Genomic DNA, 142557 nt, shown 5'->3' on the forward strand with positions numbered 1-142557 from the left:
TTGTCTGATAGATTAGAAGTAGGCGTAGAGTTGTTGAACAAAGGATTATCTCTGATGATGATCCCGCCTTTAAGAGATTCTATCAGTTGTTCCAAACTTTTCTTCTTGAGGACAAAACCTTGTTCTTGTTCTTGCATGCTTCTCTTTAAGTGACTTTAGGTGACAAGTCCAATGTAAGAGTCACTTCCAGCAGAAGATTTGGATGCAGCCTTATTTTTTGCCATTGATTTTCTTGTAGTTGGATGACGAGAGAGAGATGAGAGGTAGAGAGGTCCCACTAGGCGTGCCAATTTGTTTACACGAGATTTCCGAAGAAATTTGATTCGTGGAGTTGAACTTGTGTTGATGTTGTATTTATGTTGATTTGATGCGATGTGGTTCGATCTCTAGAATTTGATCCTCTGATTCTCTCTCGGCTCGATGCTTACGCTTGATTTGAGGAAGCGAAGCACGTGATTTTCTTGAAGTTGGAGTCTTGGAAGAAAGCTTGTATCTTCGAGGGTATTCTTGAAGTTAAAGACTTGGAAGAAAGCTTGGATCTTCAAAGGAGCTTCAATCTTCTTCGAGGGTGGGGGACTTCAGGAGTTGAGGAGGCTTCTATCTTTTGGGAGAATTCTCTCTAGACCTTCTAAAGTCAAAAATTTCCAACCTCCACAAATGAAGAGAACTCCTCTATTTATAGAGTTCCCTGTGAGCTTTTATGAACTTAAGCCTGTTCTGGTCCATGGATCATACCCATGGGCTCAATCACATGGATTTGGGTCATATTTTATTTTAGACTAAATTAAGCTTATTTTTTGGCTCAATTGAATTTTAGCCTAACTAAATAATATTTAATTGAATCAAAATAATTAAGTTGACCCAATTGTCATAATAAAGACACGTGACACCATTAGAATTGTCCAATTTGTCTTTAAATTTAATTTGGGACACATGCCAATTTTTAGTTTATCCCAAATATAATTATTTTAGTAAATGATGTGGCAATTTGTGATTGGTTCCAAAATTTCTTATTCAACACCTACTCATTACCACATCCATTCTCATAATTTGGCCAAATAATTATCTTCCTTTAGGCCGATAATTATTCGCATAAATCAATGAACATGCATATCCTATATTTTAGAATTAAACTAATCTAGATAACATAGGCTACATTGACAACATGTTATTTTGATCAATTCAATCTAAAATATAAGACACAATAATAATATTTTTATTATTACAAAAGATAATGGAGGAAGAACACCAAATAATCTTTACCAAAGTTCACCAATGATTGGGTACATTAAAATACAATTAATGCAACATAAACATGTGAATATCCCAAAAAATTCATCATTCAAGTTTAATCCACATGGTAATCAATTAATCTTGACTTAACAACATGATCAATTAAGCTTGTATTCACAACATAATGATAATTATATAAAACCACGATATGATTAATCAAATCTTTAAAATCACAATATCTTGATCAAATCTTGAATCTAGAATAATTAAACAAACCACAATATGATTAATCAAATCTTGAAACTACAACATGATCACAACATGATTAATCAAATCTTGAATCAAGATCAATTAAACTTAAAATCACAATATGTTTAATCAAATCTTGAATTAAGAACCCAATAGAAAACAAACAAATTGCAACAACTTAACATGAAATTCATGCTCTGATACCACTTGTTAGAATAACAAACTTTAAATCTATGTAATAGATTAACCCAAGATCATTCATGTCAAATTGTCAAGAATAAGTTACATACTAGATTCTATTGTCAAGAATAAGTTACATACCAAAATCCATCTTCTTGAATTGATGATTGCTTGTCTTCCTCGACCAAAACCTTGAATGCCCTTAGTGGGAACTTTCTCTCAATGAGATAAAAGAAAGACTGAGTGCTTATTATTTTGGTATAATGGAGACCATAGCCCTAAGGTTCTTTATATACTAGTTCAATTAGGATCACCATTAAATCCTAATCAATCTAGGAATAGGCTTTTACCCGTTTAGTACATACTCAATTAGGAATCCTGAGCCTTAATTAAATAAATCACATAATAGGCTCAATTGAATAAAATAATCCAACGTAATAGATTATTAAAAGATTTAGAGAAAAGACCTAGATTGACTAGTATATTTCACAAATATCCTAAAATTAAAAAAAAAAAATCTTGATTAGGATTTCCTATATTTTATGATAGTTTAAACATTATCATTAACTTTAATTATATAGGTATTTCAAAATTAAATAGTATATATTTTCTTATTTACATTATATGGATCATTATTATCTAATTTATAACTTCATTAATTATTATATTAATTAATGTAAAATAATGTTAATTATTAAGAAAAAAACGTTATCTTATATAACTTATTTTCATTTATCGTCAAATAATATATTTTTTAATATAGAAATAATTTTCAAATTAGATCTTGATTAATTCTGATGCTAAATATTTCATCTAAATTATTCATTCGCTGCCTAAATCATCTAAATTGTTCATCCGCTGCCGGAAACTTCTTCAATTTCCTCATCGGTAATTTCTACAGTCATCCAGTTTCGTTCTTCACCAATTTCTATTTCGTTCATCACCAATTCTGATTTCGTTCTTCATTGATTCTCAATTTATTTCATCCTTTCGTTCTCCTCATACTTCCGCTTAGTTGTCTTCCTTAATTCGTCATATTTTTCGATACTTCATTACATCGTAGTTTTTCTAGAACGTTTAACCTTATATTCTTGAATATTTATTTTAGATATATATCACTTCATATATATATATAATATTGTATATATTTTTACATACAGTCGTCAAAGGATATGATATGTTTGTTCTGTGATTTAGTGTATATATACCCCTTCATATATACAATAATACATATAAATTGACATACAGTAATCGATAAATATGATATGTGTGTTCTGTAATTTAGTATATATATACCTCTTCTTATTTACCATAATACATATATATTGGCATCCAGTAACCGAAGAATATTATATATTTCTAATATTTTTTGGTAGGATGGCTAAAATTGCAGTCTACTTCGATGGTTTTTTCAATGAATTAAACAATTACGTTAGTTTTAGTGTGTTCGAAATAACAGTTAATGAACATATGTGCTATAAAGAATTGTACACTAGCCTTAGATTCAAGTTAGGCAGATTTATTGATATAAACAATATTGATATATACCTTTACCTAGGTCCTATAGAATGTGTCAAGAAGGATTTTTTATTTATTGTGTTTTTTACTTCGAGTTCTAATGTTTAATATCCGTTATATACATAATATTATTACATATATACGATAATTTTTCGTTATACTTTCAAATTCAATTTTTTAATTATTCTCTAATTTTATGAATATTTCATATCTACCAATGATGTTTACATTATTTTCCTTAGTTTTATAGTTGAAAATTTGCATTGCACTATTATATAAATACACTTAACACAAACACTTTATCACATTTTCCATTTTAATATATATCCAATTCTAATATATAATATCCATCATGTACATAATATTATATACGATATTAAATCCAATGTAATGTATTCATCTCAGTCAACGAAAAAGTGGTTGAATGGGGAGATATGTTAAATTGATTTATGAATAGTATATATGAAATAATACATTGTATCTTTTATGAATGAAATATTATGTTTTCAATTTGTTAAATTGGTTTATGTATTTTATTTCAAATATTCATATTATATGTAAAAATTAATAAGTTATGTTTAAAACAATAGTGATTATGTATGAAGGGTAGTATATTAAATATAATAAATTGAGGAACTTTGATTAGTATGCTGGAAATTTATGAAAAAATATGGAAATAAAATAATTGAACTAAAAACTGGAATATGAATATTTGAAATAAAATTCTGAAACAATATACAAAAAGTTCAATAATAATTCAATAAGAAAAACTTGCATCTTTTTCGGTTATGGCCAACACGTCTACAACGGCCACATTTAACGCATCTCTTGAACTCCATTTTAGAAAGAATTCTAATCTTCTTTGGTCGACCAACTGAACGTTTTACATTAGGTGGGAGGATGACAACTTCAATTTCTGTATTATTAAATATATGCAACAGTATATTTGTAACAAATCACAGAACATAAACGTATTATGCAGTAGTATATAGGTAATAAATTAAAGAAAATATTAATCGAATCGAGAAAAAAAATAAAGAAAACGATACAAAACATGAAGGAAACAAATTGAACTATATGTGCCACTAAATAACTGTTATTGATGTATATACTAATAACATCATTTGTGTATACAGTGATATATAATAAAATTCAACTACAATTTATATATTATTGAATATATGCATTAGTATATATGTAACAAATCACAGAACATAAATATGAATAAGATGTATATATCTGATAAATCACAAAATAGAAGTAGATTAAACAGTAGTATATAAATGTATATATTGTTCACGAAAACTTTACTAAACAATAATATGAATAAGATGATCAGAACATGCCGTAATTATTGAATATATGCAGTAGTATATAAATTGAGTAAGAAAAAATTACAGAACATGCAGAAAAAGTTATGTATGTATTATTGAATATATGCAATAGTATATATGTAACAAATCACAAAACATAAATCTATTATTCAGTAGTATATGTGTAAAAAATTAAAATAGGGGGAACATTACCAGAATATATGCTATGAAACGGAAGAAGAAAGAAGAAATTTTTTAAGGAAAAAAAATATATGCTACAAAATAGAAGAAGAAAGAAGAAGGAAGAAAAATATATACTACGAAACGAAAGAATAAATAATACACGAAACAAAAAAAAAAGACTAACCATATTACAAAAAGCAAATTGGAAGGGAAGAAGAAATAACAATTTTTTTTTTGTAATAGAAATCAAAGAAGAATGCTGACAGCGAAATTGATATAGTGAGAAAATAACTTTTGGTTAGGCATGAAATTGAAAATATTTATTTTGTAGAATAATTAAAAATATTATAACCATATAAGATAATAATTTATACTATATTTAAATCATTCAAAAGATAATAAATATTACATTAATAAATACAAATATATATGTAATAATTAAGTAAATTACAATTGATCTAATAAATATAGTTGTTGATAAATAAGGAAAATATTGTTCAAGATTAATGAAATTTTTGTAATAAGATAAATTGCCCGATTCTTTTTGTGAAAAATGTTAGCACATTTAGAACTTTTATGAAATATATTAGAAAGAAATGTCTATTGTGTAATATTATATAGCAATTTAAGCTATTTAAAAGCCCTAAATTATTGATTTACATACATAGTTCTACGTGTTATTTAAATATGTCTAACACCCCATGATTGTTAGTAGGACCAATGAGTTGTTGAGATCCTAAGTTGAGATTGATGTGAGGGATTTAATTTAGTGAAGTGTTTCTATTTTCAAAAAAAGAAAACATAAAATTCGAAAATAAAAATTTCTCTTTAAACCATACTTAAAAAATAATTAGTCAAGTAAAAAAAAACAATTAACTATTAACACATGCTAAACTATTAACATACAACTTCATTCAAATATTTATTGTTAGCATCATTCGGTGCTTCTATTATTCTCTTCATTCATATTATAGTCATATACCATGGGCAGTTTTATTTATTTATTTATTTGTATTGAAGAAGAGATGAGAGAAAAAAAATTAGATAAGGAAGACAGTATTAACCATTTGTGCTATATAACAAATGCATTTTTTATATAAAAAAAAGGTTTAAAAATCTATTTTTAAAACTTTTGAAAATTTAAGAATATTTTCAATAAAATTTCAAAAGTTTACTCTACGTTGATAGATAAATACATATTTTTTTATTTTACTATTTATTGTTTTAGTATGTTTTAAAGAGAAATATTTATTTCAAAATTTTGTGAGATTTTTGTAAAACTTTATATTTTAACTAAAAAATTTAGTTGATCAAAAAATTGATGTAAAATTTGGATAAATGAAAGTGCTATTAAATTTTTTTAAGTTGGTATTTATAAAATTGTTCAACGGTTCAACAATATTTCGAAAACAAAGCTTCAATGAAACCCGATGGTTAGAGAGTTTTTGAACCATTTTTTAAAGTTTAGATTCATTTTTCAAACTTTTGGAAATATAGCAGCATTTCTTTGTAGTTTAAAAAAAATTACATTTCTAGTTTGTAAGGTTATGTGTGTTATGATCTCTAAATCTAAAAGATGTGTTCTTCTTTAGTCCTCAACTTTACAGAATGTTTAAAAATTCAAAGGCTGAAAGAGTACATTTTAAAAATTGGAGGATGAAAGGATGTATTATTATTACAATCCTTTCTTCAAGCTTAAGTAAACAAGTGAGATGGTGCTTACGGAGAGTAAGAATTTGAGGAGGAGAGACCGCGAAGAGAATGACGCGGTTTTAATCATTTCAATGAATCAGAGCAAAGAGCCTCACATGGAGACTTTGCTTTATCTTTTCCACTTCCACCGTTAATCCAATATTATAATCTCGTCATCTTTCCTTGTGATAAAGACCAAATTCGCTGCAAACAAACAAAAACATTCTCCCATTTCACTTTCATCTTTATTACTTCTCTACTGTACATAATGGGTCGCTGTAGTACTACTCATGCTTATGAAAGCCAACCCTCCATTAAATTATCACTTCTCTTTCATTTTCCCATTTCTTCTTCTCTCCCCATTTACTCCCTCAACCCCAATTTAGTTTTCGAATTCTTCGTGGGTTTTTCTCAAAATTGAAATTCGGGGAGGTTAGGGATGATGGAATCCAAGACTCTGCGATTCATTACCCATCAATCGTTCTTCTCTGTTGTTCGATCGGGGGATCTTGAGGCTGTTAAACAGGTTTTGGATAAGCTGAGTGGAGATGACCAGGCTGAGGGTTCTTCGATTACCGATCTGATGGCGATGCAGAACGATGCTGGGGAGACGCCTTTGTATGTCGCTGCTGAGAATAATCTTGAGGATGTTTTTTCCTACTTGCTTCAATTTTCCACTGTTCAGATCCTGAAGATTAGGTCCAAATCTGATTTGCACCCTTTTCATGTTGCTGCTAAGCGTGGCCATCTAGGTACTTGCTCTGAAGTCTGAACTATTTTACTTTTTTTTTTTTCTCTGGCTCTGTTTAGTTTCCAATTGGGGTTTGAACAAATGATTGACTTTTCGGCTTCATGGGTTCCGACCTGTTGATTGTGAGATTGTAATTTGCTGTACCTGGTGCAATCACTGGCTGATCGCTACTAGGGAGCTTTTTTTATTTTTCTTTCTAATTTTAGTTTGAAGTGTTGAAGGTCATACTTGGTTTCTCCTGCGTGGGTGGGGGAAGAGGGAAAGAAGAAAGGTGAAAAACTTTGAAGTTTGTGCCATCCACCAGATTGAGAAACCATGTATTCTGCTTTAATTGTTTTCTTTAGTAAAATCTGGGTAAGTTTCTTGAGTGGGTTAAATCCTAATTTGGTCACAGAATTTACAACTTTCTATGTCGGTATCTGACCTTTGTGGAAACTATTTTAGTTGTAAATTTTTCATTCATCTTTCAGAAAAGTTTGAATCTGTTTAGAAACTCAGACAACTGAAGCACTTGCTACTCAACAAAATCAGTGAACGAAACATAAAAATATCCCTACATCTATTCTTAGGTATAATAAGTTATTTATAGAAAGTTGACAGTAACGAAAAGTTTAAGGGAGATAGAATAACTGAAATTTTAGGGATTGAAATGAAATAAAAAGGACATTCAGGGAACAGATTTAAAACCCCTTTTGGTTGACGCTTTTATTTTTCTGAAAAAGTATGACAGAACCAAAGTTACCATAATTTCTTCCTTTCCTTTTTAGGTCCTTTGGATTTTTGCTTCTCACATGGGATTTTATTTAACTGTCTGGGAAAAAGAAGTCCAAGTTTCATGTTGTCACAATCTTTTTATATGTTTAACTTATTGATCTTTCATTACCTTGGCTTGGGTATGGATGCGTGGACTTTTGTTTGTTCTGATGTTCATTGCCATGGAAATGATTATGTTCTAATTTCCCTTTGGTAGTGCACAACAACTTTTTCGATAAGTTCTGCTGGCTGGGGCGGAGCAAAGGAGAAAGGAGGGAGGCTGTATAAAAAATTGTAGTAAAAAGTCAAAGATTTTGAATCTTTACTCTAATTTTGTCATTAAAAAATTTCAGAATTCGTAGATTAATGTTAAACATACACTTTTTTCTGGCTCTGCCCCTTTCCGGAAGACTAGCACATTATTTGTGTAGGCCGGAGTTTGACCTTGATTAGTAAACACTCGGCTGTAACTTGATGGTGGATTAATCTCTGGTTCATGTTATAGTTACACTATAGGTTCTCAGATTTTAAATTATGGTGCAGCTGAAAATAATCCAAATTGGATATCCTGCAAATTTTGATTGTTTTATGAACTTTGTTTCCTTTATAAATGGTCAGGTTCATGCCGGCTATGTTTTTGAACAACAATATAAGTTTTATTGGTTGGGTGTAGATCTCTTTTAGTCATTCCAATGTCTGTGGCTTATAAAGTTTGAGATTATCACAGATTGTAATGGTATATGATAATTGAAGTGAATAACATGATTATTATACATCAAAAGTTGAAAGACTTCACGCTCTACTGATGGATCTTGCTTAAATTATAATCCATTGGAGGGTCCTTGAGAGTTGAATGTTCGCCTTGTTTCAGGTATTGTAAAGGAGCTTTTGGCCATTTGGCCGGAGCTTTGCAGGTCATGTGACTCTTCAAACACAAGCCCCCTCTATTCAGCTGCTGTACAAGACCATTTGGAAGTAGTTAATGCCATCTTAGGTGCTGATGTTAGTACACTGAGAATTGTAAGAAAGAATGGAAAGACAGCTCTGCATAATGTAGCTAGGTATGGCCTACTTCGGATCGTTAAAACGCTTCTTGATCATGATCCTGGAATAGTTGCAATTAAAGACAAAAAATCCCAGACTGCACTTCACATGGCTGTGAAAGGCCAGAGCACTGCAGCGGTCGAGGAGCTGTTGCAGGTTGATGCTTCTATATTGAATGAACGAGACAAGATGGGAAATACAGCTTTGCATATAGCAACTAGAAAGTGTCGATCAGAGGTATCACACATTCTTAAAAAAATGCAAGTAGCTCTAAAATTAGATTTCTACTTTAGATAAGCGATGTCTACTTTAGATAAGCGATGGCATCAGCTTTTCTCAGTTTGGACTAAAGCTGAGAACGCCAACTTCTCAGTTTGGACTTGAGCTGAGCCTTCCCCGCTTAACAATTCATTTGTTGATTGTTTGTGAATCCTTTTTGTTATTAAATCTTCTAAAACAACAAGTTGTTTGTATTGTTTGATTCATGCCTTGTTTGTTCTTTCATAGATTGTAAGCCTTTTGCTGAGCTTTACATCGCTTGACGTCAATGCAATCAATAGCCAACGGGAGACTGCTATGGACTTGGCTGACAAACTGCAATACAGTGAATCTTCACTGGAGATTAAAGAAGCATTGGCTGAAGCTGGTGCCAAATATGCAAGGCATGTTGGCCAAGTTGATGAAGCAATGGAGCTCAAACGGACAGTCAGTGATATCAAGCACGAGGTTCACTCTCAACTTATCCAAAACGAAAAAACACGTCGGAGAGTTTCTGGCATTGTCAAAGAACTGAAGAAGCTCCACAGAGAGGCTGTTCAGAGTACCACAAATTCCATCACGGTTGTGGCTGTTCTTTTCGCATCCATTGCATTCCTAGCCATCTTCAATTTGCCGGGTCAGTACATACAAAATGGAAAAGACGTTGGAAAGGCAAATATAGCTGATAACATGGGTTTCCAAGTATTTTGCCTTCTAAACACTACATCTCTATTTATATCTTTAGCCGTTGTGGTAGTTCAAATTACTTTGGTAGCATGGGACACGACAGCTCAAAAGCAGGTTGTATCAGTCGTAAACAAGCTAATGTGGGCTGCCTGCGCTTGCACTTCAGGGGCTTTCATATCAATCGCTTATGTTGTTGTAGGGCATGAAACATGGATGGCTCTTGCTATTACCCTTGTCGGAGTTCCAATTCTTGTTGCAACTCTTGCAAGCATGTGCTACTTGGTTTTTCGACAACATTTTGGTATCTTTAGCAGTGACTCTCAAAGACGAATCAGACGAGCAAGTGGAAGCAAGTCTTTCTCATGGCCTCACTCGGTTAACATATCTGATGATGATGATTACAACTCCGACCTCGAGAAGATTTATGCCCTATAGATACCCTTTCAGCAGTTTCGAGCCTGAAAAATATGGGATTCCTGCACATAGTTATATAGATATGTTGTAAAGTAGATCTGTTACCTCATCGTGTTTGGTAGGACGCGATGGGAGTACAAGTACAATAATGAAGGTTGGTTTTTTCGACGGTTTATAGTTGGAAGAGTAAATGTGAGTGTATATGCTGTATATTTACGAGGAAAGTTGCAGAAGTTTGAACACTAAGTTCAGTAAAGTCTCTTCAACTGTGTGTTTTCCTCTTCGCGTTCTTCTTTAAATCTGATACTTAAACATTAATTTACCCAGATATGAACTCATTTTGTTTCAAAAGTCAGAAGAGCAGTAACGTTTTCTTTCTTATAAGTAGAGCGTTAGATGGGGGAAGATGTTAGAAATTAAAAAGTTACTTCTTGCACTAATCAATTCACCAAGCTTATGTCAATAAATTTATCAAAAAACATTCATCAGTCCAGACATTTAAAAAAGGACAAGATGTAATTTTGGTTCTTGAAGTTTGAGGTTTTTACACATTTAAGACACGTTGGAGAGAGTACTATTTTAGGGCACATTGGAGAGAGTCCAGATGTATTTCAAACAAGAAATGACAACCTCCAGAATACCTTTTTCAGAGTTCAGAATTTTTTACATGGTTAGGGCACGTTAGAGAGAGTACTATTTTAAGATTTAGTATTTTTCAATTTAAATAATATTTTTTAAACTGAATTTCCAACTAATCTAAAACAATATAAATGTTATCTAATACAGTTATCTAAAAACATAACAATCTAGTAAAAATTAAGTCATGGACTATTTAAAAGTATTTTGCAGATGTGAAAGGCAAACATGTTGGTTTTAGAACTTCAAAGATAAAAAAGACAAACTCAAACCTCGAGACTAAAAGTACATTTTATCAAGGAAAATCAAACGAAAAATACTCAAAAACATTAAACTAAATCACATATTAACATATAATAGCTGGGTAGAGAATTTTAGAAGTTGAATAATAAATGTTATTCTGAACACATTGACCAGAAAGACATTCATAATTATTGCTACAGATCAAACCAGTAGACTGATAAAATACAACGGAAATCAACCAGCATAAACACAATTTGAACAGCCTAGAGAACTAACTACTCCCCCCCATTAGAAGCAAAAATTAAAGAAAAAAAGGGCAACGAGTGTAGACCACAATGCAGCAAGACCACGATCTGGTTCATATGTACAAGGATCGCAAACATACCAGGAATTCACTGCATCGTTTCATCTTCAGCATTACACGGGTTCACTATTCTTAAGAATATTATACTTGCACAGAGGACATGTTGCATTCATCTTCAGCCATTTTGTGATGCACGCATAATGAAAATGGTGATTGCAGGGAAGAGCATGAAGCTCGACTCCATCCTCGTACGGACTAAGACATATACAGCACTCCTGAAACGAAGAGCAGAAGAATGAAAGTTAAATGTTGGTATTCTGAAAGACAATTAGTTCAAGCAAGAGGAGAAAGATCGAGTTGGTCATTCTAATTGAATACTCTCCCTAGAGCTTAATTATAAATTTATCCCCTGCACTTAATACGTCTGCTTGGCATTTAAAACTTCAAAAGGTTTTAATTATCTTTAAAATTTAAATTACACTTGATACTTATTGTCATTAATATTATTGAGATGCCATTTACATGTTTTTGTCTGGCTGTCAACCACATCTTATATATGCTGACCACCCTAACCAATATCTATATAATAGGCATGATACTGAAATGATACCTCAGCAATTTCCCAACACTCAATTGAAATAAAATATGTAATCTAGATCAAGAAGTCAAAAGTTCAATCCCACCACAAATATTGTTGAATTCAAAAATAAAATACTACGGATAAATATGTAAGACTACAGAAAGAAGTGGCCGAGGGATTTCCTTTCACCAACTGTTCAGTGTTCACTCACAATATGTAAACTCTGTAGTTCGATATCTACACCTTATATATACATACATACATACATACATATATATATATATATAAAACTGAACCAGTGAGGATAACAGGAAAAGTATATTAAAGAAAACTTAAAAAAGAAAGATAAAACAGTTGAGTTCACCGCATCCTCGCGTAATAGAACGCGCTCAGTCGTCAAGTATCTACTGCTAGTCTCTACTGGAACCATTAACCCATCCCCTGGAGATGGCTCATTGGACACTCGATATCTGTACTTAGGAAGCATACTTAAATCAGCATCGGTTGCACCTTCCTGTTTAGTTACATGTGAGGGAAAGAATGAAAGAAAGAAAGAAGTTAGTAGGTTTCATGGGCCGCTTAACATCTCTGTGACAGCTATGAAACAGGGATTTCCTCTTACCTGGCCTGCAACAGCATAAAGAATGGCTATAATGCAAGGCAAGCAGCAACAGAGAGCAATTCCAATCAAACATGCCAAAACAACACAAAAGACTGCAAAGAACACATCAAAGGCCAGGAATACAACAGCCAGCCTGCACAAAATTCAGAAAATTTTAAAACAGATGAATGATATAAAATATGCATGTCCCCCTCCCAACCAACTAAATAATAAAATGATAACAATAAGAACTTCGAATTCTCTCAATTTAATTAAATCCTTTCATGTATCAAGGTTCCACTCCAATTATGTTCATGATCAACTCCATTAGTCTCTCTAAAATGACCAAAGTTTTATGTTATTAAGTTTTACATCAAGAAGTGTGAAACCAGACCTAAAAAAGAAGGGGGGGGGGGGGGGGGGGGGGGGGGGGAACAAAACAAAACAAAGAAAAGCCCCCCTCAACTCTTTTGTCAGCTCATATCTGATATCCATGTAAAAGTTTGTATTAGTTTATATTGATGACTCTTAATTAATAAAGCTTTTGAGGAAGAGACTAAGTAAAATTATAATTGAAAAGTTGGGGCACTATTATTGCATTTTAAAACATATGCCAAACGAAAACAATAGCAGGGATAAGAAGTGTTATTTCCCCCCAGAGGGAAAGTGGAAACCATTGGCCACTTTTACATACAAAATATAATATAAAGTTGGCTAGTTAAATGGCATAAGAGAAAACTGGAAAAACCGCTGAAACCAGTTGAAATGAGACAGTTTTTTTCGATAAGCATGATTTATTAGGCAGTTTGGTTTGCTAAAGTGCAAACCTGAAAATTAATCAGGTCAGGTCAATTCGAACAATTTTTCCAGTCGTTTTGGGCCAAAAGGAAACCTGCTTACCACCCCCAGTTAATTTAAGACATTCGAGAATGAAGGAAACTGAGCATCAAACGCCATCCTAAAATGATAACGATTCAGGGCATGACTAAAATAATTGAAGTCTCAATAATACCCAATAGGGGGGAAGGACTGCAAAAGTTGACAGAGATTTCCTTCAAGGAGAACCACATTACAAGCAACCGAAAGAAAAATACATCCACAAAAATTATATTTGACATAGGATGTGCAGCCAGCATATGGTTCAAAATCATACCAGTATAAAGATGGAGCATTCTGCATGAGGATGTTACCACCAGCAACGACCCAATAAAAGCCAAACAACCACCAAATTAACGATACCAGAGTGTTCACTGACTCACATCTTTTCGCAACACTGCCCATCGGTCAAGTCAATTACATGCTAACAACTTATAAACATCAAATCAATAATCAATAATCTATAAGTACAACTGAAGCAACATATGATAAATAAAATTGCAGATTGGACCGTAATTAGTTGGAAAGAATTGAAGTGGGAAAGTATAACAGCAAATTGGAGAAAGGAAATCCAATTTAATTTTTGTCATGGAAAGGGAAGAAGATATTTGGTATTATATATGTGGACTAATAGAAGTACCTAATAGATTTTCTTAATCTAAAGAAAAAGGGAATTGGTTGATTTCTCTTCACCCTTTTGTCTATCCTATCTATATAACCCTTGCATTAATTCTTCTGAAATCATAAATCTTTATACGTTATCCTTAGAATCAACTTTTATGTTGATTAAGAAGCCAGAAATGCACGGGCAAGGACGATATAAAAAATACAACACTAAAATCATTTGTATCAGAAGGTGCTGAAACAGAGAATTGAATCATATTACAATGCTACAAACACTGTCTTCCACACGAGGAGCTGAATTCCATCCAATACAATCAGTCGATGATCGACGGCCTCGTAATTCAATCAAAAGCGAGCTCAACCCCATATCAAATTTCAGTAAAAAGATCCAATGTTTGAGTTCAAAACTAACAAAATTATCTCTAGTAGAGATAACTGAAATTTCACTCACCTGGAAAGACTCCTTTGGCCACCATCGTCTTCATCGCTTTCATTAGTTACATAACCATCAGGCTGCTGCTGTTGCTGCGTCTCCATATCCCTAGCCCTCCTCGCATTCCTCCTCTTAAACTCAAACCACACAAGCACAACGTGCACCAAGCACTGAGCCGCATAAACCACAATCCAAAGCCGAATTGGCGTATTGGGTTTTTCATGGACAGAGCGAATAAGCACACCCAGGGAAACGAAAACAAAAGCTAAATTCCACGTAATGTCAAGGGCAACCACAGGCTTGGAATAGCCCCAATCGATGCGGCGCTCTTCAAGTTCACGTGCCGCCGTCTCACGAACGAGCATTGAAGTTCCACGGCGGCCAGTGGCGCGACCCAAGAGAAGGGCAAGAGGGCCGATTGGGGAAGTGGAGGCGTCAGAGTTGGAGGGGGGCTGACGGGAAGGTAAGAGAGGGATCTGTTGAGCGGGAGGGTCCATGGAAGAAGGAAAGGATGGGGAAGACATGGTCGGCGGGGAGAAGGGGGGAAGTGGGAATTGATTTAAAGAGATGGGGGTTGTGGACTGAGAAGGAAAACGTTGTTCTTCTGATGGTTTGTCGGTCTAGAAAGTAATGGAAGAATCATCATCATCCACATGAATCCGTTCCATGGGAGTGTGTCTGATGTCCATTTTTCAGAAAAATTCATTCCCAAATTACGAGTTACCTACAGGGGTGCCTGCCTCGGACAGTTTGGTTCTTCTTCCCGTCTCTCTCTCTCTCCATTTTTGTTTCTTCTCACTTCTTCCACAGGGCCTTCACATAAGAAAAATGTCGGGAAATTGCCAAAAATAGGTTAAAAAAAGACATTTAAATGAATTTTGGGACAAGTTTTCAAAAGAAAGACTTTATTTGGGTGTGAATAGACAAAAATGCCCTTCATTAAATTTCTATCGCTCTCTATTGATTGTTTCGCCTACCCACGTTCGCTTTCCCTTCTCTTTCGCATAGAACACCTGAAGTAAAAAAAAAAAACATCTCCTTTCTTTGGCTTTTCAAATTTCCCGCTCTGCTCTTCGAAGATACTCCGACTGTTCGTCTGTCGTCGGTCCTGCAGTTCATTTCGTCGCTTCTCCTTTTCGAACCTAAGAATCAACTTTGAGCGTGTTCTCTTATTTCAGTGAGTTTTATCTGTAACCCATTTTCAATATATTTGCTTTTTCTTGGCTTGAATCATGACATCGACTTCAACATCGACCGACGGACCCTTCTACAAGATTAATCCTTCCCATCATTTTTATTCCCTAGTAAGCTGTTTGTCTCATTTGGAAAAGACAACACATAATATTAAGGCCAAACTCAAACCCGATCAATTAGCCTTATTTAGGAAAACAAAGTTTGGGCACTTTTTGGACCTAAATATTGTCTTCAATGGGCCACTCATCCACTACTTACTGTTAAGGGAGGTGGAAGATGAAGGAAAGGATTCTATAAGTTTCCTACTAGGGGGCGTTGTTTGTACTTTCGGTAGGAGAGAGTTTAACATCGTAACTGGACTATGGGGTCCTAAAGAGGACTATATTCAGTTGGGTGGGAACAGTCGACTGTTGGAGAAGTTTTTCAAAGACAAGGACTGTGTTTACGTTAGCGACTTAGAAGATATATTTTTGGAATACGAGGGTGATGACGATGATATCGTCAAATTAGCTTTAGTCTACTTTATAGAGATATCTTTGTTGGGAAAAGATAGGCGAACCAAAGTGGACATTGGTTTTTTGAAGATTGCTGATGATTGGAATTCATTTAATAATTATGATTGGGGTCGGATTGTTTTTGTACGCACGCTAAGTGCATTGAAAAGAGCCTTGGACAAGCAATATGCCAAGGGAAAGAAGAAATCAACACAGACAAAAAAATATACTATCAATGGATTTCCGCATGCATTACAGGTATTTGACTTCTTACTTCTTACTTCAAAACTTTAAAAAGATCGTTTAGTTATTTGAAACGATCGTTTAGTTATTTTAAACGATCGTTTAGTTATTTTAAACGATCGTTTAGTTATTTAAACGATCGTTTAGTTCTTTTAAACGATCGCTTAGTTGTTGTTTTAACGATCGTTTAGTTATGTTAAACGATCGTATAGTTGTTTTTTAACGATCGTTTAGTTATGTTAAATGATCGTATAGTTGTTTTCAAACGATTGTATAACCACTTGTTTATATATCTATATATATCTTGTGGCACTTTCTAAACTTGTTTGTCAAATGTGGAATAGGTTTGGGCATATGAGTCTATACCAACCATCATTGGATGTGGTGTAGATAAAGTAAACGATCATGCCATACCACGAATGCTGAGGTGGGTGTGCCAACAATCACCAAAGTCCCAAACTATAAGCCAGGTGTTTGACTCGCCAATGGTAAGTAGCAAGCAATAGTAACTTACTTAAGGATCGCGTGATTTTGTGCTTATTTCTTTGTCCTAAATACATTTGCCTTTTTCTATTTGCAGTTTATAATTAAGGCGGTCATTGAGATGACACCTGAAGAGGAGCAATTGAAAATTGCTTCAGGTGAACTTTTTGAAAACTTCCGCTCATCTACCATTATTCAGTCGAAGAATGGTGGTTCAAAAAGAGTACGAGAAGTTGTTAACGATGAAGATGAGTTGAAAAAGAGTAAGAAACAGAAGTCCAAGATTAAGATGAAAAAGGCTATTCGAAATCTCCAAGATCGAGTAGCGGTTGTTGAAGGCCAACTTAATACTATAAAATCCGATATTGACGAATTGAAGGGCCTGATGTCAACCATATTGAAGCACATTGGACTTCAAAGAAAGGTTAGGAATGAAACTGTTAAGTGTATTCACGTTAGTTGTTTCATATTTGGTAACCATGTTCTCGCTAATTCATTTTGAGGTTCCATAGGGTGACGAAGGGGACCACAAGGTGTCCGAAGGCTTGGAGGATGAACACATTGAAGTTAAAAAGAAGGTTTGGTTCCATGTTCATGCTAATATTGATGTTTAATTTCTATCATTATATACACTAATGCATTATGAGCTTCCATAGGGTGACGAAGATGTGTTGGAGAAGAAGGTTGATATTGGTTTAGAGGACGTCATAGAGATAGAACCATTTCTCACTCAACGACCACACGTTCGGCCCGCCCGTAGGAAGCGTGCAAGTGTTTACCTATCAACCCCATTCACAACTCTACCTAAACGGTCTCTGACATCAACCACCAGCACCTCTGAGTCTGAAGCAATTGTTTATGATCCTATGCACAAAATACTTGACGTCCATTTAGATAGACTTCGAGCGTGGATTACAGACAAGCGTACAGACGATGAGCTGCGTGAAACCTTTCATGGGAAAAAATCGAAGGCTTTTTTCAGAGACTTGTTTATGTGTCGCCGGTGGTTGTCGGATGAGGTATGGGATTATCTTATCATTTATGCAATTATAATTTTATCATTGTTATGGTTCTATACATTTACTGCTTACTTTTGTTTGTATTAGCATTTGGATGCACTTTTTCTTTTCATTCGCTTGAAGATTAAGGCAGCCGGGATACCTTCTTCTCAGAACTTCACAACTGCGGACACAATCTTTATGGTTTGTAATCGTCTCGTTACTTTATGTATGTATTTGCGTTTGATATTTGTCTTTCGGTCTGATATTTGCGTTTGTATGTTTTTCTTTGCAGCGCATTTTAGTTTCGAAGTGGCCCCTATACAAAGAATGTATTAAAGAGAATCGCCCGTTTGACTGGGACGAAGAGTATAGGTTGGTTGACTATGTTGTCGGGTCAAAAGTGGACTTCCAAGATCCTTGGGCAAGTGTTGATTACGTTTACTCTCCATTCAATGTCCATGGCAACCATTGGGTTCTATTATGCTTGGATTTGGTAAGTTGTGAAGTGAAGGTATGGGATTCGCTTCCGTCACTTACAACTGCCGAAGAGATGACAAACATATTACTGCCCATTCGACAGTTGGTGCCAAAGTTGTTAGATAGTACTGGCTTCTTTGATAGGAGAGGTAGATCATCGACATACAAGGAACCTTGGCCAGTTGTCATTGTTGACCCAATTCCACTTCAACGAAATAATTGTGATTGTGGCGTATTCGCAATTAAGTATTTTGAGTACATAGCTGCTGGTGTTGGTTTAGATACATTATGTCAAGAAAACATGTCATACTTTAGAAAACAATTAGCATTTCAAGTATGGACCAACACTCCTATGTATTGAAATATTAACATAAATCACAAGTATCAATTGGCTGTTCTATTATTGTGTATGTTGCATTTCAATTAGTATCAATTGACATTTCAATTAGTAGTATTGATTATTCTCTATGTTGCAAAACTACTTGTAGCTAAACGATCGCTGAATATTTTTATGATTTTAAGAATATCGTTTAGACTTTACCAAACGATCGTTTAGACTGTACCAAACGATCGTTTAGACTTTACCAAAAGATCGTTTAGACATTACTAAACGATCGCTTAATATTTTGACGTTTATTAAGAAGATCGTTTAGACATCGTTTATTAAGAAGATCGTTTACACTTACCGAACGATCGTTTAGACTTTACCAAACGATCGTTTAGACTTTACTAAACGATCGCTTAATATTAACTCAACGAATACAAATATTAACTCAAATATTCTTTCTCAATTTTGGTCGCGTTTAATTGAAAATATCACAAAGTATTTATTTTATAACAAAGTTTAAAATTATAATATGTTATTCTCTCTATAAAAATTACATAAAAAAATGATATAAACGAATACAAATATTAACAAAAGTATTTATTGGCCCAAAGTTCCAGCACATATTGTTGTCTAAACAGTTTCATGTTTGGCACAGTTAGACAACCAAGGTCACTACCAGTTACAAGGCATTCAACAAATTTGGTACAGAAAATTCCACAATCCAATGAACGCCCTTTCTGTAATGTGGCCTTCGATCTGCGTATTGGCCAAGGGCCATATGTGAAACGATCTGAATGGAGGTTGACTCCAATTGCAATCGCGAGTGAGGCAATGCATCGTGCAGGCATTTGAAGAGCTTCATCAACAAGTTTCTGCTCAACATAATTTGGCATTGAGTCGAACACGTAGATCCTGCATTTTCTCATATCAGCTGCAATAGCCAACCAGATTTTGCTTGCCTATGGTCACGATTCAAAAACTCAAGAGAACATGAATGAACTTTCACATACTTTTTAATCTTGAATATATTTGAATCCTTCAGTCTAACCGCTCGCAATCTCCAACCACACTTGTTGTCGATGCATCTAACGAAAAGAACCTCTTTTGTAGACTTTTTTACTACAAACTGAAAATTTTTTTTCATTGCCAACACACTTAATCTCATTGACAAATCTCTCTTGCAAAAAAATATTTGTCCTACATCCAACTCTTCACTTGTAGAGCTTTCTTCCGACCAGCCACTTCCTTTTGTCTTCAACTTCCGACTAGAGGACCTGTAGTCAACTTTACCTTTTCCTTTGCAATCTTTTGTAGGAGCATCTCTTTGTTCTGGGATGTCAAACAATTCATTGTACATCTCAACTGACTCCAATGTAAAAGTATCATCTATTGAATGATATGACTCATATGATTCCCATATAGCCGAATTGGTCCCTATCATGTTATGACACAAGCCACCCTCGACTTCACCAATATCAACTTCATTCTCATCTAATCTATCCATTCCAATTGGAGGAGGATGAGGGTTTAAATTTTGAACTTGGTTGCTCCCAGATACTGAATTGTAATCTTTGTTTAACACTTTCATGCTTCGATTGCTTGTAGGCTCAAACGATAGGTATAGGGGGACCTCCAATGGATTTTCACTAAGAATATAAAACTTCAAATCACGGTCATTGCTTAACTCAAATGGAGGAGCTTCCTTTTCCCCTTTGATCTCATATATACATCTTATCTTTATGTCAAACTTTGTAGGGTCAACTTCTGCAAGGTCATATAGTTCAGACTGTAAATCTTTGTGTGTTATTTCTTTAGGGACAACAATGCCTTTTAACACTCCTCCTTCATATTTTCTTCGTCCCTCATCCCATTCACCACCGTGACGCACTAAAATCCGAACATGTGCCATCCTTAAACTACCTTAAGTACTTTTGTATCTTAAAAAATTGATTTGAACTTAAGAACCTACAAAATGCGTGCAAGATGTAAAGAAATGAATTAGGAGGTGTACCAATTTGATTTTGAAATAAATAGTGGAAGTTTGGAACGTGCGAGATGTGTGCGAGATACGTGCGAGATGTGTGCGAGATACGTGCGAGATGAAGCATGAGGGCCTAAGAGAGTTACTAAACATGCAAAGAATAGCTCTAAATGGATTAGGAGGTGTACAAAGTTGATTTTGAAATAAATAGTGAAAGTTCGGAACGTGCGAGATGTGTGCGAGATACGTGCGAGATGTGTGCGAGATACGTGCGAGATAAAGCATGAGGGCCTAAGAGAGTTACTAAACATGCAAAGAATAGCTCTAAATGGATTAGGAGGTGTACCAAGTTGATTTTGAAATAAATAGTGAAAGTTTGGAACGTGCGAGATACGTGCGAGATAAGTGCGAGATAAAAAAAAAATGCGAGATAAAAAAAAAAACCTTAATTCCTTCTATTCCTATTGCTTACTCCTCCTCTATTTGATCCAACTAAATCCTCATCCTCTAGTTCAATTCATTTTTCACTAGCCATTGAACATTGAACTTTCTAAGAACCTAAAACCAAAATTTGTCTAAACTAATTTACGGCAAATAAGTCCAATTCCAAAAACCAGACAATTACGGATGAAAATAGCACCAAATACCCTAACAAACATTTACTTACAGCAGATAAATTGAAAATCGGTTATACATGAAACTCACCTAAATAAGACGCTCGAAGTTGATTGAATGGTCCGAATAGGAGCGACGAAATGCACTGGACAACGACCGACGAAGGGCAAGCGACGAAGGGCAAGCGACGAAGGGCAAACGACGATGGGCAAGCGACGATGGGCAAGCGACGATGGGCAAGTGACGATGAACAACTGACGATGGCCGGAGTTCTACACGAAAGAAAAGAGAAGGGAAACGGAACTATACGCGAAAGAGAACGAATCGATGGTGGAGAGAAGCAACGTGGAAGAGGGAAAGGAAAGGAAGGGCATTTTTGTCTATTCACACCCAAATTGTCCTAAAAGTCTTTCTTTTGAAAACTTGTCCCAAAATTCATTTAAATCTCTTTTTTTAACCTATTTTTGGCAATTTCCCAAAAATGTCTCAAATAACATTGTCTGATTTTTTTCAACTTGATCCGTGAGAGTGATGATGATAAGCTTACGTCTTAACACAACTCCCCTGACCCAAAAATTTGTAGAAAATTAGTTCTTCATACCGCAAACTGAATCGATGACCAATAAAATTGTTGAAAATAAAAGCTTGGTATGGTTGGTTGTGTTATTTTGATTTGATGATGACTAATTATATTTGCATTTATCCAAAATTATTTTAAATCATATTATATTTTATAAATATTTCGATTTATTTTATTATATATAAAAATAGTCTTTATATTTATCTTTTAAGTTTGCATAAATTTATATAACTTTTTAATAAGATATTGATTAAATTACTAACAATAAAACCGTTACCATTAATAGTTAAGTACATATGATACTTACACTAAATTTAATTTTTAGGTTAAATTAATTTCTAGAAATAATAAAATAAATTAAAATATTTATAAGCTATAGTAAAAATTTTGGATTCTATCAATGACAGAAACCGATAAACTTTTATCAAATGTTTGTTATTGATAGAATCTGAAATTACACTCAAACTTGTAAATATTTTGTCTAATTTACTATTTTTAACCATTTTTTAAAATGATAAAGTATATTATGTATTTTGTGTAAAAAAGAATATGGATGAGCTTTAAAAAATATTGTTATTTTAGGCTAGCCAAAACATTGTTTGTTATAAAACATTTTTTAATAAATTTAAAATCTAAAATTTCAAATCCATAAAAAATGACGGTGATAATTTTAGAAATGGAAGAATAATATTTTTTAAAAAAATGGAATTAAGAGCTAGGGGTAGGGGTCTTGAAAAAGAGAGGAAATGAGAAAATTTAAGTGGATCAATGAAGAGATTAGAAAATGAATGAAGAAGGTATTGGAGCCGTAGATAAATGTTTCTATCCAGGGAAATTTGACTTTTTCCTTGAAAGGTTGAATGATATTAAGTTTTTAAATGTCACAAGTTTAATATGTTTACAATAATTGTTATATTAAAAAAAAAATAAATAAATAAATAAATAAGATAAAAGTAATAAGGACAAAATTTTGTGATATAAAACAATTGTTTCCACCCACGTACTAACAATAAAACTTTTCAAAGGTGAAAACTTAGAGATGCATTATTGAACCGAGAAATTTTATAGATGCATTCTATATTTAAAAAAAATAAAAAATAGAAAGATACCGAGTTCGACATGGATGATCCAAAAATTGGAGAAAAAATGTGGAATTACCCGTTTTTTTAAAAAAATGTGGAATAACCCTTTGCCGACATCAAGTGGAATTACCAAAATGCACTCACGTGCACGCGATAGAGCGGTATTGTCTCGCTCTCTCTCGTCTCACTCAATCTCTTTCAGACTTGCACGTTTAGTAGTGCTCTCTTTCGTCTCGCCCATTTTAGTTGGTGTCGCTCAATGTTGGAGATGAAGACAACGAAGAAGAAGACTGTGCCTAATGAAAAAGAAGACATGTGGGAGATGAGAAAAAATGTGTGGATGTCAGGTGGGAAAGAAAAAGATCATGGAAGACGAGAAAAAACTGTAGCCACTAGGAGGAAGAGGTAAAAAAACTCTTTACTAATACCGGTAATGCACACGAGGATGAAATTATCAAAGCGGCATTTGTCATTTTGGATGTTTTATCTTTTAGACAATTAAATCAAAGATATCCCATAATATTACAATTGAGAGTTATGAAATGAACAAATACAATATTCCATTTAAAAGAAAGAGGAAAAAAAATCCCAAACCTAAGGGCTTGGCAACAAATTTTATACAAGAGATCAATTCTTCATAATCAAAATGGAGAGCACAAGAAGGAAACTGATCCAATACCAACAACTTTTTTGCCCTATTCTCAATCTAGTCCCCGACGAAGTTCTTGGTGGTCGTGCAAGACGACGTTTCTTCGTCGTATCAATCATAATCCCAAATCGGCATCCATCCCTGTTATTACCCTGATTAGGCGGAGATGGATCAACCGTAGAAATTGTTGCTAAGTTTGAAAACTTGCACGCATTTGGACTTTGATTCATTGTTTGAAAATATGCATTGAAAGCATACGAAACATTGCTTTTAGCATCTAGGTTGCCACAAGAAGAGCCGTAGCTTAGGCTCGTGCAATCTGCATGGTCGCAAGCATAAGCAACGCTATTGGGGATATTGGGATCAGAGAGACTCGCTTGTGGTGACATTACACACCATTGTTTGGATAAGTATTGAACTCCTTTGGCTGGAACCAACTGCTTTCCATTCCCCATGTTTAAAGAGTATTTAATTGTTCCGTCGTAATTGAAAACTCCCCAATGTCGCTCAAAACTTCCTGGTTGAATGCTCTTCGCATCCTCGTCGATTATGGCGAAGATGTACGTGTCTGTTGGAACTGGCCGCTTTGGTGTACCTTGTCGTCGATTGATTCGCTCGATTAGACCTAAATGCAACAACCACCACTTTTAAAACTCACAATTAAGTGTATAGTAACATTTCTTTTTTGATAAATATTATACTACTCTAATCTAATATGACAAATGGGTGTGAAAATTTGAAGCTACAGATGACACCAAACTAACTTCTAGTTGGCTAATGTTGTTGAAGTAGGATGAAATTAGATTTGTGACTAATTTGGTTTATAAAAGTTTCATATGTTTTCTCCTTTAACTTACAGAAATAATTATTTTGGTCATTGGAATTATGTACTATTTTTGAAATCATATTTAAGTTAATATGTTTGTCACATGGTAAAGCATCATTAATTTGTCACAAATGAATTAAAAAGGAGGATCAAAATAATTATGTTTTAAAAGATTGGCTAATTAAAATAGACATTTGCTATTTTGTGGACTAAAATGAAATTGATTTTAAACTTCGAGGAGTAGCACAGACATTTTGAAAATTTATATATTAAAATAAAAATAAAGAAATGAGAGTAAATAGGATTAAAAAAAATTCTTGTGTAGAGTGAAACTATTCTAACTCTTTATGAAGGATATATATTTGATAGCCTAAGTTATGTTCTAGTTAGCCTCGTTTACTCTTTTAAAATTCTAACTCTCAATAAGTAACATGTAAATCTATTTAACACATCGACTTGTTAAAGATGCTTGTAACTCAACTAGAATAGTGTAGATATTTTTTATCAATAAGTCAGAAGATTTAAATTCTCTCTATACATGTTATTGGACTTGGAAAAAAAAAAGTTAAAAGATTAAGTACCATCAAAAGATTAAATCCTTAATTATCAACTTTTTGAGTTGAATGATAATTGACATACCTTGATTGAATCTTTGAGCATTAGCTTTATTGGCGTTAGGATCTCCATCTGTTGGCCATCCAACTTCCCCAATAATGAGGGGCATGGAGGAGAAACCATTCTTCTCAAGAGCAGAGACGAGAGTGTCGAAATTGGCATCGAGAACGTTAGTGTAGGAGATTGAACCATCAATGACGGGTGCAGCATTGCCGCTAAAGAAGGCATACTCCTTAGGAAAATGTGGATCGGCATTGAGACTAAGGAAAGGGTAGATGTTGATGGTGAGAGGAGAGGCATTGTTATTGAGGAACTTGATGATGTTGACCATTAGATCTCGAATGTCCGGTCGAAAGTTGCCACCTGATGGGAGGCCATTGCTGGTCTCATAAACGTCAGCATTTAGTGGGATTGTCACTTTCACTTGCCGTCCCAAACCTGCTTTTATTAGAGCAGCTTGAATGTTTTGCAAAGCTGGAAAGGTAGATTGAAGAAATGAACCATTATATGCATTTAGGAAAGGTTCATTTCCCACCGCCACATACCTATAATAATACAAGAAAAATACTTAATTATAATTTTTCATCATGTAAATTATTTTTGTGATTAGATAAGAAGCATGGAGATGAATATATGTACCATGAATTGTAACTGTTTAATACAATGTGATTACAGTTTATTCATTATTGTTGTATTGTACCATTATTTGTTTTGGAAATTGCTTTCAATTTCTTTTATGGGTTTGTCCACTTTTTAGGCTTTGTTTCATTTTTGTTCATAAACATTCTAAATTTAGTTAGTTTTTCTTTCATTTTCTTTTGGTTAATCAACCGTTTAGTTAGTTTCTTTTCTTAATTCAACCTTTCTAACTTTTATCAAATTATATTCAAACAATTGTGTAATATGAATGTTACCCATCAAAGTATAATATTTATCATTTTTCTCTCTGCTCTTTTAACTTTTAGTACTTTATTTTGTTGACATCCCAATAAATCTTAAATAAAATTTATAGGAAAGTAAATTAAAATATTTATAATATATAATGTGAACCGCTGGATATATATAATAATTTATTTTAATTTAGATTGTGATATTTTTTTATATTTATAAATATATTTTTAAAAATTATTATTTAAAATAATTTTTTTAAAAAACAAATTATATTAAATTACAAGTTTTTTTTAATTAATTTAATAAGTTGAGTACTCATAATACACATTTAAAATTTTTGGTTAAAGAAATTTATTTTACAAAATCTTCAACAATGTGCATGTTTTCATTTGAGATATTTGCACCAATATATTAAAAACAATATGCCATATCATTTATCAACACCTCCATACTATAATTATCCTCAAATTTTAGGCCTCAACATTTTAATCAATATATACGTTTATATTTCCTACCATGCTAATATTAATGTTAATTTTTTTTTCAATTTACTATTTTTCATGGAAATATATTCATCCTTCTCTATGTTGACCCATTTATAAAAATAAACACCTTATTTAGTAATCAGTTTTTTTTTTTTAATTTTCTTTTTTTTTCACATTTTCTTTAATTATAATTTTTTTTTATCTTTGTTAGAATTTTATTAATTATTTTTATAAAAAATAAAAATATATGTAACAAAAAAAGAAATTATTATTGAATAATTATTACCTGATATTGGTACCAAAGTTAGAAACGAAATAAGAAACATTTTTTGCGACCCAATTCTCCGCAACACGTACACTACTAGCAAGCGATGCTAAGAACTCATTAGGAATTCCAAGCATGACTTGAAGACCGGAATTGCCAAGAGCTTGAAGTGCACCTGGATCGGCTTCAAATAGCTTAACTTTATTGAACCCATTGTCCTTCATCAACTTAACGACAATATCGGGTGGGAGCGGATGGCTCGACCGTGTCCCCCAATTGCAAGCAAACCCCCATCCACCCTTCACAAACAACAAACAACAAACTACCAATAATAACGATCCCCATAATTTTGAGCGTCCCATATATTCTTTTGTTGTGTGTGTAATGTAATGTAATGTTGGATTTGGATGATTTGCAGCTTAGGTGTTTTTAAATGTAATATGGGTGTAAAAGTTAATGGGGGAGACAACAAAGACAATCCCTTTTGGGCAAGAAAAGGCAAGGAATTGCATTAAGATACGAAAAAGGAATTGGGTTCTTCCTATTATTATTCCATGAAAATATCTACACGTATTGCCAATCCATGATTCTTCTTTCTACACTCTTGATTAAATGTTTATATATATATATATATATATATATATATGTATGTATGTATATATTATAATGCATATGTGTGACAAGAAACGAATATTTTGGAGTCTACTCTAATTCCCTTATTATAAGATCATATATATATTTACGTGGAGGGGGTTTCATCATATAACCTAGTCTATGAACCCTACCTATACTTGGTTAAGTCGGCTACAAGGTGTGGTTTGGAAAAGCATCTTTTTGGTCTTTTGATCATAGTTTGGTTACTAGTTTCATAAGATCTTGGTTATTAGGTTTCAAAATGTTACCAATTTTATTACGGATAGTTGCAAATGTAGCAATTATATTCAAAATAATTAAATATATAATAACATTTTTTAAATATTGCAAATATAGCAAAATCTGTCAAAATCTATCAATGATAGAAGTCTATCGCTGATCTGCAAATGTTGGTATATCACTGATAAATCATAAGAGTCTACCAATGATAGACTCTATCACGGATAGATTTTCCTATATTTGCAATTTTTTAAAAATATTGCTACATATTTAATAATTATTATAAAAATTGCTATCTATTATAATTACCCATTTTATTATTGAGATTTGACAACTTTTGATTTAATTTGGGCTTGTGAGTTTTATAATTATGCTTTTAGTCTCGATTTTTCATAAACACTCGCATTTTGTGTTTCTAGTGTTCAAACATGTGATTTAATATTTAATTTTATACTTTTAAATGTAATTTTTATATTCAAAATGATTTAGAAAATGAAAAAAAAAAATTTAAAACTTCAAAATTCACTTTCAAATATAGCCTAAAGAAAAGAAGTTGTACCTTTATTCCTATCTCAACCTTGACTTCTAGAATAACAAGTTTTTAATTCATGCAAAATATTCCATGTTGTGTTATTGTACAATAAAATTATTTAAAAATTATATAATTAAAGTTGTTTTAAGATAGAAATCGACCATGATACTACTTTGCATCTTACCTAAGTGATTAGTGTTGTTTACTTTTCTGCTCGACTGGGAAGCTTCTCTCGTGGAGTCCTAAACGTACCTATTCTCTCTTGGATTTAATTGTTACAACTTATTAACTCGAAAAAGAAAATTAAGCATACAAATAGGGTAGTTTGTAAAAATATTTGAAAGAAAAAAGAACAAGTAGGTTGAAAATTATTTTACAAAAATATGGTAATCTTTTAGTCCTTAATTACTCACTTCATTATATATGATTTTTTTTTCTTTTTTTTTTTTTAAGATCCATTTCACCATTTTTTTTTTAATCTCTCCAACTAATAAAGAGGGGAATTGGACTAAATGGTAAAATTTGAGGTTAATTGAAAAAAAAAAAGGCAAAATCAAAATTCATTAAGAATTTTAAAATCTGGTATGGAACATGTGATTTAGATTCTTGTTAATTATTTCAAAAATGGTCTCTACCATGTAATTGAAAGGTTAAATATGTTTACATTCAATTCCGGAAAATTCTTAACCATTTTATTTATCTTCCATGTGATTATTTCAAAAATGGTCTCTACCATGTAATTATTTCATCCCTTTCACCATTTTTTCTTTCTTCTTTTTTCTCCTATTTTATTTATCTTTTTTTAAGGAGTCTTTTCAAAAATATAAAAAAACCTCAAAATATTTACACTCTATAGAACATTTCCAAAAACGAAAAAGTTCAGAGACCACAGTATAAAATACCAAAAATGTCCCGTCAACCACGCCATCAATAACGCACGCGTAATATATTTGCAATTTATACACGATCGTTTAGATATGGTTCAATATATATGCGATCGTTTAGATATGACTATAATTTATACGTGATTGTTTAGATACGGCTACAAGTCGATTGTTTAGATATGGTTTAATATATACGTGATTGTTTAGATATGGCTATAACTTATACGCGATCGTTTAGATATAGCTACAATTTATCTTTTCAATTCCATCATTTAATTTTGTTACACGATTGTCCTAAATCTAAATGATTTTTTTTAAAAAAAATTGGTACACGATTGTTTAGATTTATTTACACGATCGTTTACTTTTTTACATGATCGTTTAAATTTGTCTACTCCAATCCAAATGATTTTTTTTCAAGATTTTTTATACATGGTCTTTTATTTTTTTTACACGATTATTTACTTTTTTAAACGGTCGTTTACATTTGATTACTCCAATCTAAAAGATTTTTTTCAATCTAAACAATCGTTTACATTTGGTTACTCTAATCTAAAAGATTTTTTTTCAAGATTCTTTATACACAATCTTTTATTTTTTTTACACAATCCTTTACATTTGGCTACTCCAATCTAAATGATTTTTTTTTTCAAGATTCTTTATACACAATATTTTAGGTTTTGCTATTTTGTTGTACACAATCGTTTAGATTTGGCTACCAAATGTAAATGTGTAAAAAAAAGAAAAGAAGAAGAACGATGGAAAGAAATCGCAGCGATAAAAAGAAGAGGAAAAGTAGAAAGACGATGGAAAGAAATTTAAGCGAAAAAACGAAGAGGAAAAGAAAAAAAAACAATGGAAAGATTAAACGATATAAATAAACAATTGAAAAATAAGAAAGTTGATGGAAAAAATCGTAGAAAAGAAAAAGAGAAAAGAATAAAGAAGAAAGACGAAATCGTAGGGAAGACGAAATAACAGGAGGAGGACGATTCGCGAGAAAGAATAGAAAGATGGAAGGGCAAACCTAAAATATTTAAAAAATAACTAACCTTATGGACTTTGTTACACGAGCCGTAAATAGTTTACATTATTTGCCTAATTTATTGTGTGATATATTTGATTTGGTTTATAATATTTCTATTTGACCTTCATTTCATTGAAAATTTCTTGAAAACTTTAAAATACTTTTAACCATAATTACATATAATTCTGAAATCTTTTTTTTTTTTAATTTTCTCTTTAAATTATTTAGATTTTTTTTCTTTAAAATTATTTCTTTTAAACTCAAAATTTAATATATATTTCATAAGTTTCCTAATTAACTTTTTTTTAATAACGACCCACGTCGATTTTACTAAAAAATCCTATAATAGAATCTAGAAATTTCTGGGAGTCCGTTATTTCTAGATTCTTGAGATGAAGGATCAATATCTTTGGGAGTCCGAGATTTGATCCAAAAAAATAAATAAATTTAATTAATGTTTTAAGAAAAACTTTATTCAAAGACTAACATATGATAGAAATTGAAAAATTGTAATAATTTCTCATTCTCTCAAGGTGAGGAATTTTTGCTCAATATAGTCTAATTAATGGATATCCCATTTTATGGGATCATTGTTTTGGAGTAGCGATCAATGAAATAAGACATAACTTTTTAAAGAAAATAAAAATGAATTTTATTTAAGACATTAAATTTGGCCACCATTTTCTAAACGGGTGTTACGGAGTACTAACACTTTTCTTGTACACAAATGACTCCTGAACTCAATTCTATTTTTTCGTAGATCAGTTTTTATTTTATTTAAAATGATTTACTTTATTTCGGTGTCCAATCATAACGTAAAAAAGATTGGTGGCGACTCCATTTATTTTATTTTTAAAATTATACGAATTTTAAGGACGTCGGCCGCTCCGCATCGTCTCGGGTACGTGGTGACAGCAAAGAACTCAAAAACAGAACAGAATTCTAGGAGCTACAAGGAGATGAAAATATGTTAGGTTCCTTTTGCCCTTGAACTTCTATATATTTTAAGTTAGTTTGGTCATTGAGCTCCAAATTTTGATGATATTCTCAGGAAAAATGTATTTTGTTTCGTTTGTTCTTTCAATTTTTTTATTAGTCTATGATCATTCATCAAATTCTACCTTTCATCTGTTGTCCCCTAAAATTTTATTCAAAGTTTTGTTTGGTTTGAGACTTGAGGCATGCTTAAATGTTGAAGACAAAAAAATTTTAAGAAATTAAAACTTCCCCACAAATGTTGAAGACAAATTTTTTTTGTCTTGGTAAGAAATTAAAACTTCCATTCTATTTTAGGTTCCCCACGCCCACAAATGTTGAAGACAAAAAAAATTTGTTTTGGTAAGACATTAGAACTTCCCTTCTATTTCCCCTCTAGGCTGTCTTTCCATCTGTATCTCATCTCTTTAACTTATTTCAGCTACTGATACTACTGAGTTGAATATCAGTAGCTGAAACGTTACTTCAGGAGTTATGTTCTAGTTTTCTTGCTATCAGAGAATGTATCAGTAGCCGCAACTTGAAGACAAAGACATTCTACAACTTGAAATGTTCAATAATAATATATATCAAACAGTGAAGTGTTGTGCAAAATATATTGATGAGATGTTTATAACAGTCATTATTAGTATTATTTATATATAAATAAATAATTAAAAAAATCAACCCGACCCGAATGTGGGTCGGGTCGGGTTTTACTACTTAATCAACCGTACATTTCCGGGTTGGGTTGATTTTGAAAAAAATCCGACCCGATTTAATTACACCCTTAAATAAATTATAAAAGTAAAAACAAATTTACAGTTAGATTTTTCTATAAAGGTAAATATTTTATTTAAGTAGAACCAATCAGAAATAAAATGAAAATGACAAAAGAACAAACAAGAAAAACACTTTAATCAATAAGAAATAAGATTAAAGAAATAATGAAAACAATTAATGTGAGTTGAGGAATCCACAATGTTGTTCACTGTGAAAAAATGATATATAAAAGATTGAGATTCTTGAGAAAGGTTAAATGGTATATAAAAAATGGAATTCACAGTGTTACGAAGTCGTGTCTTTTGAAAAAGGTCGTCAACCCATGAAAATCAAATAAATTAAATAATTCATTAAATGGGGAATTGTAAAAATTAAAAAATATAATTCTCTTCCAGTCCTCCTTTTCTTTCTTGTATCTTCCCTCCCTCTACTCCCTACAGTCTACCATGAAGCACGAAATCATTTCATTCTAATTTTCTTAGAACATTTAAATCATATGAATATTCCATTGTTATTATTGCATATATGATCAGAATAATATATATATTGACCAAAGAAATCAGTAAACAACAAGAACTTAAAACAGCTCGCGTATAATAACCTTTGCCTATAGTAAAAATAGAAAGTGGAAAACAATGGATCATCTCTCACAATCTCACTCATTCACTTTCACACACAAACAAATACTACATGGGGAAATATCAAGAATTGCAGAGGAGAGATCTGGATGCGTAGAACTCCAATGCAACAATTCCAATGACAGCATACAAAATAGAGTAAATATAAAGTTTCCTCTCAAAAGTAGTCCTCCCCCTCTGCCCATTTTCAATAACTTCCCCATTTATAACATCAACCATGATTATGGCCGGTTCAATCACTTGAGGTAATTCTTGTAATCTGAGGATCCAAATTTGTCGGTGACGCTCAATTTGTTGGCGAGCAATAACATGCAATTTCCTTTCTGCTCGAGAGAGCATCAAAGAGTTATCGATAATAAGAAGAATGTAAAGGAAGGCAGAGAAGCAAGTTAAAGCACAAACCAGCCACCAATCTTTGCAATGAAGAAGAGAGGAATTAGGAGAAGTTTGAGAGAGAAAAGAAGAAGAGACGAAACCAAACAAGGAAGGCAATAGTTATATATGTTTTGAAGTCTGGTTTCGTAATGCTCCACTCTACCTTTTTGGGTGTCGGCTATAGCATTCAATTCCTCTAATAATTTCTGCATTGCTTCAATTAGTTCTGCAGCCATGTATAGAAAGTGTTGGATTTTGAGGAAAACAAATATTTGGTTGGTGCAGTGGAGATGAGAATAGATATAGAGACGCCAAACCCAAAAAGGTATAGGGTAGAGTGTTAAATTCTCTCCTACTCTTTGAACAATTGTAACTCTATATATAGATAAAACAATATATCAGTGTCCAACAAATACATTCAATTTAAATTATCTTCAAGATGGATTAGTCTTCTGCGAAGATGGATTAGTCTTCTATTGAAGTTGTTTCAATGTATTTTAATAAAGAAAAATTTAGACAAAATGTAGGTAATTTTACACAAATCTCTTAAAATCTTATTAATTTTGTTAAATAAATTTTTAGATTTTTATTGACCCTTTTATACCTCACATTAATTATAAATAATATTTACACCATAATTATATTATATCTTCTATCTAAAAACTTAACTATTTAATGTATCAGATAAAAATAACTTAACTTTTATTTACTTATAGTGTCATTTATCAATGTTCTAATTTAATTATGATATATATTTGAGTTAAATATGGTAACAATGTATTAAATATTTCCAAAGCTTTTATCTTAATTTTCACACTTGACCAATTTTTTCCAAAAATGAAATTAACTTATTTCAATGATGTAACAATATATAACATTGTGTAGTCATGATAATGACGTGCTGATTAACTAAGGTGGTGATCAAAATATCCAAATTGTCCCTAATCATTTTACCTTTCCCTTCTCTTCAACGTAAAAAAAGAAAACTCATTTTCACGTTTGAATTTTCTTACTTCATTTCTTTCATGACAGCAAAAAAGAAGAATCAACACAAAACTCATTCGCGTTGAGTTTCTACTCCGGTGCATATCGTGCTACTCCGGTGTCGTTCGTCGCTCCATCAAGTTCTCGTGTTGTCCGGTGAGTTTTTAGATTTTTTATGTTTTTTTTTTGTTATTTTTTTCCATTGAACTATGTTGTGTTATATTTTTTTTTTCTTGTTCTCTTGGTGTAACAGTGGAATGTTAAATGTATAACCATAGTATAATTTTTAATTGTTTCAAATTGATTAAGGATTGTTTCAGAGTTGTATCAAAGCATGTCAGCAAGTTATTTGTTTTTTTTTTTTTTTTTGCTTCTCGCAAACATCTCGCAGACATCTCTAGGTTCTGAAGTTCAAATGCTTAATCTCAGATTAATTATATACTTGTGCCTATGTGGTTTAGGGTGCTTTTAGCTATTGTTTTTTGCATCTCCCAATCTCATAAATATCTTGCAACTTCCAAACTTTAAATGAGGTTGAATTAGTCATATACTTATTTAGGGTGCGACTATGCATGTTTTATTTAGTTTTTAGCTACTGTTTTTTAATCTCGCAAATAAGTCATACATTTTTTTATGTAATATGTCAACTTCTAAGTTCAAATCAATTTTTGCAAAAACTAAAAAGCTTAAGGTGGTTTAAGAATGTCACATGTTCGGATTTTAGTGCGTTATGATGGTGCATGGGATGAGGGGCAAAGAAAATATGAAGAAGACGTGTTAAAAGGCATTGTTGTCAGTAAAGTAATAACACACAAAGATTTACAGGATGAATTATATGACCTTGCAGAAGTTGACCCTACAGAGTTCGACATAAAGATAAAATACATACATGAGATAAAAATGGAAAATGAAGATCCTCCATTTGAGTTAAGCAATGACTGTGATTTGAAGTTTTATATTGTTAGTGCAAATCCATTGGAGGTCCCCCTATACGTATCATTTGAGCCTAGAAGCAATCAAAGCAAAAAAGTGTTAAACAAAGATTACAATTCAATATCTCGGAGCAACCAATTGTTCATAATTACTTAAACCCCCATCCTCCAATTCAATAGATACATTAGATGAGAATGAAGTTCATATTGGTGAAGTTCAGGTTGGCTTGTGTGATAACATGATAGGGACCAATTCGGCTATATGGGAATCATATGATTTAAAAGATGATATATACTTTTATACGGGAGCCAGTTGAGATGAACAATGAATCGTTTGACATCCCACAACAAAAAGATGCTCCTACAAAAGATTGCAAAGGAAAAGCTAAAATTCACTACAGCTCCTCTAGTCGAAAATTGAAGACAAAAAGAAGTGATTGGTCCGAAGAAAGCTCCACAAGTGAGGAGTTAGATGTAGGACATATTTTTTTGCAAGAGAGATTTTTCAATGAGATTAAGTGTCTTGACAATGAAAAAAATTTCAGTTTGTAGTAAAAAATTCTCCAAAAGAGTTTCTTTTTGTTAGATGCATCGACAACAAGTGTGGTTGGAGATTGCGAGCGCTGAGATTGAAGGATTCAAATATACTCAAGATTAAAAAGTATGTCAAAATTCATTTGTGTTCTCTTGAGTTTTTGAATCGTGTGACCATAGGCAAGCAAAATCTTGGGTTGTTGGAGAATTAATAAAGTTTAAATTCAAGGGAGTTGGTCGCTTATACAAACCACGTGATATCATAGAAGACATGAGGCAAGGCTATGACATAAATATGAGTTATGAAAAAGCATGGCGTGCCAGAGAAAAATGCATATGAACGAGTGCGAGGGTCTCCTGAAGAGTCATATAATTTATTGCGTAGATATGGTGAAGCACTCAAACTTACAAATCCAGGTACAATATTTCACATGGAACTCGAAGATGATCGTTTCTTCAAATATCTTTTTATGGCTGTTGGTCCATGTGTCAGAGGATTCTTAAATTGCGTTAGATCGGTTATAGTCATGGATGGAATATTTCTTAAGAACAAATATCGGGGTTAGTTGATAGTTCTTGTTTGTTTAGATGGTAACAATCAGATTTATCCTCTAGCCTTTTGAGTAGTTGATAGAGAAACAAATGGCTTAATACAGTGGTTCTTAGAAAAATTGAAAGGCGCAATAGGGGAGGTGTCTAATCTAGGCTTCGTGACATATCGGAAAACATGCTTCTCCAAGGGTATTACATCATTTTTCCCCTCTGCATTCCATGGCCTTTGTGTCCAACATTTGACTCAAAATTTGCATGATAAATATAAGAATGACATGGTTGCTACCTTGTTTTACAATGCATCGAGAACATATTGTGAATCAACGTTTCTAGAAGCGTGGAGAAATATTCTTGCATTTCCTAATGATTCAGGAAAATATTTAAACGACGTTGAAATAGCACGGTGGTCTCGTGTTCACTGCCCAGGAAGACGATATAACATGATGACAACAAGTATAGCAGAGTCCATGAATTCTATATTGAAAGAACTTAGAGATTTGCCTATTATTGCTTAATTCCTTGAATATGTTCGAGCTTTGCTATAACGTTGGTTTTGGGAGCGTAGAGAAGAAGATATTAAAGTGACGTCTACATTGACTAAATGGGTAGAGTTAGTTATACCAAAGAAACAAGAACGAGCTTTGACAATGAAGGTCAACCCAATTGATTGTTACTAATTTCATGTCAAAGATTTAGATAAGAAGGAGGTCATAGATCTTCACACTTGTGCACTTGCAAGGAGTTTCAAACTGAGCAACTACCATGCTCACATGGCATTATTGAGCACAAGATGACAATATAAATGTTTATAGTTTATATGCTAATTATTACGCTGATTATTACACTATTCAATTTAAGTTGTAAACTTTATTGGAAAAATTCTTATGCTATATTGTTTTTATTTATTTATTTGGCAAAGTTTTTAAAATTTGTTAAAATTTATCAAGCTTAATTAATGGATTATATTATATCATTCTTATTCTCTCTCTCTCTCGTAAATACTTTGAATAAACAGGGCTAAATGGAGGGGCGGGGGTGTTTCGTTGTGATCAAGCAAGAGGATTAAGTTGCTTTCAAAGTAAATTGTAGTGATGAAAACTAGATTGAATTTGAGAAATTCAATATTCAATGTGAAAGGCTTTTTGCCCTCTTTCCAACTCATTTGAATTTTCCCACGTTGTAGACATCCTACAGCCTCTTTGTTTTCTGTTTTGAATTTGTTTGTGATAGTTGGATACCAGATTATGGTGCTTCTATTCCAATGTGTCGCTCTCAAAATTAAATTAAGTTTTTTGGTTCAACTGAGGGAGATGTTTCTAAAGTTTCAGTTTTGTTGCCTAACATATGTCATGTTAGTGTTGAGTTTGTTGGGATGTTCATCTCACTGAGCCTATTATTTTCACTAATATTTTGTATATACCCACTTTTGCCTTTAGTACGTATCATATTCCATTAGTATTTCAACTACAATATCGCCTTTTGCTATTGTTTTTAGAGTGATTTTATGTTCTTTAGGACAAGTCTTATTTCACCATGATTGTCAAGGCTAACTTATCACATGAATCGTATATATTTTGGATCTTACCCATTCTACACAGCTTCGTAGTCATTCAACTTCTAATGTTGTCTACTCTCACGTTACTATTGATACTCGATATTGTCGTCTAGGTCACCATTCTTTTAAACATCTTATTGACATTAAAGATGTTATTCACATTAATGTTAAACATTTTGATTGATCATCGATCCTTGTGTTCTTTGCCTTTTAACTAAACAAAAATGTTGTCTTTTTGTTTCTAATAACCATGTTGCTTCTCACATATTTGAAGGAAATGCTCGAGGACTTTTCATATCCATCATTACTGCCTTTTAACTATCGTGGATGTTTTTCTCGCTTTACCTCGACATTTATGATGAAATAAAGAGTGAGACCATTGTTCCTCATTTTCTTGTCACGGTTGAGATTTAGTTTGGAACATCCATTATATTAGACAATTTAGGTTTCACAATGCCCCAAACCTTGCTTCTATAGATTTCTTCGGTGCTAAGGGAGTTCTTCATTAGTTCTTTTGTGTTGGTAGGTTTAAACAAAATTATGATATTGAGAGAAAGCTCTAACATTTATTAAATGTTGGTTGACCCTCACCATTTTAGTCTTGAACATCCTATTGTTTTGGCCTCAATGTGTTCTCGAGACCAATGTTGCCAAACTATGAGTTGAATTTGATTAAAAAGTAATTTCAAGTTCTTTGGTTGGGAATTGTCATTATGCAAATGAGGTTTAGGCTTTTGTCTCAATGTCTTTCGAGATATTTATTTTCATGATTTTATCTTTGGACCAATTGTAGGTGTAATTCTATTGTGCACAAGGTAGCTAGCTACCCATGCTCGAAGACTTCATAATATAGCTATTTGATTTGAAAACCACCCTTTGTGTGTGAACTTTACTTTTTTTTTTCTTCATTATTCTATTTGTCCTTGAGTTTTTCTCTTTGTTAATTGTTTTTGCCCGTTGTACTAAAAAAAATATGATAAGATGTTGGATCTCTCTAAAAAAAAATAATAATAGTAAAAGAAAAAAAAAAAGACATAAAACAAAAGTTTGATAAGGAAAATTAAGGAAATGAAGCAAAAATTTCAATTTCAACTATGACAAAACGCGGTTTATATTTTTCGCTCCAAAAACATTAATCGCAAGAAAAAGAAAATTATTCAATCAAAAAATCGGAACAGCCAAAAGTCATTGCTTCCTTCGACCGTTTTTGCTGTTTAATCTCTCTCGTTCTGCTTCCTTCCATTTTCCACCCTCTCTGATTTGATCTTCTAACCTAAACGCCATTAATCCAACCCTTCTTCGATCTCAGATCTCAATCCATCCTTTTCCCACAAACCCCCCACATTCCATTCCATTCTCCTTTTCCCTCAAAAATCCCTGAGATCTTCGCCGTATTTCCATCTTTTAATGGCTACCATGGAGAGCTTGATCGGTTTAGTCAACCGAATCCAGCGAGCCTGCACTGTCTTGGGAGATCATGGCGGCGAGGGAATGTCCCTTTGGGAAGCTCTTCCTTCTGTCGCCGTCGTTGGAGGACAGGTTTGTCATGTCCTTAACTCTTCCTTCTTTTCTATTTTTAATCTCGTAACCATTTCTTTTCGTATCTGATCCATTTCTGTTTCTGTGCAAATTAGAGTTCCGGTAAATCTTCAGTGCTGGAAAGCGTGGTCGGTAGAGATTTTCTTCCTCGTGGATCCGGTAAATCTCCTACATTTGTTCTTCTTTTTGCGTATAAATGATTTGCTATACCTTTTCATATTTTCCCCTCTTTTTGCTAATCTGCGTGACATTAGAGGGATAAGTAGATGTGCGATAATGCTGGATTTTTCGTTTTACTCACTGGTTTACTCTGTACTCGAGGATCTTCATTTTGGCTTAGATAAGAGGAAGCTAAGTTTTGTATTCTTACATTTCCTAATCGATTTAGTTGAGCTTGTAAGTTCCAATCATTTAAGTAATTATGCGATCATTTTTTTTTTGGGCTTCGTTGTATATACCGGAATTTTTTCCCCTATTGTACCTCATTGGATTATTTCATTCATCAATGAAATGTTTCTTATTCAAAAAAAGAAAAGAAAAGAAAGATTACTCTTAGAATACTGAAAAGTATGTTGGCTTTCTTCTTGGTTTATCATTTATAAACCGAACTTGTTTTGTAGTATGAATTCCAGTTTCAGAATCATGCTTGGTTAAGGTGATTGACCAAAATGGTTTCTTTCATCTCTAATTTATCTTTCTTACTGGTAGGTATTGTAACGCGAAGACCGTTGGTGTTGCAACTTCATAAGACAGATGAAGGACGAGCTGAATATGCAGAATTTCTCCATGCTCCTAAGAAGAAGTTTGCTGATTTTGGTATATTGTATTTCATCTTCTTCCTCTGACAGGGGCAGTTTTATTTATTGGTTAATGTATAAGAAAGCTTTAACCTTCCACAATTTTCACTCACTATCCCTTCTTCAGTACACGAGCATTCCTTATAAGGCTATAATTTGGGAGACAAGGTTTGGTTAATGTATTCGGTTTTATTTGTTGATTATGTAATTTTTAAATGTATTCATGTCTATTCTGGACCTAAATTTTCATTTGAGGTTGTAAAAGGTTCTCATGAAACAAAATCTATGTCTGGGCATATTTTCGGTTAAATTTCAATTTTTATGTCTAAATTGAATGTACTTGTTCTTATATCAAAATCTCTGATGTTTCTTGCTTACTACGAGCTTGGAAAATTCATAGGTTTCTTAATCCTATACAGTATCATCTTTGAGTATATTTTGTAGAAACTAGTTGCATAACCATGGAGAAAGAGGAAGTCTGACTAAGTTCTGATCCTGCATTAAAATTCCCTGGCTTGTTTGAATATTTTTTTATGGCCTGTTTGGCTAAAGTTTTATCATATAATTGTAGCAATACTTTGACCCATTTTCTTGCTAATTAGTACTGTAGGACTTGCTTTCTTTCCTTCCTCCATAAGATTTAAATATTTATTCATGTTACAATCACGAATGTCTTACCAAATAAAACTGTCCACTTTTCTTGTGTGCAGCTTCTGTTCGTAAAGAAATATCAGATGAGACTGATCGGATTACTGGGAAGTCGAAGCAAATCTCAAATATACCAATTCATTTGAGCATATATTCTCCAAATGGTAAATAAGATGCAACGTAATAATTGAACCATGGAATCACCGGTTGATTATTATCATTTGCCAGCATTTACACTTTAAGTATCCTGATACACTGGAAGTACATCGTGAGTGTTATACAGTATGACTCATACTGTTGTTCAGGGTTCAGGGGAAGAGATGAATTAAATGTTGGGTTCTATAATATTAAAAATCGGTCAAACTTCAAACTCACTTTGTAGAATTGAAGCATAAGTTCTAATTCATACAAACTGAACACTGAGATTTGTTGTATATGCTTTGATCTTTTAACAATTTTGAACCATGACACCTAAATTAACACATAAGAGAGGGTCGATAACTTTTTAAACCTCAAGAGTTGCTTGTTTAGTTGATTGACTCTGTTCAACTGTGCAATGAAGCATGACTTGTTCTTATTTTCTTCAATTCCCTCCAGGCTTCAATCATATGACAGTAGAGATTGACAGAATTATGTGCTGACTATTGTAGTTAGTCTTTGGGAAATTTGAAAATAAGCCAATTCTTTTAATGATACTTCTAGAATTTTTGAAGAGTTTTTGGACTTCGTTAAGTTTAGAACTTTAAATGGGTGCATCCTTTCCAACGACTTCTGTAATTACTCTCCCAGTCTTCTATTTTATTCATGCAAAAATCATTTAAAATTCATCTATTCAGACCTGAAGGACTTCTAACCTTGTTTCGTCAAAATTTTGATTTCTCATGATGTTTGTTGTCTTCATTTAAATGTTGTGGATGATGTTGCTTCTTACCTGATCCTTTCTTGCAGTTGTAAACTTAACACTCATAGATCTTCCTGGGTTGACAAAGGTTGCTGTAGGTAATTTGTTTGAAATTTGAAGTTTTTTATATTGGACATTTTAAAAACAAAATAAAAGGAAAACTTTTAAATTTATTGTTAGATACATTTTTTAGAAAACTAATATGGTTTGGTTTCCTGCCTTTTGCAGAAGGACAACCCGAGTCCATTGTTGAAGATATTGAAAACATGGTCCGCTCTTATGTTGAGAAAGTAAGGATCTCTGAATCAGCCTTGACGAAAACTTTAAATCAATTTCTCCAATTACGTCTTATTTATTTATTTTGGCTTTGAAATTGGAATACGTTACTACACTAATAGCATGAATCTAAAATGCCGGTAGACAATTGTATATGATGTTACGGCTGCTTGAGCTATTCTTTATTCTTTATAGTTTATTTCTATTCTTTAGCATTTTGAATAGTTTCTGCACTTCTGTTCCCTGGCATTTTGAGGATAAAAGGAATAAAGGGAAATCATGGGTTTTTCTTTTTTTGTATGCCAAATGGAGGCATTCTGGTTTTTTTCCCTTTTTATGTTCTTGCTATTTGGTGATCAATCTTGGTTCATTGCATGCATTTGTCATAGATTAATGAGAGCATTTGTATTTTGTCTTCTTTGGAATCTTAAATTATGGAGTGTACTTACATTTTTTTGTCTTCTTCCTAAACTGTTGCATTAACTATTGTCTTGGATTTTGTAGCCTAACTGCATTATACTTGCAATATCTCCTGCCAATCAAGATATTGCAACCTCAGACGCTATAAAGCTTGCAAGGGAAGTTGATCCTTCAGGTATGTGTAAAGAGGGTATGGAGTTTTAGGTGGTGTGGAACTTGGATAAACTGACTAAGATTTTTGTCTCGTCTTATTGCATTTTTCAGGTGAAAGAACATTTGGAGTGCTTACAAAACTCGACTTGATGGACAAAGGAACTAATGCTCTGGATGTATGATTCACTTTGTAGTATTAACTATGTTATCAGATCTTATTAAATGAAACATATATATGTGTGTGTGTGTGTCTTTGTGTGTGTGTGTATGATACTAAAATCTGCTTTTGACATTTTGTATGACGCCAACCTTCTTGAATTGCTTTTAACAGCTTTAATATTTGACGAGTTTGTATTTAACGAACTTGATTGATATAAAATTTTCACCCTCCTAATTGTCTGTGGATTTGTTACGATTCTTTACCCAGGTTGTTACAAAGTACATAAACTGAAAAGTTTCTTTAAATGAATGTTAAAGGTTCTTGAAGGAAGATCATACAGGTTGCAGCATCCATGGGTAGGGATTGTAAATCGTTCACAGGCTGATATTAATAAGAATGTAGACATGATTATTGCACGCAAAAAGGAGCGTGAATATTTTGAAACAAGCCCTGAGTACGGACATCTAGCCCATAAGATGGGCTCAGAGTATCTTGCAAAACTTTTGTCCCAGGTCCTTATCCCAATTAAATTTTTTTTGTTATTTTAATTTTGTACATCCATCTTCATCTTGTTAGCCCTCTTTATATTTAGTTGTTACAACTAGGACTATTCCAGCAGTTTAGTGGAGCTGATTTGTATTTTCTTATGTTCTGTTCTTTGTTTTCAGCACTTGGAGAGGGTTATCAGGCAACGGATTCCAAGTATCATTGCCTTAATAAATAAAACGATTGACGAACTGAATGCAGAGTTGGACAGAATTGGCAGACCTATAGCAGTAGACTCGGGGGTAATGGATACCAAATTCCAAGTTACCAAATAAAATCATCACTTCCCTGCATCCGTCACAACTCTGCATTCATATTTTTTATGCAGGCACAACTTTACACTATTTTAGAAATGTGTCGTGCCTTTGACCGTGTATTCAAGGAACATCTGGATGGAGGGTAATGTTCTGACTTTTGTTTAGCATTTCTAATCTGGATTGGAGCATCTTATGCAGAAACCTCTAATACTATCATGTCAAGAGTTTTAGTATTTTATGTTTTAGTTTGAACCAACAATTTTTAATTATTAATTTTTGTTTAACAGAACCAATTTTTTCATTTATAAAAATGAAAGTATAACATTAACAAGTGCATGTAATAAACAACTCCTTGATGTGGTGAGTCATAGTACACTGAACCGAAGTCATAATTCAGTGAAACATTTCTCGACAATAGTTAAAGCACCATGCTGGTGAAGTTTCTTCTCCATGAATTTATGGCTGGAGGAAGTAGAATTCTACAAAATTCCTCTTCAAGAATGGGAAGTCAGATTTGTCACAAGAAAACAAATGAAAATTACTGGAATTGTAGCCCTACTTTATGATCAACAAGAGAAGTTTTTGAAGTTATCGAATAATAGTTCATGCTGAATTGCATCGTGATTTCTTTCACCAGAAGACAAGTTAACTTCCTTTTTCCAATTGATGATGATATTCACATGGTCTGCAATGATGAATGTATGCTACAGGCGGCCTGGAGGAGATAGAATATATGGAGTGTTTGACCATCAACTACCTGCTGCCCTTAAGAAATTACCTTTTGATCGTCATCTTTCTTTAAAAAATGTCCAGAAAGTTGTGAGTGAAGCTGATGGTTACCAACCTCATTTGATTGCTCCAGAACAAGGATACAGGAGGCTTATTGATGGTTCAATCAGCTATTTCAAGGGGCCTGCTGAAGCTTCTGTTGATGCTGTAATTTTCTTATTCAATTCCTATCCAATAATATTGTCTAAAATGTAGAATCTAAATTATGGTATTTATGCATGCTTATATTATAAAACTGAACCAAAATTTCTAGTATATGTGCCACCTCTTTTTGATGGTGAAGTGATCTGGTAGCACAGTTTGATAAATAACAACCTAAATTTCTATTTGTTAGCCTGCTCCTATTTTATAAAATTTTAGAAGTTGAAGTTTAGATTCAGTTTGGGCTTTGACTCTGAGATCACATTGGATTATTTGTTTATTTAATGCATTCTTACAAGGATCTAAGATGTCTTGTGTTGATTTGCCTATCTAATTAACTATTGTTTGGTCAGTCCCGATGTAACTTTGATATCAATTATAATTTTCTGAGGAGCTTAGCAAGTCAACTTAATCTCAATATATAATCACATTGGGATTTGTTTTATCTTCTTTCTTTCAGTGTATGAAACTCAGCTTCAAGCTTTTTGTAATTTATTTAAAAGAATGGGATACATATTATGATCATTTTGATCTCACTCAGGCAAGGATATTTACATAAATTGGGCGCAATTCAGTGATGTTTGAAGCTTTAAGTGGATTTTTGCATTGCCATCAATAACTCTATTTTGGGTCTAAAATTCATTAGACGTGTCCATTTGAGATTGTATTCTTATGTGTCATTTTAACTTGACGGCTCAATATCTAGAGCTCAATCCAATACAACGAAGTATGTCTGATGACTAAAAGAGAAATAAATAAAAGTTGTATGTTGCAGAGATATCTTTTGGGACTATCTTGCAATCCAACGGTGGTTGATGTTGGAAATATCTATGCATTCTTGAAATAAACTATGAAGATCCGTTCTATGTTATATGAATTTATAGTATTTGCTCCATCTGTAAATATAATGGTTTGGCAGTTGTCCATGGTAGTTTCAAAATCAGAACATCTAACTGTTGTACTTTTGTGCAGGTGCATTTTGTGTTGAAAGAACTTGTTCGTAAATCTATAGCCGAAACAGAGGTAAACTTTATTTTCTGAATCAAACATGTCTTCTAGAATAGTGTTTAGGGAATTCTTCTTGAGAGAGCTAGTCTTAGCGAATAATTGAATTTCTATTTGCAGCTAATTTGGCTTGATATATGAAAAGTAATAAAATTTTCCTCACTATATTGGAGTAGCGTATTACTTGAGTTGCTCCTAGAGGATAAAGATGATTTCGTTTACATGAGTGGCAAATTATAATTTTGCCTTTGAGGAGGTGCTCCTGAATCCTCCCTTTCTCTGAGTTTTATCAGAAAGGACATTTAAGATTGAGAGGAACAGTAGAATTTTTTGTTGGGTGCAGAGGTCGGGGGAGGATATTTGCAATTTGATTGTCTTGTTTTTTTAATGGGCGTTTAAATAGTATTATGTAATTATTAGCATAGCATTACTCTTTTGGATTGAGAACCTCTTTTGTAGTTGTGTCCATCCTGTTGTGTTTTGGGCTTCTTTTTGTATCCCTGTGCATTTCCTTTCATCCTACTGAATGAAACCTTGGTTTCTTATTTTATAATGTGTATACATACACATAGTTTTGCCACTCATCCACATGCAAAATGAACACTGGAAATTCGGGCAGACTATGAAAGTTTCTTATTGATGGATGAAATTTATGAAGAAAATACCCAAACAAGAAAGAACTCTAACCGGCATAAATACTGGATGAGGAGTAATTGCAAAAATATTTAGTCACAAATACTTCAAGAGGATGATACAAAACTATAAAATTCCAAAGGAAAAGGTTGCTTAAATTTATTTTTCCCATCAAGTGTCTTCTAAGTGAGGACATGGAAACCATTATTCACATCCTAGGGTAGGAACTGTAGCTAGTTAGACTTTGAAGAAATTCTTTGAACATCTGGAGGCTGCAAACTGATAGTTGGAGATAGTTTGAACTTCCTCCATAAAACCAAAAATAAAGACAACAAAAGAAATCTGAGTTTTCAACACTTTTGTTGTGGAGGGGTTATTAGAGTAATGCCTTTTCTTTCGATAACGTTTTATTTTTTAAAAGGACAACCTGCCTTGACCCTGCAACATTTGGGTGTCAAGGAAACCTTGTAGCCGTAAGAAATTAATTTTTAAGTAGGTGGTCACCATGAATTGAACCCATGACTAGACCATGTTTTATTTTTTACCACTAAGACAACCCATGATGATTATAACATTTTGTGATAATTAGAAATTGCCAAGTCATTATTAATCGGTCATTATTTATTTGGGCATATACCTAAACTATATCAAATAAATTTATCAGTCCCCAAATCAAGCATACCTCAATTGATGTATCATATATGTTGGTGTATGTATACCTCAATTGATGTATCATATATGTTGGTGTATGTATACCTCAATTGATGTATCATATATGTTGGTGTATGTTAGAGATCAAAAAGTTTGTGGTTTATTCATAGACAAGTAAAGATGAAATATCTGATAGTCGGCAAGAGCTCTTACTGACTAGGTTTAGCCAAATAGTTTTTCCCATGTGACTGTTTTTGAAACTTCATATTTCTTAATACAGTACTACTACTGATTGAAGTGGAAAATGTTCTAATTTACAAGTTTTTTTTGAATTAACATAAATTTCAGGAACTAAAAAGATTCCCAACGCTTCAATCTGACATTGCAGCTGCTGCAACAGAGGCATTGGAGAGATTTCGTGATGAAAGTCGAAAAACAGTTCTACGGTTGGTTGATATGGAGTCTAGCTATCTCACCGTAGATTTTTTCCGAAAGCTGCATGCAGAACCAGACAAAACTCCGAATCCTAACCAAACAGGGCCAAATGCAGACCGCTATACAGATAACCATTTCAGAAGGATTGGTAATGGTTTCTTCATGCTTATACCTGTATATGCATACATTTCTTGAAATCCCATATGTTTGTGCTATACTCGCACCAATGCACGCATGTACATACTTGTATATACATATTTCTTTATTAGTTTAATCTGAGATTCATTTCATCTGACACTAGAGCTCATGATTGATAAAGAAAGCTAAAGCAGCACCAAACCACGTGATCACTGAGTTTGCTGATTGTTTTAGGTTCAAATGTGAGTTCTTATATTGGGATGGTTTGTGACACACTGAAAAATTCGATTCCGAAGGCTGTTGTCTACTGTCAAGTTCGAGAGGCCAAGAGATCATTACTAAACCAGTTTTATGTTCAAGTTGGAAAAAGGGAGGTATGTTTTCTAATGAACCCAACAATAACTCAATAAGTTTGAAGCTAATTTTATGCACTTAATTTCCCTTTCCTAATTTACCCTGAAAAGAAGACAATCGTCCTTTCTTATTCCTTAGTTCAAAATTGTAAATACATTCAAGGCATGACATGAAACCTGTTAAAAATGAATTAAAATAAACATGGTTCATTGAAAAGTTAACCATATCTTGCCATTGCATCATCATTGCAGAAGGAACGACTTGGTGCTATGTTGGATGAGGATCCCGCACTGATGGAGAGAAGAACAACCATAGCTAAAAGACTCGAGCTTTACAAGTCAGCTCGAGATGAAATCGACTCAGTTGCCTGGAAATGAGGGTCACATTTTGCCAAGATTCAAGCCAAGCTCGCATTTTGTTTATCACACGTTAACTCTGCCAAGATGGTCCTCAATCTCATTATGGACAAAACTAATTCCCTATTCTTTTTTGCAATACCTTTGAGCTTGGTAATTAGATAAAGAACACCAAGTGGTGAAAGCATGAGTCAGTTACTAGCCTACTATCGACAATTCACCATTGTCGCTATTTTTCTCCCATTCATTTCTTTGAAAAGTTTCTCCATATATTTTTTATGTCATTGTGTACAATAACTATATTAGTAGGTCCTAAATTTTATTTGATAAATTCTTATAGATCTGAGAAGAACACATCATTGTCACTGATTGTTCTCTTAGTTTCACGTGAAATAGCAAATAGAGTTAGCTTAGGTAGATGGTGTTGTTATGGACATCGATTTCCTCAAAGTTCTGAGTGAGTTATATGGATTGCTCCTCTCTCAGTTTATATATCATTTTCTAACTTTTATTCATGAGACGTCTCCTGATTTCCTTTGAACTTGGACCCGCTTTAGGCCTTGTTTTGGGGAACTTCAACCGTTTTTATTTAAGAAGAATAGAAAAACATATATGTCAATGGTTAAAATATAAATGTTTAAAAGTTAAAATCGATAAAAAAAAATACATTTCTTTTGAGGTTGAATGATTGGACGAATATTGTTACTTTTATTTGTTGAACTACATGGTTCCTTTTATAACAATAACTTCTTTTTCTAGTGTAACAGATAGATTTTTTTTTTTTAATATAGTGAAATCAAATTAAGTTTATAAGTCAAATCGCATTCGTTGGCCAATTGTTTATATTTAAAATAAATATCCTAACACTTCCATATTTTTCTACCTTTAATTAAAATTTTATTGCCAAAAGTTTAGGAAAAAGAAAAATACAGCAAAGTCTAATTATTGTTAAGATAACAAATAGCGAATAACAATTTTTTTTTTGAGATAGTGACGAATAACTTATTTAATCCCTCAAGTAAAATAATGTTACCATAATTGTAATGTAACTAAATTAAAATTAGTCAAAATATATTTAACCTAAAGAGTCTAAAAAAAAAGTAATAATAATTTAAAGAGGAATGAGAGAGATAAAACTCAATTAAAATTATATTAAATTTGCTACCCAAAAGTATATTGTAGTGTTTTTTTTTCTTTTGTTATTATGTAAGGAATGTTATTCCGATGTAACAAACTAACAAAATGCATTAAAAATTTCTTCATCTTTGACTCTAAGTCTTTCTACAAAATCTTTTCTGTTTCCATCTTTGGCTTTTGAGTATTTCTTTTTTTTAAAAAAAGTTTGATACAACAATTTTAAAATGAGAATAAAAGTAAATTTGAATATATAGAAATGGGAAAAAGTAATTTTGACTTTTGGGAAAATTAGGTTGAATATATTAAAACCACTTGAAAAAAATATTAACAACTTACATAAATTTCAATGAGTGGGCGTGCCGGAGTGGTTATCGGGCATGACTAGAAATCATGTGGGCTTTGCCCGCGCAGGTTCGAATCCTGCCGCTCACGTTTTTTCATTAAGCTAGTAATTAAAACTAACTAACTTTTAATCATGACTTAAATTTAGAACTACGGGAGAATTTGGAATAATACAAAAGTAGTTTGAGCTTCTACCTATAAAACAAGGCCACACGCTTAATCTAAATTTACGTTGACCATCAATTTTGTGTTTATTGGTAGTTTGTCAATATATAATTTAAGTTTCAAGTAACATTATTAAAACCTTTTACTATTTTCCACCCTCTTGAGTGGGCCTTCCAATGTCTTTGATTCATCCAAACTCAACCAAATTGAATTAGGGTTAAGTTTAATATATATTACTTTTTATTTGTTTATTATTATTATTTTTTCAAAATTGCTTTGTCAAATATTATCATCTACAAATTTTAAATCTTGAATACTGATTTTTAACTATTTAGCTTTAACGATTTCAAATTTATAATAATTTAATTTTTGATCTTTTAACATATTAATAATTTAGTCTCTTTATTTTAAATTTGTAACACCTAGTTAGTCAATTTCTTTTTCACCAAACTTAATTGTCATATTTTTGTATGTAGACTTAAATATGTGTATATATAACATATTTAAAAAAAAAAAAAAAAAAGATAGAAATGCAAATGACACAATTTTGGTACAATTTTGGAAAAACTTGACAATGTGAAATCTAAATTCATTAATCCATTTCTTTACATCAAAAGGGCCCAATGGGCCTTTAAATTTCATTCTCCAAAAAATCTCTAAAACCCCACGTGTCATTTTCTTACTAAATTTGCATTTTTTAATAATAATAATAATAATAAAAAATAATAAATAAAGAAACACAATTTTCCATCTTCTTCCTTCCTTCGCACCTCAACTCAGAAACCCTATTTCTTCAGCCAATTCCATCCCTCAATCCAAAGTTAGTCTTTTTTATGTCGTTAGATCACTTAAAGGTACTACGTTTGTTTAGCCAGTTGCTAATTTAACCAACGCGAAGCAAAGACGATGAGCTTCATATTCATCATCTTTTCTGAAGCTCCATACTTGAATCTCTTCTCCACTTTCGAATCCCCTTTTTTCAACCATCAAATTCCATTTTGTCATCAAACAGTAAACTTCTCCACTTCCAATTTTCCACTTCTTCAAACAAAGCATTCTTTCTTCAAGAACATCGTCCAATATCATTACGTTTATCCCCTTCTTGTTCTTATTTTCTTGTTCGCTCAGTAACTCACTCTCTTCCTCTGTTGCAAAATCGAACGACAGTTGTTTTTTGTTCATCGACAGACGGCCATGGTTTTTGTTTAAATCCGTATCAGTAAGTTGTTTTTGAATTACTAGTCTTATTTCATACCCACCCATCTCTAGAATCCGATCTCTCATAGTCACCGGCATCGACGGAATCTCACTCTGGTCTACATTCTTCTTCCTCTGTTTCTTAGTCTTACTCGTTGATGCCTCCGTCGGTATCGGAGGGTTTTTTCTCTTGTGTGTTTTGTTCAATTTTTGCCGTTGAACATCAGGAACAGAGTTTGCCAGTTGTATTAGAATAGACGCAGCCTCCGCCATAGACAAGGGGAGTTCGGTTTCAGTAATGGGTTGCTCTTTCTTGCCGGCGCCGGAGGAAGATCCACGTCTTTTCCGAGGTATGTAAATATTGTCTAAATCAGGAAGATGATGACAGATTCTTAAGCCCCCATGAACTGTTGTCTCCATCACCGTTATTTGGTAAACACAGAAAGTGAATGTGAAATTGGAAATTGGAAATTGAAACAGAGTATAGAGAATTGAATGAAGTGATGATTTGTGAGTAATTTGTTTATGGGAGTGAAATGAAGATGTAGGAATTTAATTCCTTTTATGAATCTGTTGGTGACCGTTGGGGTAGGAAAATTAAATGGAAAATTTGGAACAGTAAAGGAAAATATTTGGAAAATGTGGATGGAAATCTCAAATCTTACGTTCTTCAAATTGGGTCAAACTTAGTCAAAGTGTGTTAGTGCCATAATTGCATTTATTTGATATTCCACAAATCCGACTGGCGGAGTAATTACTTTGTAAAATTTCTCAACACCTTTGCACATTTGTTCTCTTCTAATTAATGATTAATTGTATATTGAAATTTGTTTAAGCCAAAGCCATAGTTCGGACTTTTGTTTATTAAACCAAATAGTTTTATGGATTTTCCATTTATTTATTATGTTCCATTGAGACTATGTTCTCAAGGTTCATATATAGTTCATGAGGACATAAACAATGTTCATTTTTAAATAAAACGTCAACTAGGAAGTTAGAACTTAGAAGCGTTCAAACCTTAGCTAACAAATAAAATGTGTACGTTTAAATAAACATTATAATGTTTTCCTATATTACGTCTCATCCCAACAGTAACAAGTAGAATCAAAAGAGAAATAAAGTTTCTATTAGGTTTTACTTTCCTTACTCACATGAATAAACGCTCACAAATCATCTTCAACCTCACTTCCATTCAATTTCCTTCTACTCTATATTTTGATTTCGAACTTAACTTTTACTGTCTAAGAAATAAAAATGGTAATTGGAACAACAATTCGTGGTAGCTTTAAAATGGGTATTGATTTAGGGATTTAAACAAAATGTACATCCTCATGAAATTCCATAAAAGCTTGTCGCTTTCCATTTGATCCACAGGTCTCATTGATAAGGACCGGATATAAACAAGTCAAGAGGATCAAAGAATTTGAGACTGTCAGGAGAGGATATAAAGAATCAAACGTAGAAAGGGATCTTTGGGTGCGAGTAGGAAAAAACAACCGAATACCAAAATCGAACTCCAATTGTAAATGCTGGAGGTGATGGATATTCCAATAGCTTTGTTCTTGATTTTGAACTAGAAAAATTAAACAAACCCCACAAAAGAAAAGACCCCCGGATACGCCAATAGAGATATCGACAAGTAGGATTAAAAAACAGAGGAAGAAGGTAAAATAGAGCTGAGTATCTGTCAATGTCAGGGGCTTTGAGAGATTGGATTTAAGAGATGGGTGGGTAAGAAATAAAACTAGTGATTCAAAAACTAAGTTACAGATACAAGTTTGAACAATCAATGAATACAAATTAATTTTTAGTTTGATTTTGCAATAAAGGAAGAGAGTAAATTATTGAGCAAAGATTTTGGATGATGTTATCGAAGAAAGAATTAGTAGAAGATTGGAAATAGAGATGTTTACTGTTTAATTACACAATAGAGTTTGATGGTTGAAGACGATTGAAAAGTGGAGAAGAGATTCAAGTTTGGAGCCTTAGAAAAGATGATGAATCTGAAGTTCATCGCCTCTGCTTCACGCCTGTTAAATTAGCAACTTGCTAATTAAAGTTAGTACCTTTGTTAAAATATCCCCGAGTTGTTAGTAGTAATATGCATAGGTCGGATTGGAGATAAATTATGGACCAACTCGAGGTCTTAGCTGGCAAAAATTGAACTCCAATGGTCAACCCATCATAATCCAAACTAGAAATTTCAGATTGGATTGGGTTAGGGATTTTGTATCTTCCTTTTATACTTGTAGTTGAATTTTTGCACAGAAGAAAATAGATTATTAAATAGCTGCTTAGAATGCCTGGAAGACATGGGGGATTAAAAGTTAATTCATATGAATTATTGATTTAATTGACATTTTGTTGTATTTTGAGGGGCGGATGTTTTATTTTATGTAACTTTACGCATACAATATGAGTTGCAAATCTTATATAATTAGAAAATAATTAGTTAAATATACATATTAGTGTTGAAGTCAAAGGAGTGGGCGTGCCGGAGTGGTTATCGGGCATGACTAGAAATCATGTGGGCTCTGCCCGCGCAGGTTCGAATCCTGCCGCTCACGCTATTCATTATTTTATAAATAAGGAATTTGATTTTTTGTCTAGCTTTTCATGATTTGAAGAGAGATAAGGTGAAGAACAAAAAACACAAAAACAAAAAGTCAAAGGTTTCCTAATATTTTCTTGAACTAAATCTCAATCCCCTGAAGATATCCTAATCGAGTTAGGACTTATACTTTGACTTAATTTTAGTTTTAGTTTCATCGATAAATAAATACCCAACATTCCTCACACAACTCTCTTTCTTTTAATAAATATATAATAATACAGAGGAAAGAATAGACTGAATGGTGACATAAAAGAAAGATGAGCAACAAAATATTTTTAAGGAAATGTGATTACCATAATATTTTAATGCATAGTATTTAAAAATGTACCTACAGGAGTGAAGAATGTTATTGTTGATTATGATGATGATTAGGAGGATAAACTTAAGTTTCATGTCAAATCATTAGTAAAATATTTCTCCTTTTTTTCCCTCATAAACAAATGCATTTTACCTATTTCATATTTAAAATTTTGTTTTTCTAATATGAAATTTATAAAACAAATATGTGATTTTTTTTCTTGAATTTTCTTTCCCCCACAAATCGAACTCCAACCATTTTTATTTTTTCAAATTTGAACCCATTTTTTTTTTTAAAAAATAGTGTGCAAATTTATTTTAAAAGATATTTCTCAATTCACTGTTAATTGAATTTCTTCAAAATTGTAAATTGTTAATCATAAAATAAATCAAATATTTTAGAATTAGTCAAGCTTATAGTATATTTAGAAATTTTAATTAAATCTCTTTCTATATTTTCTAAATCTCTATTTCTGAATTTCGCAATACCTGATTTGAGTTTCCTTTTATCTTTTTATCTTTTTTTTTTTTTTTTTTTTAATTTTATTTTCCTATAGCGATAATTGTATTTAAAACTTTTAGAAATTTATCTTTCAGATTCACAAGTCCAGTCTCATTTTTTTTTGTTTTTTAAATATCTTTCTCCAAAAATAAATTTAAAACTCGTAGAATTTTATGGCCTACCTTTCATATCAAGTAAATAAAAATTTTCATTCCAAATATTTAAGATTTAGCTTTGAATTCTCATTTGTCTTTTAAAATTCTTTTTGAAGTCTATGCCACTTTGGATAAAAAATTAATACTACAATTATTATCTTTTAAAATTTTACTTTAGGCTATATATATATGTATCCCATTCTTTTAATAATTGTAGTATTAATTTAGTTTCTTAAACAAAATATCTCTATTATCTCCAAAATCATTTAAATATGAATGTATATAATAATAATAATAATAATTTTTTGAATGGTGGACATTTTAAAGCAACTTGCTTTTATAGCGCTTAAATTATCACCGGTAAGGGATAAATTTAATTAGATGCACTAAAATAATAAAATGATTATAATTAAAGAAATAAAGAAATAAAGAAGGAAAGAAAGAAGTATACATAAACATGTAAATTTGTGTATAGCAGTAAGACAAAGGATTCCAAGAGAGATTACGGGTGAAGAAAAAGAAAAAAAAATCCAACGCTCCGAATTTTGTGGAGTTTAAGATTAAACAAATATTGAGATTAAAATATAATTTTCTTTAAAAATTAAATAAATTAAATGAAAATCTTAGATAGAATTAGATATGGAGTTTGACCTTTTTTCTTAAAGATCTCGTTCCTCCAAAGATTTCCTAATCCACTTAGGACTTAAATTCCTACTTAGTTTTAGTTAAGTTTAGTTTAGTTTTAGTTCTATAAATAAGTGAACTCCCAACAATTCTCTTCATTTTCTGCTAGCAGTGTCTTCATTTCAATGGAAGAGAGGATAGCAGTTGAAGGCTTCAGAATGAATGTTCATAGTTTCAACCAATTTTATGTACCCCAAAGAAGAAGATCTTTTCGTGTTGAAATAAAAGAACAATCCAACCCTCAAACCCACCTTCCCATCTCTATGTCGGAGGCTGCAGATGTTTTAATAGAGATGGCAAACTCTGTTCCTAATGTTGAACCACAACAAATTAACAAAACTCACAAAAGAAAGAACCCTCCAAGGACCAATACTGCCATCAAGAAACAGAGAAGGAAGAAGAAGGTAGAACAGAGTGAGTATCCGTCAATTCCTGAGATGCCGACGACAATGAGAGATCGAATCGAGGAAATGGGTGGCTATGAAATTAATCTGGTTATTCAAAAACAACTCACAGATACAGATTTAAACAAGAATGAAGGGCGTTTGTCTATGCCCAAAAAGAAACTTGCGTTTGATTTTACAACAGAGGAGGAGAGGAATTTGCTAAGCCAACAAGAAAACAAGAATAAGAAAGGGATAAATGTAATGATAATGAATAATATGGTTGAAGACATTAGAAGCATTTGCTTGAAGAAATGGAAGATTGGAAGTGGAAATGGAGATGTATACTGTTTGATGACACAATGGAATGCATTTGTCGAAGAAACGGGATTGAAGAGTGGACAACATATTCAACTTTGGTGCTTTAGAAAAGATTATGAATTTGAGCCTCCTCGTCTTTGCTTTGCTGTGGTTAGGTTAAACTAATTAGCAATTTGCTTACTTTACACTTAATTATTATTATCTTGATGTAACAAAGACTCCCCTTAATAAATTATTTTGATATTTGTATTGATATGTAGCGACCCTCATTCTTAATCAAAAGTGATTACTATGATATTTATATGTAGCGACCCTCGTCTAATAGCTATAGCAAGGAAGAATCTTTGATGACGATCTTTCATATCAAATCATCAACTAAATTTTTCTCATTTTTTCCATCATAAAGAAACACCATTTATGATCTACAAAATAATATTAAAAACTCATTTTATATAAAAGATAAATAATAGATTTTTTTAATAAAAATTCATAAAATCTAAAAGAAAAAAGAAATCTCCTATTTCTTTTAGCACTTACGTTGAAGCAATAATAGATTTGAAAATTTTATACCTATGAATCTACATAATTAAATGGGAAAACTTTTGAAATTTGCAAAAAGAAAAAAAAAATCAGATTACCTACAATTCAGGTTAAAATAAAATTTATTTTTTTAACATAGAAAAATAATTTTAGTTAAAAAGGATTCAAAGTAAAACAAAATAAATTTTCAAAAAAGAAAAGTACTTATGAGAAAAAGTGAAGTGAAGGAAGAAACTATTAATTTTCCTTTTTCTTTCCCTCTTTAGTTGATTGGGTGATGATTACTAGGGATATATTATGTAATTTGAATAAAAACTATATATTTTTTCAAAATTTAAAATCAATATAAAACAATTACATCGTTTTTTCTTCAATTTTTTTTAATCTACGAACCACCTCTATTTTTTTCGAATTTAAGACTCTTTTTTCAAAAAAGTATTCCAATAATAACAATCAGATATTATATTATAATTAACTTGATATTCATTTTATAGACATTTTCCAATAGAGCAAAAAAATTAAGAAATCTTTTCCCAAAATAGAAAAAATTGACAAATTATCTGTCCTCTATGGAACAAAACTGCTAAAGGAAAAAATGACAAAATTTATTAGATTTTTCTATGAGACAGTAGATATTTTATCAAATGTTCAATTTTTTTTTTCAATTTTTCTTTCTTTATTATATATATATATATATATATATATATATATTTAAAATTTATTTTAATTTTCACCAACGTTGGTTGAAAACGTTGAATTTTGTTTTAACTCTTTTTCCTTTCTTTTATTTTCCCCCTTAAATATTGCAACTTTATTTTTAGTTTAGTTGTGGGGGAAAGAAATCCACAAGTACAAAAATATAAATTTTGCTGTTACATTAAAACTATAACAAAAGTAACTGATCATTATATTCTGCCTATCATGCTACTAAATTTCCATTTCATTAACTAATAAGCTAAGTCACCGATTCTCACTAATACTATAAGAATTTGTAACTCTCTCGATGCCATCAAAGCATTGGGATACATATAAAAGTGCTTCGATAAAGGACTTTTTGACGCATAGAAGACCGTTGAGAGAGAATTTCCCGACACAAACATGAAGTAGAACTCCCAACGCAAGAATGAATCGCGTCGGGAGTAAGGAACTCCTAATGTGCTTAAGTACGACGTCAGGAGTGTCTCTATCCTACGCCTACTAGAAGCATCGGATGTGAGTAACAACTCCCGATGCCTTTGTGCGTCGGGAAATGATGTTTTTTTTTTTTTTACTTTTTTTTTCAATTATTATCTTCCTTTTTTTGTAACCTGTGGAATTTTTTTGAGTTGCTATTCGATGTAAATTAATAAAATTTTTAAACAAAAAAAAAACACAAAATTAATAACTACATTGAAATACCAAATTTTAATTTACAAAATTAAAACATATTTCATAAGAAAAAAAGAGCCTTACAATAATGTTTGTTTGAAACAAATACATAAAACAAAAACACATCATCTCTCATCGCCAGACGTCATCTTCGAATGACAAGTTCACACCTACAATCACATGAAAGTAAAATACATTATTTAAACTTCAAATAAACTAAAATGAATACCAAAAACCAAAACGTTTTGACTAACAATAGTCCACACTAACAATTTATTTCTAAGTTTGATCCAACCTTGCTCATCATTAAAGACTTAAAAGATAAATAGGTTTGATTATTGGAAGTTAACAAAAATGGAGTTGAGAGGATTTAAATATAAAGGAAAATATTTTAAAACTCGGGGCAACTTTGTCCTGAGTTTCAAAATCTAAATTGATTATGTTTTCATCTCAAGGCATCTCGTGGGAACCAAATCTAAATTTTACAAGCTAGCTAACTAAAGAAGAAAAAACTACATTCCAAAACAATTAATACCACAATCAAATTGTTTACGTTTCACATAAAAAGAGGGAAAATCTAAAGATTGGAAGAACAACCAAATTGTTTACATTCTACTTTCAGCAACACTCAGATGCAAAATTTGAAAATAAATTACATATCGAAATCTAATCACAACCAAGGTAGGTGGCATGCATCAGCGGCACCGTAGGATAGACAGGAAAGGATGTACAGATCTGAAGGAGGGTATTTAATGGGAATTCCCGACGTACCCCGATAAATGTCGGGAGGTCCTAATTAATCTCGACACTTTACTAAAAGCGTCAGAAGTACCTATACCTCTTCTGATGCATACATGCACAACATCGGGATATGCATCATCATTAATTAAATAATTCTTTTCGGCTCACTATTTCCTAACGTGTTGGGGTAAGCGTCGGGAGTTGACATACATTTTTCAAAGCATTAGTGCCGATGTCGGGAGATCGAGGATGTCTCGATGCTCCTTGTTGTTGCACCGGGAGATCCCTCATCTCTCAACGGTCTAATCCGATGTTGAGAGAACCGAAATTTCTTTGTAGTGTAATTTGAATATATTTATTTTGTTTCTTAAGTGTACAATATTTCTTTATTTCCGAGCGCAAGATGACAACCTATCTACTTTGAAAATCTTGTGTTAGTAAGGTTTTTTTTTTAAATTATTTCTTATAGGTTAATGGTTTATCGTTTATGAGAATAGGTCAACAACATTGGACTAATTGGGTGGATGTAGAAACATGAAAAATTGGATGATTTGGTGGGTTTTCTTGTGATATTGTGACACATTTGGAATTTTTGCAATCGTGTGACTAAGGTTATTTGATATTATTTCTTCTCAGTTGATGTTGTGTCATTTTTGTGTGATGAGAACAAGTGAGTAACGTTGAACCGCTTTAAGTTGATGAGGAAGCATGGAAAACCAAATGAATTATATTGGTGATTTTCTTTTGGTGTCATTCATATGGAAGATCGGTTTTGTGGAGCCTAGTTTGATTCAATTTAGGGGTTTCTCTTGGTGTTCGACGTATGATGTAAACTAAATCAAAGTCAATCGCAAACGATTCGAATCGATTGAAAGAGGTGTAGAGTGACCATACTCAATTTACGTGGGCAATTAGTATAAAAAGGAGCCATTCTTTCTAATATGGAATCTCTAATTTCAACAACTTGTTTAAATTTTGCTAAACTACCTCACACCAAATATCAAATTGCTTTTAGACAGAGATTATTGAATTCATCATTTTCCTCTATTATATGAAGCATACAATTTCAAACGTAAAACTCTAAAATTCATGATCTCACTAAATAGGAACATGTAAATTAAATACAACCTCTCCTTACCAACATCTTAGAACTCAAGGACACAGGCACATCAAACCTTTTGATCATCTCATCTCAATCTCTTTTAAGCATATAAAACCTATTAAAAAGGCTTCATAAAATGACAATATTAACACGTATTATATCTCACAAGCTAAAACTATAGAGATGGTCATAATACAAAACATAACTTGGCCTCCAAAAGTTAGTACAAACTCATCCCATCAAAATTGTACTGTAGTGATGACATTGGAGAAGAATTCCTCAATGACATCTTCTCTCTTTTGATTTGAATAAGTTTGTCAGCAACACACCATGGAAAACTCAAAAAGTGATCTCTTTGTGTACCTTCATTGTAACGACCCCAATAATCTGGATGATACGTGACACAGTACCACGCAGATGCTCTTGCGTATTCGTCGTCTTCGATGTCTTCATACGTATACTTACTTTCATTCTCATTGAACCAAGACCTAACCTCCTTTCTTAGAGACTTCATAGCAAAGGCAATTTGTTCCAAGTCATTCCTTTTATCAAAAGACTTCGCCATTTTCAAGATATTTCCACTAACTAATTCAGGTTCTGTTTTAATACCATAGTAATCCATAAGGTTCCCCAATTTGAAGTCGTACTTAGTTTTGTAATCAAAAGCTTCTCTCAAATACTTTTCAAAACCATCTACTTCCATGTCTGGATCGTAGCATTTGGTAGCAACTTCCTTAGTGAAAATTTCAAAGGTGTTGACATCAGATGAAACATCTTTCACTCCTCTAAAAAGCTTCCCGAGAACACCATTTGATACATAAGTTGGTTTATCGGGCTTGTCCATGAAATCAGGATACTCGTGGACACGAAGGTTGCGTGGCAAGTTTGCTGGCACACCAGTCTTTGGGAAGTCAACAGCAATGGAGAATAATTTTGCAAGTTTAATACATTCAGCACTCATTGCCTTCTTAGAGTTCTTATCTGCAAAGACAGTGTGAGCATTCGCAATGGCTCCAAGACCATCATTCACCATGTAATTGGCAAAATATTTTTGAACTTCCTGTATCAAAATAATCGTATTTAATTCAAACTTATTGTAGAATAAACAATTACTTGTAAAACTTTAAATCTGAAACGAATGCATATTATTATATAAAAAGAGCAAAAAAGATGAACATATTTGAAATAGTAATAAATACGACCTAAAACCACACCTCAATTGTGACATCATGATCCAATTGTATACTTGGTGCAGGCTCGTAGCTCATAGGTTTAACTTGTTTAATACAAGTTAGCTCTGAATCCCAACAAACAAAGTACAAGTCACCATCCAAATCACTCCCGGAACACTCGTTTGGGTGAGGCCTAATTTAACATATTGAAATATTAGTTAAAGGATAATTATAAAAAAATTATTGCTACAAAAATAGACTAGCTAATGAATATATGTATGTAACTTAATACAAATCTTTAGGAAATGAGCTACATGCAAGCATGAAATTAAATGAATTTGCAACAAATATGGATATGTGATAAACACTCAGTAGACAAGTAATTCATACACAATAAGCTTTCCTACCTTTTTCCTTTCTGTGGAAAAACAACACAGTCCACCATGTGATGTAGAGCTTTCACATCAATAGCATCGAGCAAACGCACGTCCCCTGGGTGTAAACATGGATTTTTAGCAACAACTACTTTACCTTTGACTACAAAATTTCCCTCGCTTGATCTTCCAGGGACAGAGCAATGAACAAACACCTGCCCATATTCTAATGTTCGAGTTTCATCTAGGCAACCCATCATTGTCCTTCCCCGTGGAACAAATATCCTTGACTTGGTCTTCAAATCTAATAATTTATTTGCACGAAATGTCCATAGCATCATATTTAGAAAAGGTTCTTCATTTGGCATGTAAAACGAAAGTAGTTCCTTCAAAATACTAGTCATTTCTCCTGGGGACATCAACTCTAACACTTCTAATGCCCTTGATGGATCTTCTAAAATAGAATCTAGTTGATCTATAGCTTCTTTTTGTTTTTTCACAAAAACATCATCCCCAATTCCAAGAGTTGATAGAAGGTTTATCACCTGACGATTAAGAAAGCATGGTTGGTACTTACTCCACAACAAAACATCAAGTTGTGTATCAAGTGACATATACTTCAACATACTTTTTCGTAATGACAATTTCTTTTCGGATGTAGGGTCAATAGCTACAACACCTTTGTATCCAGCATATCGAATCTGAAAGGCAGATGGTGTATGACCGGTCAAACCACATTTTTTAGCTACTTTCTTAGCTAATGTTTTAGATATTTTTCCAATCCCATCGGAGAAACAATACATAATGTTCTTCCTTTCAACTTCTACATCAGGAATAACTTCAATTTCATGTTCTTTAACGCACAAAGTTTTTCTAGATGAACCAAAAGATTGACCAAGTCGAGCAGCATATTTTGCCACATTCCTTATCTGGCGAAAGTCACCCATCCACTCTCTGATATCTGCTGCACTTAGCCCCTTCCTCGAAGCAAACATCCAAAAAGAATTTTCTCTTAGTTGACTAGCCGAGAAAGCCAGAAACTCAAACTTTTTATCACCAATGACTATACCATTTTTTAACACAGATACTACTCTATCATATACTCTAGTTCTTGTATTATTTTCAGGAGATGATGAACGTGGAGCTAGATCAATAGAATGAAGTTTATCCAATTCCTCATCAACAAAAGACACACGAAGAAAATTATCTATATCATCAATAAAACGACGGACTACTCTGTTAGAAAGATTGGCCTCCGGACCACAGAAGTACACTTTCAACGGTGTAATTTGAACTCTATGCACATACACTAGCCCATCATCTAGAGAAACATTAGGTTTCCATGGAAGCTGATTAGAGACGTAGTATGAAAGATATTGGTCTTTGAGCCACTTTTGTGGTTTATAACAACATTCCTTCAAATTAAAGAGTTTTTCTAAGGCATGCTCTATGTAGTCAGGATGAAATCTACTCGAATCAACAAGTCGAAAGAATTCATCATCTAGCGTCGGTCCAGAAAGATAACCACGTTGAAGTAGGGCATTGATTTTGAACAAAATTTTATAAGAGATATCAAAGGCTTGGGGTGGAGTAATGATAGGAACCAAATTTGAATTTGAGACGAAAGAAGAACCTTTACGGAGAATGAACGGAGCATAGGTCACTTTGTAGCCGACCAATGTTTGGAAGAAAGGAGGAAGGTGATGTGAAGGAGAAAATTGCAAACATAGAGTAAAAGATTGTCCAATGCAGGAAGATGGAGTGAAATCCACATCCCTAATCCAACGAAAACTGTTGGATTTGTTGGAATATAATGGGGAGGAGGAAGATGATGGAGTTTTCCTGAAAATTCGTGGAGCACCTTGCATCTGCACACAATTCAAACAAAATTCAATATAATATAACAAACCTAATAATACTCGCATTAACATGCATGGAGATCATGCATATATGTATATATATATATTTTATTTTTTAGTTGAATAAGTTATTATAAATTAAATATTTTTCACTGGTTAATTTCAATTCTTTTTTCAAACTAATTAAATATTGATATTCCTAAACAAGTAATATATATGTTCATTTACGACATTGTAATTTGAGTAATGAAAAAAAAGAAAGAAAGAAAGAAAAGAAAGAAAGAAAGAAAGAAAGAAAGAAAGAAAGAAGAAACCTGAATGAGAAAAAACTTGGAAGGTTGATTGAGAGGGCAGCGAAACTCAACACTCAAAATATTCTCAAAGCAAAGCTCCATTTTGTAGTCATCAACTTCATAACTCAAATAAAACCATAATTTCCTAACTCCATTTCCAAATTCCACATTCCATTTCTCTCCTTCCCAAATTACCCTCATTTTGTCCTTTGAAATCATGCTTCCCAACTGCCCCTTCACGTCTTCCATTCTCTCCATTTCGGGGCCACCACTTGTTGCCTTCTTCTCCACTTCTCTGGCTTTCAGATATGAACTTTCGAACCACAGTTTCTTCTCCTCCGTTGTCGCCTTCGCCACTATGTACTCAGCTGCTAGTTTGCTCTTGAACCGGACCGTCACAGATGTGAACCGGGTTTTATCGTCTTTGGGTTTTGAAATCCTCACTGTCGATACGGTTCCATCTCCTGTGTGATTCTCGAGAAATTCCTTCACCTCGTCGACGGTCACCTTGGGCCCAAATCCGTAAATTTCGATCGTCTTTTCCATGTGGTTGTTTATTGTATTGTAGCAATTTGTTATTCAACTGCATGTTTTGTAAAAATATATGGATGCATGAATTTGTGTGATGTTACTTTCATCAAAACCATATCGAGAGCTCATATTCCAGTAGTGTAATTCGAGGATAAAATTTTCATTTCATCTATCCATTTAATAAATAACATTTAAAAAATTGCTCCATCCTTCTCGTCTACTGATATAACTATATACTTCAAAAACTAATTAAAAACATTTAATAAAAAAGTTCACTACAAGACAAAACTATAACTGGATAATTAAGTAAATTACATAATCACAAAAATAAATCTAAAACAGATTCTTTTTTAAATTTTACCACCCAACTAAAAAAGAAATTTTGAAAGCTAAAATACAGTACTATATGTCTCAAAATGTTGATCAACACACTTGTCACCATTGATACGACTAAAAAAATGAGGGAGGGAGTTACGTATATATATTGATATGCTAATGAAAAAATAACTACATATTTTGAACATTTTAATCCTTGCAATACAATTTTAACGTGTACGTTGTCATTGTCAAGTCTAAAATAGCTCAATCGTTAGATTGTGATCATAGTTAAAATAAGTAGAATTCAACTTATATAAATTTTACATTATCAATATCGATTGAGTTAAAAGGAAAAAAAGAATTAGTGCATTGAATTTGATCAGTTGGATGACAGTTTTTTTTCTTTTTTCTTTGCACAAAATCACAAGAATACAACAATTCAAATAGAAAGAGAGAAAGTTTAGGGTAAGAGAGAAAGTGAACCTGAAGAATATTGGAAGCAAAAGCAAATTAAACACTGAAAGCTGTGTGAGAAAATATGAATCCAAAAAGATGGAATTTATAGAGAAAAAAAATTAAAGAAGGAGGAGACTATACTTTTAGTCAAAGTCAAGTCCTAAAGAGTTAATTGGGTCATCAACTTCTAGACCAAGTTTGTGCCTTTCCTCCTCTTCACTAATCTCTTATTTATGACATAACATATTCAGATTTATTTTTTTTTTCTCTTTACATAATTCAACAACTCAATTTTAATTTTATAATTTAAATTATTAATCCAAATTGTTCCCTAGATGGGTCCCTCCCTAATAGAGAGATAAAGAGAGGGCTCCACACGTTTGAGATGGAAAAAAGTTGTGGTTTTTTTCTTTTTCTTTTTTCTAATATTTTTAACACATTACATAGGAATGTGATTGGAAACTTACATAAAACTTCTCTTACAATCATACTCCTATACTCCTTTTCTTATTCACTTTCAATTGGAAAAAGTGACCAATTGTTTTCCATTTGTATGGACCCATTTGGATGGTTCTTTTTTCATGTCATTAGTTAGTTTCTCTTACTTCAAATCATATAAATTTAGGTCTTGTTTAATAATTCGATAATTTCGTTTTTAATTTTTCTAATTTTTTTAAAATTAAGTTTTTTTTTTTTTTTTAAACATTTGTATTTTTGTTTAAGTTTATGATTGGAAAAATTGGAGGGGAAACTTTATGGTCATTGAACACTTTGGTCCATAGTTTGAGCAGGAAAGAGCCTTCGCGGTTGCATATACCTACCGATGGTTAATATGGACATAAGCAAATAAATAACCAAAGTTATTTCCTTTAATATTTTGGTAAAACCTGCCTTAGAAAAGGTGTGGATTGGGAAGGTTTAATTTTCCTTTAACATATTTTAAATTTTCATTTTAATTAAAAATCATAAAACACATTTATTTTTTCTTTAAAGAAAATCACAAATAAAGAAATTGGAAAGTCCAAAAATGAGTGACTTAATAGTTCAATGAAATTAATTCGAAAAAAAAATCTAAAAAATAGAGTTTGAACCTAATAGGAAGATAGAAACTACATTTACCACTTAATTAGCTAATAATAATATTATTCTTATATAATATATATATATATATAGTATCAAGTCGAGAGGAACTTTATGCAATACGAAATTTGTCAACAGTTGCGGTTCTAGAAATTTTATTTATGAGGCTTTATAGATTATTAAAAATAATCTTTGGACTTGAAGGGTCTGGTGGGGTTGTGAGGCAGTTTTACCACTAGGCTTACATCTAAAATTAATATTATTTCAATTTTTTTTATATACACATGTATTATAAAGAGCATAAAGTTGATAGAAGGATTGAGCCTACTTAGGCATATGCTAAATCCATTCGTGTCTGTCAATGATGACCTTACATCCTAAACATGGGAGGTTTGATTCCCCCTCCTCCCCCACCCCACACACACGCTCCCCCAACACATTTGTTGTACTAAAAAATGCTATAAAAAAAAAAGGCAAATAAAACTGAAATATGAATGGTTGTCTAATATGCAACAGATGTTGTTTCAGTTATGTTAAGAGTAGAGTTCAAAGGAGATAGACAGGCAATACAACACAACGAGGTTTGTTAACCCAGTTCGATGAATACACATCTACATCTAGGGGCAGTTTGCCCGGGATAGAGACTTGTATTAATAACAACTACAACGACAGTTGAATGCATGGTTATGATTGGAGAAACAGCACTATGATCCTTTGCTTCTGTGCTGTTTTTCGAATTGTTCAAGACAGAACTAAATTATGAAATATCATAATGATCATAACTATATAATAAACGACATAAAGCTCCCCCTCAATGGTGGCACTGGTTGAGGGTGTTTTCAACGTCGACTTTGTAGAGCTTCTCTATCCAAGTTTCTTTGTTTTCAGAGTTCAACAAAAACCACGACCGAAAGCTTAGTAAACTCCATTATTTGTACTTGATGATACTTCCTTAGGAAGTAACTAATTTGTTAATAATCTTAAGCACTTGGGTCCACTTTATCAGTTCAACATAATCCTATTTTTAAGGGGAGAATCTTAAGCTGGTTGTTAAGAGAAATAATCATGTGGGACCAGTTTGCTTAACAAAAACGATCTTCCTTGCACTTGTTAAACGATGAAACATAGAAAAATGTATTAAATAAACACATATTTCGACTAATCTTACTCTACAATATTTGAGTGTCAGAAAGTATGAGAGTAAATCCTAATTTCATCGTAAGTAGGCACCATGAATTAAACTTATTTCATCGTAGCCTTTTATCAATTGTCCTTTATTCACCAATAAGCCTTAAAATGTGTTTGGTTTAATTTGGTAAGTATTTGTTTTTTAGAAACCGTAACCAAACACTTATAAGGTTTTTTTTTTAAGCCCTTTTTATTAAATATAAAAAAAAAGTTTAAATATACCTTTTAACTATGAATAACAAGTCAAGTTTCAAAGTTTGAAAGGGGTGATTGTGAAATATGTTTTTACAAGTTTTAAATTTGGCAATATAAGAAAGAAAGAGTGTGGAGCAAGTAAAAGAACCAATCTTAGGCCATAAGTTTTCAAAATAAGTAGGTAATTGGAATAATATTATTGGGGCACATAGAATTTTGGTATAGTTGATAGTCTCTTTAATTTTCAAGTATACCATAAAGTTTGAAATTGAAAAGAAATAGCATATTGGATTGGAGGGCAAATAAAAAAAATGTTGCCTTTTCGCTTTTTTCTAATACAATAATCAAGTCTTATCAAAGAAAAAATTTCATTGAAACTATCATTATTCAATAGGAAAATTGTTTCAAAAAGTGACACGTGAAGACAAGAGAAACAAACATATAATTTTACAACATCTCACAAATATGAACATTAAAGTAATTGAGATAAATCCAGATTACTAATAGACACAATATATTGCATGTTTATCGATGTCTATCAAAATGACGTTTTGATATATTTAAAAATATTTTCAAAAGTTTTGTTATTTCTAAACCCTACCCTATTTAATTTGGATATATTGAACCTACAAATTTTCTAATGGAACTAATTTTTTAATTAAATCAGAAAATAATATTTTTGTCTATTTAATTTGTTGATACATTTTTCTAAATTAAATCGGTATTGTTGCATTTTTTAAAACATCAAATTTTGGTCAACTAAACCTTAATCTAGACTAAAGTATAATTTTAGTTAACACGAGTTTAGTTTAACTGTCATCTATATGTTTCTAAGTACAAGAGATCTCAAATATAATTTGATTTAGTTTTAAGAATTTTATATCTTTTTTCTTTTAAATTTGACTGAAAAATATGTCTTCCGATAGAGATGAAAATCGGAACAAAACATAATTAATTATAAAAGATAAAAACTAAAACTCCATTTGGTAATCAATTTTCTTTTTGGGATTATAGTTTTAAAAAATTAAGTCTTTTCTTTTTTTCTATGATTTTCATCTTCTTAAATAAAATAATAAAATAGTTGAATCCTTTAACAAATTCAAAAAATAAAAACAATTTTTTAATAATTACATTTTCTTTTTTCAAAACTTAGGTTACATAGATAGAAAATAGATGATGGAAAAAAAATCATTTATAAACTAACAAAAAAGATCAAAATTTTACCAAACCAAGACTACATGATTAAACAAAAACATGATTCCAACAAGGTTTCATTTTGTGTCTAAGTAAGTTTTTATTGGTGAGCCTAACTAACAAAACTTATAATTTAAAGAATAGATTTAAAAGGATCCATATATAAGAAAGAACTTACCAATATTATTGTTGATCTTGTTTTTTGAATTGAAGTTCATTGATCATCAGTTATAGTTTCTGAAAGTACATGTAACAAACCGAACTTAACTTGTAAACAAATCTTCCCTTTCTCCAAGTTCAGCCTAGCTCCAATGACCATCCAATACCCCGGACTGTCCTGTGGCCCCTTACGCATCTCCGACAACTCCACGAACTTCACAAGCTTCTGCACCTGTACCGACATCGGAGGCCCACCATGAAAAACTCCCGAATCCACTATCACAGCAGCCTCGGGTGGCTTCTCTTTGAGGGCAGCCGACGCACCAGTTAAGGAGGTGCTGATCGCTGAGAAGATACCAGACTTCGGGGAGATGTCGGAGGAGTGGCGGGCCCAATTGGTTTGGACGATATACGAGTTAGAGACCTTAGAATAGAGGAGGCGAAGATGGAGGACGGTTTTTGAGTCGTGTTGTTTTACAACGAGGAGTTGGGCTCCGGTGACTATGAACGCTGCTGGGGAGTTGTCATCACCGGAAGTGGTAGCCCAAGCGGGGTCGTACTTGATTGGAACTGTACATACATGTGAGAATTTGTTGCGATTTAGTGGCTCGACGTAACGGTCGTCCGCAATATGTTGTGAAGAATGCCAGTAAGTTTGTTGAGTGATGTTGTTTTCAAGAAGAAGAGGAGTAGTTAGAAGGTGTTGGATGTGAATGGCCAACCTACAAATACAAAACTTTAAATTTAGCTCACGGTAATTCATAGAAGTGATATGATACTAAAAAATTTATTACATTTGTTACCTGTTTGATTTAATGCCTTCCAGATATAATCTCATTCCTGTAACTGGTTTGTTATCCGCTATAACCTATAAATAGCTTTGCATACTTCAAATCACAGGTTTGAAGAAGTCGCCACAAGCTAGGCTCGAAAGTTTAAGTAGATGAGTCGTTACGGTTTACCTGAGTTGTATTTACATATAGTTTTGGACCCATCAAGTTGAGTTGAAGGGAAGGAGAAGTAGAAATATTGGGAGTTGGTCCTAAAGGAAGATCATTATGGATGGGTGCCCAAATCTTGTGCACTTGAAAGTCCAAAAAGTATTGCAAGTCTGCTATAGGAGGTTTGTCTACAAGAGAAAAACACATATAAGATCAAGAGAAGCAACACGAGAGGGCAACGATGAAGAAGAAGAAGAGATTGCATATATGTACATCGGAGATAAAGGTTAATGGCATGAGACAGAAATCCTTTGCCCGGAATGCCTTCGAGAAGAGAGATGATCGGTATGAACTGAAAATGAATTGCGTCGGGTGATTCGTGGACGGTCGGGAGCCACTCACAATGACTACTTGCTGTTGGACTTCCTCCTCTTTTTGAAGTGATCACTATGATTCCCTACCAGAAAACAAGCAAAAGACTAATCTCAAAATCATAAAGAGTTGAATAGAAGATTTTGATTATATTGTAGACTTTGGTTTTCTTGTACTTACGTCTTTTGCACTGACAGAAGAGAAGTTGCCAAAAGCCACAAGTTGGGGATCAAACAAGTTGAAAGCTTGTGGTATCTGCATCCATGTGGGCAAACGTACAAGTTTAGATTTGTACAATAATTCTATGAAGTATTCTACGAGTATGTTTGGAAATGATGTTCTCTAAATGTTTAAAGACGCTTTTCTTTTGAATATTTATTTCTTTAAATGTTTAAAAAGTCATTTCAAATAAACTTTGTAAATAATTTATCCATTTGCCTCAGGTTTCTAAAGTAATGAAAGATGACCCTTTGCTATTGTAAGAGTGTACCTAAGAGCGTAATAATTATTTATATGTACACAATTGTGCTCTCCCTCCCTCGCGTTTCTCTTTACTAGTCCTCTCACAAGCTAGGATTCTTCATCCCTTCTACTTGAGCTCAATCACGGCTCTAAACCCCTCGTTAGCCATAAAAGCTAGAGGTACTATCAGTAATTTTATACATGTTGTTAGTGCATTACGGTAATAATGGCAGTGAAGTCGACTATCCAATTTAGGACAAAAAACATTAACCATACAAAATTTAGTTCGTTCATATAAGAGAAATAGCAGTTCCAAACACAAATAAAACTGAAGAAATTATATGATATATATAAGAAATGAGAAGTATACCATTTATACCTTGGGTTTGTGATGATCTTTAGGTTTAGAAAGTGGTGGAGGAAAAGTGCAAGCTCCATTGAAAAGCTGATCTCCCAACTCTTCCAAGTGGTTTTTGAGCTCTGATGGTTCCAATTTGGATGATTTGTCTTGCCTTACAAGAACCACATCATGTCCTCCAATGCTCAGCCCAACTATTATATGAGTCCCATACTTCTCTATGAACCTGGCCATAATTATATTTACCCCCTTTATTTAAACTTCAATTTTTTGTCCTATTAGATCGGTTCGGTTCATCAGTTCGATTCAGTTTCTTACACCCTAATTGAGATTACAGGCAAACCCACCATGTATTTTAAAAAATTATAGAGAATGAGAAGAGTATTTTAGACAATTAAATTTCAATATACAGTCCAAAGGAACAAAGATCAAAATATGAAAAAATATCCATTTTTCTTCTGTGCAACTTTGGAAGAAAATTAAGTCCAAGCCCATTTTTCCCCTCTCTAATTTCCTGGAGGCCATAAACTAAGCGACAAAATATAAGTCTATGTTTTTGTCTTTCTTTCTTGAGTTTGACAAAACACAATTTTGCAGTAAAGTACACTAAGACAATATTGAGTGTTCATATTATTTCATGATCATAGGGAAATTTATGTTTCGGAAGCCAAATCTAATAGTTAGTATCTATCAATTTTGAACATTATAATATATTAAAGATTGGTTCAGGTTAGAATAATACATAGGTTGTTTACACCTTGGCAAATATTTAATTGTTAAAGAACGGAATTTCTTTTTACGATGTAATTACAAAAAAGTTGCATGAGATATAAATATAGTCTAGACTTATACCTAACCATTACCCAATTTTCTATATCTTTGAGTTCTAACAATCTTAACAATGATATATTTATTAGTATAGAGGTAGAAAAAGTGAATTAGAACACAATGAATTAAAAGTCAATCTAGACCCTGAAATGATCATCAAAAGAGGCTTGCCCAACAAATTTCTATGTCTGAAATTTGTTAAGCATTTAATCACAATTACTAGATCTTATTTCAAAAGGATTAAAATCGCTTATGAACTAGTCAAGATAGATCGAAAACAATTTAACATAGTATATAAAAATTAAATATCTATTTCAAAATAATTGAGTATAACTAAATTAATCCTAACTATTTCAAGACGACCGTGACATGTTAACAATATATAAATATTTAATTAATTTAAAATGTACCTTCGTATTTGAATCCCTCTACCCACACTCTCACTTATGTCTTTGTCAATAAATAAATAATGCCAGCAATTAGATCAGTTGACTATTATCTATTAGAATCAAGGTTCGAGATTTGTTTATTAGCTTTGACCAAATACACAGCAATCCATAAGATGTTGTAAATAAATTAATAAAGCTGATTTTTTGGACTTCTCCATTTTTTAAAATTCAATTTATCTATGGGTCGTTCATGTAGAATTTTGTTAATAAATTAATAAAAAAAATTTCTAGAAAATAAAAGTTAACTTCATACTCCATGTCGGTAGCTAGAATAGTTTCACACTATTTGACATGCATGTTAACATGTCAAACAATAAACATAGGTAATTTAATTTTTTTTATTATAGTTATGAACTTTATTAAAGATTTAAAAAGAAAATAAAATCTACATCATGAGAATGAATAAGACTTGGGATATGAAGAGATATATAGAAGCAAGACTCCATGAACAACCAATAGGTGACCATAGAGTAATTGAGAGCAAAAATGGAAGGATATTTTTTAGACTTTCTAATGTAATGAATTGGTCAGATTTCTTGTAATAAGAATATCATTAATCTATTGAAAAAATAAATAATAAAATTTTGAATTGAAATAGATTTTAAAGAATATATTTATTTAAGTCTAATTTAGAAGATTGTTTAAAACATATGAATTAAAATAGAATTTAAATTTTAAATAAAGAGAAAAGGAATTGATAAACACATCTTTGGAGCAGCATGAACTTTTCATATTCTCTTTCTCAATAGCTGTCCTGTCATTGATAGGTAAAGATTTGTTAAGCTAATAATTTCCCACTTGCCCAAGTCAAGAATCCCAACCTATTTCTCTCATCATATTTCAAACATATCACACCATAAATTTATTACTATTGTTTTCTATTTTGGATTAAAATATTATCTTGGTCCATAAGGTTTAAAAACAATTTAATTTTAGTATTTTTAATCTCCATAGTTTAACAGTGATCTATCTACTTTAACTGAATCTTTACTTTATTTTTAAATGATAGTTTTTTTTCTAGAGAAAACATATTATTACATTTTTATTACGAAATTCCAAAGAATATTCGTATATTGATTTTTCTGGTCAAAAAATTGTTATAAATATGAAATTTATAGATTCGACAAAATTATTTTAACATGTAACTTAAAAGAAAATGATATATATGAATTGGCTTAAATCTTACTATATATTCTTTTTTGTGGTGTTTATGATATATATTTGTCAATTATATGTTCGTCTTTAATAAGGTAACACGAAGTTGTTTTTTCTTTTCCATAAATTAGACGTTTTTTTAGCAATGTTTTTTTTTAAAAAAAAATTAAATATATTTTTTTAAAAAATGAATTAAAATATTTATTATGCTTCTTAATGGTATATTTTAGGATTTACAGTGATATAGCTACTAATGATGCCTATGGAATATGCATATCTCTTTTGGGTTAGCTTTTTCTAAGAATTAAAATTTTAATTAGTCAATAATCATTTTACTACATTTTAATAAGACAAAAACTTAGGTGTAGTTGGACTATATGGCTGCATCTATCTCTTTTACCACACTTGTTATAGCAATAAAAAGTTGTCTTGTGTCGACTTTTATTTTTACTAATTATTAATCATTCAATAAAGGGTGTCTAATGGGTTATTTTGTTAGATTTTTATTCTAATTAGAAAGTTTTTAAACAAAAGTCATAAACCATTTACTTTGATGGTTCAGCTTTTGAAATAAATTATATATATATATATTCACTCATTATAGTCCTTTAACCATCATTTCAACTTTGAAATAAATTTTTTAAAAAAAAAATCATTGAACTTCAACTTTAGCCACTACCATATAAAATTTAATAAAATTACCCCATTATCTTCATTGAAATCATCACTTTTAGCTTAAGAAATCATTATAAATATTGAGAAATTAAGATTTATAAAACAATATTTTAAAAAAATCGAGAATTGAAATGTTCAACAATTAAGATATTAACATCATCTTTGAAGCATAAAGTATTTCCAAGTAAAAACTATATCCTCCCTCTCTAATTTTTTAATTTACGGTTAATTTATAAATTAATTGATATTTTTTTATTTTGAAAAAAAAAATAGCTTTAAAATTAAGGAATTGGAAGAACCTGGCGATAGCAGGGGGATCCCACGTCGACGGCACGGCGGAGCGGACCTCATCGGATAGGCGGAGCGGATAACGATCAATGTGAGCGTTAAAGAGGCTGATGAAATAACCATCAAGTCCTAAGCATTTGGTATTCACAGCATCCGTTGCCCAACATCCACTCTGAAATCCGAACATGGAATTAAACGATCCGGACGGAATCTTGCCTGGAATCGAACATTTCCGATTGAAAAGTTCCGACATCTGAAAAATAGAAACGAAATTTCAAAAAAAAAAAAAAAAAAAAAACAGAGAAGTGAAGAAGAAATTTCAATTTGGATGGCGATTAGGTGTTTATTACCTGATTGAAGTTGAGAATATCGGACTGGTAACGAGTTCGATCACCTCGATCACATTTAATATCGACAGAAACGTCTTTGACGGCGCCGAAACCAGGTACGATTAGGTCTCGTCTCTGAGATTGGTTGAGAAGAACGAGACTGTGTACGCCTTTACAGTATTTGAGGCGGAAATCGGAGGTGAGATCGAATCCTTTTCCTAAGCTGTTGAGAGCATTTTGTACTATTTCATCTGCCATTCTTGTCTGTTTGTTAGTAGAAGAAAGGAAATTGATGGAGGAATTTGAACGGGGGAAGGAAAGGAGGTGAGTGCGTGGATTTGCAAGTACTGTTTGGTTGAAAGAATGATGAAATTTTGAAGAGAGAAGGAGAAAAAGAAATTTGGAAATGGGAATTGGGAAGTTTGTTGTTTCCAATTTGGTTTTTGTTGGATGAAAGTTTAATTTGATATGATGAAGTTGGATATTCTCTCTATCTCCATCTCTGTGTGGAAATTTTGACATGGTCATCTATGAAAGTTTTGGCTAGTCAACCAAGCCACTCCAAATTTTATTCTTATTTTTAATTTAAACTTTTTAAACTACCCTTTTTTTAAGTTCGAGTCTAGTTGACACGAATAATATGTAAGTATTTTTCTTTTTCTTAATGAAAAATGTAAGTTACGTGAATAATGAGGTAGTAAACTTCTTTAATTATTGATTGATGATGAATTAAAGAGGGGTTGATTTTCTTTTTTTTCTTCTATCTAACCCTAACTCATCCAAATAACTCAAGTTCTCACATACTTTCTTAATAATCTTTATACTTTTAATTTTAGTGGTGGTATTTTAATAATTTTTTTAATCTCGTTAAATTAAATTTTATTGAAATTGGTTGAATAATAATAATAACAACTTTCATATGTAAATATATTTTTAATTTTTTTAATAAAAAAAAGTTGAAGCACATCATTTAAGGGTGATCAATATAAATAGAAAAATCAAGTGGACCAACCAAATTAAAGGCAATCTAATAAAGATAAGGAAAAGTTCCATGGATATCGGTTTGAGAAAACTCAAATGGACAACATTTTTTTAAAAATTTCAAATGTTTAAACTGACCGATCTACCATACAATGATCTATTTATACTCTTCAATGGTTGGTTTGAACATTTACTAAACTAACCATAATCGAATGCAGTACCAATTTGATTGGAAAACCGACTTCAATTAGTCAATACTCACCCCTAGCATCATCTTTGTCTAGCTCTTGCGATATCGGCCAATTAGAAATTTTCATGTGGCAATTGATATATATTTCTTTAAATATTTTTTAAAATAAATAACAAAAGAGAGAGAACATTGAGTTAGATGCACCATGTCTTTCAAAATTTAAACAAAAATGTTAATATAATATCAAAGATAAACAAATATAGAGTTAATAAATGTAAAATTTATTAAAAGTACAAAACCAAAATTTAGACGATTAAAAGTATAAATACTAAAGAAACAATCTTATGAGAATTAAAATAAAGTTGTTTTTGGTTGGTTATCAATTGTATTCTAAAGAAAAAATGGTAACTATCATTTAAGTTAGTCCAATTAAAGAAAACAAAATGTGTAGGAATTGATCAGGTTTGCATAAGTTACCTATTATATTTTTCAAATATATATATATATAGTAACAAGTTTCAAAGTTTACAAAGATATACCATATAATGGAAACATGCTATAAATTATTCAAATATGCATGATAGAAAATATATCTTTCTTTTAAATTAAGTCAAATTTTTGTCAATAATTTGAGGGAAACTAACTACTCTTTTTCTTGAAATTTCTCTCCAACCTCCCTTTATTGGGTGTAGGGGAAAATCAATAGTTTGGATGTGGGTATATGAATATGAGTAAAAAATAGTCAACAATGATGGAGGAAGGGAGGACGGGTAAGAAATAGTAAAAACCTTGTAACAAATAAAGATATCAAATTTTATAAGGAAAAAAAGAATTTCAAATAGCATTGTTGTAGACAATTCTAAGTTTAAATATTACGATAAACGATATCATTGGTAGGAGTCTATCAACTATAGACTATAGGATTCTATCAGATATAATACAATCTATCACTGATAAACTATATTTAGATATTTTTAAAAGTAATTGTCATACATTTAATTATTATTTTTAAGATTACTACCAATTGCAATTACTTAATATTTGGAGTCCAAAATATGGAGGAGCTCACTCTACCAACTTCAAGTTGGACGACCTCCAAACAATCTTCGAAAGTATGACACACCTTAAAACATAAGGATTAAATGGAAAACTAGATCTCAAATTTTGGACTAGAAAAATACCTTTATGAAAGGTTTTAAACATTTTTTAAAATGCATATGAAACATAAAAAATGTGGTATCAAACAAAAATTTTACATAAATTTGTATCATGTTTGTACATAGGAAATACACTTTATGTAACATTATAAATGTGGTAGTAAAGATTAAAAGTAGCACTAGGTTGTTCTTGACCATTAGATTAGGGTTTAGGTGAATGAATGTAATATCTTCTTAGCTACACATTCTTAAAATAAAATAATGAAATTGAAAACTTTAGAGTATGCCTTACTACAATTAAAGTGGATCTCAAATTTTCATTTTAGTTTATTGACTCCCATCTTTAAAAGTAAATGTTCTGAATTAGAATCACATGAATAAGTTTTAATTTAAAGCTAATTATCCATCGTAAACAAGTGTTCTATATATATATATATATATATATATATATGACATTATTTATTAACAATTAATTCTAAAATGTAAATAAAGGTTTTAATGACCATTATCTTCTAGCGCAACCACCGAACCAAAAATTTGAGTCCATAAAACCTAAATTTGTTGTAAAATCACCTGTCAAAACAAAGGCGTAAAAGGGTTAAATTGCTAAATACGTAATATCACAATATAAACCTTCAACATGACCCTAACAAATAAACTAACTTGAAATTGCAAGTAGTATCAATAAAATGACATCTCTATAAATTGGATAATTCACATGTTTTCTCGATTTCTTTCCTCTAAACTAATTGTCCTCAAAAGTATGACATAACTTCTCAACACATGTTTCTATTTTTGTATATTAGGTAAAACCTAAATATAGGTACTAAAGTACTTGTGATCAAGATATTTAAGTTTTAATTAATTAATTAATTAATATATATATATATATATATATATATATATATATATATATATATATATATATATATATATATATATATAGTTTGGTGGCTTCAATGATTCCTTCTTTGTTTTGGTTTACCTATATAAAAACCTTAATTGAAGGGCAGCCATTTTAGAGATTGAAAGAATGAAAAAGGGGGAGTATGGTATGGCTATGATCAGAGTAATAAAAGAATATAATAGGAGAAAAAGCGTGAAATTAATAAGAAAGTATGAATAATGCATAAATTCCATAATTCACTTGTAATAGTTTTAAGCCTAGAGAGTATTAAAGCAACTTTATTTTTTTTAATTTTCATATGGTTATTATCTAAACAAAATATAAAGTTCAAGAGTATTGTCTATAATTTCACCAAAACAAAATAACATCTTCTTGTTGTAAACAATAAAAACATGAAGAAAAAAGAACACATATAGTTAAAATTAAACAATAATCACATGTTTTCTACATCTTTTAAGAGTAGCGTCTATAGTGTGTATGTTTGTTTAGGTGTAATAAACTTCATTTATAACTCAAAAATTAAACAAGTTTAATTAATAAATAAGTTTGATAAAAATTAGCTTGAACCAATAATATAGTTTGAGAAGAGATTATTAACATGCATTCATGATTTATCCCAACAGTACATCATAAGTTATATAAAACTGAATTCCATTTGTCAAACTTCACACAATTAATAACATTATCCAAAAAAAAAAAAGAAAAAAGAAAAAAAGAAAAGAACTCTTAAAGTTATAATGTGAAAGTGAAGGTGGCCAAATGTGAATATTTGAGTAGCTTGTGATGGAATTCAAAGGGTTAGAAAATGCCAATAATATATAGCTTGTGTGAAACATCGGAAACATAAAAATTAAATAATGAGCAGAGGAGAGATAGGTAGCAATCACACATATTGTCCCATTAATGAAACCTAAGTTGTCGTGTTGAGTTTGTCTATATATATATACATTTACGTATGTCTTCTCTCAACAAATTTATCTTTTCTCAAATCAATAATTCTATCTTTTAATAAATAATTAATCTCATACACCTTTGTTCTTTTTTCTTTCTTTCTGTAACTTTATTGATTTTTCTGTATTTCTCATATCAAATATTACAGCATACATGTATATTTATACACAAAATTAAGGTTAAATAAGGGAAGAATAATAGTGTTAAATACAGCATAATCTCCTCCATGATATTTGAGCATAATCTCCTCCATGATATTTGAGCATAATCTTCTCCATGATATTTGCTCTAATTTCATTAATACCCTCCCTCAAACTCAAGATGGGAGTGTCGAGACCACCTTGAGTTTGTGAATTAACTGAGTGAAACGAGGAGAATGGAGAGCTTTGGTGAATATATCCGCAGGTTGATCGGTGGTAGAGATGGGTTGGAGATGAAGTGTGTTGCTCTGTAGGTGGTGGCGAACAAAGTGACAGTCATTCTCAATATGCTTTGTTCGTTCATGGAATACATCATTGTGTGCAATCTGAATAGCACTGTGATTATCACAATGAAGAATAGTGGGTGATGTCTGTGGGGCCCCCATATCAGTAAGAAGCCAACGCAGCCAAATTAATTCTGAAGTAGCATCAGCCAGTGCACGATATTCAGACTCTGTGCTGGAACGGGAAACAACAGATTGTTTCTTACTTCGCCAGGAGATAAGAGCGTTACCTAGATAGAAGCAATAGCCAGTGGTAGACCGTCTATCAGTAGGATCACCCGCCCAATCAGCATCAGAGAAACCAGAGAGAACCAGGGAGGATTGGGAGGAGAACTGTAGACCATGACCCAAAGTACCTTTGATGTAGCGAAGAATGCGAAGGACGGCAGTGAAGTGAATTGTACGAGGGGCAGCCATGAACTGACTAACAATATGAACTGCATACGCAATATCTGGACGAGTCACAGTTAGGTAAATTAGGCTGCCAACTAGTTGCCTATACAACGTGGGATCTTCAAGGAGAACACCATCAAAAGGAGTGAGACGCACATTCGGATCCAGAGGTGTTGAGAAAGTGGCAGAATCAGTAATACCAGATCGATTGAGGAGGTCAGACGCATATTTTGCTTGAGATAAATAGTAGCCACTAGATGATGAGGAGATCTCAAGACCAAGAAAATAGTTGAGATTTCCTAAGTCCTTCATCTCAAAATGCTTACCCAGGTAACATTGCAAATCAGATATGGCTCGAGGGTCATCACCTGTAATAATCATGTCATCCACATATAAGAGAAGGAGAACAATACCATTAGGCGTCTGACGAGTAAATAAGGCGGAATCATGAGAACTGGAGGTGAACCCGAGTTGTGTAATGGTTGAACTAAAGGTTGCAAACCAAGCTCGAGGAGCCTGTTTGAGGCCGTAGAGAGCACGGCGAAGAAGGCATACTTTCTGTGGTGGTGGAGTAGTGCCAGGTGGTGGTTTCATATAGACTTCTTCAGATAGGGTTCCATTTAGAAACGCATTTTTAACATCCATTTGAAGAAGGGGCCATTGTTTTGCAGCTGCAATGGCTAGAAGACTACGGACAGATGTCATTCGAGCTACTGGAGCAAACGTTTCTTCATAATCAATCCCATATTCCTGAGAATATCCTTTAGCAACAAGACGTGCTTTGTATCGTTCAATAGAGCCATCAGAGTGCGTTTTTATTTTAAAAATCCACTTACAGCCAATAGGTTTCTTACCAGGAGGTAGGTCAACATAATCCCAGGTGTGAGTTTTGGCTAAGGCTTGAAGTTCATTATCCATTGCTTGCTGCCACAAAGGGTTAGTACTGGCTTCCTTATACGAGGAGGGTTCAACTAAAGACATGATAGTAGAAAAACAATGGTACTCTTTGAGATGAGAAGGAGTTTCTCTTACCCGGGTGGATCGTCGGACAGGTGCATGTTCAGGTTCCTCACAGGGGACAGATGGGAGTTCCGGGAGTGCGGAGGTAGTGTGCGATTCAGTGAGCTCAGATGTGAGTGGGGGACAAGATGTAGTGTTGGATGGTGAATCAGGAGTGGGAAATAGAGGGGTAGAAGGATCAGTAAAGAATGAGTGCGGACTAGATAGAGAGGCATGAAATGAAGAAAGACTAGAAAACATACGATGTTCCCAAAAGGTGACATGGCGAGAAATACGTAATCGTTGAGAGATAGGATCCCAACAACGAAAACCTTTATGTTCGGTGCCATAACCCAAGAAACAACAGAGACGAGCACGAGGTTCCAGTTTGGTATGTTCATGGGAATGTAATAACACAAAGCATGCACACCCAAAGACTTTGAGATGAGAGTAAGTTGGAGGAGTACCGTATAGTCGTTCAAATGGGGAAATATTGTGTATGACCTGAGATGGAAGGCGATTGATGACATAAACAGAGGTGAGGGCAGCCTCTCCCCAAAATTTTTCAGGACAGGATCCAGAAAGGAGTTGGGCACGAACAGAGTCTAAAATGTGGCGGTGTTTGCGTTCCGCTCGTCCATTTTGCTGGGAAGTGTGAGGACATGAGCGTTGAATCAAAGTGCCTTGTTGTGCAAGGAAGGAAAGAAAACGAGAGTCCTTATATTCCATTGCATTATCTGTGCGAAGAATTTTGATTTTGCTAGAAAATTGTGTTTGAATCATATTTGCAAAATCAACATATATTTGATATAAGGAGGAACGATTTCTGAGAAAGTAAATCCAAGTGAATCGAGAATAATCATCAATAAATAACACAAAATATCGATAACCATTAACAGTAGGACATGGAGCAGGTCCCCAAATATCAGAGTGAATTAGGCCAAAAGGTTTATCACATAAAGAAGCAGATTTAGGAAAGGACAAAGCAGGTTGTTTCGCCATTTTGCAATGTAAACAATCAAAAGTATTAAACTGAGAAACATTGTTTAAAAGACCAGTAGAAGTTAAACTACGAAGTTTATTAGAGGATGCATGACCTAAACGAAGATGCCACTGAAATAGAGTGTTATCAGTGACGGGAGCAGAGATGGCTGGAAACACAGGAGAATGTTGTAGGGATGTGAGCTCAAATAATCGACCCACCTTCCGTCCCGTACCAATCACTTGTCCCGTCTGAGAATCCTGAACCTGACAACCATGAGAGGAAAAAATAATAGTAAGTCCGAGATCACATAATTGACCAACAGAAGCTAGGTTGAATGTGAGATTTGGGACATGATAGGTGTTGGAAAGTTTGATGGTGGGTGTATTAACGGTGCCAATGTGGGAAATAGACATGGAATTACCATCAGCAGAGTGGATCGGGGGAAGTGATTGAACAGGAATATGAGATGATAATAAGGAAATGTCAGAAGTCATGTGATTACAACAGGCAGAGTCAAGGAGCCAAGAGGTACCTGGGGTGACAGCAAGAGCAGTAGATTGGGAAGAGATCACCTGTTTCAGTAAATCATGAAGATCAGTCAACTGAAGACTCGAAGGTTCAGTGATGTCAGATGTAGCAGCAGCAACAACAGATGAAGAACCGGCTTTATGGGAAAATTTGGGTTTGTGTGAATGACCAGGAGGGCGGGGTGGGCGTGTTGGACAATTATCCAAAATATGACCTCGTTTGTGACAATACCTGCACTCAATAGTAGGACAGTTAGCAAACTTATGACCATGAAGTTTGCAATTCTTACAGAAGATGGTCTCATTAGCTTGTCGGAGATGAGTAGTTGCAAGGGCGACATCAGAGTGCAGGGAGGAGACAATGCCAAGTCTTTTCTCCTCAAATAAGATTTCTTGAACAGCAGCATCAAGAGATGGCAGAGGATTACGATGTAACAGAGCAGCACGAACGGATTCATATTCTGGTCGGAGACCCATTAATACTTTGATGAGACGAATATGATCAGGGCTAATTTTTGCTTGATCCAACTGAGTCCAAATAGGCTGAAGGGTGGCGAGATATTCATTCACAGATTGTCCCATTTCCTGATTGAGACTAACAAGTGTAGAGTGCAGCTGATAATAATGAGCCAGTCCTATAGACTGAAAACGTGTGTATAGAAAATCCCAGAGTTCTTTTGCACTATCAAAGGCATCAAACTGAGTGTGGATGGCTGGAATAGAAGTATTACCTAACCAAGTGATAATTTGGTGATTTTTGCTGTCCCAATCCTCAAGTCTTTCAATGTACTGAATATCCTCTGCACTGGTTTCATGGACAATAGGTTTGACAGGTTTGGTAATATCTCCCGTGACGATACGCCATAATTTTCGACCTATTAGAAAACTCCTCATTTGGTGGGCCCAGGTAATATAGTTTGTGCCATCAAGGATGGTGCTAATGGGGCGAGCTACGTCATTTTTCTCCATCTCGTCGGACAGAGGGGGCGGAATTAATCTCACGGCTGATTTCAAGTGGTATACAGGAATACAGGAACACAGATTTCAAGTGGGCTAGTGGGCTAGTGGGCTAGTGGGCTAGTGGGTGTCTAAAAACGTGGAACTTGGCAGATCTGGACCTTAAACGATATGGGTACAACAATTTGAAGCCAATCGAAGAAATGACTCGTGGGTTTCACCGCCACGGCTCGCCAGAAGTGACGGAGAGAAAGTGGGTTCGTGAGTAACACCTTGAACGTGAGGGTGTCTGCTCGTGTCAACGTGAATTCATAGGTCTTCGCGGACGGACAGACAGAGATTGAGGTAGAGATCGCAAGGTCTTCGCGGACGAACAGGGGCTGACGAATCGGAGGAGATCTGGAACGGTCGACGATGGCGGACGAACAGAGATGGAGATCTGGGTATTTATGTCTTTGAGTAGCAGACGAACAGAGGTAGACGTAGAGATCTGTAGATCTGTATCAGTTTCGTCTACAAAACTAGTCCTCGCCGAACAATGGCTGAGGCGGGCGAGTAATGGTTGAGGCGAACGAATCAGAGGCTGAGGCAGAGATCTAAGATCTGGAACAGAGGCTGAGGCTGAGAACTGAATGGAGGATGAGCAAGGGTCGACGGCTGAATGGAGGACAAAACAGAGTTTTCCGGCGACAAACAGATTAGGGCTCTGATACCATGTAACTTTATTGATTTTTCTGTATTTCTCATATCAAATATTACAGCATACATGTATATTTATACACAAAATTAAGGTTAAATAAGGGAAGAATAATAGTGTTAAATACAGCATAATCTCCTCCATGATATTTGAGCATAATCTCCTCCATGATATTTGAGCATAATCTTCTCCATGATATTTGCTCTAATTTCATTAATACTTTCTTTCTTTCTTTCTTTCTTTCTTTAGAGTAAAATCTACCCATTTCAGCTTTGTTTGATTAATTAAAACTTATAAGTATTTTTTTTTATTAATTTTTCATATTTATCTTTGATAACCTATATTTTTTTTATTTTACACAATTAAATTATACTTAATCTAAAAAGAGAGAAAAAAATATTAAGAAAAATAACATAAAGGAGAAATAATTGTCAAACAAATTTTAGTTTTAGTTTTTAGAAACATAAATAATTATAAACATATTCATGTTTCTAGATTTTAGAATTCAAGACTCGCAAGACAAAAAATATTAGAAACAAGGAAAAAAAATGAGAAACAAGAATGTCATCGGAGAAGCTATAAATTAACTATTAGCTTATTAAAAAATTTAAACGTATAAAATCAAAAAAAATTGTTGCGATAATCCATCTAGCATACTTATATATTACGTGTTCATTAAGTATGTACTATATTTTTGAGTAGAATGAAGGGCAAGGGAATTTAAAAATTGCATGGACTTTTTGATACCGTGAATACATACCAAATATTTGTCATTGATCAGCTTTAAGTTTCTTAACTATATTGATATGTAAGCTTTTGTTGATCAATATGAAACCAGAGAAGCTATAATATAAACTTAGAAAAAGGGAAGAGTCAAGTCAAGTGATCCAAAGCAAAAGGCCAAATATCGTAGACTCCAACATTAACAAATTCCAATTTAAGTGACTAACAAATAATATACCAAACAACAGAGTTTTCCTTTTTCCAATTCAAGTAATCGTGTTTTCTTCCCTTTCCTACTTCCTTCTTTTTAGGATTTCGACCAAACTCTATATTGCTAACGTCTCAATAATTTTATCGATGAAATATTAACGTTGATATAGATACTAATGAAAACAAGTTAAAGATATTCATAGTTTATATCTTGTTTTATTATTTTTATATCTTATATTTATTTAAAAAAAAAAAAGAATTCTAAACTATATGTAGTTGTAATTATACCTTTAACTTTAATAATTAAAAATTAAGTAAATAAATCTATTCAAATTTTAAAATTGAACCGTCAAATTTACATAAATATATAAATTATATTAATTATTGATTTTGAGAATTTAATTTTTTTCATATGAACCCAATTTTTATAACTATATTGTAAACTCGAAGTTCCAATTTTAACACTTTTAGACGTATAAGGATCCAAAATTGTTATGAATAAAATTTAGGATCTAATAAAAAGTGATTCTTCTCTGTTAATATGGAATGAGATATAAATGAAAATTGTAATATGATGCCAAAGAATTACTTCCAAATGTACTACTGTTTGAGACAAAGACAAGCTCTTTAATCTTGACCATATCATGTCATCTTTTTATGAAAGAAAGAGTAAGGACAAAGTTAGAGAGAATGGAATGGGAAATACACAAAATAATGTCTGCTATAGAAAAAAAATGTGTTCACACTAATTTTCACATTTGAGAGTAACTATAGAAGAAAATCTAATAATTAAATTAGAGGACAGAGTGAAGAAGCAGACTGAGTTTGGTCGACTTCAATTTAATTAGGTGAATTAGAATTTTAATTACTTTTGTGAGATGTTTGTTATATATGAAAATCTAACGTAAAAAGTTAAAATATTTTTTGGTTTATTAGATCGGTTGTTTTTTTTCTTGAAAATAAGCTTCACTCATGAAAAGAGAAGTTTTTTTGTTTTGTTATAACCATATTCTGCTACCAAATGTTCTTTTTTTTGCCAATTTTAACAAAACTTAACTTGTTTATATGTGCATTCAACAAGAGAGATTAGATGTTCAAATATCTTTGCTCCTTTTATTGTTGATAGCAAAACAAAGAGCATCTTGATATCTAAATTATTAGTTCTTGTTATTTTGGTCCTAAGGACTAATCTACAATTAGACGTTTTTGGTCGAATAGATGTTTAAACTTTGATAATAGTTTAATTCACAATTTTGTCTAAATCGGGTCTTTTAACTTTCATAAAATTAAATTGTGTAATAGATCCCTACAATAATTTTCATTTCTCATCTAATAAGTTCTTTGGCTTTCAATTGTATGCCCAATAAGACTTGGACTTATTTGACATCTTCTAAAATTAAGGTGAGAGAAAATGAAACACGTTGAAAAACTCTGTGTTGGTGGCATACGTTGTTAAGATGCAAATGTTACACTAGAATATTAGGCCAATTGTATGTCAAATTCGAATTCTAAATCTAAGACCTAAGACATTACCTTATATTCATTCTGGATTTGTTCTAATAATTTTAAACATAAGGAAATTAAAATAATTATGATAGTGAAAATTTTAAATTATCAAAAGCGGTGGAAAAGTAACAACAACTAATTTAACTTTTAACATTAAATAACAGACAGCGAGTAATGAAAATTAAAATCAAGAGTATGTTGAAATCTAAAAATTTTAATTTATTATTGAATTAGTTTTGTAACATTAAGATACAAAAGTCTCCAACTTTATATATTTAGTGGAATCGAAATTATTTAATGTGCCATACCAGAGAATAAATCTATTGTAATTAACAAAGCTGGGCCAATCTTAAAACATTTTTAAAGTGGATGATAAAAATACAAACTTTATTAATGAAACTTTTGTATTGTGTATGTTTTACAAACTGTGTTCTTTTCTCCTTAGAAAAAAGTTTATTTTATTTTATTTTTATTAATTACCGTTGAAATAAAAGTTTTATAGATATGGAACATGATAAAGTAAATTTTAGTTATAAGTAGTATATTTTTTTTTTTCGATTTTTGTGTTTGGATGTATCTATTTTTTTACCACATAAATTATATTTTATATAAAAAAAAATGTGGTTCTTTTGTAAAAGAAAAATATTTTATATATGTTTTATTAGGTAGAGATGTGATTATTTTAAGGCGATGATGATGTAGGGATTTTTGTAATATAAAATACAACGAAGAAAAGATATTTATTTTCGAGATAAAATGTTATTTTTGTTTTTTTCACTATATTTAAATTCCTTTAACGTAAAGTAGAGATTTGAAGATAACATTTTGTTTAGAAGAAGAAGTAGAAGCATAATGTGCAAATGATACAATTTTGGTTTGGTGCAATTTTTGGAAAATTTTCACATTTGCCAATTAAATTCACTAAACCATTTCTTTACATCTAAATGGCCTAATGGGCCTTTAAATTTCATTCTCCAAAATTTCTAAAACGCCACGTGTCATTTTCTTACTAAATTTGCATTTTTTAACAATAATAATAAAAAAAAAAAGAAATTAAAGAAATACATTTTTCCATCTTCTTCCTTCCTCACACCTGAACTCAGAAACCCTAATTCTTCAGCCAATTCCAAAATTAGTCATTCTTATGTTGTTAAGATCAAATAAAGGTCATGAGTTTAATTAGCAAGTTGCTAATTTAACCAACGCGAAGCAAAGACGATGAGCTTCATATTCATCATCTTTTCTGAAGCTCCATACTTGAATCTCTTCTCCACTTTCGAATCCCCTTTTTTCAACCATCAAATTCCATTTTGTCATCAAACAGTAAACTTCTCCACTTCCAATTTTCCACTTCTTCAAACAAAGCATTCTTTCTTCAAGAACATCGTCCAATATCATTACGTTTATCCCCTTCTTGTTCTTATTTTCTTGTTCGCTCAGTAACTCACTCTCTTCCTCTGTTGCAAAATCGAACGACAGTTGTTTTTTGTTCATCGACAGACGGCCATGGTTTTTGTTTAAATCGGTATCAGTAAGTTGTTTTTGAATTACAAGTCTTATTTCATACCCACCCATCTCTAGAATCCGATCTCTCATAGTCACCGGCATAGACGGAATCTCACTCTGGTCTACATTCTTCTTCCTCTGTTTCTTAGTCTTACTCGTTGATGCCTCCGTCGGTATCGGAGGGTTTTTTCTCTTGTGTGTTTTGTTCAATTTTTGCCGTTGAACATCAGGAACAGAGTTTGCCAGTTGTATTAGAATAGACGCAGCCTCCGCCATAGACAAGGGGAGTTCGGTTTCAGTAATGGATTGCTGTTTCTTGCCGGCGCCGGAGGAAGATCCACGTCTTTTCCGAGGTATGTAAATATTGTCTAAATCACGAAGATGATGACAGATTCTTAAGCGCCCATGAACTGTTGTCTCCATCACCATTATTTGGTAAACACAGAAAGTGAATGTGAAATTGGAAATTGGAAATTGGAAATTGAAACAGAGTATAGAGAATTGAATGAAGTGATGATTTGTGAGTAATTTGTTTATGGGAGTGAAATGAAGATGTAGGAATTTAATTCCTTTTATGAATCTGTTGGTGACCGTTGGGGTAGGAAAATTAAATGGAAAATTTGGAACAGTAAAGGAAAATATTTGGAAAATGTGGATGGAAATCTCAAATCTTACGTTCTTCAAATTGGGTCAAACTTAGTCAAAGTGTGTTAGTGCCATAATTGCATTTATTTGATATTCCACAAATCCGACTGGCGGAGTAATTACTTTGTAAAATTTCTCAACACCTTTGCACATTTGTTCTCTTCTAATTAATGATTAATTGTATATTGAAATTTGTTTAAGCCAAAGCCATAGTTCGGACTTTTGTTTATTAAACCAAATAGTTTTATGGATTTTCCATTTATTTATTATGTTCCATTGAGGCTATGTTTTCAAAGTTGTGTACTCAAATGAGACCATAAATGTGTAACAAATGAAGTTCCTATCAGGTTTTACTTTCCTTACTCACATGAATAAACACTTCAACCTTACTTCCATTCTGTTTTTCGATTTCAAACTTAACTTTTATTGTTTATGGTAATTGGAATAACAGATCGGTGGTTACATAAAGTTGTATCAATTAAAAACTTTGAACTAATAATTAATCACTCTAATTGAAGCTCTTAGTGCTTTCAAGGATATAAATTTTGTTTACAAACATCGCATGACAATTATAATTATTTTTCATTGAACCAATTCTTAAAATTTATTAGTGTATCATATCAATTTAGACTCTTATCTTTTGAATGTCATCGATATATATATCTTTTTTTTAAATTGTTAGATTAACAAAATGGATACTTAGAATTGATTTATTGAAAATTTTTATTTAAAAAATAATATTAATTAAGAATCTAAATGGATTCATTATGGAAATTTAGAAGTTTCAATTAATGTATTAAATTATACAAATTATCCTTTTGTATTTTGTATAAAAAAAAAATCATTTGAAGTCAACCATGAACTTAACCGGAAGAAGAAAGAAAAAAGATGTACATCACCATAACAACACATAATTATTATTGTGCATTTGGATGCTGATACAAATTGTGATCTAGAGAGAAAATATTGTTAGCATAGATACAAGACACATACAAAAGCTTCATAAGTTATGAGCTCTTATTTATATATATATATGTGTGTGTGTGTGTATACACAATAGTTGAATATGTAAATTAAATTACTTTATGGTAGAGTAACATATATGAAGAACCATTATTTATAATTAGCTAGGGTTGACGTGGTTGGATGGCCTTGGCCATGCCATAGGCGGCCGCTGATGCAATGGCTCCGATGAGGGCGGTTTGCACGGCGCTGGTGAAGGGTTTGTTGCCGGTGAAGTAACCCTTGGCATAGCCAAAAACTAAGAGTGCTACCAAAGTTAAGGCAACAGATGCAAGAACAGCCTCTGAGGCTTTGGGGAAAAACATGTACGGAATTAAGGGTACTAACCCTCCCAATATGTAGGAGATGGCAATGGTTAGGGCACTTTGTATGGCTCTTTTTGGCTCTGGCTTTTCCAATCCTAGCTCAAACCTATAATAATAAAAATAAATTTGACCCATACTTTCTTCTCTTTTTACTTTTGTTTTTTGTTTGAAAATTTATTTTGAAATATATATAAAAGAAGAAAAAGAAAAAAGTAGTAGTAGAAGAAGAAGAAGTAAGATACCTCATCATGAAATGAAGCCAAGCTTGAGGGTTTTTCCTTAGAGAATTAACAACAGGACCATATTCATGTGGTTCTATTCCATATTGCTCCAATATATCTCCCACTTCTGCAGCTTCTGCATTATTACATTCCAAAATACTCTATTTTAATTTTTCATTCTATATGTGCAGATTCAAATTTCAATTAATCATTACACTACGAAGATAGGTTATTTCTAGACATATGGTGGTATTGTATTATATAAAGAGAATGAAAGGTTGATGATTTTTTCTTCTTCTTTTTTGGGTCAAATTCATGAAACTATATATGGATAATTGTTTGGTTTTAAGTTTTTGAAATCCAGCCCAAATTTTAAAAAACTAGAAAAATATTTTCAACTTTAGCTCTTTTATTTTCTATTCTCTATCATTGAAATTTATATTTGTTTTTTCAATTTTCAGAATATATAGATCTCACCTTTCTTGAAGCAAGATTTGAATTCTTAGTGAAAAGTTAAAAACAAAATCCAATTTATAAAATCTTATTTGTTTAATTCAAAAACTCGGATACATCTTTCAAAACATTGTAAAAAAGTAACAACATAACAAAAACTTATTAGAGAACACACGAAATATTTAGAAAACATGGAAAAAAGTAAAACAATTAAGTATGAAATTGAGGTGAGTTTATTTAATTTATAATTTAATAATTGCCTCATTTATTGATTTATAGTATAGTTTTCGAAGTAAAATAAAATCATTTCTAAAGTACAATACACCATAAGCCCAACTGAAAAATTGAGGCGTGGGTATGAGGGCCCAAATTCATCGGCCCATTACATTGTGTTCAAACAAAATGCTCTCTTTGGTTTTTCTCAAGGGGAAATGGAAAAATGAAAAAAATGGAAGAAGAAGGAAGAAATGGAACCAGTATCAGGAACTAAAACGATTTCCTCCTCTTCTCTCCTCAGCTCCTTCTTGTACTGATCCGCTTCGCTTTTCGCCGCTAAATATCTGCTCATTTTTCACAAACATTTCTTTTAAAATTCAATTTCATAATATCCCTCCACTGCCCTACAAATCGCTTCAATCAATCAAAGACTGAGTTTAGATTCAGATTCGTAGAGATCCGTACCCGCCGAGTCCCATGGAGATGGCGCCCGCCGCCACCTCCGCGATTCCGGCTGTGAGAACGATGGAAGAGGAAGCATTCGCACCGGATAGACCGGCGGCAAGAGCGAAGGGGACGGTTAGACCGTCGGAGACGCCGATGATTATGTCGCGGACGATGTCGCCGGCGGTGAAATGCTTCTCTTTGTGCTGCTGGAGGAGCGGCAGTTGGCTTCTGCTTCCATGGAGGTCGGCCATTTTTTTTCTTTTGCTATTTCTTGTCAAATTTGTTAATGGATTTGAAAACAAAATTAAAGAGAATAAAAGCGAAGTGGGAATGCATTCTAAGAAAAGTTTATGCTCTCTGTTTCCCCAATTATTTATTCCTTCTTTACGTCAATCTCTAATTCCTTTTCCTTTTTTAGTTTTAATTTTATTTTTTCTCTCCTTATTATAAAATTTTAACATTTTCATATTACTTAGTATGTTACTCCTAACAAATTTATAAAAATCAAAAGATTAGTTCAATAGAAAAATCATCATTTCTATATGAGATATCATGTAGCGTTGGATTCAGAGATTTTTATTAACCAAGTTTTACATTTCAGTTGAAAAATTTATAAAGAGTAAAGCTTGTATTTGTGTCTAAAGGAATTAGATTATATAATCTTTATATATATATAAATAGCATAAAGCGAGGAGAACCTCCCTCCTATACTAAAGTGTTTCTAAAGTGTTTATACTAAAGTGTTTACCTTAGTATCTTTTGTTTAGGTTTCTAGATTTTATATATGATCACCCTTGAACCCATGAAAATAAATAGATATCGATAGAAATATACATATGTAATAGGCTTACAAGTTACGATCGATCCGGTTGATTTTCTATAAATTAGTTTTCAAAATTTTATTGTATTTAGAAAAACTTTGTTTAGAAATATTTCCATTGAAAAAAATAATAGATAGATCCAAATCCAAAGAATAATTTATATTGAGAAAAATTATTGATTTGTTTAAAACTTGTTAGTCAACTAAGATTCTAATTATTTGATTTAATTATATTTCTTTTATCCTAATATTGTGATGAAAAATGATGTAATTGCTAAAACAAGCAATTGGGTTGAAGTTGAAATTAGAGAAATGAAATGTAGCAGCTCTATGCTTGACTTTTGTATACAAATGATGGAATAATTAACAAATATTAAGGTTTTATAATTGTAAACAAATCATAAAATCATATTAGTTTTCTTTTCTTTTCTTTTTTCTTTTTTTCTTCTTTCTTTTTATTTTTGTAAAAAATGGTGAATCAGAAACTATTATTCTTCAGAAGATGGGTAAGTTTTGAAACTTTTATCCACCCAAACAAGTTATCTAATCAAAACAACAATCTTATTCATATTTGATTTAAGTATCCAATGAATTTGGAAAAAAGAAATTGTAAATTTAAATTTTGGATACGTTGAAAACATAAAAACATTGTTTTTGGAAACTACTTAATTAAAATTAAAATTGAAAAAACAAATTTAAATGGAGGGGATACATAAATTTGAAAACAACTCAATCCTAATTAAACGAGTACATTTACTTTACATAAATGGTGCGAACATATCTAAAAGAAATTACTAGCCAGAAGCAAGCACTACAATTTAATTAAGAATCATCACTCGGGTCCATAACTATATCCAATAATATATATATATTCTTCTTTCTAATGCTGACATACTTTGATAACGAAGAAGTTTCAGGTACGAAAAGCCTTCGCAATGAGGAAAGCAGCGGTAGAAGCAATGGCTCCAATTAAGGCGGTTTGTAGTGCACTCATAATGGGACGATTACCAGTAAAATAGCCCTTAGCAAAGCCAAAGATTAGCAATGCAATTATGGTTACGATTACAGAAGCAATCACAGCATCTCCAGCAGCGGGGAACACAATGTATGGCGATAAGGGCACCAACCCACCAATTATGTAGGATATGGCTATTGTTAATGCACTTATTAATGCCCTTTTTGGGTCTGGCTTTTCTAACCCCAATTCAAATCTGCATCACCCCAAATTATAAATAAACAAAAATTTATGATTAGTGTGTGGAAAATGATTCAAAAGAAAAGTGTGAGAAGGAAAGTTTAGTTACTTCATCATGAAATCAACCCAAGCTTGAGGGTTCCTTCTAAGAGCAGCAACAACAGGGCCATATTCATGGGCTTCAACCCCATATTGTGACAATATATCTCCCACCTCAGCAGCCTCTGAAATCATTATATTAAGTTTTCAATTAAACGATTAATCCAAACTTAACTATACCAATAATTTAAACCTAAATAAAGTAAAGAAGAAAAGAAAGGCCAAATAAATAAATTACCTATGTCTGGAACTTCAATCACCTCTTCTTGTTCCCTCTTCAGTTCTCTCATGTAATGATCAGCTTCACTTTTAGCTGCAAGATATCTGCATTATTTCAACTCAGTACAATCTTCCTTACACTTTGATTTTACCAATATATATACATATATAGACCAAAATACATGAACTAAAAAATAGCGACTAAATGTGGTCACTTGAAACAAACCTTGTGAACAAAAGAAAATTGATATTTTATTTTATTTTTTATAAAATTATTCCTCATCCAATAAATCAAGAATCAAGTAATGATTGTTTCAAGTATATATATGATTTCATATATTTGGACAAATTATTAATACTAATTTGGCCTCTTCAAGAGTCTATATTTAATCTAACTATAGTATATAGTTCTACTTTTTTATTATGTGAGTGTGGATGAATATATAGGTGGCTTTTTCTTTTTCTTTCTTTTTTTTGAATGACCCACTAGAAGGCACTTTGACACATTGTTTTCTTTTCTTTTATTTTTTTTATGTTAAGTTTATATATAGTAACATATTATATTCAATCAATTTACTTACCAAACCACTTTTGAAGTGTAACAAACAAATTTAAAGCCAAATTAGAGGCAGATGAGTCAAAAAAGTTATTTGAAAAAAAATGTTTACCTTGTATAATTTCAAATATCGTTATAAAACAAAAAATCAGTCTTATCAATCTTATCCATATAACTTTCTTTTCTAGAAGTTGAAAGTTTGATTTTTCGATCTCGATTTCTTACTAAAAATTTAACATTTTTTAGACATCGAAAAGAAATAATAAATATTAAAAAGAAAAACAAAGTATTTAAGGGATTGTATAGTATACCCTCCAAGTCCCATGGAGATGGCTCCGGCAGCAACTTCAGCAATTCCAGCAATGAGGATAATGCTGGAGCTAACATCAGCCCCAGAAAGTCCGGCTGCAAGGGCAAATGGCACGGTGAGGCCATCGGAGACACCGATGATGATGTCACGGACAACTTCACTTGACATGAAGTGCTTCTCCTCATGATCATGAAGAAGAAGTTTCTGCTTCTCTGGATCAGTGAAACCAGCAGCTTCCCCCATTGTTAAAAGCTTAATTTAATTAATTTAAGATCCCAAATTGGGTTTGAAGAAAGAGAGAAAGCAAAGGAAAATGGACAAATGGTGTGTGAAGAAAAAGCAAAGAAATGGCCACATTTATATAGAGTATCAAAAAGTGTTGAGGCCATATTGAAATTCTCTCTCTCTCTCTCACGGAACAGAAGAAAAAGTTGATTCACAAGTAAATAAATGGACTCTACGTTTCTAAACCCCAAACAATGATTAATTAGGGCCAGCACTTAATCTCATATATCTTATTTTTCTTATTTAGTACAAAAATTAAACAAAAACAAAAATATGCCTTATTAGCATATTTTTAATTTGCACCCAGAAACACTACGCAAACACAAGTGTAATATAGACTAGACTGTATTTATTAATTTTTTTTTTTTTTGGTAAACCAAATTCAATTAGTCTTTAATTCTAAATTTGAATAAAATTTCAAATAGGTGTTTTCATATATAGAAAGATTTATAATTTTGGTAGGTTGTTATAAATGTGGGTGTAAACAATAATTGTTTTCAAACAACTATTTCTATTCATTAAAGGGTTATGATTATACGTTTTTATAATTTTTTTTTCTCTTTTGAAACATGGAGATTTGTTTGTGATACTTGTTAGATTATTATTCAAATATCTTATTTGCCAATTATATATATAAATACATGTTGATATGTTACCTATCTACGTGTTCATGGAGATCTTTTAAGAACCAAAAAAAAAAAAAAGTTCTTTTAATTTAGGAATTTTTACTTCCATGATCGTGTAATAAATCAAAACAATAAAAAATATAGTAATAAACTTATGTGAATCATATCATGGCATAATGCAGAAATTAGAAAAACTTAGAATTAAAAAGAAATAATAATAATAATAATAATAATATATTATTTGAATAGAAAACATTGAATGGCAAATGACAAAGAAATGAATGGATCGGAAATCTTTAGGGGAGGCTCCACAGCACAAGAAGGCGTGTGTTGGGCACAAGCTTATACCAAAATGTCAAAAGGAATAAAATCATAATCACAATGCGTGTGTAAACCACAAGCCCTTAACATATCAATCATCAATTATAACTTCCATGGACCAAAATTCCACTCCTCCAAAATTGACCAATTTATATCAATACATCAAAATCTAACCTACCCAAATTCCAATTTCGTTGCTCTTTAATTTGGAGCAACCACTGGAATTGTGAGGTCCCGTAGGATTAATTAACAATGTAAGAATAATTTATTATAAAAACATGAAATTGACGTTGTTTTTGTTGTATATCATCCACCAACTTTTTGGATAAAAAAAGAAGTCCACTTTACAATTTTACTCTGCCAACTTTAATTCATTGGACTAAATACTTTCAAATGAAGTATAAGTATATTTACTTTAGTTTTAGTTATTTATTTGAGTGTTAATAATTGAAAAAGAAAACTATATTTTCCTTTGCTATAAACCGCCAGATTAATTTAGATTAAAAATAATAAGTAATAGTTCATAAATATAATATATTAAGGAGAGGGTATAATTTTAGATTATATATATTAGTAAATGGTGTTGATTTAGTACTTGATAGATGTGTTTAATCCCTGTTGTTTTTAACACAAGTAAAAAAAATGAAAAGTTGAAAAATAAACAAAATAGAGAAAGGGTGAAATGAATTTTGAAAAAAGAAAGATGCCATAATAAGAGGTTAATAATGTTAATTATAATTTGATAAACTCTCCAAAAAGATTCCATTCCAAAGAGTAGTCAGCAGAAAACAACAAACACACAGCTAAGCATTGCACTCTCCACTACCCACTCAATCACTACCAACCCAAATTCCTTTTTTTTTTTTTTTTTTTTTTCTTTTTTTCTTTTTCTTTTTCTTTTTAAGTTATTTTTAATATATTTACGCCCCATATAACAAAATATATAAATTTATTTATTTTTAATTATTTTTTGTTTGTCCTTACATCTTTATTTTCCTTTTAATTGTAATTTCTTTCTATCGTCTTTTTTTTTCTTTTTCTTTTATGTCGTAACCAAATTTAAACGATCGTGTACAAAAATAGCAAGAATCGTGTATAAAAAATCTTGAAAAAAGTCGTTTAAATTGGAGTATCCAAATGTAAACGATGGTGTAAAAAAAAGTAATTAAACAATCGTATAAAAAAATAAACGATTGTTTAAAAAAAAATAAACAAATCTAAACGATGGTGTACCAAATAATTAAAAAAAAAAAATATTTAGCTAAATCTAAATGATTATGTACAAAAGAATTAAAAAAACGTTTAGTCAAATGTAAAACGATCGTGTATCAAATAATAGCCAAATCTAAACAATCGTCTACCAAATATATTACGCGAGTAGTTGACGGGGTATTTTATGGTATTTTACATTGACCTGTGAGCTTTTTCCATTTTTGAAATTGTTATGGAGAGTAAATATTTTACAGCTTTGTTGTATTTTTTAAAAGACTCATTTTTTATATTTTTAAAATTGACAAACTAATGAAACTACTTGAAAATAAAATTAATTATATTTGATTTTTTATATAAAGCGTAAATATTTTATTAAAATATTCTTTGACAATTTTTCATCTTTTATTATTATTAATTTTGCAATTTCCCCTTTTTTCTTAAGTCAAATTTTTTCCCACTCTATTTTCTTCCAAAACTTTTTTTCTATCATATCTTATCCTCCTTTCCACGTTAAAATTATAAGGAAAAAATGTTAGCTTTTTATAAAAATCTCGATGGTCGATCTAGATGCAGTAAGTAAAACTATTTCATCGAATTCTAAAAAATGGTGCTAGTGCCTATTCTTTTATCTCTTGAACCCATGATATATAATTACCAAATTAGTTGTACAATATTTAGTTTTTTTTCAATACAATAGTGTTAGTGAGATACTAAACCTTCAACCTTTAGTGATATCAATACACTAAACTAAATTCACTTTAGCCTACATTATTTATCTAGGGTTAGGATTGTTACTTAGAAAAAAAAAAACATAAAGATGAATATTAACTTTTTAATATAAGATTAATATTAATTTTATGAAGAACTAAAGTGAATAAAATAATTAGAGGGGTGAAGTAAGAGGGAGATTTTGATGGTGAAGAGAGAGAGGACCCAAAGGGATTTTTCAAATATTTAAACTTTTCTTTCTTTAAATTTTGAAAATTTTATTATAAACTTGACTGTGAATATTAAAGTTTTCGTGATCATAAAATATTGGGGTCATAATTTTTATATAAAATTTTGATGAAAAATATTAATAAAATGTTATTTTCGATAGATTATTCTAAAAAAGTTAGATTAAGCGTATTATTATTTTCAAATGAGTAAATAAGTATATGTATATTATTTAGATGCTTATTTTTGTTAAAAATATATAATCAACGCAACAGCACTTTTGTAACTAAACTTAGTTTCGTCTTTATTTAATATTAATTACCCTATTAGCTTTCAATTCTTTACTATTAACTGCCCTATTTATTATTAATATCTATTAATTAATTTTAAAAAAATAAAAATGTATTAAATAAAAACTACAAAAAATTTTAAAATATATAACAATGAACCTTTAAAATATTTTGGACAAAAGAAAAAATAAAATGGATTGCATTTATTTGATACAGATGATGCATTGGATGCACAAAATTTGAGTTTGTCTTCTTGGAGAAGAAAATTGTAGTAATTAATTAATCTTAAATTAATTTTAGAGTTATCTAAAATAATTTATAAAATATTAATATTTATCTACGATAGAGTTTATATAGATTAAAATGAACTATCTTTTATGTATATTTATATTATGATAGACACAAATAATAATCAATATGGTGTATTTTTTTAGTAGCTCAATTATAAGAACTTTATTGTTTAAGTGTAGTTTTTGAGTAGTTCTCTTATATATATCACACAACATCCTCAAATTTTTTTCCAAAAAACATGTGAACAAGGACAAAGCTTTTCGAAAGAATCCACGTTGGTTTATGTGTGGAAATAATCTTCATCCTTGGAAGCAATCTATAAGACAAGGTGTGACATTGCTATGTTGTAGTAGATGCATGGGAATGTCAAAGCCACTAAACGTAATATCTAAATTTTGCATCATAGGCTTAGGATGTTACAAACCCTCTATCCCTTATTTATGCATGCACACACACATATACATACATACATATACATACATACATATATATATATATGTTTCAAAATAATTAAACAATTTCTCTCTTTTACATCGTTTTTGAACTACAGGTTTTTTGTTGTTTGATTCTTTGCATGTCAAATAGTTTGATCTCATGGCCTATTTTAAAATTTTGATACTAGAGTCCACTTAAAAGATAGAGACAAAGAGAGAATTAATATGAAGAAGAAAAAGAAAGTGATTGAAGGAATTTTAATAACACTAAAATAAGACACAACATTTTATATATAATACATTACCATATTAAAATATATATATATATATATATATATATATATATATATATATATATATATATATATAATAAAGAAGTGGTGAATGAATGATTTTCTTACTTTTACAAAAGTTGAGGACAGAAAATGAGGAGAGAAAAAAGTTGATGGAACTTTAGAAAAAGTGAAAAGAAAATCCCAAAAATAATCGGATGTAAAGAGGCAAAAATTGAAGGGAAGGAGTGTGGCCACCACGTTCCCATTCATCCCCATGCCTTTTTCTCTAAATTAATACTCAATAAAAACAATAAATATAAAAACCTTTACGTACCTTTCTCCTTTTCTTTTTTTCTTTCTTTTCTTTTTTTCAAGAGAATCTTACTTATTCTTCTTTGCTTTATGAGCCTCTATTGCCTACACATATCATTTTAAGTTTGAATCGCATTTTCTATATTATAGAAATTAAATTTGGTTTTTAGTTTAAACAAGGGAATTAATCATCGGTGATTGTATTGTCTAAAACCCAGATGAGTTCCATTGGGATTGGAAACTATATTTTACTTTTGTCATTTCTTTGTTTTTGCGACTCTTTTAACTGTTAATGGGCGGATCAATTTGAGTTTACAAGACTCTAAACAAGCGTAAAATGATTAGATATAGTCAAAACTTATACCATACTTTGAACTTAGAGAAAGGTATTTATTGATAGTGGTTGTGAGCATCGATCGATTAAAGTCGGTTTTCTAACTAAACCTATCGTTGGTTAGTCGGTCAGTCCTATGTCGATTTAAGTCTTCAAAACTTTTTTAAAATGTTGTTGTCTGAAATTTTTCCAGATCGATATCGAACAGGCCTCTCTCCTTATCTTTGATCGATCATATCTTTCGTTCAGTTGGTCTATTTGGTTTTTCAGTCTATCATGCTCACTGCTACATATCAGATCATCTTATCTAGACAGTAGCAAAACTACCTCACGACATATACATTATTCAACTATCATATGACATCAACGAGTGATTAGATATTTGGATGGGACTAGATAAAAATGTGTGTCTAATACTTTATATTTGTGCACTACACCAACCTAACACGTCACATTTGTTGGCCCTACAAATTACTTGCAACATATCCAAACAAATTGTGATGATAGTTGTGCAAAAGTCAAGTCATGTCCAACCTTTTTATTTAGTGCACAAACTGTAGATATTTGGAAAATAAATAAGGAAACAACGATCTTAGACAATATATATTTTTGGATGGTATCCTTTACTAACTCAATACATCCATATGTTGTTTAATTCAAAATACTCTATACATATTTAATTAATGACCAGATATTATTTTTATGTAAATTCCGGTAGAATCGAGTGTAAGGAAAGTCTCACCTTGTGGAGCGATCCTTAATATATATATCCATTATTTCAACAACTTTCAACTGTTTCTTCTAAAAGCAAAATTTAGGATTTAGGGTTTACTTAAATTAGACGACATCATATATTAGTGTAGAGGTAATTGAAAGTTTATTATTGTTCTTATCCTATACAATATTCGAGTCCATGGTCTAATCCTAGGTGGATGAGTGAAATGCCCGTAGATTTTTCAAACAAAAGTAATGAACATTATTTAGTGCCAAAATTTTAATGTGGTCCATGTGTGATGTTAAAAAACATTAACAAGGCCACAAGCCAATGTTTTGTTTTTTAAGATGGAAAAGGAAAAAGACTTCCTAATTTTTCAATCTTGTTTGCTTCTTATGTTTGTGACCTTTTCTCATTCGTCAATTGCTAACATCAAACCTTATAGTGTTGTGTGTTTCCAAAAAGAAAATTCTAGTAGTGCATGCATACATATATCATTATCATGCTATCAATGATTTATATTTTCTCTCTCCAAATTTGTAAAATTACATTAAAAGATGTTGTCACCTGCATATATATTTCGATTCATCTAGATTTAACAGCACTATGATATGATAAAAGGAAATAACACAAATCAACTATGTTACAAATATTGTAATTAATCTAGAGTTATTCTCATCTTTAATTGATTTGGCTGATAACATACCTAATGTACTTTGCTTCCTACCCATAGAGCTTGTTTTATGTTAAATTTAAGGTTTAAATTAAATTGTTTGTCTATTCTTGTAGGATTGAGAAATAATAGACCAAACTCATTTACTAAGTTTTTAAGAATAATATAGTCCTAATAATTTATTGAAAATCTATGTATATATTAATTTTATTTTTTAATATATATGTGAGCATCTGAACTAGCTTAATTACGCCCGTCTCAATTGGTTTTATAAGACAACTCGTTTGACCTTATAATATTTGTAGGTGGTTATCATAGTTTTAACTCATTACATCTTAACCATTTATCAAAAAGATGTTTTTTATTTACTATTAAGCAAATCTATGATGATCATTATACGTTAAGATTAAATGACTGTTACTATTAAATTAAACTCAAGTATTCTCTGAAGCTCCTTAGGAGGACAATAAAGAAGAAGTCCAAATATTAGTAACATTTGTTAGGTCCTTTAATTAGATGATCATAAATAAGATTAGGCTTAATTATAAAAGAACGAACAAGAAAGTGCAAATCTAGATATTTAGACATTATATCTAAAAAAGGATATCTCTTTAGACATTACATGTTCAAATCATGTGAGGGCAAGTGTATCCTCACTATACAATCATAATTTTTCATAAAAGAAAAAAATTAATAAAAATCATACTATCGTAAATATTTAAGTATTATTCGTATGCACATAAGTTAGGTTAATTAAACTAAACTCACTTTGACATTATTAGTATATACGGATCATTTTCTAGACCAAATAATGCTAAGGTATGCATATATAGAGTTCAATCTTTGTGGGATTATACGAATGATTATTTAAATTGATAATCAAACTTTTTAATTTTCACTCTCTAAATAAACTAAAAAACTAAAAGTACGTCTAATTTTCAAGATCTTTTTTTTAATAATGCATTTTAAAAAAGTAATGTCAAAAATAGGGTGGGAGGCAAACTATTGACAAAAATAGAGTGATTATGCGTGGACCTACATATTAAATAATAAATATATAAATATATAAATATATATTTAATACGTGCGGGACCCACGTATTAAATACTAAATAAATAAATATATATATCGAATATCTTTGAATTAAAAAAGAAGAGAGTGGGGTCCACGCATTGAAGTCGTGGACCCCGTGTACGATTTCCTAGCAAAGTCGTGTACGGGTTACACAGACTTCCACAAAATCACTCTATTTTTTGTCAATAGTTTGCCTCTCACCCTATTTTTGACATTACTTTTTTAAAATGTATTATTAAAAAAAAATTCTAATTTTCATTAGTATTCATATTTGTATTGGTGATTAATTAAGGGTTGTTTTGTCATGCTCTAAGGATTTTTGTAAGAGATATCCATCAAACCTTTCAATTTAACCTATATATCTAACATATCAATATTTAGTTTAACAGTGACTTTTTAGGAAGTTAGCAATAAATTAGTTATTTATAAATCCAATTCGATCTAATCTCAATCCAAAAACAGTATATGGATATACAAATTGGGATTACACAACAAAAGATTGGGAAATAAAAGATAATTGAGAGGATAAATAGCAATTAAGGGTACAATTATTTGATTGTACTTGAAGGCTTCAAGGGGCAATCATAGATGAATGAAATGATAATCAGAGTCAGAAAGAATGGGAGAAAAAAGGGTGTAAACATGTGCATTATTTCTATGGCTTTGTTTTTTTCTTTATTTCTTTGGAGAAAGTGCAATTATGGGCACAGAATACAGTAGTTGGTTTGGTGTTTTGTCTCTACAGCAAAACCAATGAATGGTCCGCAGCTGTTTTACTAAAAAGACAAAACCCAAAATGCCCAAAATCTCTCAGAAAAAACCTTTACACTTTTTACTTTCTACTTTTTTGGCAACTTTCAGAAGTGGATTTATTTAAAGTTTGGGTTTTATTTACATTTCCAAAGTTGAAAGTTGAGTGTGGGAGCAAGCGTGCCTGCTTTTCCTTTTCATCTTTTTTTTTTTTTTTTTTTTTCTTTTTCTGTATATTCCAACATTTCATGACAATGAATATTGAAAAAGACACAACCCGACCTATAGGGTATGTGTGTAGATTAATTTTTCAAGTATTACTAAATATTTTTGTTGTATTTAGAAACACTTATTTAAACACTTTAAAATGTTAATATGAATGCAATCTTATGCTTATTCTATTAAGTAACACCATAACAATGTCTCTTGGATAAGATTCAAGGTAGTTTTATGTCAAATGATAAGATAACTCTAATTAAGTAGGATCTAAGAAATAGTATGTATATGTGAATGACTCTTTGATCACAATTGCTAAAACTCCCGAGAGAAGATTTAACCTCTAAATTAGAATAAGATGGAATATCAGGAGCAAAATCCTTTAATGGAAGTTGAGTTCAATTCTTTGGAGGTAGTTAGACTATTAAATCTATAGAAGAGATTTTTTTTTTTTTTTTTTTTTTTGTTAAATAGAGGCTCTTATTTATTTATTTATTTTGTGACTATATATTTTTTTTTTTTTTCATTTGAGTAGAATTAGATGCAGAAACAGATACAACATGATTAAGAATTCTTTATTCATGTAAATTAAAGCATGATCTGTGTGATCATACCTTTTATTTATATCTGTAAAGTTTTGCTATGTAAAATTCACTTCACACAGCTGCCCACAAGTTAACCCCAAAGTATATTCAAACTTTTGCTTTTTCTTTCATTTTCAGGCAATTAATTAGCAAACCGAGAAATGAAGAAGATTTCTCTATTTCAGACTTGAAGTAGATGATGCTGTCTTTGATCCTGTGATTTTATTTGGATCAATAAGACATTATTTATTTACATCAAGGAAAAAGAGAGTATAAATACAAGGTTCTATGGAAGAAAAAGGTAACAAATAATACAAAATAAAATAAGATAATATAATATCTTCAATCTTCTTAACTACAAAATATACATTAATACCCTCCCTCAAACTCAAGGTGGTAGAGTAGCTGTCAACTTGAGTTTGGTACGTATCTGATTGAAGCGAGTAGATGATAAGGCTTTGGTGAAGATATCGGCTGGTTGCTCAGTGGTGGAGACAAATTGCAAAAGAAGTGTGTGGCTCAAGAGATGATGATGGATGAAGTGACAATCATTTTCTATGTGCTTTGTACGCTCATGGAAAACGTCATTGTGGGCAATTTGGATGGCACTGCGATTGTCACAATGAAGGAGAGTGGGACCCTGCTGAGGAACACCCATATCAACAAGAAGCCAACGAAGCCATAGAAGTTCAACGGTAGCATCAGCAAGAGCACGATATTCTGATTCAGTACTAGAACGAGAGACAACACTTTGTTTCTTACTACGCCAAGAAAGGAGAGAATCGCCTAAGTAGAAGCAGTAACCGGTTGTAGAACGCCGATCAGTGGGATCCCCAGCCCAATCTGCATTAGAATAGCCAGATAATACAAGAGAGGATTGAGAAGAAAACTGAAGTCCATGTCCCAAAGTTCCCTTGACATAACAAAGGATACGTAGTACGGCAGTAAAGTGGGTGGTTCGAGGAGCAGCCATAAATTGGCTAACAATGTGAACAGCATATGCAATGTCTGGACGAGTCACTGTTAGATAGATGAGACTGCCAACGAGTTGCCGATACATACTGACATCTTCAAGAGGAACACCATCCTAAGGAGTCAAATGAACATTGGGATCTAACGGCGTTGAAGCTGTGTTAGAGTCGGTAATTCCTGAGCGAGCTAAGAGATCAGAGGCATATTTAGCTTGGGACAATAGATATCCGTCCGAGCGCCGAAAGACTTCAAGACCAAGAAAGTAGTTGAGAGACCCAAGGCCTTTCATTTCAAAATGTTGACCAAGGTAGTGTTGGAGATCGGATATGGCCTGTGGATCATTACCAGTGATAATCATGTCATCAACATAAAGAAGAAGAAGAACAATACCCTGGGGTGTGTGACGAGTAAAAAGTGCAGTATCATGAGGACTGGAAGTAAAGCCAAGTTGAGTGATGGTAGAGCTAAACGTGGCAAACCAAGCTCGTGGAGCCTGTTTGAGACCATAGAGTGCGCGACGCAAGAGGCACACCTTGTGAGGAGGAGAAGAAGTACCAAGGGGTGGCTTCATATAGACTTCTTCAGAAAGAGTCCCATTAAGGAAAACATTTTTGACATCCATTTGAAGAAGAGCCCACTGCTTGGCAGCAGCAACAGCCAGTAAACTACGTACAGACGTCATCCGAGCCACAGGAGCAAATGTTTCTTCATAGTCAATACCATATTCTTGGGAATACCCTTTTCCTACAAGACGAGCCTTATAATGCTCAATAGTACCATCAGAGTGAGTCTTGATTTTGTAGATCCACTTGCAGCCAATAGGTCTTTTACCAGGAGGTAAGTCAACATAGTCCCAAGTGTGCGTCTTTTCAAGAGCCTGTAATTCATCATTCATTGCTTTCTGCCATAAAGGGTCAATACTAGCCTCTTGATAAGAGGTAGGTTCAATAAAGGAAACAATAGTAGAAAAACAGTGATAATCTTGGAGATGAATAGGAGGTTCCCTTACCCAAGTAGAACGACGAGGAGGGGTGTCTGGAGGAGGGTCAGGATTTCCATCAGAGATGGACGACTGGTCCGAGGTTGCAGAAGTAGGTACAGATTGATCAAGCTCATTATCAGGAGTGGACTCAGAGAGAGGAAAAAGGTCAATAGATGTGTCAGTGAAGAAAGATGGAGGACTAGAGAAGGAGGCGTGGAAGGAGGATAAACAAGAGAACATAGTGTGCTCCCAAAAAGTGACATGGTGAGATATACGAAGTCTATTGGAAAGGGGATCCCAACAACGAAAACCTTTATGTTCTGTGCCATAGCCAAAAAAATAGCAGAGGCGGGCACGGGGTTCAAGTTTAGTGTGTTCATGAGGATGCAAGAGAACAAAACAAGCACAACCAAAGACTTTAAGGTTGGAATAGTTAGGAGGAGTACCATATAGTCTTTCGAATGGAGAGATGTTTTGAAGGACGGAGGAAGGGAGACGATTGATAGTATAGACGGATGTAAGAGCTGCTTCACCCCAAAATTTCTCAGGACGTGAGGCAGAAAAAAGAAGGGCACGAACTGAGTCAAGAATGTGGCGATGTTTGCGCTCAGCACGTCCATTTTGTTGAGAAGTGTGAGGGCAGGAGCGCTGAACAAGAGTGCCTTGTTGGGAGAGAAAAGATAGAAGAGTGGAGTCTTTATACTCCAAGGCATTGTCAGTGCGAAGGGTTTTGATGGGACATGAGAATTGGGTACGAATCATATTAGCAAACTCAATATAAGTGCGAGATAATTCAGAGCGGTGTTTGAGAAAGTAAATCCATGTAAATCGAGAGAAATCATCAATGAATAACACATAATAGTGATAATTATGGACAATAGAAGTAGGGGCAGGCCCCCAAGTGTCATAATGGATTAAATCAAAAGGTTTATCACAAAAAGAAGTGGATTTAGAAAATGACAAGGCATGTTGCTTAGCAAGTTTGCAATTTAAACAATTAAAAGGGACAAATTTGGTAATACTATTTAAATTATTAATGGAGATTAAATGACGCAATTTTTCTGGAGAAGCATGACCAAGACGAAGATGCCACTGATATGTATCAGAGTCAGTGACAAGGGCAAAGATGGATGGAGGAGGAACCTGAAGTGATAGGAGCTCAAATAATCTTCCCACTTTGCGACCCGTCCCAATCATCTGTCCCGTCTGAGGATCCTAAACCTGACAACCATTGGAAGAAAAAGAGACAGTTAAGCCAAGGTCGCACAATTGACCAACAGATACTAGATTGAAGGTTAAGTTTGGGACACAGTAAGTATGAGGAAGATTCAAACTAGGGGTATTGATGGTGCCCATGTGAGTGATATTCATACAATTGTCGTCAGCAGCATAAATGGGAGGTAAAGATTTAGTAGGACTAGGGGTGTTCATAAGAGAGTAATTAGATGTCATATGATTGCAACAGCCAGAGTCAAGAAGCCATCGATTACCTGGTGAGACGGCAAGTGCAGAGGAAGATGATGAAATCAAGTGATTTAGTAAACTTTGAAGATCACTTATCTGAAACTGAGGGGTGGTGGAATTATCCGGAGCAACAGCAGCAGCAGAGGAGTTATTGGGTTTAGTAAAGTTCTTTGCTTTTGTAGAATAGTTTCGAGGTCGAGGTGGTTTTATGGGACAATTATCCAGAATGTGACCTGGCTTATGGCAGTACCTGCATTCTATTTTAGGACAATTAATAAACTTATGACCAGTGAGCTTACAATTCTTACAAAAAGTGATTGATGCTTCAGGTGGTGAATAAGTGCTAGCAAGAACAACATCAGAATGTTTGGAGAGATTGATGCCAAGACGTCTTTCTTCAAATAATATTTCTTGGATAGTGGCATCCAATGAGGGCAGGGGGCTGCGGTGTAATAAGGCAACTCTAACAGATTCATATTATGGACGTAGTCCCATAAGGACTTTAATAAGACGAAGATGATCTTTACTGATTGTAGCTTGATCAAGTTGAGTCTAGATAGGTTGAAGCACGGCTAGATACTCATTAACTGATTGACCAGCGTCTTGATTAAGATTAACAAGGCTATTGTGCAACTGATAGTAATGCGCTAATCCGACGGACTTGAATCGTGTGGACAAAAAATTTCATAACTCCTTAGCGTTTTCAAAAGCATCAAATTGTGTGTGGATAGCAGGAATTGACGTGTTACTAAGGCAGGTAATAATCTGATGATTTTTGCTGTCCCATTCATCAAGGCGTTCTATAAATTTGCTATCATCTTCATCGTCTTGTTTGGTTGGTTTGGTAATATCTCCTGTGACAATGCGCCATAATTTTCGACCAATTAAGAAGCTTTTCATTTGATTTGTCCATGTAATATAATTAGAGCCATAAAAAATTGTGCTAATTGGACGAGCAATTTCACTTTTCTCCATTTACTCACAAAAAAAAAATAAGTCAGCGATTGAAAATAAATAATTAAATAAAGATGGGGCAATTTCGGGACGGGTTTCAGAAAAAATCCAATCAGGGGAATTCGGGTCGGGTTTCACGGAGATGGAGCAGATTTTTTTTTTAATTTCAGGTCGGCAAGATGGTTTTGGATCGGCAAGATGGTTTCGGGTCGGCTTCGGGTTAGAAGGAAAAGTGCGGATCTGTGAAGAGACAGCGTCGAGTTCGTGGTTTCGGGTCGGGTCTGTGAGGAGACGACGTCGGATCTGGAGGAGACGACGTCTTCGGCTTTTGGGTTAGTTTGGGTTTCACGGAGACCGGCTCGTACGCGCACAAACTGGCGCGGCTCGGAGATCTGGAAGGCACAGAGAAGACGCGGGCGTCGAATGTCGACGGCGGCGAATGCGGGCGTCGGATCTAACGGAGATGACGTTTCGGCTTTTAGGTTCGTCTGGGTTTCACAGAGACCGGCTTGCACGCACTTAACCTAGCGTGGCTTCGGAGATCTGGAAGGCACAGAGAGGACCGGGCGAAGGACGGTGTCGGCGGCGGCAAACGCGGTCGTCGGATGGGTTGCGGCGACGGCGATTTGAATAGTAACCTAGTTTAAAAAAGGCTCTGATACCATGTGATTTTATTTGGATCAATAATGTCTTATGTATTTACATCAAGGAAAAAGAGAGTATAAATACAAGGTTCTATGGAAGAAAAAGGTAACAAATAATACAAAATAAAATAAGATAATATAATATCTTCAATCATAAGATAATATAATATCTTCAATCTTCTTAATTACAAAATATACATTAATAATCATAAGATAATATAATATCTTCAATCTTCTTAATTACAAAATATACATTAATAGATCCAAAGAAATAAAAGGATGAACATTGAAGGAAGAAAAAAAGAACAAAACACAAAGATATTAATGCCTATATTCATTGTATAAAACCAACAGGCCGTAGGATTTGATATATAGTGAGGTCGGGGGAGATTCCCTATCCCCGTCTTCATTGGGAAAATTCCTCCAACATCACCCTAATTGGGATTATGTTGTAATTCATAAATTAAAATGGAGGATTATCCGATTCAATTCTTACAATATTCAAGACCCCCATTACATATACCTCTTTGAGTCCTAACGAAAAACCCAATATAACTAACTCTGCTGCAACAACCTCACCATTCATCTCCTTGGCCTCTTCCTTGAAAGTGACAAATAACATCTCCCAATTAATCTCATACTTCTCCTTGCCTGAATCGAAGCATTCAACGTTAGATTTAAATTCCCCTTCCTCCGCCCGGGTGACTTCCAACTTCCTTTCCCCCCTCACCCAAATTATTAGGCACCTCCATTATCTCTCTCGCGCGGGCATCTCAATTTTGAACTGATCTTTCATCCCCTTGCCCTCCGTCCATTGCTAGCCATTATTTTAAAAGCTACAACCATCTCAAACAAAATCAGTGTAAGATGCCTTCTCCTTTTGTTTTTTGTATTAATGTGTATTAAGTGAACTATAGCAAGGAGATGAAGATGAATTAAGATGTTTGAGGCAAAGAGCGGAGATAGATGGAGTCTTATGAGGTAGAGTTGCCATATTAAAACTTCGTTGTGGTGCTTATGATTGGAGCGAAATGATTGTACTTTGTCACATTTGGGAAGAAATTTTTAATGCTCTTTGCTGCTCCAAAAATTCTTTTTTTTTTTTTTTTTTTTTTTTTTTTGCTTTTTTTTGTAATTATAGCATTACTTCTATATCGCTCAACTCGTATGCGTTTTGTAATATATTCATAACTTTCTACTTTGTTTTGTACTTTTCCATCTATTAATAACATTGCTTTCGGTCTTTGGGACGAGATGAAGATGCTATAGAGATGTCAACATAGTTAACTAGATGTCTTGGTGCATCACTTCCTCCCTCTTGCCTTGTAATTTTTTCTGAAAAAAAAATTAATAACTTAAAATTAGGTTTATTTTTAATTGATGATTAAGATTAGTATTTTCAAATAACCTACATGCCCTTATTATTCTTCAACCAGCCCAAGGGAGTGTTCGTTTCAAGAGTTGGGTTGTTTGTAGACCAACTTTCGAACACCACTTCCAATGACCATATGAAAATTAAAATACATTTTTTTACCCTTCATATATAATTTGATAAAAAGAACTATAATTTTTTAGTAATCGAGAATTCTAAAGTATTAGCTTGTTTCAATTTGAAATTAGCATACTAAAAATGTATGATCTTTTTTCAATTAACTAAAAGTGACGTAAATCTAGAAAATTTTATTTTAAGAGCTAGTAAAATCAAAATATCAAACTATTGAACAAATTAACTTGAAAATAATCAGTAAAAATGGATTATTTTTCAAAATAATAGTAACAATAAAGAAAAAATATATAGAAAACGAAAATCGATTATTTGTATGATAAAGAATAATAAATAGTAGAACAAAATTATACCCATCTAAAATAACCAACATCTAATCTACATATTATTTAGGAAAAGTTTATTTTAACTAAAAGCAAATTAGATGAATGCAGAAAAATTAGTGTTAAAAAAGGATAAAAGAAGAAAATGAAATAGTGATAACGACTCTTTTCTGTTCGGTGGCCGGCCCGCTTAAGCACAAGGCCCAAAGTATACTTCTTCTTCTTCTTCTTCTTCTTCTTCTTCTTCTTCTTCTTCTTCTTCTTCTTCATTCTTCTTCATTCTTCTTCATTCTTCTTCATTCTTATGTCCTAAACTGGAAAATTAAATTGCCAAACATTAAATAGCTAACCCTTTATATTAGTATCCAAGTAAGACTATATTCCACTCATCTTTTGTTATTAACAGTTTTGAATAATGAATTATTTGGTTTAATGTTGTTATAGGATGCTTCAGAATGAATGGTGCTTTAATTTTTTTAATTTAATTTATAAAGTTAAAAGTATTAAAATTTTACATCATTTTAATAGATTAATTAATTAAACAATAAATATCATTCATTACACTGATAAAAACTTAATTAATTAAGAATCAATAATAATTTTAATTATAAATATTTTAAAATTGAGTAATTTTTAATTAAAATTTGTCCATTCATATATTTACTCAACGTTAGTTATAATCTAATACTTAATCATGTCCATAATTAATTGAGTTTAGTAATTTAAATTTTAATTAAAAAAAATATAAGATATATTTTTTGTAAAATAATATATTATATAAAAAATGAAAAATGAGATAAATATGATATTAATAAAGAATACTGAAAAAAAAAGTTTTAAAGGTAGGATAAGTTGATAATGAATGAAGCAATGTAAATTAAACACAATAAATAATTGGTTGATTATGAATAATCAATAATGATTATGTGTTTATAATAATTGGTAGATTTGAATTTGTGCCAAATGGGTATTTTACACCTTTCCTCAAATTAACGAACTTATCTTTGCATAATATTAGATTTTAATATCCAATAGGTTGGTACCATTTAAATATGTTAGAATAATTCAAAAAACTTATTTACAAAAACATTAAAAGTTTTCTTTAGGTTTTATTCAATATAATATGGAAAAGTTTAGGGGTTTAAGTAGAGCTGTTACTAAATGTTTAAGGCCTATTTGACACAAAATTAATTGTTTATGATTGTGTGGTAACCATCTAATTTTCTTTTAATTTTTGAAAATTAAATCTATAAAACTCATTCAATCTCTAAAATCTCTATTTAATTATTCTCTACTTTTTACTATTTGTTTTTTTGTTTTTTTAAATTTGATTTAAAACTAAACTCTTTTATTATATAAACACGTTCGATGATACTAAATTTCGACAAAAAAAAAGATATCTAAACTTCACGTGGTAACAAAATGGCAAGTGTTCACACAAGATTTCTGAAGAAATATGGTTCGTTGAATTGAATTTTGTATATTGATTTATATAGTGTTATGGATATAATTTCTAACATTTACTCCTTTAATGCTTTCTTTTACATACAAATTAAGACTTAGAACTTATTTTAATCTTTAGGAAGTCGTGGTTGCAAATCTATTTGAGCTTCAATCTTCTAGAATTCAAGAAAAGTTTAATCTTTCAAGTCTTCAATCTTTCAGAAGTTGATGATTTCGAGGTTGATAAGAACTTGCACGTCTTGAGAGCTTTTAGAAGTTTGAAACTTCAATTCTCCAGAGCTTCAGTTCTTCAAAGCTTCAATTCTTCTTTTAACCAAAGAACCTCAAATGAATGACAAATGTCTCTGTTTATAGAAAAATTTTATGGGCTTTAGATAGGTTAGGGCCCATTTGTCTCCTGGGCTTGAGCCCATTTGCTTAGTAAGGTCGGACCTACGTGTTTGGCGGGTTCGAGTCCATTATTTCTTTGGCCCAATTTTTCATCAAGCGCTTGAATTGGATTAGATATGAAAAACTTGACAGCCTAAATCCAATAAATTGTGTTGTGATGACGTGACACGATTTAATTGGTCAAAATTTCTTGTTCAACGATAAGTTTTTAGTTTAGAGAAGAAAAAATTTGCAAAACAAAGAAGTCTAACTCTTTTCATAAAGAAACATATTTGATCATGCCAAATTTTGCCAAAGAGAAAATGGACTTCTTCACGTGGTAACAACGATAAATTTATAATTAAGAAAAAAAGAACCTGCAAAATCGTGAAAAATGATTATGATGTATAAGTGAGTAAGAGAACTATATAGTAGAAAATAAAAAATAATTTTTTTGATACCTTTTTTCGCGCTCTTACCACCTATATATTTATAGAGTTTTTCGCTCGACCTCTTTCCCAATCCTTTTCAAAGTGGGATCCCATATCCCTTCTTGACTTGGAATTTCTTTAGGATATTTTTGGTCTTTGGGTCTTGGCTTGGAATGGGGCTAAGTAGGGCAATGTGGACTTCTTTGGGCTCCATATGCATCTTGGTTTGGGATGGATCGAGCAGGATTGCGAGGTCTTTCATTAGACTCGACCTTAACTTGAGGCAAAGGCAGACTAAAGTAGTATGGGCGAGGCCCATATCACTTTTCCTTTCGGTCTAGATTTTAGCCTTCCTACTTTAGTATAGAAATATCCATTTTGTTGTTTGGTCCAAACTAACCCAAAACAATGTCAATCATGATTTAAAAAAAGAGAGAGAAAATAGAGTTAATTTAAGAACGGAAAATGAAAAAACTCTAAATTCAAGAATATTATTTGTTAGGTACCAGCTAGGATTAAAATTGTAAATTAACCAAAATTTTATTAGCAAAAAATAATATTTCATTGTTCTCATCTAAATGATTCAAAAACCCTCCAACCAAACCAACTTGTAGTTGATTATCCCTTATTAATATAAAACAGATAAAGTTATTATAGTTTTGATTTAAAAGAAACCTCAAATAGAAATGATATTTTATGTTTTTTTTAATAACCAAATTGATGAATGAAGAAGAAAAAAACTTGTTCACCAACTTCATATTTTAAATTTCCCAAGTCAATCCCCATAACAAAATAATAATAATAAACTATATTGAGTTCATATCACCACTTGGTTGCCATTTGATGATAGGTTCTACCATAATATTATTATTTCTCTTCTTTTTTTCATACATAACAAAGAAAGGTTTAAATCATATTAGACCATGATGATGAGAAGTACATAGTATTAAAAATTAACAATATCTACATCAACATCTTGTTGACTTTGATATTTCATCTTGAAAAATATCATATGTCCATGTTGTACATACGTAAAAAAGTGTCCATAAATAGGAAGATTCATGGAAGAGTTTTGTTGATAGAAGGGACTTTCGCAGAGTTGTTAGATTCAATATTTAAAACATATAAGAATGTACCTAATATAGAAGTCAGGCTTTTTGAAGAAGATAACCTTCAAAAAGAAGAGGAAGAACATCACATCAAAATAGCCTTCAAAATGGGGAAGAACAACATCACATCTAATGACCAATATATATATATATATATATATATATATATATATATATATATATATTCCAGACTTCAAAAACTGGGGGCTGAGTTTTTATTAAAATAATTAATGACAAATCTCCAAACTCCCGATTTAATTTCCATGCCTTTCAGCCGCCGCCCTCTCAATTCTTAACCATGTCTCTCGCCGTCGCTTTCTCCGCCCTCTTCCTTCTCTTCTTCCCATCTCCGGCAGCAGCCCAGTCTCCCAAACCCACCAATTTCTCTGCCTTCTCTATCTCCCAATCTCCATGGCGACCCTCCCAGAATCTTGTTCTCCTCTCCCCCAACTCCCTTTTCGCCGCTGGCTTCCGCCCACTACCCAACAACTCCAATCTCTTCATCTTCTCCGTTTGGTACTTCAACATCTCAACAGACAACGTCGTCTGGTCTGCCAACCGTCTTCATCCGGTCAACGGTTCAGCAGCTCTGGTCATCACAGCCACCGGCCAGCTCCGTCTCAACGACGGCTCCGGTCGCAACCTCTGGCCTTTCAACAATGTCACTGCCAATTCAAATTCGACCCAATTAATCCTTCGCGACGATGGTGATTTGATTTACGGGACATGGGAAAGCTTCCAATTCCCCACCAATACTATCTTGCCTAATCAGACATTTAATGGAACCACCATCATCTCCAACAACGGCAAATATTCGTTTGTGAACTCTGTTAATTTGACCTTTGGAACAGAGAGGTATTGGTGGACTGATAACCCTTTCAAGAATTTCGAAAATACAGGTCAAATCAACAGAGATAATCAAAACCCAATTTACCCTACTGATTTTAATTCGACTCGGCTCCGGAAATTGGTTGTTGACGATGATGGGAACCTCAAGATTTTGAGCTTCGACCCCAATTCTCCGAGGTGGGACATGGTTTGGCAAGCACATGTAGAGTTGTGTCAAATCTTTCATACTTGTGGCCCAAATTCTATCTGTATGAGTAGTGGCAGTTACAATTCCACTTACTGTGTCTGTGCTCCTGGATTCAGCCCCGATCCTCGCGGTGGAGCACGTCAAGGATGCAACCGGAAACTCAACGTATCGAACAAACTCAAGTTTCTTCAACTGGATTTTGTGAATTTTAGAGGTGGGGCTAATCAAATTTTCATACAAACCCCAAATATTTCAGTCTGTCAAGCGAATTGTTTGAAGAATTCGAGCTGTGTGGGCTATACATTCAGCTTCGAGGGCAACGACCAGTGTGTGCTTCAGCTAGACATGTTGTCGAACGGGTTATGGTCGCCTGGGATGAAGACGGCTGCCTTTGTGAAGGTCGATAATTCGGAAACAGATCAGTCAAATTTCACCGGAATGAAGTACAAACTCCAAACCACATGTCCAGTTCACATCAGTATCCGGCCGCCACCGGATAACAAAGACAAGACAACTAGGAACATATGGATAATCGTCTCCATATTCATAGCCGAACTAATCTCCGGGGCGGTTTTTTTCTGTGCATTCTTGAAGAGGTTTATCAAATACAGAGACATGGCTCGCACGCTTGGTCTCGAATCACTACCCGCCGGTGGACCGAAGCGGTTCAGCTACGAAGAGCTGAAGATTGCCACCAACGACTTCTCAAATCCTGTTGGAAAAGGTGGATTCGGCGAAGTCTTCAAAGGGGAATTGCCGGACAAACGTGTTATCGCCGTGAAATGCTTGAAAAACGTCTCTGGCGGCGATGGGGACTTTTGGGCGGAAGTCACCATTATCGCCAGAATGCACCATCTCAACTTGCTCAGATTGTGGGGATTCTGCGCCGAAAAGGGTCAAAGAATGTTAGTCTACGAGTACATCCCCAATGGATCTCTCGACAAATTCCTCTTCGTCAAATCTTCGTCCTCTGATTCAATAGAGATAGATGGAGAGAACCCATTGCTAGATTGGGGAATCCGTTACAGAATCGCCATTGGAGTTGCAAGAGCAATCGCGTACTTGCATGAGGAATGCCTGGAATGGGTATTGCATCGAGACATAAAGCCCGAAAATATCCTTCTAGACAACGATTTCTGCCCGAAATTATCGGATTTTGGGTTGTCGAAACTAAAAGAAAACGACGGAACAGCAGTGAGTATATCTCGGATCAGAGGCACGCCCGGTTATGTGGCACCGGAGCTAGTGAAATTGGGTTCAAATTCAATGACGACGAAAGCAGATGTGTATAGTTTCGGAATGGTGCTACTGGAGATCATCAGCGGGACCAGGAATTTCGATACAAAAGAAGGATCGACAGTTGAGAGCGCGTTTTGGTACTTTCCAAGCTGGGCATTCGAAAAAGCCTTTGTGGAAGAGAAGATTGAAGAAGTTTTAGACAGTCGGATCAGGAATCAGTATGACAGTGGAGCCCATTTTGCGATTATTAACCGTATGGTGCAAACGGCAATGTGGTGCCTTCAGAGCCAGCCGGAGATGAGACCGTCGATGGGGAAAGTGGTGAAGATGTTGGAAGGGAAGTTGGAGATTCCTAACCCGGAAAAGCCCTCCATTTACTTTCTATCGGAAGGACAGGAAGGTCCTAAACATCCAATAGCCATGGTGGTCGATTCTGTAGATTCTATGGACTCTGACTTTCCTCCAGCTGAATACAGCTCAACTAGTCAAAGTTTTGGGTAACTTTTCTTAATCTTTTTAAACTTCAATTGTATGAATATGAAACTTTTAAGAATATATATATTCTTTTTTATTAGAATGATTTTTAAAATGTTTAGAATCCATAATGAAGTAAATTGTTTCTAATGCTATAGAAAGTTAGCATCTTTTTTTTATCAACTTATTGTATAGTATGTATATGGAAATATTTGTAGTCTCATTTTAAAACTTTAAAATCAAATTTGAGACGTTAAACACCGATGTTTTAAGTTTGAAATGTATATTTTTGACAAAGTTCATTCTTTAAAGTTCACAATTTTGAAGTAAAACTCAAGCGCACTCATTTTTTGTATAACTCGGCTAGAACCAAATAGAAATATATAAGTGAATCTTTTTTTAAAAAAAATTCTCTCTTTTTGTTGTGCTTATAAACGAGGAGGGACATTTAAATTTAAATAGATGCAAAACTTAATAATTAGTCATTATTTTATATACTCATTTCTTATGATATTGAACTTGGGGAAGGAAGACAATAGGGTTAGTGTATGGACAAAAGTAATGAAAACAATATTTTCCATTCCGCAAACCACTTTGTTGGGTCCATATTTTAATTTTACTACTTTGTGATATTTTATAGGTTGTTATATGTTTACTTGTCTTATTTTGGTTCTTGAAAAAACAAATGGAAGAAAATTTGGTAGTATCAACAAAAGAGAGAAAAAAAAAATAAAGAAACAAAGTAAGAAAATGTGTGTCCAAAAAGAAACAAAGAAGTTAATGTCTCAAAGGGGCAACCAATTAAGCTTATAGGTACATATCAATCAAGAAAAAACTGGGTTGCACTTGGTTTGGCACCCTACAACCTTGAGTATCAAAAACAATTTTGATATCGTTGTTGTTACATGCAACTGAAGTCAGTGTTAAAGGTGGGGTCTATAAATAGCCCCACTTAATGACTTCCTAAAGTATATAGTAAGTAATCTCCAAAAGAGAGTTATAACCTTACTTCTCATGTGCTTAGCTAAATTAGACACTATTTGTAGTAATTTAGGCATCATGATAGGCTCGAGATCCCATTTAACCCGCAGGGCCCCGTCCTAAACGAAGTAGGGAATCTTCTAATACACGGAGGTTGGAGATTATTTTTTCCCCATTTACACTTCAGAGCCGAGGACAGAAATACATTCCTTAACCTCGACTCGACCCTTGCCCCGTCCTACCCCGAAAGAAAAAAATATGTATAAACATGTGTATATATATTTTTATTTATTTATAAGAAAAACAAACAAAACAAAAGTGGGAATGGGATAGAGGGCGAGGACGAAGAGTGACATCCCCATCCCCGTCACGTGGACATCTCTGATCTGGACCACATTGATACGAGAATCTTTGATACAACTCAACTCAACATTTAAGCAATAAATTCATTTGAAGTGAACAAATTTGAAACAACTTATCTAGATATCATTGCTCAAATTTTGTATGTGTTTATTATCATCTCAAGCCCGTAGTGAGATTGACCTTGGGTCTAATTCTCCTTATTTGATTTCACTTTCTAAGTTGACCTGCATAAGAATATTCTTACGATTAAAAATTTTTAATGGACTTTTTTTTTTTAACAAATTCTAACTTTCTTTTATAAAGAAAAATTAAGAGTAAAAAGCTTGGAGTGACAAAGTAGACAAAATATTTACACTTCATCCTAATATCATATCAAGTTTATTGGTAGATAGTTCTTTTTTTTTTTTTTTTAGAAAAAAAGATTATTATTCTCAAAGAAACCCAAAAAGAAAAAAAAGAAAAAACTTTTGAAAATTTAAAACAAAGTATTAAAATTTAGGTTATAATTTAGCCTACTATTTTACACAAAGAGAGAAAAAGGAGGAAGTTTTTCCCACATTTTGTGGGAAAGTATGACATTATTGGTTACATTATTCGCCAGATGCAGGGGAACTACACTACACTACACTTCCCACGCTAACCTCTCCTCCCCATTTACTTAGACCTCCATACCCTAAAATCTCCCTACCAAATCAGTCACCTCACCAACCTTCACTCATTCTCCACAATTATGTTTTTCAAAATAAAATATTTTTCACTTTCATCCCTACAACAACCCACTCATCATTGACATTCACACATACTCTAAAATAATAATACTCCGAATCTCTTTTTCATTTCTTTTTAATTAATTATTTGAAGCATACTTGTTTAGTTGTGTTACACATTCATATCAACAACACTTTTCATTTGATTATTACCGAAAATAATCTAAGCCAACCATCAAACACAATATACCCTAAAAACCGATGATTACAGGATTATCAACTACTGCAACATCTCTTATCCATTGGTGCAGTATCAGCCAATTGTCTCTTTTTTTCTCTCCATTTTGCCTATTGGTTGTATTGGAGATTCTTCTTATATTTATGAGAAGATATTCTTTCAAATAAGAATGTAGATTTTTTTTTAAAAAAAAATAACAAAAATAGTGGGAGAATATTATTTTAATAAGCCATCACAAAAAATAGTATTATTTTAGTAAGTATTTTTTCTAAAAATTGCAAACTTGATTCACTTTTTCCGTTACTCATTGACTTCATCTATGTTAGAGTTATGCCTCCTTAAGTAGTTTAAAATACTAATATAAATTTTTATTATTCTAGATGTATATTATAAAAATTATTAGCTCAATGGTAGTTATGCCATAAAAATGGATAGATGTGGAAGATAACATGGACAAGAGATTTGAATGGAAGATATCGTGAACTTGGTCCACGATTTTCATATCTATTTTTATCATTATTTTTCGATTTATCCTACTTTTATCATTTGCTTATATTCTCATATTATTTTTAGAACAAACTTGCATATGACTTTGTTTTCATAATTCTCAATTATATTATTTTTTTGGTGAGATATAATTCCTACTGGTATATAATATTGTTTATTTAATTAACAATAAGTAATTGGATAATAAAGCACACCACTAAGAAAGCATGCTGCAGCCTTCTTTGATGGGGGTTGATCCATCTAATTGGATCCCCAAACCACTCTTTTTTGTATCTTTTTATAAACTTTTTGAACTTTCATTTGTAAACAACATTAATACAATATATGTTTACAAGATTCACAAACATCATTTTTTTTATGTATATACAAATTTAAACTTTTAGAATATTATATATAATTCAAACAATTTCTAACCACTTTCTTAATTTTATTGGATCTTAATATATGAGCAATTTTATTGGTATTTCAAGTTTTTTGACTTAAGTTATTCGTGGACCCATCAATAACTATAATGCATTAATTGTAAACCAAGAATTAGAATTCATTTGAATATGTTTACATGTTTTTTCCCAATCATAATGATATATGGACTCAATCTGACATCTATAATGTCATTTTGTTTGCAATTTACGTGATACGAACTTTACTTTATAAGATGAATTTTTGAAGCTCTTTCCATTGTTATTCCCCCACATGCCATCAGTTACCTTACCATTCATTTCGATTGCAGTTCTACGTTCACTGATTATTTCCCTATGTGTCACAACGAGGATTGTAACAGAAAAATTATGGAAAAAGAAAAGGAAAATTTACACATTTTTAATTCCTTGGGAGAAGGGTTCATCGAATATAAAATATATATAATTATAATAAATAATAAACAGAAACACAAAAAAACCCAACAACCATCAGAAAGAGAAGACCATGCTGTGATATTATGAGGCGTGGTCATGATCTGGCCTTGGTCTCCTTTGTCCCTCACCGTCAACAGCTCCTTTCCTTCCCTTCTTCTTCTTCTTCTTTCTCTTCATCCTTGCATTTATCCCTGACAGAGGCCGGAAGAATTAAACATAGCTTCTAGTTTTCTTCATTCTTGTCTGATGAATTCTAGTTCAAATCTTGATATTCTATTATTATGATAGTCTATTCTATTGTCAAAATTCTCAAGGAAACCTTTTCTTTAATACTACAAAACTCACTTGATCCATAATTGTTTGTTATCATTAGCAATATGACCATTTAAACGCAGATACACAATTCATCTCATACGAATTGACTATTTAAATTATTTTTTTTTTTATTTGTGTGTTCGGGTCAACATACACACATCCACTAATGTTAGAAGCTAAACTCGTATACTCGCCTAAACCCACAATATTTGGCTACTTTATGTATCTATAATCATCTGTTATAGGTAGATAATATCGAACTTTGGTCGTAAAAATTTGATATAATCTAAAGGAAACATTATTGGGCTAAAATGGAGAAAAGAAAGCAGGGACATTATTTTGTATTTTTTGGGTCATTATTGATTACATTCTCCAATGGGATTAGGGTTGCCAATAATTTGTACAACCCATGAAAATGTTTGAAACAATTATCATGTCTTGTCCCACAATAATTAGTCTCACTTCTTTATTATTTGTACCACAAGAAGATAAAATCCCTCTACAAATTTTTTCTTAAAGAAAAAAAAAAAACTCATGAAAGTGTTTCACTTTTTTTTTTATTATAAATTAAAATCCATTGCAAAGTTTAAGGATAGTTTTTATCCTTTAACTTGTATTTTATTTTGTTAAAGTACTAAACCAATACCTTTAAAACTAAAATTTCAAAATTTAATGACTAAAAGTACAAAATGAACCAAAGTTAAAATAAGCTATAGTTCTTTATTAGTAGTGTATTCATTTACATTATCCGTGATGACATTTCGTTAAAAAATATTTTATATTTTGTTAAAAAAAATTTATACATGTGTTGATACAAGATACAAGAGAGATTCGTTAAAAGATGATATCAACATGAGCTCTCCAATTTATGGTATGTCAATCAATATAACCACGTCGACGCATTAGCAAATGGTTTAGTCGTTGATTAAAAATTAAACAACCTAGAACAAAGTGAATAAAAAACACAAGAGACTAAATCGAAGAATAACCTAAAATTAGGGACCGAACTATTAAATATATATCAGTCATTGGTTTGGTTTTAAAAGCTTTCCAAAATGATTCCCATAGTCTAATTAAAACTCTTAAAACATTTATATGAAACTACATACCAATTATTAAAATTTAAAACAATAAAAACCCATCAATTTTCTTACGTCTCAAATTCATTTTTTAATAATTCAACATAGAATCCTGCCCTAAAGAGATAAATAATAATTTGTCCGATGGAATGAATGTAATTTAAGGTGATAGCTTTTCTTAAAATGTGATTTAAATTTTAGAATAAAGGAGATATGAAAAAGGTAAATTTCAAGTAATTTTTAATCACGTATAAGATTGAGAGACATAAATTAAACACGTAATAAATGAATGAATAATTTTATTATATTATAAAAAATAATTAAAATATTACTAATTTGTAGATATTAGCATAAGGTATTCATACATATATTTAAAAATAACAAAATACTTAAAGAGGTAAATATTTGAAAGAAGAAACATAGTTTTAAAAAGATATAATACATAAACACCGAATAATTGAATTTTAGTAATATAATAATTGTATTGAGACGAACAAAAGTTCGAAACTATAATACATAAATGAAAAAAGAAAAAGAAAAAGAAATAAAATATGGTAATTTAAGGAAGGAACATTTATGGTATCTTAAAAAAGAATAACAATACTTTTAAATTTGATTGATAATTGAAATATATTGTATCTGATTTGTTGTAATTTTGGAAATGAAAAAATTTATAATAAAGAGAGAACGGCGATCGCGTAAATTTCGGATATTTCGGCGAAACGAATTTATTTGTCATATCGGACCCCACACAATCCAACTCCCCATCATTACACTCGGAAATATAACGGAATCTCTACCGTCCGATCAACATTATCATCCAACGGTTCAAACCCCTTCATCTTTCCCGCCGTTTGCAGACTGTTTCCTTCCTTTTACTCTAATGGGCGCAATTGTTCGCAGCAGCTTCCAAAAACATTTCACCTTCCATTTTCTCACTTTCCCCTTTTCTTTTTTATATTTTCCCCTCTCTTTTTTCTTTTATTATTTATTTTTTTATTATTCCTATTGTTATTATTCAGTTTTCACTTTGTAGCCGCACATACAGTCTCTATATTGGCCTATTCGTGTTCTTCTCTCTCTGATTGCTCTTTTTTCCCCCAATTTACTTGAAGAAATTTCCCACAACTTCAGTGTTTTTTGATCGATTTCTCGTCGACCCAGAACTTGAAATTCCTTCAGATTACATTTCAATATGGTGAGTATTGAAGTTTCCTCTGTTTTTATTATTGTTTTCCTTTTGCTGTTTTGGGGTGTTTTTTCTTTATGGCGTTTCTTCTTAATTTCTTGTTTGTTTTGTTCAATCATATGAATTTGTTCTACCCAGATTGTTTCTCTTCTTTCTTAATCATTGAATGTTGTTTTTTGGGTGTTATTTAATCATTTTGTTTGAGCATTTTTTTGGGTATTATAATTATAATTTATTGATTGTTCAGAGTATGGATTTTTTGTCATCTAAACATGTTTGGTTGTGTTTGAGTTTACTGTCTTATAATTTATTGTATGTGACTGATTTGAGAGTGAATTTCCATATCTTATGTCATGAATGGGTAATTTTGACAAATTATACCTAATTTCTTTTTAACTTTTTTGATGATGATGCCTCAATTTCGTATTGTTTTGGTTTATGTTAGGATTCTCTAATGATTTGGCAAATTAGTCTTATTCACAAGCAGTCATCAAATGAATTGAATTGGTTTGTTATGGATATTGCAGGCAGGATGCAAGATTTTTTTGAAGAAAAGGAAAACAGATTGGCTTAATTCCCTTTTGCAAAGCAAATTTTTTGGTTCTTGTGTTCATCATCAAAACAATAGAAAAAATGAAAAGAATGTGTTTTGTATAGATTGTGGTATTGCTATCTGTAGGCATTGCCTGATATCTCATTGTGTTCATCGCCGGCTACAGATCTGTAAGTACGTTTATCAGTACGTTGTTCGTGTTCCCGACTTACAAGACCACCTTGATTGTTGCAATATTCAGGTATACCTTTATTACCTCCTTAAATTATCTAAAGTTTTAATACTGAAGTTGTCATGTTACCTGTTGCTGCTGGTTGTAAGTTGTGATCAAATCATACTTCTAGATGTTTAATCGCTCAAGTATGCTTCCATAAATGAAACAATCCTTGAAGGAAACGACTTTGAGAAAGCATTGAATTTAATCATGATCGAGAACTTTTTGTTGTTGGTGGTGGTGAATTATGGTAAAGCTTGTGACTAAAGTACCGAATGTTTGATTCGCTAGACTTATAAAATAAATGGGGAGAAGGCTGTTCATTTGTGTCCTCGTCCACAATCAAAAGATTCGAAACCGTCGACAAAATTGAAGTTTGGAGGCACTTGTGAAGCTTGTGGGAGATACATACAAGACTTGCCTAATCGTTTCTGCTCGATTGCCTGCAAAGTAAACGAAATTCCTTCTTGTTTCGGTTTAAACTCGCATTTCCTCTCATTCGTTTTCTTGCATGACTTGAACATGTCACATTGCTCAACTTTTCAGGTCTCTATGGTTCCAATGGAACTCAACAATCAATGCTGTAGATTCATCGATTCAGAGTCAAATCTTAAAGATATTCCATGGAAGGAAAACCATAATCTAGAAATCAATACAAGTGAAATGGAATCATCGTCGATCTCGGTCGCTGAATCAACTGAAGAGATTAAAGCATGGCGAGTGAAGACCATCTTGAATCCAAAGAAGCTTTTGCATAAAAGGAAAGGCATTCCACATCGATCACCTCTGAAGTAATGCCTAAACACTAATCATGAACATCTTCAATACCCTTTTTCTATCAAACCCACATTTTTTCCATATATCCAAGTCCTATAAGAATATAAGTATAGATATATAATCACATATATTTCACCTCTTTGTTTTTGGCTCTATACTGGATTAGTTATGTTTTGGTTCCATTTTTTTTATGCCAATATTTTTGGAGATTGTATAGAAAAATGATAGATTTGCTTGTGGAAACAATAATCAAATAATTAACATTGTTATCTTATATTCTTTTGCTTAATCTAAACATTATTGTGCTATGTTGTTGGTAGAGCATGCTGTTTAAGACATTATGATTGACTTTGGCTCTTAACTTTATTTTTTACTTGAGAATGTTCCTCTTCATGTTCTATAAAAGTTCATCTTTTCATTTTCTGTTTGTTCCCTTTTTGGGCCTCAAATTTCTCTCTCTGGCCCAATTTGATGTGTGGTAGTTGTTATTGGGGGCCCAATGTTCTTCCCACTTTACATAAAGGCAACAATCTTTCAATTTTGTCCTCAGAAGAATGTGGCAGACAGAAGGTTGGCCACACTTTCACACTTCAAGGATTGGTCAATAAAATACAAAATGTAATATCTTAAAGTTGATAACAGAAATCAAAGTCTTCTTCTAAATCCTCCTTTAACTTTCTTGAAGGATCATTGATTAAATCTTGTTAAAAAGTCTTATAATTTGGAATAGTTTTTTTTAGGGCAAAGGTTGTTTTAAGTACACTAGCAAAACATTTACTTGGTTATTATAATATTTGAATTATAATATAGATTATAGATTATATTAGTTTTTGTTTTGGGTACGGTATAAATTATTATAGTATTATTATAATTAATTATAGGTTATAATAGTTAACAATAACTAACTCACTCACTTGAACTTAATGACTCAAATACACTTAAATTTTTTATTGTGGTTATTTAAATAATTAAAATGCATTTGTAAATTGAAGGAAAAAAAACGTTAGTTCCAAAATATAGATATAGTAATTATGTTCAAAATTTTAGCACATACAAGGCAATGCAAATTTAAAGATAGTTGTAAATACAATCATCGATAAATTTTATTATATTTGTAATTTTTTTTAAATATTAAAATCAATTTTTTTTCAAATGGTATGTTAAATCCACTTTTTAATATTATTATACAAATATTTGTGACATGAGGAAATGGGCTTTGAGCATAGTTGTATATAAATTGTTAAAGTATGATGATGGTCTAGTTTGCTTAGATATGTATAGTCTATTCTTTTATATCATCTTAACCTCCACATTATTTGAACCACAATTAATGTTTTGAAAAATAAATAAAATATATTCGTGTTTTATCATTACATATTTAGGTATGTTTAAGGTAAAGAATGACTTATAATAGTCTACGTATTATAATTGTCTGGAATGAAAATTATAATAGTCTGTGTTTAGATGCAAACTATTATAGTTTGTGTTATTATAGTCTATGTTTGGGGTGCACACTATTATATTATGTGTTATTATAAGCTGTATTTGGAGTGAATACTATTATAATCTAGGTCTTTCGCTACTCTTTTTTTGTCTATATACTGTACATGAAATACACATTATTCTTTGATTGATTTTATTAAATTTTGTTAATTATAATATTTATTTAATAAATTTAGTTTCAAACTTGGTTTTTCACTATTTTTTTTACATGCATATATATGGTACATGAAATACACATTTTTCTTCAACTGATTTTATTAAATAATGTTAATTATGCTGTTCATTTCTTCGATTACAAATTTTGTAATTCATTAATTACATCTCATAAAAATAATTTTAGGAGAAAGTTTAATTACGAATTATTCATTTTCATTATTTAATTAATAGTGTTTTTCATTACTTTGTGTTTTTTTTAAAAAAATAATTTTTATAGGAAGTTATAAGTTTGTAAACAAAATTATATAAGTTTTTGCATGATTTTAACCACTACATACCGTCATTTATTTCTAAATGCATTTGTCATACTATCGTTCATTCTTTATTTTTTTCTGAGTATGATACAAATTTATTCTTTTTATGATAGAAATTTATTATTTTTTCTCTTTATCATGATATCATTTTTTTTATAAGGCAAATTATCTTCTTAAAAAAAATGCATTATGATGCATATATTTTATTCTTCAGATTTATGATACAAATTTGGTTATTCAAATTTTGTTTTATACTAAATCTTTTCATAAAATAGATTTTTAATGAAAAAGTAGAATCATATTTCTTTTTCTAAAAATTCTTCCTTTGATTTATTTAGAAATAAAAGCTAAAAAAAAAAAATTGATTAAATGGAAACAGAAGTATAGTTTTATTTTATCCCACCTAATTACCAATATTTACTTTTATTATGTTTATTTATTTATGTAGCAAACATCGTCAAAAATTGTTGATTGTCTGATTTGTTTTTTTCCTTTTTGAAAACTTGAAATAAATTCATAAAACAGTGAATTATTATTTTTCCTAAGTTTAATACAATTGATTTTTCGTATTATGTTTAGGCATTGACCGTTTAATACAACTTTTCTAAATTTTTGCCAAGAATATTTTTCTATGGTATTTTTCTAAGTAATTTTTACTACGTTATTTTTGCAAATATATTTTTCGTAATTTATTTTTCCTAACAAGCCATATTCCTAAGTTATTTTTGTAAAGTAGATTCTAATTTATTTTTCCTAACAAAATTCATTAGATGAATTTTTTGTGGCATGATTAAAATTTGTGAAATATATAATAACCCTTAAAGGAATGAAGAATAGTGATAAAAGGATAAATGAGGGAGTGAGAAATAGTATTGTTAAACAAGAAATTTTGGCCAATTAAATTGTACCATGTCAGCACAACAAAGTTGTGATGATTATAATTTGATTGGATTTGGGCATTCAAGTTTTTTCATATCCAACCTAGTTCAAGCCTTGATGAAAAATTGTGTCAAAGAAATAATGGGTTCGAGCCTACCAAGCAAATGAGTCCAGCCTACCTATTTACAGAGAATTTCCCTCATTTTGGAGATCTCTAGTTGAAGGAGGACCTAAAACTCTGAATAATTGATTATAGGGGCGACAAGAAGAATAGCAAAATATAAGGTTTACTTTGTATAAATGACAATTTTATTTTTAAATTGTCAAATAGCAAAACGATTAATTTTCACATAATAAATGAGACAACTATGCCTTAAATGCTCTTACCTAATTGACAATATATATCCCTAAATACAATAGTAAGAAAAACAACAAATATCCTATAATTAATACATACTATGCACTCCCTTCAATCTTCTAATCAAAAAAAAAAAAAAAAAGAAATCATTTTCTGTAAAACATCACATCTATGCAACCACTCCACTTCTCCAAGAGAACTCTAATTTTTCCTTCCCTTTTCCTTCTTAAAATACAATTGCTTTCTCTTTCGTTTTTTAAACGTTTTCCGCTCCAGATATGCACGACCTTCCTTTTTTAATCGGTTTGCACCACCGATTGCTTTTCACCGGAACCGTTCCCAGATCTCTTTCCACCGATCTTCAACCTTCTGATCGTTTGTACCATTGTGTTCATTGTTCAACCTTCCGTTGGATTTCTGCATTTAAAATTTCGAAAACAATATCCTTTATTACGTTCTTCGTTCAAATTTACGTTTCTGCGGTCATGAGCGTTCCAGTTGATTATCAATATGGTCTTCCGACGAATATTTTAATTTCGTTTTCTTTAATATTGCATTTTTCCCCTAGATAATTAATATTTGCATTGTATTTGCCATGATTTTAGGGAGTGTTGAGTTTTGAATCTAAACTTAATTGCATTTTATTTGCCATAAATTTAGGGAATGATTGGTATTTAAGTGAGTTTTGAAATTTGAATCTTTTAAATGATTTTTCGTTACTTTTTTTAATGTTTTTGTTAATAATTAATTATTACATTATCTTTGTCATTATTTTACGACGTGTTCACTCTCGAATGTATAATTCCAAAATTTCAAAAATGAAGATTTGAATATCTTTTTCGTTAATTTCTTATTTTTTTTATGATAATAAATAATTACTGCATTATATAGTTTTTAATATATAATAGTTTGAATCTATAATTATTGCATTAAGAAATTAAATATTTGAAGTTATTTTTCATTAATTTGAAGGTAAAAATTGGAATAATTAGGGGATATTGAAATCAATTGAATATGTTTAGGGATCTTTAAGTGTGTATTTACAAATACACTGTAATCGATATGTGATATTTTATTTGATTTTTCGATCTCATCAAATACTGTATTTGTATCTAGACAGTTATCATCCGTGGAGGGATAATTTCGACCCAAAAGAGTGGAAAAATATGTAAGGCAGTTATTTTTCTATTTTCTATTTTTATATTTGCCATTTCCACGGATTCCTCTGATTATATTTGATTGGATTTGGATAGTTAAGTTTTCTCATATCCAACCCAATTCAAGCGCGTGATGAAAAATTGGGCCAAAGAAATAATGGACTCGAGCCCACCAAGCAAATGGACTTGCCCACCTAAAGCCCATGGAAATTCTCTATAAATAGAGACTTTCCCATTCATTTTGGAGATCTCTGGTTGGAGGAGGAACTGAAACTCTGGAGAATTGAATATTCAAACTTCAAAAAGCTTTCAAAACGTTATCAACATCGAGATCATATCTTCTGAAAGATTGAAAACTTGGGAGATCAAACTTTCCTTGAATTCCAAAAAATTGAAACTCAAAACACTACTTCATGAAGATTTAAAAACTTGGGAGATCAAACTTTCCTTGAATTCCAAAAGATTGAAACTCAAAACACAACTTCCTGAAGATCAAAGATAAAAAAGTTCTAAGTCATAGTCTATATTTGAGAGAAAGAATCAAATGAGCAAATATTAGATATACAAAGTTTAATTCCACGAGAAAATCTCGTGTGAACAAGTGTCATAGAAGAAAATAGAGAAGTGAGAAATAGTGACAAAAAAAAAAAAAAAAAGAAGAGGGGAATGAGTATAATAATCCTAATTCTAATTCTCAGGTTATAATAATCCTTGATCAAACCTGGGTGGGCTACCTTTCATAATCCCATATCCTTCCATTCCAACCAAAAACACTATATTTCATAAAATTAGAGAGGGATAGAAAAGTTAATTTACTTGTGGTATTGGGGATTTTTGGTTCATAAATATTTTGAGAGTTTTTTTTTCTTGAACTTGACAATGTGAATGGACATTTAATTTAATTTCATTAAATTTAGTTATTTGAATTAAGGAATTAGAGTATTGAGAATTGAAAAGTTCTCCCAAACGCAGCCTTAAGTTGAGGGTTCATTCAGACAAGAAGTAAATAGAAGGCTTTTCCGGAGGAGGAATTTCAAGCTTCCCTTCCAACATCTTCACCACTTTCCCCATCGACGGTCTCTTCTCCGGTTGGTTTTGAACACACCACATCGCCGTTTGCACCATTCGGTTAACAATCGATACATGACCTCCGCTCTCGTATTCTTCCCTTATCCGACCGTCTAAAATCTCCTTCATCTTTTCCTCTACGAACGCCTTCTCGAATGCCCATCCTGGAAAGTACCAATCTGCACTCTCCACTGTCGATCTCTTTATCTCAAAATTCCTTGTCCCGCTGATTATCTCCAGCAGCACCATCCCGAAGCTGTACACATCTGCCTTCGTCGTTATTGAATTTGAACCCAATTTCACCAGCTCCGGTGCTACATAACCAGGCGTCCCTCTGATCCGAGACATACTCACTGTTGTATCCTCGTTTTTCCTCAATTTCGACAACCCGAAATCTGATAACTTCGGGCAGAAATCGTTGTCTAGAAGGATGTTCTCTGGTTTTATGTCTCGATGCAACACCCATTCCAAGCATTCCTCGTGCAAGTACGCGATTGCTCTCGCTACTCCAATGGCGATTCGGTACCGGATGCTCCAATCGAGCGGTGAGCTTTGTTCTTCCGTCTCTCTTTCGTCCTTCTCCGAATCGGAAGGTGAATGTTTGACAAAGAGGAATTTGTCCAGCGATCCATTGGGGATATGTTCGTATACTAAAATTCTCTGACCCTTTTCTGCGCAGAATCCCCACAATCGAAGCAAGTTAAGATGGTGCATTCTCGCGATGATGGTGACCTCCGCCCAAAAGTCACGGTCACCGCCGGCGACGTTTTTCAAGCACTTGACGGCTACCACGCGTTTGTCTGGCAGCTCCCCCTTGAAGACTTCGCCGAATCCGCCTCTTCCAATGCAGGTCGAGAAGTCGTTCGTGGCCGTCTTTAGCTCGGCATAATTGAACCGCTTTGGGCCGCCGGCAGGAAGTGATTCGAGACCAAGCGTGCGAGCCATGTCTCTGTATTTTACAAATCTCTTCAAGAATGCCCAGAAGAAAACGGCACCGGTAATTAGTTCGGCAACGAATATGGTACTGATTATCAATATGTTTCTGGTGGTGTTGTCTTTATTTACCGGCGGCGGCCGGATGGTGATGCGGACTGGACATGTAGTTTGGAGTTTGTACATCATTCCGGTGAAATTTGAGCGATCTGTTTCCGAATTGTCGACCTTCACAAAGGCAGCTGCCTTCATCCCAGGAGACCACAACCCGTTCGACAAAATGTCTAGCTGAAGCACACACTGGGCGCTGCCGTCGAAGCTGAATGTATAGCCCACGCAGCTCGAATTCTTCAAGCAATCCGCTTGACACACTGAAATATTTGGGGTTTGCAAAGAGATTTGTTTAACCCCGCCTCTAAAATTCACAAAATCCAGTTGAAGAAACTTGGCTTTGCTCGATACGTTGAGTTTCCGGTGGCATCCTTGCCGCGCCCCGCCACGAGGATCGGGGCTGAATCCGGGTGCGCAGACACAATAAGTGGAATTGTAACTGCCACTACTCATACAGACAGAATTTGGGCCACAAGTATCTAAAATATGACACAACTCTACATGTGCTTGCCAAACCACATCCCACCGAAGCCAATTGGGGTTGAAGCTAAAAATCTTGAGGTTCCCATCATCATCAACAACCAATTTCCGGAGCCGGGTCGAGTTAAAGTCTGAAGGGATAACTGGGATTTGATTGTTTATGATGATTTGACCATCAATTTGAAAATTCTGGAATGGATTTCCAGAGGTCCAGTAAGTCTCTGTACCAAACGTCAAATTAGCAGAGTTTACAAACGAATATTTGCGGTTGTTGGAGACGATTGTGGTTCCATTAAATGTATGATTAGGCAAGAAAGTATTGGTGGGGAATTGGAAGCTTTCCCATGTCCCGTAAATCAAATCACCATCGTCGCGAAGGATTAATTGGGTCGAATTTGAATTCGCAGAGACATTGTTGGAAGGCCAGAGGTTGCGACCGGAGGGGTCGTTGAGACGGAGCTGGCCGGTGGCTGTGATGACCAGAGCTGCTGAACGGTTGACCGGATGAAGACGGTTGGCGGACCAGACAACGTTGTCTGTTGAGATGTTGAAGTACCAAACGGAGAAGATGAAGAGATTGGAGTTGTTGGGTAGTGGGTGGAAGCCGGCGGCGAAAAGGGAGTTGGGGGAAAGGAGAATGAGGTTCTGGGTGGGCCGCCATGGAGATTGGGAAATTGAGAAGGAGGAGAAGTTGTGGGGGTTTGTTGTGGGTTGGGCGGCGGCCAGAGATAAGAGGAGGAGAAGGATGAGGATGAGGATGGAGAGAGGGGCAGCGTGGAAAAACATACTTCCGTTGAGGTTTGGCTGCCGGGAGCAATGGGAAGATTTGAAATATATGAAGAGAAGAATGAATGGGTGAATGGGGATGGAAGATCTTCCATTATTTCCTCCAATCAAACCATTTTGAAAGCAAATGAGACTAAGACTGAAATTCAAAGTCGTCCACTTCCATTGGTGTTCTTTTCTTTTTTCTTTATTATACCCTCCTGCGTCAAAAATATTTATAAATTTAAAAAAAGTTTCAAAAATACTTTAAATTTTGGTTGAGAAACACAAATGAGTCTGGTTAGGAATTTTGAACACCCCTTCTTCTTCCTGATCTATGAAATAAATTTAAAACTATGATTTTAACTTTAATTTTGGTTGTACAAAAATTGATATAAAATTTAGATTAATAAAAATATTTTAAAAATATATGTAAATTTTGGATGAATAAAAATATTTTAAAACTTTTTTAAGCTCCATGGCATCCAAAGCTTTCCTAAGCATTTTTTATAATCTAACCTATTTGTTTTTAGAACAATTATGGGAGGTTAATGTGTCACATATTCAGGTAAAGAATTTCGTAGACCAGAAAACAATATCACTTTAATTATATTTAACAGAAATCTAGAAGATTCAACCTCTTATAAAAATTTAACATTATTTGTAAGCTTATCTAAAAATAAAATAAAATTATGTCACTATAACTTTATTACATCACATTCCATTTTTCCATCACTATAACTTCATTACATCACATTCCATTTTTCGCTCGGTCATAAAGATTTAAATCATTCGGCTATAGATTTTGCTATCTTCTTCACATGAAATAATAGTAAAATAATCTATTTAATTTTCTTTCACCAAGAAAATAAAATTTACTCAAAACTTTCAAAAACCGCCAAAATGGCATAAAAACACATCTTGACACATGTTAATGCGCAGGGATGGACAACAGAGCCTTGACCACACGCGTTGGGCTGCCCGCATGCTAACCTCGCGCACACGCACGCTACACGCTTCAACTGACCGCTTTCCTGGCGTCCTGCATAGCCCCCTTGCACCAGGGCTTGTCGTGCAAGCCTTGCGCATTGCGTACCTTGCACGCAAGCTGTGCATCCAACAAAAGCTCTAACACGTCATTAATCTCTGTTAACTTCAACGAGTACATCCATCTTTCCTAATGAACCTTGCCACCCTGTCAGCCTCTAACTTGTCCAGAAACTCATCGTTAAATTTCATTTAAGAGATGACAATAGGTAATATTATTCATGTTCATGGTAGTTAAATTAAATAATGCATAGCTAAATTTGTCTTTTATCTATTAAATTTAAGCTCTTTAGTCAATTGTTGATCTAAAATGGTATGAGTTCAACACTATTTCTAGATGCTTTGATTCGTTTAGTATAGTTGTTAGACTTTTAAACTTCTCTAAATTTATGTGATTTAAACTTGTGGACTACTCCATTCTAACAATATAGATATAGATATAGATATAGGAGGGTAAAACTTTGGAAACGACATTTTAGTTCAATTTTTATCTATATTTTGCTCTCTTCATCTTTTCTTTATCTTGCTAATGTTAAAGGTGTTCTTGTGTATTATAGTACATTATCAATTGGAGTCACCTTTATTTTATTGAATTAAAAGTTTAGCTTATGTAAAATTTAACTATGGAACTAAGGAGTTATTGTTATGGTATAAATGAGTTAGGTTGGATTGAGTTAAAAGATTTTTTGGACAACTCAAATTTTTTGGTCGACTAAATTTACAATCCAAATAACCAAAATAAGATCTTCAACCCAACCCAACACTTAAAATTCCGGTTGTTTTGTGTTAGATTGGATTGTTGTGTTATTTGTTTCATTTCTTTTTTAAGTATATTTTTTATTAACTTAAAATATTTAAATTTGTCTACAACACATTTAATAACTAAAATTTCATAAAAATCAAATGTTAAATATCAAAATCTCACATATTTATTACAAACATCAAATAAACTTAATAACACTATGAATGTATTGTAACCCAAAACCAACCTAACACAAAAAAAAAAAAAAAAGAAACATAAAAGATTCAACCCAATTTAACCCAAAATAAAAACTAACCGAACTAACCCTTAGTTACAATTTGGGTTGAGTAGTCTAGTTTGGATTATTTGAACACCTCTAGTTATTGTATTGCTCAAAATATTTTTTTCTCCAAAATCTCTATTTTCTTTATTGGAGTTCGTTATATTTCTAACTTCTTAAAACATTTAAATTTCTATCTCAATTGATAAGAAAAGGAAGTTTTTTAAAAATTGTTTTTTTTTTTTAGTTTTCAAAATTTTCTATATCGAAGGTATCTAAACAGATCATGGATGAAAATAGTCTTTATTGACTATACTTCATATTATCAAGCTATCGATTAACCGACATTAACTTATACTTTTGATTTCGTGTCAAATGCTCAATTTGGTGGTGGGTACAAATTTCATTTCAAGTTTCACGAAATTATTAAAATGAGTCATTAAAAAAGTTTTAAGTATAATCATTTATTTCATAAACTTCCAAATTTGTGTCTCGTAAATCTACTTATCATATTTAAATCATGTCTAATACGTTTTTGACATATACTACTATTTCAAAAAGTTAATAAATTTATTGTATAAAAAAATCTAAATAACTCGCGTGCAAAATAATTCTAACTTAGGACCATCCCATTCTTTCTCGCTCCTTTGAAGCCAATTGGCGACCCACAGAGAGCCTATCCTAATCTCTGATTCATGGGACTCTGATCTCTGATTTATGGTCCGCTTCCTCAAATATAAAGACACGTCGCCCCTTCCGAGCTTAGTACGGGGCAGTGATACCGGAAAGGATAGGGGGTGGTGAACTAGAGGGAGTCCTCGCTCTGACATCCCTTTTCCAGCTTGGGTGGGTGGAGTTAACGGAGGGAGTGCAACGAAAGAATTCCACTAATATTATCCTTTATAGAAGCATGATAGAAGTATCTTACCGTTGTACAAAATAGTCATTTTGATAATCAAAATGACTTAGGATTTTGTATTAATATAAATATGCAAATTAAGTTAAGAGGAGTCAAGTCTCTGACTCTCTTGAGCCTAGGATAAATTTGCCCATATCAATCCTCTATCCATTCAAAAGAATACTTTATAATTAATTATTTTATTCTAAAACTATTTTAGGCACAATTACGTTATTTTGAACAAAAGAAGTTAGTACTAACTTCATATAATAACAACGGGTGAAAATGAGATCATCTTTTATTATATATTTTTGAGTAATTCCCGGAAAAAGAAAGTATTAATTTCTTTAATACACAGTTTAGAGTTTACGTTAAATCATAAATTTATAAATTCGTCAACATTTCATAAAAAAAAAGTCAACTACTAATTATTCTTCGTCCTTGTTAAAATCACATCATAGAATTTTAAGAGTGTCAAAATAGATTAGTGAGAAAAATAATGCTTTTTTTAAAAAATAATTAATATGTAGAATGTTTTCTTTTTTGTTTTTGTTTATTCTAAAAGTCACACCTATTTGAATCAAAGTGCAAGACAACAGCATTCAATTAATGCTCCTATTTATTTAGATTGGGTGCCAATATGAAAAATTCTTTTTTAATTTTGATTTTTGAAAAGTATTAAAAATCAATTTTATTTATCAGGAACTTTTTATAAAAATATAAATTTAATCTCTAACCTTTTAGTTTTTATATTTTTAATTTTGTAACAATTTAGTATTGTTGACTATTACAATGAAATAATTTAGTTTTTATACTTTAAAGTTTCTAATGGTTTAGATTAAATTAAGATTGACCTACGATGATAATGTCATGTTTGATGTGAAGGAATTCGGTTTGAAAGTCTCTCTTCGCTATTCTTGAGTAGGATGGAGAGTCCTTTGAGTCATATTTGTTGGTCTCCACCCACCTAAAGGCTCTAAACATTCAATTCCTAATGCAACTTGAGTGGAGAATCGTGGCGTTGGTGACATTAGTTGGATTGTGTGTGATTCCATGGGGTTCTCTATCTTTGTTGGGTGAGAGAGAGAGTCTTTGAGAATTGGGGCATCAAGAATTTGGAGGTGTGCTTGCAGTGATCAGGGGGCTTTTTTCTCTTCTTGCCAGGTTTGATGGTTATCTTTTCCCCCATGATTATGGAGTCAAATTGAGGTGAGCTTATCAATGCTTCTTATTGTCGGGATTCCAACCTACATGAGCCAAATTGCCTTGTGACCTTTGTTCGGTGTGCGCGTACCGCAAATGGGGCGACCCACCCCTTGCCTGCACTACAGTACTGTTGATGAGGAGGTAGTTGAATTTACTGTTGTTGATATGTCTGTTTTATTTGTAAATGTTACCCTCAAGTTTACAATAAATAGTGTATGTATATATATTGATAGATATATATAAAAGAATTCAAAATACCATGAAATTAAATAGTCAAAATTAATCCATGTGAATGTTTAAAATAATCTTCCTTCAACTCACATACATATATTAACCATTAGCAAGTTTGTTTGTTTTTTTTGAATCTCCTACAAACTTGAAATATGCAAAGTAAAAAGCAGTATACCTATTTTATTTCCAAACAGAAACATCAATACAATAATAATGTCATTAACATTATATAATATAAATAATAACACATGTTTTTTTTTTTAAAGAATAATAACATATTCATTATAGATGATCAAATGACTCGACGAACCGAACAATCTAAACTATCCAATCCTAATCGTAAAGATAGGTTTGAGTTAATTTTAGATTGAATTGGGTTGGACTGAGTTTTATAAATTTGGGATTGTAACGCCCTAGGTTTAAGATTCACAATCCAAATTAATTGTATCTCGACATTTTCCATCGTCCATACAAGTTGTCCCTACACATCCTAAGAAAATTTCAAAAGGTCACCAAATTCATAATTGATCTATGCCTAGCTTGAGTCAGTAAAACAAAGATATTTTGATATTTAAAATTTAAGAAAAGAATGACGAAGCAATCGGTTGGGTTGAATACCCAAATCGGACCAACTAGAATTTTATACTAATTGGTTAAAGAAATTCCTCCATCTCATGTACAACCATTATTCAAGTTTTCATAAAATTAAGTCCTCTACTAATTCTGGTGGCATCGATTGCATAAACATTTTTCTTGTAATTGTAGCACTTCGTGATTCCCCCAAAAGCCAAAACTAAGATATAATCAAACAACATTTTGCTTTGTCAGATTGCATAAAATCATTCTTCTAATTCAACTTTTTTGAAATAATACTTTTTCTATTTCAAATCATTCGTTTCTAACAATCATCTCTCTTGATCCAAATCCATTCATACTATGAAGACAAGATTCCGGCGATTTCTCACCGCCGTCAAAGAGAATTGTTCCGTCCGCTACGCCAAAATCGTAACAGCCAGTGGATATTCCGACGTCGATCTCATAGTCATCAAAGCCACCGCTCCAAATGACTCACCGTTGCCGGAAAAGTACGTTCAAGAGCTTCTCAAGATCTTCGCCTTCTCTCCTCCTTCGTATCGATCCTTTTCACTCAGCTTCTCCCGTCGATTTCGAAAATCTCACTGTTGTGGAGTTCGACTCAAATGTCTCCTTCTCCTCCACAGATTGCTCCAATCACTCCCTGACAACGTTGAATTCCGATTACACCTACTCCGCAGCCGATCCAATGGCTCAATTTCTCTTCACCAGTGCCATAGCCGACCAGACGAAGACTATGACTCTTTCATTAGATCCTACGCTCGGTTCCTCGACGAAGCTCTGAATTCCGATTTGTCCTATTACAGAAAAACACCAGATGATTCATATGTACACAAATCGATTGGAACAGTTCCGAGCAGAATCAACGAAATTAACAGAGTAATTGAAACAACAACACAGATGCAAAACATAATCGACAGAGTAATCGATTGCAAACCGGTTGGGAGAATATTACAAAGCTTCGTAGTTCGATTAGCGATGAAGAACATAATCCGCGAGAGCTTCTATTGCTATCACTCTCTCTGTCGAGATCTCGATTCAATCGAAGACAGTCTTCTTCAACTACCGTATCGGAGTTCTGTAGCAGCGATCGAAATCTACAAGAAGGCCGCCATCCAAGCAAATCAACTCTCAGTGCTTTACGATTGGTGCAAATTGATGGAAGTGTGCAGCGCGTATGAATTCCCAGACATTAATCGAATACCGGAATCGCGGATTCAAGGCATAGAAGCAACGGTGAGGAGAATGTGGGAGGTGACGGAATCGTCATCTTCGTCTAGCAGCTCCGGAGAATCGAAATCTCCGGCGGGGGGAAGAAAGGCAGTGGTGGTGAGGAGTGAGTGGGAGAAATTTGAGAATGGAGTGAAACCGCAATTGATGGAATTAGAAGAAAGGAGTTGGGAGGATTTGCTTGAAGCTTCAGTTTCGTTTACAATGGAATGGGATTCGTTGAAGTGGGAAAGAAATGGAGAGGGAGAAATAATTGAATTCATCAATACTTCTTCTCATCTTAATCCCTTCAATGCTTATTCATTCCACCAACATTGTTTGAGAATTAATACAACACCAAAATGAATGAGAATTAAAAATTATAATACAAATAAATAAAAACCCACATGAAATTGGGTTTGAATTATAAATTTGATGAACACTGAGCTTTGTTTGTTTTTTAATAGTATGATTTAGCCCTTCAAATTTTCGGTTTGAGTTTAGTTTTACTTACATACCCAAGTAGATTCAATTGTTTTAAAGTGTACTTCATATGGTTAGATTTGATTTTTTTATTCTAGAAGTTAATTTAGACTTACCTAATTAACTAAATAATTATTCTAAAATCTATTTCTATTTATTTTATTGTTTGCTTTATTAACGACTTCTGACCAACAATATGAGAGTAATTACTGGTTAATTCCTTGTAAAAATTACTTGCAACAAATTATTTTCCTAAAATCAATTTGAGCTAAGGAAAAAAGTGATTATGGCCATTTCTAATCATTTTTCAAACAAAATCTTCATTTCCTAGAAAATTTTAAACTACCAAACTAAAAAAAGTGTGATTTTAGCTTTGAACATATCTCAACGTTATAACTAAAATTTGTTCCATGCACAGTTTGACATGAAATGTGTGTTCTTGTATTAACAATATTTTGATAAAAATCCTCCTACTTCAAAAAAAAAAAAAAAAAAAAAGAAAAAAGAAAAAAATCAATTAACATTAAATATATTTTTAACTCGTAAGATTAAAATTAATGGACCATTTCGTCCTTCAAAATTTAGATGAAAATGTAATTAGCATTAAAATATATATTAATATAAATTTTACTATATTGCGTAAATATTTTTCAAAAGTATTAAAATAAAAAGCATCATATTCAATGTTCAAGAAATGTAGGCAGAGGATAAACAATGAACAGATTTATAGAAATTGAATCAGTTGAGATTCTTCTCAAAACTGGGGGGTGAAAATTTTTGTAGAAAACAGAGTTGGGGGAACTATCAAGGAATGGAAAGGGGAAAATCCCTAAGTTAACACTAATCTTGAATAACTCATACTACCAATGGCATACAAGAACAAATGTACTCGGTGGGGGCCTAAAATATAATACACAACTTTATCCTAATCTCAATTTAAAACAACTTACAATAGTTATCAATAGCAGAACACCCCAATGTCCTGTCCTGTTTGATTATGAATTGGTCGTCACTACAGGAGCGTGCTGTCTATATTCCCTCTTGGGCAGGCTCAGCGACTTCCAATAAATTACAACACTGCCTTCCTTTTCGTTTATGAATTTGGTCATCATTACAACATCGGAGGGCTCATCACCTCTCTATGGGCAGCTTAAATACCATGTTAGCGGCATGGAATGATCAAGCGTAATAAGAACCTGATTGACCAGCTTATTTCCGGTGCCTTCTCTTCTGATCTGCTCTCATTCTCTTCTCATCGTCCCATTCTCGTTCATACATTCTAAATCCGTGTTAAGGAGTAGATAAAAAATAATGGAATAGATAAAACTTATTATCACCTAAAGGTCATTAGTGATCATGCATGAAGAGTTGTGATATAAAGGATACAGATCAGCTTCACGTCTTGTCATCTTGTTGACCACTTCTTTACCGTGAATTCTCAAGCCTGGGTCATCTAGGTAACCAGGACGTTGCATCATTACTCCCTTCCGGTCTCCTCTTTCTCGTCCATCATAAGATTGAGACACACCACCACCCATCGGAGGTGGTGGTGGGCCAACAGGAGAATACTCACCAGCCTCAACTAATGACAGATGCTCCCTTTTAAGCTTTCGCCTCTTAGAGGCAGCAGAAGCGTCCATGTCCTCTTTCAAAAGGTTTGCCTTTTCCCTCTCCCTCTCCCTGTCATCCACCTACATGAACGAGAATACAACTTACTATTTACTGAAAGTTTACAATGTGATAACTGTAAACATAGCTATTGAGGTACGGTGATCAAATTCGGATAAATGTACTTGCGTACAAATAATATGTGAACCTAGAATGTAGCAACAAGAAGGGTGGAAGGAGAAAGACTACTCAGATCTCTCTCATTGTGTGTGGATGTGGGGGGAAGAAAGGGAAAGTACGTAGGTTTGAATCACTTTTGTTCTCATTACCAATCTTTTGTCAAATGAAGATTCCCATTAAATTTGAATACGCTAAAAATCAAGACTATTAATTCCAGGTTGGCAGACCTAGATACACTTGTTCACCCAATTTAACAAAATAATCCAAGACCATTCTCTAGAGAAAAATAAAGCATCTATAATTTAGATATAAAAAAACAATGTTTGGGCTACATCTTTTACGCTTCAAAACCATGTAGAGCTTGTGAGTTAAGACTTAAGCTAAAAAAACACAACTTTCCTTTGAAATATAGCCTCCGTTTCCTTACCAAGTTGATATTATCTTAATCAACAATAATAAGAAGAAAGAAAGGCACAAACCCTCTTGGCGCAACCCAAGAAAACAATTATTCCTCATCTAGAAACCACAATCCAAGAAATTGTAAGCCCACTTCTAGAATCGATTCCTGTTATAATTCTAGATAGATAAATAGAAGCATCCTGTGGTACTAATTGGGCTTTACCATTTGTCTATTCGATCAATTTTCTGAAGGCAGGGTCGTGAACTGATCGCCTTTATAGGGGTGTCAACAAAATACAAGGTTGAGTAATATGATGCTAAGATGATAAAAACAAAAGTTCACTTCTATTTGCATATGGTACATATTGCTTAAATTAATTTTGTGTTCATACTTCGTACAAAAAGTTATGTCACATACCATAATACCAAATAAAATGCAATGAAATTGAACAATCATTACCTTCAACGACATCCCAACGTCTCTCTCTTCTCTCTTTCTTTCTCGAAATTCCTCTTCTCTTCTGCGCTTTGCATCATCCTGTGAAATTAAATTTTCCTCTGATCGTCTTCGTTCCTTCTCTTCATGTCTAGGAGAAAGCCTTTGAGCATGTCTAGCAGTTCCAAACCTCCTATCTGCATCTTCTTCTCTTCTCCCACTATTAAGAGATTGAGGGACCATGTGTGGCGGCAAGGGCGGTGGAGGTGGCAAGCTCTGTCCGTGGAACCGATCATCAATGTGAGACTTGTCTACAGTTGAATCGCTATATCGTAGTTTGCTCCTATCATCTTTATTTCTCTCATCCTTAGACTTTTCAGGATACCTATCAGAAGCTCTCTCCACTTTCTCAACTGAGCGCTCTCTTCCATATCTTTCTATTGATCTGTCTCTTGTTCTTTCTACCGGGGGATCATCACGGGACTTTTCAGGACGTTCAACCCGGTCTCTGTAGTCCCTATCATACCTTTCATTTACTTTATCTTTTGTTCTATCCAAAGGTTTGTCTAAACCTCTGTAACCACTTTGTTCATCCATTCCTATTTTATCAGCATCTATAGATCGTGGGTCCATGGATCTATCTTTGTCAGAGATACGAAAATCCCCATCATCCCTAATCTCACCATCTCCCCTCCGGCGTTTACCTTGCCTGTCTGGTTCTTCTGCAGGACTAGCTCTTTTCTGCAGCTTATCACTAGATCTAGAACCACCGGCAGAATTATCATGCCTAGGAGAATGAGCAAGTCTGGAAGAAGAGGATCTCGAAACATCAAGAGCATCAGTGCCATCATCCTTTATTGATGACACCCTACCATCAGATGACCTCCCAACCCCACTTTCTGCCTTTGATTCAATGGTGTGACCATCTGAAGCTTTTACGGTTAAGGAAGAGCCTTTAGGTAAGGAATTTTGTGTATTACCGTTTGACACAACAGAAGGTGAATTAGAAGGACCTCCATGCCTACCACCGTCCGTCGCGTGAACTGGAAGCTCCCTTTCACTCGTCGAAGACCCAGGATTCTTGCTAGCCGCTTTTCCTGATCTAATTTCATCTTTTGTAATATCTTGTTTTGGTGCTTTATTAAGAGATGTAACAGGCCCTGATCGTTTTGTTGAAACTCTCAACTGTTAACATGATAATATAATAAGTCATAATTCAACGGGCACACACACACACAATCGAATGCCCACTAAAAGTATAATTTAATACTACCTCCGATTCAGAAGAGGTCTTTGAAACAACTTTTGATGAGCCCTCATCCAAAGTCCTAGTTAAGTCATCACCTGGTTTCTGACTTTCCACCATTCTTAATGATCCCGAATGCACAGAAGTTGAGGATACCAGTGGCTGGGAATCTGGCCCATTCAATGATGTCCCTTTCTGTTTCCCATGCCCGAGATCAGATTTTGGAACAGAGAGACCATCTATTTTGTCCGTTCTCACATCAGATGTTCTTGACCTCAATGAATGATCTTTCACCATATTTCCAGAATCTGAATTTGGGATGGGTAACGCAGTGGTCTTCCCTCCACCAGGTTCATTTTGGGAAAGATAAATGGAATTATTTTGGCTAGAAGCTAAATTACTAGCCGAAGGCTTTGATGCAAGAGATGGTGTCTTTAATTCAAGGTAACCCATGCCAAATTCTTCATCCGTAACCCATGAAGGCTGCAGAATGAAATAACATCAACTTAGCAATTAAAATTGAGAAGGTGACACGACAGAGAAATGGAACAAACCTTTCTAGCAGCCAAGGCTGCAGCAACACCAGTAGCTAAAACCTTCAGATCTTCTCTTTCATCACTTTTGATCTTGGCTACCTACATGAAGAAAAAGAACTCTTAGTTTCTTTTTTTTTT

At 32.6% G+C, this 142557-nt stretch overlaps 16 protein-coding genes, 1 long non-coding RNA gene and 2 other non-coding genes across 24 annotated transcripts in view; 10 read left to right on the forward strand and 9 right to left on the reverse strand.

Moving 5' to 3' along the window:
• The first annotated feature begins 6398 nt into the window (after window positions 1-6398).
• LOC103504426 (ankyrin repeat-containing protein At2g01680) lies at window positions 6399-10626 on the forward strand. The gene is made up of 3 exons (XM_008468790.3): window positions 6399-7120; window positions 8744-9153; window positions 9424-10626. The coding sequence occupies exons 1-3, from the start codon at window positions 6808-6810 to the stop codon at window positions 10294-10296; spliced, it is 1596 nt and encodes a 531-aa protein (XP_008467012.1). The 5' UTR covers window positions 6399-6807; the 3' UTR covers window positions 10297-10626.
• Window positions 10627-11240: 614 nt separating this feature from the next.
• Window positions 11241-15405, reverse strand: LOC103504433 (E3 ubiquitin protein ligase RIE1). 2 transcript variants are annotated; one of them, XM_008468797.3, is made up of 5 exons: window positions 14591-15405; window positions 13793-13912; window positions 12661-12793; window positions 12403-12552; window positions 11241-11733 (listed from the first exon to the last, which is right to left on the reverse strand). In XM_008468797.3, exons 1-5 carry the CDS (start codon window positions 15094-15096, stop codon window positions 11572-11574), a joined length of 1071 nt encoding a protein of 356 aa, XP_008467019.1. In that variant the 5' UTR covers window positions 15097-15405; the 3' UTR covers window positions 11241-11571. The 2 variants fall into 2 exon arrangements, with proteins under 2 accessions (XP_008467019.1, XP_050946384.1); XM_051090427.1 differs by having other exon boundaries at window positions 13793-13900; window positions 14591-15399.
• A 1708-nt stretch (window positions 15406-17113) lies between these two features.
• Window positions 17114-18867, forward strand: LOC127151055 (uncharacterized). Its single transcript, XM_051090428.1, has 5 exons — window positions 17114-17410; window positions 17499-17564; window positions 17643-18005; window positions 18093-18188; window positions 18280-18867. Exons 1-5 carry the CDS (start codon window positions 17276-17278, stop codon window positions 18823-18825), a joined length of 1206 nt encoding a protein of 401 aa, XP_050946385.1. The 5' UTR covers window positions 17114-17275; the 3' UTR covers window positions 18826-18867.
• Window positions 18868-23593: 4726 nt separating this feature from the next.
• Window positions 23594-27183, reverse strand: LOC103504444 (glucan endo-1,3-beta-glucosidase 6). Its single transcript, XM_008468803.3, has 3 exons — window positions 26803-27183; window positions 25165-25685; window positions 23594-24324 (listed from the first exon to the last, which is right to left on the reverse strand). The coding sequence occupies exons 1-3, from the start codon at window positions 27141-27143 to the stop codon at window positions 23678-23680; spliced, it is 1509 nt and encodes a 502-aa protein (XP_008467025.1). The 5' UTR covers window positions 27144-27183; the 3' UTR covers window positions 23594-23677.
• An 11341-nt stretch (window positions 27184-38524) lies between these two features.
• LOC103504460 (phragmoplastin DRP1C) lies at window positions 38525-48139 on the forward strand. The gene is made up of 16 exons (XM_008468810.3): window positions 38525-38964; window positions 39060-39123; window positions 39673-39780; window positions 40472-40573; window positions 41358-41408; window positions 41539-41600; window positions 42091-42181; window positions 42271-42335; window positions 42637-42831; window positions 42988-43107; window positions 43194-43264; window positions 43833-44058; window positions 45025-45075; window positions 46690-46924; window positions 47149-47288; window positions 47520-48139. The coding sequence occupies exons 1-16, from the start codon at window positions 38833-38835 to the stop codon at window positions 47643-47645; spliced, it is 1839 nt and encodes a 612-aa protein (XP_008467032.1). The 5' UTR covers window positions 38525-38832; the 3' UTR covers window positions 47646-48139.
• A 972-nt stretch (window positions 48140-49111) lies between these two features.
• TRNAS-AGA (transfer RNA serine (anticodon AGA)) lies at window positions 49112-49193 on the forward strand. The gene has a single exon. It is a non-coding gene; the product is annotated as a tRNA-Ser (tRNA).
• Window positions 49194-50337: 1144 nt separating this feature from the next.
• LOC103504467 (putative B3 domain-containing protein At3g24850) lies at window positions 50338-55724 on the forward strand. 4 transcript variants are annotated; one of them, XR_007823785.1, is made up of 4 exons: window positions 50338-50487; window positions 50693-50815; window positions 52935-53011; window positions 54830-55724. XR_007823785.1 is itself a non-coding variant. In XM_051090430.1 (3 exons), the coding sequence occupies exon 3, from the start codon at window positions 54843-54845 to the stop codon at window positions 55584-55586; it is 744 nt and encodes a 247-aa protein (XP_050946387.1). In that variant the 5' UTR covers window positions 50668-50815; window positions 52935-53011; window positions 54830-54842; the 3' UTR covers window positions 55587-55724. The 4 variants fall into 4 exon arrangements, 2 of the variants coding, with proteins under 2 accessions (XP_050946387.1, XP_050946388.1); XR_007823784.1 differs by lacking the exons at window positions 52935-53011; window positions 54830-55724 and adding an exon at window positions 51840-52818; XM_051090430.1 differs by lacking the exon at window positions 50338-50487 and having other exon boundaries at window positions 50668-50815.
• Window positions 52951-53032, forward strand: TRNAS-AGA (transfer RNA serine (anticodon AGA)). The gene has a single exon. It is a non-coding gene; the product is annotated as a tRNA-Ser (tRNA).
• Window positions 55725-59143: 3419 nt separating the features above from the next.
• LOC103483034 (probable RNA-dependent RNA polymerase 1) lies at window positions 59144-64240 on the reverse strand. Its single transcript, XM_051090429.1, has 5 exons — window positions 64203-64240; window positions 62892-63453; window positions 60752-62586; window positions 60387-60537; window positions 59144-60232 (listed from the first exon to the last, which is right to left on the reverse strand). The coding sequence occupies exons 2-5, from the start codon at window positions 63414-63416 to the stop codon at window positions 59393-59395; spliced, it is 3351 nt and encodes a 1116-aa protein (XP_050946386.1). The 5' UTR covers window positions 63417-63453; window positions 64203-64240; the 3' UTR covers window positions 59144-59392.
• A 3755-nt stretch (window positions 64241-67995) lies between these two features.
• Window positions 67996-74346, reverse strand: LOC103504476 (MACPF domain-containing protein At1g14780). The gene is made up of 8 exons (XM_008468823.3): window positions 73870-74346; window positions 73531-73772; window positions 70146-70350; window positions 69485-69559; window positions 69206-69389; window positions 68954-69120; window positions 68795-68859; window positions 67996-68713 (listed from the first exon to the last, which is right to left on the reverse strand). The coding sequence occupies exons 1-8, from the start codon at window positions 74104-74106 to the stop codon at window positions 68047-68049; spliced, it is 1842 nt and encodes a 613-aa protein (XP_008467045.3). The 5' UTR covers window positions 74107-74346; the 3' UTR covers window positions 67996-68046.
• Window positions 74347-86563: 12217 nt separating this feature from the next.
• Window positions 86564-89128, forward strand: LOC127151056 (uncharacterized). Of its 2 annotated transcripts, none has more exons than XR_007823786.1 (3): window positions 86564-87046; window positions 87252-87374; window positions 88794-89128. It is a non-coding gene; the product is annotated as an uncharacterized LOC127151056 (long non-coding RNA). The 2 variants fall into 2 exon arrangements; XR_007823787.1 differs by having other exon boundaries at window positions 86565-87046; window positions 88798-89128.
• LOC103504483 (vacuolar iron transporter 1-like) lies at window positions 88544-91026 on the reverse strand. The gene is made up of 4 exons (XM_008468829.3): window positions 90350-91026; window positions 90143-90228; window positions 89237-89351; window positions 88544-89100 (listed from the first exon to the last, which is right to left on the reverse strand). The coding sequence occupies exons 1-4, from the start codon at window positions 90580-90582 to the stop codon at window positions 88794-88796; spliced, it is 741 nt and encodes a 246-aa protein (XP_008467051.1). The 5' UTR covers window positions 90583-91026; the 3' UTR covers window positions 88544-88793.
• An 842-nt stretch (window positions 91027-91868) lies between these two features.
• LOC103504490 (vacuolar iron transporter 1-like) lies at window positions 91869-93926 on the reverse strand. The gene is made up of 4 exons (XM_008468836.3): window positions 93532-93926; window positions 92684-92769; window positions 92456-92570; window positions 91869-92362 (listed from the first exon to the last, which is right to left on the reverse strand). Exons 1-4 carry the CDS (start codon window positions 93771-93773, stop codon window positions 92065-92067), a joined length of 741 nt encoding a protein of 246 aa, XP_008467058.1. The 5' UTR covers window positions 93774-93926; the 3' UTR covers window positions 91869-92064.
• Window positions 93927-103246: 9320 nt separating this feature from the next.
• Window positions 103247-103918, reverse strand: LOC127150879 (secreted RxLR effector protein 161-like). The gene has a single exon (XM_051089576.1). The coding sequence runs from the start codon at window positions 103916-103918 to the stop codon at window positions 103247-103249; it is 672 nt and encodes a 223-aa protein (XP_050945533.1).
• Window positions 103919-113255: 9337 nt separating this feature from the next.
• LOC103504500 (G-type lectin S-receptor-like serine/threonine-protein kinase SD2-2) lies at window positions 113256-116006 on the forward strand. Its single transcript, XM_008468844.3, has one exon. It carries the CDS (start codon window positions 113373-113375, stop codon window positions 115848-115850), a length of 2478 nt encoding a protein of 825 aa, XP_008467066.1. The 5' UTR covers window positions 113256-113372; the 3' UTR covers window positions 115851-116006.
• Window positions 116007-121718: 5712 nt separating this feature from the next.
• On the forward strand, window positions 121719-123908 carry LOC103504510 (protein RGF1 INDUCIBLE TRANSCRIPTION FACTOR 1). Its single transcript, XM_008468852.3, has 4 exons — window positions 121719-122065; window positions 122584-122850; window positions 123115-123273; window positions 123370-123908. The coding sequence occupies exons 1-4, from the start codon at window positions 122063-122065 to the stop codon at window positions 123616-123618; spliced, it is 678 nt and encodes a 225-aa protein (XP_008467074.1). The 5' UTR covers window positions 121719-122062; the 3' UTR covers window positions 123619-123908.
• Window positions 123909-128798: 4890 nt separating this feature from the next.
• LOC103504518 (G-type lectin S-receptor-like serine/threonine-protein kinase At1g34300) lies at window positions 128799-131498 on the reverse strand. Its single transcript, XM_008468861.3, has one exon. It carries the CDS (start codon window positions 131343-131345, stop codon window positions 128955-128957), a length of 2391 nt encoding a protein of 796 aa, XP_008467083.1. The 5' UTR covers window positions 131346-131498; the 3' UTR covers window positions 128799-128954.
• Window positions 131499-136664: 5166 nt separating this feature from the next.
• Window positions 136665-137897, forward strand: LOC103504528 (putative clathrin assembly protein At4g02650). Its single transcript, XM_008468871.3, has one exon. It carries the CDS (start codon window positions 136665-136667, stop codon window positions 137895-137897), a length of 1233 nt encoding a protein of 410 aa, XP_008467093.1.
• Window positions 137898-138722: 825 nt separating this feature from the next.
• The window catches only part of LOC103504529 (THO complex subunit 2), a 23863-nt gene continuing 20028 nt past the window's right edge, over window positions 138723-142557 (reverse strand). The window contains exons 28-32 of the mRNA XM_008468872.3: window positions 142438-142518; window positions 141911-142366; window positions 140662-141822; window positions 139401-139705; window positions 138723-139293 (exon numbers count right to left, since the gene is read on the reverse strand). Of these exons, the coding sequence (XP_008467094.1) occupies window positions 139224-139293; window positions 139401-139705; window positions 140662-141822; window positions 141911-142366; window positions 142438-142518 (2073 nt within the window). The 3' untranslated portion in view covers window positions 138723-139223. The remainder of the gene's footprint in view (window positions 139294-139400; window positions 139706-140661; window positions 141823-141910; window positions 142367-142437; window positions 142519-142557) is intronic.

Source organism: Cucumis melo, chromosome 9 (assembly GCF_025177605.1).
Source record: "Cucumis melo cultivar AY chromosome 9, USDA_Cmelo_AY_1.0, whole genome shotgun sequence".
NCBI classification, from domain to species: domain Eukaryota; kingdom Viridiplantae; phylum Streptophyta; class Magnoliopsida; order Cucurbitales; family Cucurbitaceae; genus Cucumis; species Cucumis melo.

Bases quoted from the DNA above. Each gene is read 5' to 3' on its own strand.
- LOC103504467 (XM_051090430.1), top strand. From the start codon at position 54,843: ATGGAAGAGAGGATAGCAGTTGAAGGCTTCAGAATGAATGTTCATAGT.
- LOC103504476 (XM_008468823.3), bottom strand. From the start codon at position 74,106: ATGGCAGATGAAATAGTACAAAATGCTCTCAACAGCTTAGGAAAAGGA. The intron at 73,773-73,869 runs GTAATAAACACC...TCTATTTTTCAG, and splicing joins ATATTCTCAACTTCAATCAG to ATGTCGGAACTTTTCAATCG. The intron at 69,121-69,205 runs GTACATATATGC...TTTCTCTTGTAG, and splicing joins CATTAACCTTTATCTCCGAT to ACAAACCTCCTATAGCAGAC.
- LOC103504444 (XM_008468803.3), bottom strand. From the start codon at position 27,143: ATGGGACGCTCAAAATTATGGGGATCGTTATTATTGGTAGTTTGTTGT. The intron at 25,686-26,802 runs GTAATAATTATT...GTATTATTATAG, and splicing joins AACTTTGGTACCAATATCAG to GTATGTGGCGGTGGGAAATG. The intron at 24,325-25,164 runs GTATGTCAATTA...TGTTGCATTTAG, and splicing joins TGCTCAAAGATTCAATCAAG to GTCTAATCGAGCGAATCAAT.
- LOC103504500 (XM_008468844.3), top strand. From the start codon at position 113,373: ATGTCTCTCGCCGTCGCTTTCTCCGCCCTCTTCCTTCTCTTCTTCCCA.
- LOC103504510 (XM_008468852.3), top strand. The intron at 122,851-123,114 runs GTATACCTTTAT...TTGATTCGCTAG, and splicing joins TTGATTGTTGCAATATTCAG to ACTTATAAAATAAATGGGGA. The intron at 123,274-123,369 runs GTAAACGAAATT...TCAACTTTTCAG, and splicing joins TCTGCTCGATTGCCTGCAAA to GTCTCTATGGTTCCAATGGA.
- LOC103504426 (XM_008468790.3), top strand. From the start codon at position 6,808: ATGATGGAATCCAAGACTCTGCGATTCATTACCCATCAATCGTTCTTC. The intron at 7,121-8,743 runs GTACTTGCTCTG...GCCTTGTTTCAG, and splicing joins TGCTAAGCGTGGCCATCTAG to GTATTGTAAAGGAGCTTTTG. The intron at 9,154-9,423 runs GTATCACACATT...GTTCTTTCATAG, and splicing joins CTAGAAAGTGTCGATCAGAG to ATTGTAAGCCTTTTGCTGAG.
- LOC103504433 (XM_008468797.3), bottom strand. From the start codon at position 15,096: ATGTCTTCCCCATCCTTTCCTTCTTCCATGGACCCTCCCGCTCAACAG. The intron at 12,794-13,792 runs GTATGATTTTGA...AATTTTGTGCAG, and splicing joins AATGCTCCATCTTTATACTG to GCTGGCTGTTGTATTCCTGG. The intron at 11,734-12,402 runs GTGAACTCAACT...TCTTCGTTTCAG, and splicing joins TTCTATTACGCGAGGATGCG to GAGTGCTGTATATGTCTTAG.
- LOC103483034 (XM_051090429.1), bottom strand. From the start codon at position 63,416: ATGGAAAAGACGATCGAAATTTACGGATTTGGGCCCAAGGTGACCGTC. The intron at 60,538-60,751 runs GTAGGAAAGCTT...ATGTTAAATTAG, and splicing joins TTTCCACAGAAAGGAAAAAG to GCCTCACCCAAACGAGTGTT. The intron at 60,233-60,386 runs GTGTGGTTTTAG...ATTTTGATACAG, and splicing joins ATCATGATGTCACAATTGAG to GAAGTTCAAAAATATTTTGC.
- LOC127151055 (XM_051090428.1), top strand. From the start codon at position 17,276: ATGAAAAAGGCTATTCGAAATCTCCAAGATCGAGTAGCGGTTGTTGAA. The intron at 17,565-17,642 runs GTTTGGTTCCAT...GAGCTTCCATAG, and splicing joins ACATTGAAGTTAAAAAGAAG to GGTGACGAAGATGTGTTGGA. The intron at 18,189-18,279 runs GTTTGTAATCGT...TTTTCTTTGCAG, and splicing joins CTGCGGACACAATCTTTATG to CGCATTTTAGTTTCGAAGTG.
- LOC103504460 (XM_008468810.3), top strand. From the start codon at position 38,833: ATGGCTACCATGGAGAGCTTGATCGGTTTAGTCAACCGAATCCAGCGA. The intron at 39,781-40,471 runs GTATATTGTATT...TCTTGTGTGCAG, and splicing joins GAAGAAGTTTGCTGATTTTG to CTTCTGTTCGTAAAGAAATA. The intron at 40,574-41,357 runs GTAAATAAGATG...CCTTTCTTGCAG, and splicing joins GAGCATATATTCTCCAAATG to TTGTAAACTTAACACTCATA.
- LOC103504490 (XM_008468836.3), bottom strand. From the start codon at position 93,773: ATGGGGGAAGCTGCTGGTTTCACTGATCCAGAGAAGCAGAAACTTCTT. The intron at 92,770-93,531 runs GTATACTATACA...GAAATAATGCAG, and splicing joins ATCTCCATGGGACTTGGAGG to ATATCTTGCAGCTAAAAGTG. The intron at 92,363-92,455 runs GTAACTAAACTT...GGGGTGATGCAG, and splicing joins TGGGTTGATTTCATGATGAA to ATTTGAATTGGGGTTAGAAA.
- LOC103504518 (XM_008468861.3), bottom strand. From the start codon at position 131,345: ATGTTTTTCCACGCTGCCCCTCTCTCCATCCTCATCCTCATCCTTCTC.
- LOC103504483 (XM_008468829.3), bottom strand. From the start codon at position 90,582: ATGGCCGACCTCCATGGAAGCAGAAGCCAACTGCCGCTCCTCCAGCAG. The intron at 90,229-90,349 runs GTACGGATCTCT...AAAAATGAGCAG, and splicing joins ATCTCCATGGGACTCGGCGG to ATATTTAGCGGCGAAAAGCG. The intron at 89,101-89,236 runs GTATCTTACTTC...TTATTATTATAG, and splicing joins TGGCTTCATTTCATGATGAG to GTTTGAGCTAGGATTGGAAA.
- LOC103504528 (XM_008468871.3), top strand. From the start codon at position 136,665: ATGAAGACAAGATTCCGGCGATTTCTCACCGCCGTCAAAGAGAATTGT.
- LOC127150879 (XM_051089576.1), bottom strand. From the start codon at position 103,918: ATGTATCGGCAACTCGTTGGCAGTCTCATCTATCTAACAGTGACTCGT.